The 117671-nt window shown below is 40.6% G+C and overlaps 6 protein-coding genes and 2 long non-coding RNA genes across 25 annotated transcripts; 5 read left to right on the forward strand and 3 right to left on the reverse strand.

The window, feature by feature from the left end:
- The first annotated feature begins 3290 nt into the window (after nucleotides 1-3290).
- On the forward strand, nucleotides 3291-10035 carry LOC307018226 (neuromedin-U receptor 1-like). Its single transcript, XM_079648368.1, has 4 exons — nucleotides 3291-3401; nucleotides 4133-4857; nucleotides 5464-5691; nucleotides 6531-10035. The coding sequence occupies exons 2-4, from the start codon at nucleotides 4170-4172 to the stop codon at nucleotides 6830-6832; spliced, it is 1218 nt and encodes a 405-aa protein (XP_079504494.1). The 5' UTR covers nucleotides 3291-3401; nucleotides 4133-4169; the 3' UTR covers nucleotides 6833-10035.
- A 10612-nt stretch (nucleotides 10036-20647) lies between these two features.
- On the forward strand, nucleotides 20648-23729 carry LOC307020040 (zinc finger MYM-type protein 1-like). The gene is made up of 4 exons (XM_079651130.1): nucleotides 20648-20672; nucleotides 20762-20869; nucleotides 21145-21192; nucleotides 21418-23729. The coding sequence occupies exon 4, from the start codon at nucleotides 21510-21512 to the stop codon at nucleotides 23691-23693; it is 2184 nt and encodes a 727-aa protein (XP_079507256.1). The 5' UTR covers nucleotides 20648-20672; nucleotides 20762-20869; nucleotides 21145-21192; nucleotides 21418-21509; the 3' UTR covers nucleotides 23694-23729.
- A 3617-nt stretch (nucleotides 23730-27346) lies between these two features.
- LOC307017541 lies at nucleotides 27347-31601 on the forward strand. Its single transcript, XR_013802217.1, has 5 exons — nucleotides 27347-27839; nucleotides 29930-29995; nucleotides 30363-30402; nucleotides 30505-30564; nucleotides 31541-31601. It is a non-coding gene; the product is annotated as an uncharacterized lncRNA (long non-coding RNA).
- A 13833-nt stretch (nucleotides 31602-45434) lies between these two features.
- On the reverse strand, nucleotides 45435-52000 carry LOC307017998 (deoxyribodipyrimidine photo-lyase-like). Of its 3 annotated transcripts, none has more exons than XM_079648005.1 (10): nucleotides 51548-52000; nucleotides 51011-51318; nucleotides 50771-50919; nucleotides 49922-50104; nucleotides 49517-49675; nucleotides 48778-48976; nucleotides 47116-47268; nucleotides 46160-46281; nucleotides 45915-46074; nucleotides 45435-45828 (listed from the first exon to the last, which is right to left on the reverse strand). In XM_079648005.1, exons 1-10 carry the CDS (start codon nucleotides 51568-51570, stop codon nucleotides 45680-45682), a joined length of 1605 nt encoding a protein of 534 aa, XP_079504131.1. In that variant the 5' UTR covers nucleotides 51571-52000; the 3' UTR covers nucleotides 45435-45679. The 3 variants fall into 3 exon arrangements, with proteins under 3 accessions (XP_079504131.1, XP_079504132.1, XP_079504133.1); XM_079648006.1 differs by having other exon boundaries at nucleotides 51011-51331; nucleotides 51548-51998; XM_079648007.1 differs by having other exon boundaries at nucleotides 51011-51348; nucleotides 51548-51998.
- Nucleotides 52001-61529: 9529 nt separating this feature from the next.
- LOC307020437 (uncharacterized protein) lies at nucleotides 61530-69408 on the forward strand. Of its 14 annotated transcripts, none has more exons than XM_079651782.1 (14): nucleotides 61530-61877; nucleotides 63434-63509; nucleotides 63857-64404; nucleotides 64608-64683; nucleotides 64952-65232; nucleotides 65313-65363; nucleotides 65453-65506; nucleotides 65613-65684; nucleotides 65798-65869; nucleotides 66702-66864; nucleotides 67026-67129; nucleotides 67288-67432; nucleotides 68333-68459; nucleotides 68766-69408. In XM_079651782.1, exons 6-14 carry the CDS (start codon nucleotides 65332-65334, stop codon nucleotides 69164-69166), a joined length of 1170 nt encoding a protein of 389 aa, XP_079507908.1. In that variant the 5' UTR covers nucleotides 61530-61877; nucleotides 63434-63509; nucleotides 63857-64404; nucleotides 64608-64683; nucleotides 64952-65232; nucleotides 65313-65331; the 3' UTR covers nucleotides 69167-69408. The 14 variants fall into 14 exon arrangements, with proteins under 14 accessions (XP_079507908.1, XP_079507911.1, XP_079507910.1 ...); XM_079651785.1 differs by having other exon boundaries at nucleotides 63857-64028; nucleotides 64203-64404; nucleotides 64608-65232; XM_079651784.1 differs by having other exon boundaries at nucleotides 63857-64023; nucleotides 64203-64404; nucleotides 64608-65232.
- Nucleotides 69409-69561: 153 nt separating this feature from the next.
- Nucleotides 69562-73266, reverse strand: LOC307020438 (uncharacterized protein). The gene is made up of 7 exons (XM_079651789.1): nucleotides 72918-73266; nucleotides 71671-72339; nucleotides 71506-71551; nucleotides 71021-71113; nucleotides 70804-70914; nucleotides 70051-70327; nucleotides 69562-69743 (listed from the first exon to the last, which is right to left on the reverse strand). Exons 5-7 carry the CDS (start codon nucleotides 70866-70868, stop codon nucleotides 69654-69656), a joined length of 432 nt encoding a protein of 143 aa, XP_079507915.1. The 5' UTR covers nucleotides 70869-70914; nucleotides 71021-71113; nucleotides 71506-71551; nucleotides 71671-72339; nucleotides 72918-73266; the 3' UTR covers nucleotides 69562-69653.
- Nucleotides 73267-83007: 9741 nt separating this feature from the next.
- On the forward strand, nucleotides 83008-98120 carry LOC307019710 (uncharacterized protein). 3 transcript variants are annotated; one of them, XM_079650770.1, is made up of 13 exons: nucleotides 83008-83490; nucleotides 84865-84985; nucleotides 85203-85283; nucleotides 85503-88308; nucleotides 92934-93166; nucleotides 93282-93460; nucleotides 93570-93661; nucleotides 93795-94139; nucleotides 94215-94332; nucleotides 94416-94505; nucleotides 94613-94730; nucleotides 95107-95643; nucleotides 97453-98120. In XM_079650770.1, the coding sequence occupies exons 6-11, from the start codon at nucleotides 93421-93423 to the stop codon at nucleotides 94678-94680; spliced, it is 753 nt and encodes a 250-aa protein (XP_079506896.1). In that variant the 5' UTR covers nucleotides 83008-83490; nucleotides 84865-84985; nucleotides 85203-85283; nucleotides 85503-88308; nucleotides 92934-93166; nucleotides 93282-93420; the 3' UTR covers nucleotides 94681-94730; nucleotides 95107-95643; nucleotides 97453-98120. The 3 variants fall into 3 exon arrangements, with proteins under 3 accessions (XP_079506896.1, XP_079506897.1, XP_079506895.1); XM_079650771.1 differs by lacking the exon at nucleotides 83008-83490 and adding an exon at nucleotides 83499-84651; XM_079650769.1 differs by lacking the exon at nucleotides 83008-83490 and having other exon boundaries at nucleotides 83499-84985.
- A 17133-nt stretch (nucleotides 98121-115253) lies between these two features.
- On the reverse strand, nucleotides 115254-116624 carry LOC307017542. Its single transcript, XR_013802218.1, has 3 exons — nucleotides 116480-116624; nucleotides 116083-116128; nucleotides 115254-115636 (listed from the first exon to the last, which is right to left on the reverse strand). It is a non-coding gene; the product is annotated as an uncharacterized lncRNA (long non-coding RNA).
- Nucleotides 116625-117671: the final 1047 nt, after the last annotated feature.

Raw genomic sequence — 117671 nt, forward strand, 5'->3', positions numbered from 1 at the left:
CTAGGTAACATAAGATAAGAATAAACAAGTTTAAATGATTTGTTGTGATCATATTCTAAAGATGTTTGGATTATTGAAAAGTATACAGCTCCCTTTCATCTGAGTGTTGAGAGCTGTATCAATAAATTCATGTTGTGCTCAAAGTAGGGCTGCTCGATTATGGCAAAAATCATAATCTCGTTTATTTGGGTCAATAATTGATATCACGATTATTAAAAACGATTAACCATTTACTTTGAAAACATAATAAAAAAATAATAATTTGAAAAGTATGTTTTTAACAGTTGATTACCCTGAACTTTAAGTATAATTCAACTGAAAAACCTATTTAAAAAAAATAAAATCGTTTTATTTCGATTATGTTGTTTTCATAACCGTTTCAAGCCAAAATCGTAATTGCGATTAAAATACGATTAATTGAGCAGCCCTAGCTCAAAGTGCACCATTTAACTGCATTTAACTTCAACATTTAAAAAAATCTTCCTGGGGGTGCATGCCCCAGACCCCCCTAGAGGATGTGAGGTCCACCACCAAATAAAGCAGGTTAAAATAATTAAATTGCATACATTTTATTTTAGTAAACACTGAAAACGGGTTTCACAGACCCAAACAGCACACAAAGGTTAAAGGTAGCATATGATAATGTTAAAATATATACACTGCAAAAAAACAAAAAGGAGGAATAAAAGTAGCTCACGACTTGTTTTATTTTTTGAAAGTAGCTCTCATCCTAAAAAAGGTTGGAGACCCCTGTTATAGAACGATACATTTGACAATTTTAAGCTTGGCCTACCATTTTATTGGAGCGATGAGGAACAGGTGGGGCTTGAAAAGGCCCACCTGTTCAAAGTGGGGAATGACAGAAAAAGTTTGAGAACCACTGAATTAACCCATCCGACTAGGAGCAGTGGACAGCTATTGTACAGCGCCTGGGGAGAAATGGGAGTGGGGGGTGGGGGGGTACGGGAGGGCAGGAGGTGAACTGGGACCTCTCCAAGAAGCAGTCCACACTCCACATTTAGGTCTGGTCGAGGAATTGAACCGGCGACCCTACGGCTCCCAGTCTAAGCCCCTACTGACTATGCCACTGCCAGTTTCTGCTCGTTGACAGCCTTCTCTTCGCAGATCTCACTGCTTGGATGCGGATGGACGCTCCAAAGGGGCGTGACCAGCAGAAGCTCCAACGGGGCGTGGCCAACAGCAGCTCCAAAGGGGCGTGGCCAGAATCTGCCCTTTAGTAACAGGGCTGAAAAAGAGGAGTATGAGGCATGTTACAATGGATGATCTGTTTGGGATTTTGAGCAAAACATTTCCGAGACAATATATTGTTCAAATATAGCATAATAGCTGAGCTTTAAGAACTCAAACACCATTTAATAAAATATGTAATAGCTTTTAGGAAAGACTGCAATAAATACACTTTTCAATGGACACATTCAAAGGATATAGCTGGCGGAAAAAATAAATAAACAATAGAATGGATATTTGAATATCCAACCAAATAAACATGGCAAATTAAATAAAGATATCATTTTATTAATTCAATAATCACAAAATATTGTAAATGATATTGTTGATGTATTTTTTTTTAGCACATAATGGTATTTAGCTAGTATTTATTTGTTTAATTTGGCTGCTCTTGTCCTCCATATAATAGACTAAACATGATGTTGATGGGGTCTCTTTTTTCTAGTTCCGTCTGGCAAGGCCAATTATTATCTGACTCATGGAGACACCAATGAGAACATGTTAATGTCCTGCCGGGGACATGTTGGAGCCCCTGGATTGGCAATAAAAGCTGAACACCACTGAGGCCTGCAGAGAATTAAGGTGGTGGGGGTACGAGACGCAGTCATTCAGCAAGTGTGTTCAGCAGACCATAACTGTGACTCCTTCGCTCTGTGACAGAAGTTCTGTTGATGATTTATTGGACAAACAATGCCCCGGTCGCATCTTTCCTGTCTTTAGGCCTACTTTGCAGTGCAAAGGATGATTCCTACTCGGCTCATCTATTAGGTGAACAAATTCAGCATGTCACATATTTATTCATCTCTCCAATGTACACTTGCATGAATAGAAGAGCTCTTTCCTATTAATAAAGCTTTTGGTTGATCTGATTTAAATATTAGCCTACTTCCTAATGTCCGAACATGATATCGCACCTGGTGACTCACATACTGTACATTTTGTTTAAGAAAGAAGTACCGAATTACATGACGCACTCAGCTGTTAACACATTGGGATATTGTTACCTTGGTTTTCTTTTCCTGACGAGTGTCACTGCCGATGTGATGGAAAAAGGTGTAAAGATTAAGCTGGATCCATTTATGTAAGTAAGTATTATAATAATTACAATTTAAAATGTCTGCAATTTCTAAACATGCAAGCGAGAGTTTGATTTCATGAAAAATAAAAATGTCATATTTAAAATCTTTATTTCATTTTTATTTATTGTTGGAGCCAAGTATTTTTGAAAGTGCCTGCCCTTTCCAAATGGCTTCCAATGGAGCGTTCCTAGATGGTTTGGTGAAACAAACCATCTGAGTCAGGTTAGTAATGCTCCATCACATGTTTAACATCTATTAAAGGGTGAATCTTAAACTGAAGCTTGACTTTAAAGCAACCCAACGGAAGTATAGTTATTTCGCTCATAGCTCGGGTGCTAGAAACGGGAGCACGTTGATACAACCTTTCTAGCCGGAGATATGGCCGCATTTTACAATAAACTTCCGTTGGGTCGCTTTAAAAACAGATATCGCAAATCGAATCGCAATCGCAATATTTGTCAGAAAAATTGCAATTTGATTTGTTCCCAAAATCGTGCAGCCCTAACACACACACACACACACACACACACACACACACACACACACACACACACACACACAGGTTATGGGTTATGGGTTCATAGAAATCCCGAATTCAATGGGAAAAGTAGAATAACAGAATGGAGAATGACAATAAATAGTCTATGCTTGTTAATCTGTGTGTGTGTGTGTGTGTGTGTGTGTGTGTGTGTGTGTGTGTGTGTGTGTGTGTGTGTGTGTGTGTGTGTGTGTGTGTGTGTGTGTGTGTGTGTGTGTGAAAAAGTGAAAGAAAAAAAATCAAAGAAGTTGAATTACATGAAAGAGAAAGATGAAGAAGGCGGTTAATGGTGGGGGCAAAAACAAGAGAGGGAGAGGGAGCGAGGGATAGGGAGAGGGGAGAGAGTAAGAGGTGGGTGAACATCAGCGCTCAAATACTGGAAGTCAAGCAGCTGTGACGCACTGAAGCACCAAAGCAGTCAAGAAGTGCTGGAAAAATTACGTCCAGGATGCAGAAGAAATATGATGTTAACTCATCTTCTCACATTTCTTCAAATTGTCTCCATCCTTAGCCCATAAGGAGCTCATAAACTGCAGGTACGTTTTGTGTTTGTTTGTGACATGAAATTATCTTTATAACTCTGTAGGCTGGTGAATGGAAGACTAATCCTTTCTATAATCTAAACAAAAGAGTCTCAAGAGGCTGTGTTCTGCTGAAAATAGACTCTGGATAAGACAACATTAGATTGGATTAGAAGACTTTATTCATCTCAAATTTGGGGACTGTTTAACATTCTGAGGGACAGCATTGTTATTAAGTTAGCAAGAACATTCTACAAATCCTTTCTTTCTTTATATGTTAAAAGGTGTTAAAAGGTTTTTTGGCTTGAAGTTGCTTGGACTTATGAGAACAGTTTCTCGAATAGAAGCTATACCAAGAGCTGCTTGGTACCAGAAGTATGTGAACTCATCTGTTTGCATATAGAGTTAGAGTTAGGGTTAGGGTTTTATGCCTTGGGGAGATATTTTGGTAGCTACAAAGATGTTGGCAACAGTTTGACATTACATTTTCTGAAACTAATACTGCTGCAAAGAATACATACAGTCATGAGAAACACCCCAACCCAAAACAACTGCTGAAAAATAGTTTGAGAGAAAGTCTGAAAGTCAGCAGTGGGAACCGATCCAAAATCGTACTGCCCTCAAACATTTTTCCACCTAGAGCCAAACAAGTCATTATCTTTTGGAATGTAATGAGTAAACTACACATCATGTGAACAATGTGTGGAGGTATTATTTAAAGTCACCCTTTCTCTTCTCTCCATTAGGTTTAGAAGCCAATTTACCTTCCGTTCAATCAACAAAATGCTGCAGCGTAACTGCTCCCACACTGCTCTTTTCATATCTGATGCCACAGTCCTCAGTGGCGTGGGCTGCCCCGACGCTTCTGTGGTGTGTGGGATGAATATCTCCTGGGTGTTGGCTAAGGCTACTGCTCAAGATCTGTATTACATGTGTTTAAGCGAGGAGGATTACCTATCCATGCATCTGGGCCCGGTCAGGTCCCCTGTGTTCCTTCCTGTCTGTGTCACCTACCTTACCATCTTTATGGTGGGCGTACTGGGCAATTCTCTCACCTGCACTGTGATTTTGCGCAACAGGGTGATGCAGACGCCCACCAACTACTACCTGATGAGCCTGGCAGTCTCTGACCTGCTGGTGCTGCTGCTGGGCATGCCATTAGAGCTCTACGAAATGTGGCAGAACTACCCCTTCCTGCTCGGGGGGGGCGGTTGCTACTTTAAAACCTTCTTATTTGAGACTGTCTGCTTCGCCTCCATCCTTAATGTTACAGCGCTGAGCGTGGAGCGCTACATGGCGGTGGTGCACCCCCTCAAGGTCAAACACATGACCACACAGGCTCACGTAAAAAGGGTCATCTTCATGCTGTGGGTGCTTTCCATGCTGTGTGCTGTGCCAAACACTAGTGTGCATGGCATGGTGGTGCTGCCTTCATGGTTTGGACGAGAGTTCCCCCGATCTGCTATCTGCCGTACGTAAACATTTATTCATCTAGATTAGTTTTGGTGCTATTTTTACAAATTTGTGTTAGCATTAGCATGGTATCATGTGGTGACTGCACTTAGAAGAGAGTACAGCTTATTTCTACCAAACATTATTGGACACATTTAAATGTTGAACTAATGATTTTGCAAATGAAATGTCAGATGGTCCCAAAAGTCTTTACCATTGATCCTTTGAGGAAGAAGATTATATGATATTTTAACAGAAAATAAATAAACAATCACAGGTGAATCAACCAGGGAAAGATCATTGAAGACATTAAGGTACATTGTATGGGCAACATTAATCTCTGTAACACATTTGATGATAAAATATTGAAAACATAGCGTGTATCCCCTGGCCACCATGAATATCTGTAACAAATTCCCTTTATCAGGTAGTGGTAAAGAAAATCTGAAACATCAGCCTGCTAATGACGCTTAGCGAAAAGTAAGTCAATTCCCAAAGGATTTGGAGTCATGCTGCTTTCTTATAAGGGCTAACTGGTTAAGTAATGTATGAAGCTATAATGACCATGGTACACCTGAATCCTTGAGCTGACTAACACATCTATGTGTTACATCTCCATCCACAGATGTGATTAAGCCCACCTGGGTGTACAACCTCATCATCCTGATTTCCACGTTGGTTTTCTTCCTGCTCCCCATGATGATAATCAGCATCTTCTACCTGATCATTGGTGTGCGGCTGCAGAGGGACAGGTTGATGACTGTGGTGGACACAAGCTTTGGACCGGAAAGTCTCTCCAGGTCCCACAAGCAGAAACTGAGCAGACGCAACCTGCAAGTCACCAAAATGCTGTGTGGGTTTCATTTTATGTTGCTTGATTCAATGTTGCTAAATAGAAACAAACTGAAATTCAATTCACCATATCTGCGTGTGCGTAAGTCTTTACACCCATTGTTCCCATATGAAGATATTCTTTAAAGGCTATATTTTTTGTAACATGTCCATCTGTCCAAGCTATGTCTTGCAGTCGGTTAAATGCTTGGATTGACAGTATGATTGAAATACTGTAATGTCCAGGACAACCTCTGATTCTGAAAAGTGAGGCCAATGACACGTTGCCTTAAACCTGTATTATTTTAATGGCCAACACAGGGCAACTCTACTGGTTGCAAAAATAATTCAGATTGTATAGAAGTCTATAATCAAGCTTTCTTCAAAAAGGGCTGATGTTCATTCAATTGTGGTTCAAGTGGGATGTGTTTTGTTGTCTGGTTACATTATGATTGACAGATCAATACCAACACTTTTTGTTTTGTTTTCAGCATGTTTTTCCCTAGCAAAACATTCCCAAACACTATTAGAGTTATCAAGAACTAAGAACGTACCGTGCTATCCAAGTTAACTAGCTAGCGCTAGTTTGAGCTTACATGGTATTCTCCAGCTCTATCTTCCTGTTCAAATATGGTTACTTCTGGCACCAAATAATTAAGATGGTGGTTATGAAAATGCCCATCTTAGTGCTTCTAAATGTTAGTCCATAAACTTCAAAATGTGAGTCCATAAACAACTGTGTGAGGTCAAAGTGGCTACTGTATAGGTTACAGTTTATGGTCCAGGAGTATTACAGTGTATACCATTTGTATTTCCCCATTTGACCATTAATCCCTTACACTATCCATCTGGCCTTCTCAGGTGTGCTGGTGATTGTGTTCGGACTTTGCTGGGCCCCCTTCCATGTGGACCGCCTGATGTGGAGTTACATTGATCCCTCGTCCGAGCAGCACCTCCAGGTCTTCGAGCTCGTCCACATCGTCTCCGGGGTCTTCTTCTACCTGAGCTCTGCCATCAACCCCGTCCTCTACAACCTCATGTCCACCAGGTTCAGAGAAATGTTCAGTCACGTTACTTGTTATCATAACAGCTTGCCCGCACGCTTCAGCCAACAGATGACCCAACGCAGCACCTTGAGTGAGAAAATGCCCAGCAGTACTTAGTTTTGGCAATGGAAATTCAAGAACTGTATACATGGATAGGTGATCAATTAAGATCTGGGAGTAGAGAAGTGCAGATACTAGGCCTACAGGGAATAAAGGGTCATTGAATGGTTTAGTTTGGACAAATGTATGGATTTTATGACCTATACGCCATCATTGCCAGATCTCATTTTAACCTACCAGCATCACCAACACACCACTAGTAGAGCTAAGAGACTTGAAGAATGTACAGCAAGAATAATTAAAGCTCATCTGAAGGTAGGGTTTGCTTTAACAATAATTACCCGGTATTGATCGGGAAATCTATTGACCTCTGAAATATTTAAAGCTCTCCTTCCCTGGTGAAATGGTAAAATCAATTCCCCTTACGCACAATTTGAATTTTATCAGAGGCTAAAATATTTTTTCACATATATCCTGCTATTAAGAAAAAATAATTGAACACATTGGTTACATTACATTACATTTAATTTAGATGGAGCCCAAGCGACATAAGAGCAATCAACCTTGAGGTTAGGAATTCAGAACAACAATTTAACAGAGTGTGTTGAATGAAACAAACCGGCTAAACCAATGTCTGTCTGTCCCGCTATGAGCAAGGAGGATCATTCCAGCCTCCCAATATCAACACCAATGCAAGCAAGTCTAAAAACAATGACTCAATGACTAAGAGTTACAGTCTGAAGTCATAGAGATTGCTGTTGCCATGGCTTGGCATACCCATCAATTGTTTTCAAGCTCAAGAAACTGATTATATTTGACCAATATTTCTCCACGACATTAACATCTTCCAGGACAATGGGCCTGCATTCATTATTTTCTAAGCGGAACCTTGCCTCGCTTGCGGCATTCCACTTTTATTCTTCTGTTATACACCACTTATCTGTACTTGAGTACCACATGATTAAAAGTCTAATGGGAAAGGTCCTGAAACTGAAGGTTATTACCCTCTAAGTGGTATAGTAGAGAATGTTACATGTCGCTGAACAGATGTTTTCCCATATAGATACAACCAAAGGCTACTTGACAAGCCTCATGAGGTGCACTTCAGAAAAAACAAGCTAAGCTCCGGGACAGTCCTCCAGTCTGCAGAAATATATACAGTAACTCAAAACCTATTAGAGAGAGGACCTATAGGACGAAATGAAGTGCAAAAAGTGATGAGATACAGTAGGATGAGATCGACCTCTCTTGGCGCCAATGTTCCAGTGAACAATGAAATTATCATATAAATGATACAACAGCATTGTTATTCATGGAAATACAACCCATCGACTGTCTCAACATTCCAAATTGCGTACAGTAGTTAGAACTGACGCCTGACACCAAGAAGGGTTTAATCCTTACCGTCTGGCGTTTGCATTTTCTCCCTGCGCTTGTGTATGGCTAACTGTTGTTGTACATGATAAATGTATTTATTGTGTATATTGTGAAGCAAAACAATTCCAGGCTGGCTTATTATGAAGCTTTTCGTATGAAAGAATAAATGTCTATGTATCCTGTACAGGGGCGGACTGGGACTACAAATCAGCCCGAGACTCTCGACCGGCCCACCTCGGTACCGCAAGTAATTACCGCTAGTAAATTGTTGACGGGGGGGTGCTATTGACTTATCCGACCAGCCCACCTCGGTGCCGCAAGTATATACCGCTAGTGTATTGTCGACGGACGGACGGACGGACGGACGGACGGACGGACGGTGCTAGTGTCTTATCCGACCGGCCCACATCGTCCTACCGGCCCATCGGGATTCGTCCCGAACGTCCCGATGGTCAGCCCACCAGTCCACCCCTGATCCTGTATAAAAAAGAACATTTCTCTAGGAAAGTGTAATGGGTGAAAAGTGATGTAAGGCCCCCCAAATGATCTTCACTTTGGGAACTTGGTCACTGTGTCGTTTTTTTTAAATTAATGACCACCTGGCTGTATATTATCCCGCTTATTACACAACTTTCTACTAATTATACCAACAACTTGACTGACAAAAATGATTTAAAAATATTTGGTTGATTTAAAAAATGATCGTATTGCTTTCGCTAAGAAAAGATATTCTGTCCCACTGCGTACCAAAACCTGGAGCGGCGTAACAGCAATGTAACCTAAAATGGCGGCAGCGCGGATCGAGGTTTTCTGTAACTGTCCAAGTCTGTTCACATTTATTTTCCATTGACCGCGTGACTACCCGATTTGCATGTCTGCCCGATTTGCACTGCGCAAGCGCGAGTTGGTCCGCCATATTGGACAGCTACGTACGGCAATCCAAACAGGAAATATGACAAAGCGGCGTTTCGTAAAGAAGAAAAAACAAACGACCGCATTAATCTGAACGAGAGAGATGATTATTGTTTGAACAACGTAATTTCTAGATTATTTGAGAATAAATCCTTTTAGTGGGTTAAGTACATTGTTAGACTAAGTGAGAAATGGATTTAACTTCTGTTTGACAGCTATCACACTGGAAAAATAAGAATGGAAATGAATGCAATCTTTTATGGCATTTGGATTTCTCTGACACGCTCTGTCTTTTAACCTCTTTCCTTCTCTTGCTCTGTTTTTATTTTCTCTACTGGGGACAGTTTAGCCATCATGAGTCCAAAGTTTTGTGCTCTCCACAATATTAAAAAAGTATTCCATGTTTTTTGTCCACAGCAAATTGTAATTGACCGGACTTCTTTCTGTGGATTGATATGACTGCACAAAGTCCCTTGATCCTCCTTAGCAAAGGTCTACCTTAGCAGACGTTTGAAAATTAACAAGCTCTGGAATGTCTAAATTGACCAATCAGAATCAAGTATTCAACCAAGCCGTGTTATAACATGAGGTAATGGTTTATATATGGTATTTATAACCAGTGGCGCAGCTGAGTACAAATGTGCCCTTGCAAGCATTTAAACATAAATGTATTTCAAGTAATAGTAATTCTAAATGTATAACGTTTTTGCTTTAGAAACTGTCAGGTTTAGCAGATCACCTGTATTGCTTTCCAATAAGAAAAACATGTAAGTGTAAGTGTATGTTGTTGTTTCTTGTGTTGAGTTATTGCAAATTGTAATAAAGGCATGTACATATTAATCTCTTTAGTTAATGCTCAGGCCTGGTGCATCTTTAATATTTAATGAAAACATGTTTCTGTACCCTTGAAATACTATATATGATTAAAGGACCTTGTTTTGAAAATTAGTTCTGAAGGTAATTTATGCTGTTCTTATTACTGGTTTAGTGTTGGGGACAAATGCGTTTATAATGAGTCTTGTTTTCAAGCTATAGAGCAGCTCCAGGGCTTCTGTGTAAACATCTTAGTGAAAAGTTATTTATGAGAAGCAACGTCTGCCAAAAGCCACAAGAACTTTTTCCCCTTGGCTGTCTCATCTCAAACTCTGGGTGACACAGTAAAAACTCATTATACAAATGGAAATGATGATGAAGAGGGTAGAGGGGAAAGTCACTGGGTTAATAGCAGGTCAGAGATGAGCTAACTGAAGGACACTGACAAATGGTATCATGATACATCAGCCCTGGGGTGGGGGGGGTCACAAAAACTCACCTCTTCAATCTGGCTTTTAATGTGTGATTGTTTTTGTATTATTTGACTTTAACTTTAACTATATATTTATTTGTTGTTCCTTTCTTTTCTTTTCTCTTCACTATATCTGTAAAGCGTCTTTGAGCACCTGTAAAAGCGCTAACAAATTAAATCTATTATTTATTATAATTACAATGTACCTGTAAAAAACAAATGTAATCAGTAATGTAATCTAGGTATCACAAAATAAAAGTAATGTAACCTGATAACTTTCCGTTTTTGGAACACATCAATATCAAATGCAATGTAAATATATAGAAAATAAATATCAATGAGATGTTTTTTTTCTTAAGTGTATTATGTAGGAACAATGGAACCTTAGAAAAGAAGAACCCAAGATATTTAGATTTTATTAAAGGGGCCCTATTCTGCTGATTTTCAGGTTATTAGTATGTAGTACCTCTACTGTGACATGTCTCCATGCTTTAATGTTCAAAAAGCTCTTTATTTTCCTCATACTGCCTGTGCTGCAGCACCTCTTTTCACCCTCTGTCTGAAACCAGAGCCCAGTCTGCTCTGATTGGTTAACTGGGTGGACCACTTAAATGTGCCGCTTATGAGCCTATCACGTAAAAAAACTAAATAACACACTACAGGAAAGTAACATCACATAAAGCATATAGGGCCCCTTTAACAGGAAAGCCTGCCTTTCATGAAGCATATTCAGGCAGTATCCTAAACAGTATACATACACCAACAATTAAACACATGAGCACATACTATAGTTTAAAAAGCAAAAATAAAATATGAGCTCACATAAAATGCTCGGTTTTAGTTTAATACACACAGTTAAGCACACACACACCATTTTATGAACATATGGGTTCACTTACTGAATTAAAAACAGAACAAATTAACCAAAGAAAGTGAAAACCATAAAGCAGTAATACTGCTAATAATCCTAGTTTTAGAAATGTAAAAGAAATCTGATTTAATATCTTTTTAATTGTATGTAACTATAAGGGAATACAGTAACCTTTCTTTGTTTCGAGATCCGTTACTCCCCAAGCCTGATCTTTACACTAATGAAACACAACGCGCCCAGAACTTCCATCGCAATAACAGAAAACACTGAAATATAATTGTTGAAGACGATGCATCACAGTATCGCTCGAGTAATTGTATGCAATCAAAAGCGTGGTTAATATTTAATGACGAAAAGGACATTTGTATGATTAGCTTTATAGAACTCTTGGAATGTGGGCACTGCTGAATTAATTAAAGCACAAATCAAACCAAATGAGACAGATGATGCGTTCCACTTTGACTTTTATTTAGAGAAACGTCAATATGACGTCAATATGATGTGCTGTGGAGATGCAATGCAAAGAGTTCTGACTCACATCACTGGCTTATATCTGTTAAAACTCATGGAAACTTCTAATTTATTATACATGCATCATCCTGACATTTTTTGACACACGGTGTAATGTAAGAAAAGAGATCCAAATTTAATTTAGAATCACAATGGTAAACCAATTACAGTTTTTCTCGATTGCTAACACACAAAAATTATACATAAATCTCTAAACACGTTTTCAGCTTTTCACACAATTTGCAAATCAACATGGCACTTTTTGCAAACCACTGCACACGTTTCTCCACGTAAGAGACAGGAATCTGTCATAAAGTCACGTGTTAGCTGGTTTAAAACACTGATATTCAAAATGCCTCACACATGGACCAATGATCAAGAATCCCGTTCCACCTGACCAAACACCTGATTGCATATTGGTTGGCTCATCAATCAGGATGTTAACACTATAAAAAGAACACAGGTATATACTTTCTTACAGCAACAATGGAAGCCAACATGGAAGCAAGAGGAAGAGGAAGAGCTGGGGTGAAAGTGAGAGGAGGAAGAATGAGAGGTAGAGGTAGAGCTGGAGGGAGAGGACGTGGACAAAGAAGAATACTCTCTAATTACAGTTTTTCTCGATTGCTAACACACTAAAATTATACATAAAGCACAATTATTTTAACTGACACTCAAAGAGAAAAACATCGGCTCAAATCTCCAAAACTCTAAAGACGTTTTCAGCTTTTCACACAATTTGCAAATCAACATGGCACTTTTTGCAAACCACTGCACACGTTTCTCCATGTAAGACACATGAATCTGACATAAAGTCACATGTTAGCTGGTTTAAAACACTGATATTCAAAATGCCTCACACATGGACCAATGATCAAGAAGCACGTTCCACCTGACCAAACACCTGATTGCATATTGGTTGGCTCATCAATCAGGATGTTAGCACTATAAAAATACCACAGGTGAGTACTTTCTTACAGCAACAATGGAAGCCAACATGGAAGCAAGAGGAAGAGGAAGAGCTGGGGTGAGAGTGAGAGGAAGAGGAGGAAGAGCTGGGCTGAGAGTGAGAGGAGGAGGAAGAGTACTCTCTAAAATGAAATGTTATCAACCATGGTTTGGCGATGAGAGAGGCTGGACAGAGGGTTCAGCCTAATCTAAGCCGATGAACTGTTGCCTCTGTAATCCGGACACTTAGACTTGAAAACAGGTTAGTTCCCAACTTTCAGCTCTGCATAATTCATGATATATCAGTGGTTATATCTGTTGTGTGAAACGTATTTACTTCATTACTGTAACTGAATTGTTAGCATGTTGCATACTATAACTGTACACAAATCCTGCACAATTTACTGTGGTAAACTTACCTTTATGCAACAAAGACACTGACCAACCACTATGTATTTGTTGTTTATCTGAGGGACTGAGAAACAAAGAGGTGCAGATGGAAGGTTAAGGATTTTCAATGAGGCACAGGAAGCAGCAGTTACAAACTGGGTTTTGGCAAACAATGCATCACACTATAACCATGTGCTGAGATGCATGATGCACAATGTTATCTTTGAATAAAATGTGATTTTTTTTCAACAAGTCATTTGTATTTCTTTACTGTATTTCTGTAAACTCAAGCAATCTTTCTCTGTAGAAACCTCTATGTACAGAGCATAGCCCATCAAAGATGGAAGTGCTTTAGATTATGCTCAGCAGTGTGTAGTTGGGTGGTCAAACCATCTAGTATTATGAATGAAGTGTGTTATATTTGGTGCTAAAGTTTGCATTTGGTAAGTGTTTATGTAGTTTTGAGTGCAGTTCTTCACTTAGCAGGAGAAATTAGGTGTTTTGCACTTTGGGTGTGTGGTTTTGTGAATTGTGTTTAGTGTTCTGAGAAACTGAGCGATTTAAAAAAGAATGTGTGTTAGCAATCGAGAAAAACTGTAAAGCAAATCTGGTCAAGCTGCACATGATAGGGGAAGGAAACATAAGCGATAACACTTTATTACAATTTTCATCCTTCATAAACATCAAATTGGACAGGTTATCCCTGTCCCTACAACAGGAGCTTAGGTAGAATCTATCTATCTATCTATCTAGATGGCGGAAGGTTTGTCTCAAAACTCTTTGTGTGTAAAAAGACGATCCATAATCAGAGATTTGAGATCCACAAGCGCATTTTTGGTTGACAAATACAAAATGGATTCACAAATGCCTGATCGAAAGTTGTCAATGTTAAAGAGATATTCACAGATCTTTTTTTTATTTGTGAAAATATTTAGCATATTTGCAGATCCGTTTTACATTTGCAAATTTATTTGTGAGTTTGCAAATCTTTTAAATGCATTTGTGGATGGTGTTTTACGTTTACAAATCACATATTCACCCACATTATTTTTATGTTCACACAAATAATTATATGAGACAAATCTGTGCCCATAATATTGGCATGCAAATTCGTTTTTATACGTCCTATTCATTGTCTCAATGCGCTCATATATCTTAAGTTATCACCAAAAATGTTAAGAATGTTTTTAAAGAAAGTTATCCTACCTTTCAGAAGAACATTCTGGGAACCAAAATAAAATGTCCCGCTGAAAACGTTTTAAGAACAGTAGGGCATAATGTTCTAACAATGTTATCAAAAACATCTTAAGAAGGTTATCAAAAACATCTTAAGAAGGTTATCACCAAACATTTCAAGAATGTCTGGTTTCAAGGCAGGTCACTCAACAGAAACTGCCCTCCTTGCTGTCACTGAGGAACTGCACACTGCTAAAGCAGCCTCCCTCTCCTCTGTCATCGTCCTTCTGGACCTGTCTGCTGCATTCGACACGGTGAATCATCAGATCCTCCTTTGCACTCTCCAAGAACTTGGAGTTTCAGGCTCTGCACTTTCCCTCCTCCCCTCATACCTCAAACACCGCACCTACAGGGTTACTAGGAGAGGGTCGGAGTCCGACCCTAGTCAATTAACTACAGGGGTCCCTCAGGGCTCTGTTCTCAGTCCCCTCCTCTTCTCCCTGTACACAAACTCGCTCGGATCTGTCATTAGCCCGCATGGTTTTTCATACCACTGCTACGCTGACGACACTCAATTAATTTGGTATTTTCCCCGTTCTGAAACCCAGGTTGTCGCACGCATCTCTGCTCGTCTAGCAGACATCTCTCAGTGGATGTCTGCTCACCACCTCAAGCTCAACCTTGACAAGACTGAACTGCTTTTCCTTCCGGGAAAAGAGTGTCCCACTCTTGACCTAACAATCAACATTGGCACCTCTATTGTTTCCCCGACTCAGACTGCAAGGAATCTGGGTGTGACCCTAGATAACAACCTGTCCTTCACTGCAAACATCGCTGCTACAACCCGCTGCTGCAGATACACTCTTTGCAACATCAGGAGGATACGTCCCCAGCTGACCCAGAAAGCGACGCAGCTTCTGGTCCAGGCTCTCGTCATCTCACGCCTCGACTACTGCAACTCCCTCCTGGCTGGTCTACCTGCATGTGCCATCCGACCTCTGCAGCTCATCCAGAATGCAGCAGCTCGTCTGGTCTTCAACCTTCCTAAATTCTTCCACACCACGCCGCTACTCCGCTCCCTTCACTGGCTTCCGGTAACTGCTAGAATCCACTTCAAGACAATGGTACTTGCGTACCATGCTGCGAATGGATCTGGCCCTTACATCCAGGACATGGTTAAACTGTACACTCCAACACGTGCACTCCGCTCTGCATCAGCCAAACAGCTCGCTGCACCCGCACTGCGAGGGGGACCCAAGTTCCCTTCAGCAAAAACACGTGGGTTTGCTATCCTGGCTCCAAGATGGTGGAATGAGCTCCCCATTGAAATCAGGACAGAAGAAAGCTTACACATCTTCCAGCGCAGACTGAAAACTTATCTCTTTCGACTCCACTTCAAGCAATACAATTATTAACAAAGCACTTATATACTAATAAAGGACTGGCTTATCAAAAGACAGTTGAGTAGCACTTGAAAGGTTTTAGCTCTATTAAACCTGATTTACTTACTGTATATGATTCTGTTTTCTTCAAGTTTGTATTTTGTTGGTCAAACGCACTTTTTGTAAGTTGCTTTGGATAAAAGCGTCAGCTAAATGCAATGTAATGTAATGTTTTTAAAGAACCTTATCCTACCTTTCAGAAGAACATTCTGGGAACCAAACTAAAACTTCCCGCTGAAAACATTCCTAGAACAATGAATGGTAACATTCTCAGAATTTTTTGAGAACCAAAAATGTCGAAATGGGAACTCACACATGCCACTGGAAACATGCAATATCAGTTTACAGCTTATCATGAATTACGTGCTTGTTAGTTTTTTTCAAAAGGAAAATAAGGGCTAAAGCGCTCTCGAAATAAATCTGACGTTGATCATGACCGTGTTAATATTTGCCATCACAGGAACGTTTTAAAAAATAATAATAACATCCTGAAAATATTTTCAGAATGTTTCTTGGAAAATGTTCTTCATTTGTTATCATGTAACATTGAGGGAACGTTTTATAAAGAACATCTTTAATGTGTTACCCCAACACATCCTTAGAATGTTGCAGGCAAAACGTTCCACCTTTGTTAACATATCACATTAAAGCAGTGGTTCTCAAACTTTTTCTGTCAGGCCCCCCCTTTGGAGAAAAAAAAAAGTCGGGCCCCCCCAACACAAATAGTCAGGCTCAGTGGCGGCGCCAGAGATTTATTTTGGGGTGCTGTGGGGTAGCTTGACGTTTCATAGAGGGTGCTCAAACATTTAGAGTTTCCCATTAATGTACCGGTCGCTGCAGTGGAATTTTCTACTGCAACACTCCCTACGCATATACACAACGTATACCGCAATTATTACAATGAAGGCTCGATAATCAGCTCACGGCATATAGGTGTAAGCAGGGGTAAAGTGCTATTTTTATAGGTGGTGTGTGGACCTCACATACAGTAGGGGGGTCCGGGGGCAAGCTCCCCCGGGAAGATTTTTAAATATTGAAGTTAAAAGCATCAATCTGGTGCACTTTGAGAGCAAAATGAAGAGATCTGGATACATCTCTCAACACAGAACTGTAAACAGATTTAGTTTTTCTTTATGGATATTTTACAAATCACTCCCCTTTTAAACTTTATTCATTTTTGAATGTCATATAGTATTTCATACCTGTTTTTAATGTATTCTCTTATTTTTTTATAACTATATTGATCATATAAACGTGTGCCTCGGAAATAATCGTTTACATTAATGGTGACCAAACCGTTTGAGACCCACTGAGATAACACTGAGAGTCCTTTAGTTCACTGAGCCTCTCAGTCTGACAAGAGAGGACTCTCCTCCACTTTGTTGTTGAAAAAACGCCCCCCACTTTGAGAACCACTGCATTAAAGGAACATTTCATAAAAAACCTTTCTGTCATCTCAGGCCTTAATAACATCCTCAAAACATCCTCTGAATGTTGCAGTTAAAACGTTATGTCTTAGTTAACCTTAAACCTTATAGGAACATTATTTGAAATAATAAACATCCTAAAAAGGTTCTTTAAACATCAGATTAAAACGTTTCTTTAAAACATTATTAGAACCTGTAGGTAATGTTAGCCAAAGTTGTGATAACGTTCCCCGCTAGCTGGGAGACCGCACACAGATCATAAATACAACTATTCTTCTGGTTAAAATACATATTTTTAAAAGTCAATCAAGGAGTAATCTCAATTTAAGGTGCTTGAAGAGTAGATTAAAAATACAATCTATTTTGTAAAACATTATTGCTACAAAAAAAATCAAAGGCTCATCACACCATGAAATGGGAAATAATTAGCTCTAACGAAGAGTGGGATCAAAGGAACAATAAATATGCTTGCCATGTTGGGTTTTTGGTGGTATTTGGTTGTCAACCTATTTTTGTTTGTGAAATGTTGAAGTGATCCTACTGACTGTATCTTTATTTCTTCTGTTTTTGTTTTGTCTGAGATGGGAATGTCATCTCCTATATGTTATTCTTATGTCCATGTTTGTGTCTTTAGCCTGTACAAAATCATAATAAAAAAAATAAATAAAAAATAAATAAATAAATTAAAAAAATACAATAATTTGGCGGCCCAATGGAATGCCTTCGCGGACCACTAGGGGGCCGCGGCCCACAGGTCGGGAACCACTGCTGTAGAAGTTGAGGAACACGATGGAACAGGGCCGGCCCAACCCATTAAGCGACATAAGCGGCCGCTTAGGGCCCCGCAGCCACTGAGGGGCCCCCTAGCAAAAAAAAAAATTTAAAAAATTTTTAATTTTTTTTTATCTCAGTACACCGTTGCTCTACTCTAAAGTCGAATCTAAAACGCGATCTGATCTAGCTGTGTATATTTTGTTATTTTTGATTGTTATATTCAATCCAGTGTTCGAAATGGGGGGGAGCCAAGGGGGAGCTTGGCTCCCCCGAAGAGGGAGGGAGCTCCCCTGAAGGCTGACTTTGAGATAAATAGGGGGAGCTGCATATTTGTGTCACACAGATTAGAAATGTTGAGTTTCTGTAAATAAAAGTTCTTGAAATAAATAATAGTCATTGTTCATTACAGTTTCTGAATATTTGTTTTATATTTGTGAATATTTCTGGGTGTTGCCATCTGTACGTGGCGGCGCTGCATTCTTTACGCTACTTACGTTGCTATGGTTACGGCGGCGATGCCGGCGGCGTATTTGAAATGTTCATAAAAAATATGGCGAAACGAAATCAGCCAAGCCTCGCAGCTTTTGGATTCACAAGCAAAGAAGCGAAGGATTCTAAAAATGACAACGTGAACGGAACAACTTTTAGCTAGCCGGCTGTAAGCGGCGTTAGGGTCGCGTTTGACAGCTCCACACCGAGGGAGAGGCTTGCCGATGCGGAGCCTGAAGAGGCTTCAACAACGGCCACAGCCGCCGGCGCCACCTGCACTAGCAAACCTGACGATGCCCATGACCTGCCTTTTAACTGGACACAGAAAAGATGGAGTGAGTGGAATGAAAGCTATCCATGGCTTTTCATTCCACTCACTCCATCTTTTCTGATGAATGTGGATATGAGATTTGCAAAGAGGCAAAAAGTATATTGATCTCTCTGCCGCTCGCAGAAAAATCCACCGGAGTGCACCTTTCACAAGAAAGGATTCAGGGAAAAGTCAGCAGTGATTAAAAGAATAACCTGCGGAAAAAGATTTATAATCACCATAAGGGCCAGGCAAACGAAAAAGCGATCGAGATTTCGGAGAGGAGAAAAAAAGATGTCCTACCAAACAAGCTATTGGCGATCAATGTTGACCTAATGCAGGAAACATATAGATCTTTCAGGTCTGCCTATATGATTAGCAATAAAATAAATAAATAAGGCTCCCCCGAAAGCAAATGGGTAATTCGAACACTGATTCAATCTCATTAGCTACAGGCATTTGAAGCTTGTAAAGGGAGGATGACAGCTCTCACTCGCCACTCTGCTGTTCCGCAGCGCCGCTTCCCCTCCCTCCGCTGAAATGATGAATGTAAGGTGTATAGTAATCATAGATAACACGGCAGGGTCCGTTACAGTTTGTTTTCATCTGATTTCAAATAAACAAAGTATTGGCTTTCAGAATATTAAACTTGTTTCGGCAAATTCAGATGATAAATACAACTTTGAAGCTTGTAACGGCATAATTAAAAGCGGAGAACGGAGTAACTTGACGTCACAGCAGGCATAACAACAGCCGGTGTTTCTCGAGTGTTTTCCCACAATACACACAAATGCAAAAATACACAAACACACACACACACACACACACACACACACACACACACACACACACACACACACACACACACACACACACACACACACACACACACACACACACACACACACTCGCGGGCTTCCCCCAGACCAGTAATCCAAACGAAAATATCTTCCCTCCGTACTATTTTGATAATTTGCTCCGCTAATAATCAATCAGATCGATCCAGAGAAGAGGAAACTTTGAAGGCCTTTTTCTCAAAATGATGACTCTGTAACAGTCATTATATAATGTGACATATTTTGCTTAATATTTGGAGTACAAAAACAATCGTCGTGGTGTAGGTGTTACTCTCATCTATCTCAGATAGAAGATATGATTGGAGACGACCAGCCAATCAGAATTGACCTTCTCGAGTTCTCCGATACGTTGGTTTTGTGGCACATTTGTAACGCTGTGACAACTTGAGCGAGCAGGCAGGCAAAGCTGAGCGCTCAACTGTGGTGCCTTCAGTTTGCATGATGTCTGGCAAAAAAAGGACATACGCCTCTGGTGATCAAAAACGAAAAAATAGAAAACTTAATGAAGAAAAAAGGCAAGACAATAAAGGTATGTAACTTCATATTATGGCTCTGTCTCCTGTCCTGTGTCCCACTAACAATAGTTGGATAACTTGGATTTGGGAGTATTCTAACTTACTTACTACTACTACTTACTTTCTACCTAACGTTACAGCTAGCTAACTAGCCAAGTTATCATTATTATCTCAGCCTTTCTGTAGAATAATGCGATGCTATTAACGTTACTGATTAATTTACTTTAGAAAAGTTTAGCTCAGGCAGCAAGTCACACTCGTAGCTAATGTTAGCTAGGTATATGTGCTTGTTTCATATTTTGACCAAGTAAACCAATTTCCCCTGGGATTAATAAAGTACTATCTATCTATCTATCTATCTATCTATCTATCTATCTATCGAACTATCCAAACATCATTGTGTGGGTTCTAAGTTCATGTAAATGCAAGTATTCATTGGCTGAATATTGAATTAGCTATATAAAGCTAGTATGTTCCATTTGATGTTCCATTTCAAGTCTGTTTCCATAAAGCTTAACTCTGTAACATACTCTCCTCAGGAGCACTTCTGAAGTACTTTGGAAGCCCACAGCAGGTGCCAGCACACACCACAACGTCCACTGAGGACACTGTTGGTGAGTTCAAATGGGCCCAAAGTGAGAGCTTTCTGAATTTGGAATATTAAGTCATTACATTACGAATCATATATTTCTTTATTCCATAGCAGGTCAATCAACCTCCACCGCTGCTGTTGGTGAATGTGAAACCACAAGGTCAGCTGTTGGCACCAGTGACTCCGATGTCATCCAAGAAACCGCCTCAGACAATGCTGGTAAATGATGTGTTAAGTGTATAGATTAAGCCCATAGAGCTAGCTACAATTGCCATTTGTCGAAGTTCTATTGAGCAAGCTCGCTGTTCATTGCTTATAATAAATATCTGTCATGCATGGGGCAGGAGTTTGATGATACCTGTTTTTAAGGACTGATTCTGGATCAGCACTTTGGAGCTATCTCAAAAGCAGCGCCATAGTGGTGAAAAGACAGCTGATCTAGAGACAGTCCTATAGTCATATATTAAACAATGATATACTTCTTTATTCCATAGCAGTTCCATCAACTTCCATCACTGAAGAAACCACCTCTGACAATGCTGGTAAGTTTAGGCCTACATCAAAGAGACCTTAACTTTGTTTGTCAAGAAAAGCAAAGCACTATATGTCCAATCAATCATGGTATTATTATTATTATTATTATTATTATGAATATTATTATTACTATTGTGTTCAATCATTCAACTGTGTTGTTCATTGCCAGGAACATCAACTTGTAAACATGTCAAGTAACAAAAACTTATTTTTTAAAATTAATTTCCCTATAGGTATTTCTGTACCCATTGAAGTTGAGAGCAGTACCATTACGCCTACTACACCTACCTCTGTAACTTCTACTCCTTTTCTCTCTGGTTCACCAATGGATCCAACTGGGTGGCCATCAGTACTTAACGATCACGTACGTACAGATCTGGTGATTAGGGGGCCAGTACAGGTGGACAGAGATTTTGTATTCCCGAAAACACCAAACAACAGAAGCTTTCATTATCATTACATGTTTAGAACACTTGTAAATGGTGAGAAAGTTAAGCGAAGCTGGTTAATATACTCCAAGAACAATGATTCAGTCTACTGCTTTTGCTGCAAGTTGTTTTCCAAGAAATCATTAAAGCTCATAACAGAGGGACAACAGGACTGGGTGAATATTGGCGCATTACTGAAGCTACACGACAACAGCCCAGATCATGTGAAAAGTGTGTTGACTTGGAAGGAACTAGAGCTCCGTCTTAGAAAAGGGAAGACAATAGACAAAACAGAGTTGTACCTCCTGGAGGCAGAGAAGAAGAGGTGGAGAGAGGTGCTCATTCGGTTGGTTTCCATCATCCAATCTCTAGCAGAGAGGAACCTGGGACTTAGAGGGACTGTTGACACCCTGCATAACCACAACAACGGGAATTTCCTCAAAGAAGTTGAGCTAATTGCCAAGTTTGACCCTGTTCTGAAAGAACACATCAGACGCATTGACAGTGGAGGAAATTACACTACATACTTGGGTAAAACAATCCAAAATGAACTCATGTCCTGTATCAGTGACACAATACTTGCAGCAATGGTGGCTGAAATCAAAGAGTCCAAGTATTTTGCCATCATTTTGGATTGCACCCCAGACGTCAGCCACCAGGAGCAGATGACTGTTGTGATTCGAACAGTGAGTGTGAAGAAAAGGACTGAGATCAGGGAGCACTTTCTGGGGTTCATCATAGCCCCTGCATCCACAGGGCTTGGTTTGTCTACACTCATTTTGAACAGCCTGGAGGAGCTGAAGATCCCCTTTGAGGACTGCAGAGGACAATCCTATGACAATGGTGCAAACATGAAGGGCAGAAATAAAGGGGTGCAAGCCAGGCTGTTGGAGAAGAATCCTCGAGCTCTGTATGTTCCTTGTGCAGCCCACACACTGAATTTGATGGTGGCGGATTCAGCCAAAGGATCAATAGATGCTACTTGCTTCTTTGGTAATGTTCAGAAGCTGTACACCTTGTTTTCAGGTTCTCCCCAGAGGTGGACCATCCTGAAAAAACATGTGGACATCACTCTCAAGTCCTGGAGTGAGACGCGGTGGGAGAGCAGAGTGAATAGCATCGAGCCGTTGCGCTACCAAACGGATAAGGTCAGGGAGGCTTTGCTAGAGGTGAGGGAAAACGCAAATGATCTCATGGTCAGAATTGAGGCCCAATCCCTGGCAGAAGAAATTGGATCATTTAGATTCCAAATCTGCACTGTTGTCTGGTATGATATTCTGTCAAAGATCAATACAGTTAGCAAGCTCCTTCAGTCTGTCAACATGCAGCTGGATGTTGCGGTCAGTCTCTTAGACAAAACCAAAGCATCGCTGGTAACCTACAGGGCCACTGGGTTCACAGATGCTCAGGCCACAGCAAAAGAGCTCTGTGGAAATATGAATGTTGAGGCAGTGCTGAAAGAAAAGAGGCTGCGGAGCAAAAAGAGGCATTTTGCCTACGAGGCAGCTGACGAGGCAGTGGCTGATGCCATGACGAGACTGGAAACAGGATTCTTTAATGTTGTGGTGGACTGTGGCATCCAGTCTTTGGAGGACAGATTCAAGTCCCTGGGGGAAGTAAGAGACAAGTTTGGAGTGCTTCACAACTTCCATAATCTGGATGATGAGTCACTTACAGACCAATGTGCCCTGCTGGGAAAAACATTGACCTGTGGCGAAGAGGCAGACGTTGACTGGAGAGAGCTAGCCATGGAGATGCAAAGCCTTCCAGAGCTTCCCAAAGAAGATATGACCACATTGGAGATGCTCACCTTCTTAAATGAAAACGAGCTGTGTGAGATCTATCCAAATCTTTGGATAGCGCTGAGAATAGCCTGTACCCTTCCAGTGACAGTGGCGTCCGCAGAGAGATGCTTCTCGAAGCTCAAACTGATAAAAACATACTTGAGGTCCTCCATGGCCCAGGATCGCCTGAGTGGAATGGCAATAATCAGCATAAACCACCAGATTGGCAGCCAGATCTCCTATGATCAGGTCATCAATGACTTTGCCTCCAGGAAAGCAAGAAGAGAACAATTCTGACTGTACGTACGAGAGGAACATTTGTATTTGCATTTGTTTTTTTAGATTTCATTTCATTGTTAAGCAGTTTGTTTTGCACATATTATTTAATCCTTTAAAGGTATTTTTGGATCTATTTATATATTCTATTTAGTGTTGAGTGTTTTTTATTAAAAATATCTATCTTTGAACAGTGATGGTCACTTTGTCAGTCTTTTTATTCTGTACTGTCAGTTCATCAGTGCTATCTGATATGACTACTTTATTCAAGTTTATGTTCATTTGTCAGAGTACTTTTGATCCCCTAAAATGGGGGATCAAATGTAATATTGGACAAATTAACATACACTTCAACAAAGTAGTCATATTTAATACTTGGTCACAGTATGCACTTTAACCTCATAGTCCTTGTTTCATTTCAAATCTAATGTGCTGGAGTACAGACTCAGAGCCACAACAACAAAACATATGTCACTGAGGACTGAGGAGTTTCTATATTTCTGTTCACTGAGTCTATATAGTCATTAGTTATAGCCTAGGTAGTTATTTGTAGTCAATTTAAAGACTGTGCTGCTCTTCTCAGGTCCCACTTTAGTGTTTACATGCTTATTTGTACAATATGTGTGCTCATACTAACATCATAAGACAAAAGTTGGTTCCGTGTTGTGTGTAGTGAGAACGCGCTAGAGTGAGGGGGGCCCCCAAACAAAATCTTGCTTAGGGCCCCCAAAAGTCTAGGGCCGGCCCTGCGATGGAATGTGATTTTTATATGTTGTCCATGCTCAAGTATTGCCAATGTACTTTTATTTTTTGTGTGCTTTTTGAAATGTTGAAACTTGAGAAGGTATGTTTTATTATGTAGTGGATTAAAGGAAACTATTATGAAGACATAACCCTTTTTCTATTCATGTTCTGCCATAAGCTTCCTACGGAGCCCTGGAGGGTTCATTGAGAGAAAAATAAATAAAACGTGGCCACGTTTTGCTTTCTCGTTCGCACGAGTTAATAAAGCGTGCGCACGAGTTAATAAAGCGTGCGCACGAGTTAATAAAGCTTGGCCTTGTTTTATTTAAATGGTGGGATTCCTGTCCGTGACTCACAGTATCTGCTGCCCACAGCTGTTTTATAGAAGGAAAACCTCCTTCACTTTATGAAATCTCTGTGGCACCAGTGGCCTGTGCTACGAAGCAGGATTCGCTATTTACACTATTCATTCATGAAGTATGAGGCTGCGCTGTCAGCACGCGTCTCCATGTTTGTGATTGGTCAAATGTTGCTAACCCCGTCCCTTTCACGTGAACGCGCTCTCAGCCGGTCAGAGAAACCCTGGTTGATTTACTGAGTCGATAACCAGCTTCGTAGGACCGCTTATCGACATTGCGTTTGTTAGGGTTAGTTAAGCCGGGTAAATCGAACATATCCAGGGTCTGTTGAACTGGCTCCGTAGTACAGGGCTCTGGAGGCAGTAACGTGTAACTCAGCAGAATCTGAGAAGAGCAGCACCAGCTGCAAAGAGCTGTGCCTTTTACTGTTTACTTCATTGTGTTTCCCTTCATTAGAACCGCTGAATAGAGATCGAGGCTGCTACGTTTAACCACACACACCTCTACACACATCGAACTACCAGAGTATTCCGACTCGTTTTATGAAGGAGATGTCCTGTCACCGGGGCGCATCGTGTGTGTGTGTGTGTGTGTGTGTGTGTGTGTGTGTGTGTGTGTGTGTGTGTGTGTGTGTGTGTGTGTGTGTGTGCACGCTCAGCTCCGCGGTGTGTGCGTGTTCGGTGTGTTTGTGTGTGTCCGACACCACCGGCATTTGTTTTCAAATGACCACGAACAGTAATTTACACAAATCTGGTTCTCCATAGTTATATGTGTATTCCCAAGTGAAAGAAATTCGTTTAATCTTAATCTCGATGTGATAGCCCTGCCGGAGTACACCGGAACGAACGATACTATCGTAAACAAATGCCGCCCCCCACCCCACCCCACCCCACACAAACACACACACACGTGCGAACGCACACACAAAACGAGGCCACGCTTTATTAACTCGTGCGCACGCTTGAGTGACTCGTGCACACGCTTGAGTAACTCGTGCGCAAGCTTGAGTAACTAAAGCGTGTGCACGAGAAGGTATCTCGTGCGAACGAGAAAGTAAAACGTGGCCACGTTTTATTTATTTTTCTTTCTATGAACCCTCCAGGGCTCCGTAGCTTCCATCTCTATAATAATAATAATAATACTTGTAATAACTATTATTATAATTAAAAAAATTATAATATAGTGTAAAATTATTCAGTATTTTTTCGTTGTATTTATCAATCAATACTTTTTTATTTTTTATTTACTAATGTATGGTATTTGTTTTTCCTTGTTGTTTTTTATAATGTGCGGGCAAATAAGTTTGTATCTCGGAGAACTAATGTATATGTATGCATGAAATGATACAATAATTAAAAAGTTAAAAAAGAAAAGACTGTCACACTGATATGCATGGTTTAGTATTCAGTACCAGCAGCATGTGCTGTACACCCAATACCCCCATCAGCAGTGAGTGAAAAATACAACACCTTGAAGTTTAAAGGTGGAATCTGGTTATAATTTCATAAGGTAAACATATCTATGTTTTAGTTATCCTTACATTGTGGAGGGATAACTTTAGTCCAGATTTACAGTAATAATCTCAACAACTTTTTCATGGATTGCCGTGAAGTTTTATAAGATATCCATTATTCCCAAATGTCACAAGTTAGACACATCTATTATTGTTTGTTTGGTTTGGCTCATCTAAACTCTCCTGTCATTTCAGATCTCGCCTTCCTCCAGGCCCTTGTAATCAGCTCACTTCCCTCACCTGGTCTTCCCAGCCCTTTCCCTCACCTGTTACTCATTCCCTCATCACTCCACAGTATTTATACCACCTCACTATCAATTGTCCTTTGCCAGATTGTCTTTTTGTTTCCGCCAAGCTCTCCAGTGAGTGTTATTCTCTACCCTAGATTTTTGTCCTGCCCGGTTTTTGACCCCTGCCTGCCTGTATACGGATCTCAAGTTCCTGCCTGCTCCTTGTCTGGTTTTGGTTGCCTGTCTGACGGATTTCCTGGTTTTGACCCTGCCTGTCCCTGACCTGAATAAACTGAACATTGCAAAAACATTGGTTGTATCTAGTGATGGCAAAATGAAGCTTTGAATGAAGCGTCGAACCACTTGGACAATTGTGTCGGAAATAGGTTCATTTCTCGAAGCTTCAGTTACAGCGACCACTCCTGGCGAAGTGCAAGGCTGCAGTGGGTTTAACGTATCTTTGCCTTGAAAAATATTCGATGCACACACACACACACACTAAGACTGAATATCATGTTCTATTTGCAATTAAAGATTGATAATAGTGTGTATTGGGTTATTGAGAAGAGACTAGAGAGTGCTTGACATTTTTTTGGGCGGAGAGGGACTTTTATCAGTTATTAAAGTATTAAAGTTGAAAAGCAATGATTACAAGTTTAACTATTCAGAGCTTTGAACCAGCTGCGCGGAGGATATCGCTGCATCCTGGCCGCCGGCTCTATCCACTGGGCTATCAATTCCTTAAACCATTGAAGTGTTTTTATAGTACTCATTGTCTTTTTGTTCACAACTTCTCCACATTTCGAAGTGTTTCACGAGCCAGAACGACCTATTTTTCTTCCTGGCGTGCTCTATAATGATCCAATTCAAATGCAATGCCAACAACAACTCAACAGCAACAATGCAAACTACGACAACAACCCACACATTGCGCATTGTTTAGAGCGGTTATAAAGTGTTGAAGCGCTCAAATTTGAAACTGTTTCAACCTGTCACCTGTCAGAATCGAGACGAGGCAGTGCATTGAATCACCTGATTGGACGGCGAACCCGTGAGTTGATTCATTCAGGAAATGAAGCAGTTGCTGGTTCGGACGTCACATGTCACGTGATTTGAAGCAGTTGCTGCTTCGGACGTCACATGTCACGTGATTTGAAGCAAGCTTCGAAGCACTGCTTCTATGGAATAGGAAGTCCAGGGTTGAAGCTCCGTTCGAAGCTTCAGTGTCAAACTGCCATCACTAGTTGTATCTGAGTCGTGCTATTGGGTTCTGATCTGTACCTATGATCGTGACACCAAACTGTGTCCCATACTGACTTTGGTAAGTTAGTCTGTTTCAAGTGTTTTGTCAGTTTATTTAAAATAACTATGTTAGCTAGCGGATCTGCAATAAAATCACATCACATCGTAAAAGTAAACCAATCCAAAATTAATTTTAGGTTCATTTCCAGTGATGGTGACATGCTTCACCTTTTTGTAATTGCAGCGCTTTTAATAAATTCTGTGCATGTTTCTTCAAGTTGGTAAATGTTTTCTAAATGCTTGTTATGTTGGTGAAGAAGTTTCTTCATTTGCATGTGTTTTGGCACATTTGTGTTATTATACTTGCATTATTGTGAAGGAAATGTTTTGGGCCGATTGCACCTGTCGGCCACCGTATAACTACCCAACATTTTTTATTCATACCATGTTAAAGATTTGTGCACACATAAGAGATAGGTTTTCAAGATTTGTAATACTCATATTTAGGGTTCCATCATCGCAACCTTGTGAGAGAAGCTGTGGACAAAAAGATAGAGAGATCCAACAAGCACACACACTATTGAACGTATTAACTCTCAAATTGCTTACAATAATCATCCATTAAAAATAATCAATTTTATAAATGGAAATTCTGAAGTACAAGTCATTCTTCCAGCACTAAATTAATATTAATTCGGGAAATACCATTGAAATCAAGATCTCTTTTGCAAGAGAGACCTGAGTACAAAAATAAAAGCTACTAAAGCTTACATTTTCTCAGAGGAATGAGGGTTTGATTTATCCCAGTAATAAAGTGCATTGCAGTGGAAAACGTTTTTCTGGAATAATGTTTATGCCCTCTTTAACCTTTTCATATAACTCACAATGGTGAGCGTTCCTTTTGGTTTATTACAGAACAAATCATTTTGTGTGTGTACAGTATGTGTGTTTGATCGCACAGTCCAAAAGACATGCCAGGAAGGTTAATTCGAAAATTCAACATAGGGTATACATGCAATTACCCATTCAATAGGGCATGCTACCACCTCGTAATGGAGGATGGAGAATGAACGGATTGGCAATTGTTATGGAAACAAAGCCTGAATGGGATACTAATGACCGCAGCATGACAACAGATTGTAGGGCAACCTTGGCCTTTGCTGTGAGGAATGAATTTTCCCATAAAGAACTTTGGCCAGTGAATGATAATGTGAATATTGCCATTTTCTCTCCCTCCTTTCTGCAAATCGCTTGTTAAAATAAGTGTTGAAATGTGTTAAGGCGGAGACACGGGATTTTTGACTGGGTACATGGTGCAACAAGCGAACATCAGTGTGAAAAAATTGTAATTTTGATATTGTAAATATTGGTGGATAAAAGAAGAAATTGATCAACAGCACATTGATTAAACCAAGGCACTGCATTACTGTTTTCATTTGTTTTACCAGTCTTGATGGGCGAGATTAGCACTTAATTATATAAGCATGCTTTTTTATTAAGGATAGGTAAAGCCCAGGACAGAAGAGTTCTGCTGTGATTGCATTCTGCTTCTTGTGCTGAAATGACTAATAAAATCTGCAAAGTCAAGTGTCACATAATGTAATATGCCAATGTTCAGTGTTTTTACCCACCTATAGTGGCAAGGCTCTAAGGCCACGCCAAGTCAAGAGACATATTTTAACAGCTTTCAGATATATTTGCTATGTATTTTGTACTAATGGTCATGCTCCCAAGAGGTTAAATCCTTTTTCTTGTTTTAAGCATAATATGCCCACAACTAGATGGATTGCTATTATATTTGGTATACCTTTTTCATTCTTTTAATTTTCTTTTACCAGCATTGTAAGCTGAAGTTTTTATTATTTTCAAAACATTTATTTATTAAGTAATACCTGCAAACTAATGACATCTTTCAACTAGCTTTGTAGGCCTACTTATTAGCATGCTAACATGCAAAACTATTTTTACTAAACATGGTAAACACATGTGACATCCCCAATGTAGGCCAAATCTTCAAGTTTGGCCTTTTTGCCAATGTCATTTTGTGGTACCAAAAGTGAAAGCACCAGCTACCCTCAGCGGTAGAATAATCCGTGCCTGGAAAAAGTATCATTCGCAAAAAGAGAGAAAACCTGAGAACCATTTACAAAAGATATTTGTCACACTTAGGTATAGATATTCCCAGGACTACAAAACGGTACCGGAGGACCCGTAAGGAGGCACAACTTGTGACAGGTAAGGAAGGGTTTTCCCTTCATATTGGACGAACGGGATGAACTGCCAATTTAAGACGTATTTCATTTGGTGGTTTTTGTCTCACATTACCGTATTCAACGAATTATAGCAGAGTATACTACAAAATGTTGAAAAAAACTTTTTTTAGATGTATAGATTCACTTCGTGTATACTGCTATTATTCCTATTTTGATAGCAGTAGGGCAATGTGTAAATTGTGTTATAAAACATATCAAATCGACTCTAAAAAAGCTGAAACATATATAAACCAAACCTAGGTTTTTGCTGAGATGTCAAATTAAAATGCCCACAATCAATGTGTGTATCAATGTTTGTGTAACAGCTGTGTAATTTTATCAACTTACAGACTCTGACTCCAGTGATAAGCCTCAAATGAAGATCGAAGGGTGGGTGAGAGTCTAATGTATTACAGAGAAAAAAGGTTGTGTTAGATTCATTAAAATCATATTATCAGGATAGTTATTGTGTAGCCTTTTGCTTTCTCTCAGGCTGATCACCATTCTGGCGGGACATCAGATGACAGAGGGGAGGATCCACATCATGAAATGGTATAGTTTTTTGCAGTGACTGTTCCACAGACTTAAGAAATTAGACTCACTGGTGGACTTAACTATGTCTATAGAGGTTTCTCAATGCTCAAATTTCCCCTCCTCGACCCCTCGACTCCTCGGTCCTCCGGTAGTGACCCGGAAATGAATTTCAGCGCGCCATTTTGAAGGACATCTCATTTCTCTAAATGCACTTCGAGGACCGAGCATCGAGCATCGAGGAGGCTCTCTGGAGGAGCTCTAACCGAGGAGACACTGATGCATCCTCCACTGCTCCTCCACGGATGCATTTCTGGGAACGGTGGAGGCGTGACGCACGGCCGGACTTATCTCAGCCAATATCCAGTCTCTGATTGTGTTACGTTATTATGAGAGTGCTCTCATACTTGTTGGATTCTGAAATTGTATATATTTATATAAATATATGTGTGTGTGTGTATATGTCCGCATCTGTAGCCTGTTATTGTCTCATTATACCGCACTGTCAATGAATTAAAAGTAAATATATAAGTCGTCATGAATACATCTGTCCATCAGAGTGCTGCTGTGCCTCCTGTCATCATTAATGGACGTCTCTTTAAAATGACCGCTCAGAGGAGAGGAGTTCTCATTTCTCTAACCGCCTGCTGCTTCCACTCCTCTCTCCTCGGTTCCCCTCCTCAGTCCTCCGCTCGCATCTCCTGTGGGCGGCACCAAGTCTCGAGGAGAGGAGTCGAGGATAGGAGTCGAGGAGGGGAAATTTGAGTATTGAGAAACCTCTTATGACTCTGCTACTTGGTCACTGATATTTTTTTTAATGCATTGCCACTGTTGTGGATTCTACTGTCACTGCCACAATGTCACATGGTCATCGTTCGTCCGTCATGTACTGTCAAGTTTATATCCTTCTTGAATGCTCTTTTTATGATGCCTGCCTCAGGAATAGCCCCTGTTTTTTTTATTGAATTAATTAGATTTCTACTTTTCTGTCTCTCAGAGTGACGATGAAGTAGAGATGGCTGCAGACGACGAAGGAACAGATCAACAACATGAAATGGTACAACATAAACATGCAGGGATTGTTTTACTTCTTATTAAAAAAAGAAATATATTCTGTTAAAATCCATGACGTTTGCTACATTACAGATAGCAGTAAGAGATAACACCTATGATGATAAGAATACAGATTCATCCGACGCAAAAAAAGTTGGGTTACAAATATTTTTAAAAAGATGTATCAGGAGAGTTATTTTATAACTTATAGTTAACATTAATATTATTCTCACTGTATGCACATACGACTTTCACCCGCACTGCTACATGCCCATTTAAATATATTTATATATTGTGTTGCTGCATGCTATAACACCTGCATTCCCTATGGGCATCAATAAAGATCCATCTTATAGCCTTTTGCTATCTATCAGGCTGGCCACCTGTCTGGAGGGTCATCAGAGGACGGAGGGGAAGATCCAAACCATGAAATGGTATAATTTTTGCAGTTCCACTTTGTTCCAGAAAGACAAACTGGTGTTTGGCTTAACTACGACTTCTGCTGCTCTTTTATTATTGTTAGAAAAGAAAATGCTTTACTCCAGGATTCAAGCAGAGAAATGCAAGATTTTTCCTTTTCCCTGACCAGTTGTAACATAGTTACAAATTGCATAAGAGAACATTTAGTCACGTTAGGATGTAGCTCTCACAGACTGTTAAATGTGAGGGAGATTGCTGCACTGTACACCTAAGGTACCAACATCATAATAGTGTAACTGAATATAAGCATTGTGTGTCTAAAAACATTTTAGTCACCACCAAAGACTACAGTATGCATTTCATAAGAAATAATTCAGTAATAGAAACATCAATCTGCTTTGGTATGGTAGCAAACTCTACAAACAACTGACATGACTTGTAGAAAAAGTAGATGGTTGAAAATAGTCGTTCTCGCCTTCCTTCACACTTAATCTATTGTCTTTTGGTGGAGCTCTGTGGAGAGAAAGAATAGAGCATGTTACCACAGTATATCAAGAGCAGGCCATTTACAGTATATGTGCAGCTGACCTCGGAGAAGCACCAGATTCAATTGATAGCTGAACGAAAATATGCTTTATAGTTTAGATAAAATAGTACACTTTTTCATAACTTGAAATATGAAGTTAGGCAATACGTTTCCTGATGCCCATCCCAAACTTTTCCTAATCGAAATAATGTGAGTGTCTGAAAATCTTAACACCTTTGCGACTGGATCAAATTGGATGGGAAGTAAAAAAAAAAGAAGCAACACACAAAACATGTGTCCGCACACAAGCTATCCAATTAATTGTGAGAGAGAAGTCTTATTTGGGCGTACCTGTAAATGCCGACTACCACAGCGTGGTCTCTCTCATAGGGCTCCAGTGTGAGCTGCTCCTGTGGCGAGGGTGAGACGAGAGCATCTGTCAGTCATCCTACTGGCCCCAGATCGCCGTGGAGCACCGTGATTTGCAGAGATGACACAGATGGTGGTGGGCCAGCCCTGGGCAATTCCTCAGTTCTGGGGGGCGATGTATTAGGAAGCAGGTGCAACAGGGGCGTTACCCTCTCTGGGCCAACCTCTCCAGGCTTGGCTCCTGAGAGGGACAGGCTGAGACAGGGGGGATTGTCTGATAAAGTTATCCAGACTATCCAGGCAGCAAGAGCAGGATCCACCACAGCCTGTTACAGGCCAAAGTGGGCGGGATTCCAGCGATGGTGTGAGGAGCGGAGTCTAGAGCCTCTATCTTGTACGTTGGGCTCTATTCTGTCCTACTTACAGTTACTGGTGGACAGGGGGCTTGCTCATTCCACAGTTAAAGTGTATGCTGCAGCCATTTCATCCTGTCATGAGGGGTTTGGCGGCAGGTCAGCCTTCAGTCAGCCGCTTATGTCGCGGATTTTGCAGGGGGTCAGGAGGTGCTCGAGGCTCTGGTCACAGAACCATTTGAGCCTCTGGAGTTCTCCTCCCTGAAAGCACTGTCATGGAAGACAGCGTTGTTGCTTGCCTTAACTTCAAAGAGTGTCCGAGCTGACCGCTCTGTCGGTGCACCCAAGTTGCTTGTTAATCCGGGGTGACCGTAGCGGGGTGACACTCAGGCCGAACCCCACCTTTGTTCCTATGAGCCTAAGGAGTTCGTTTAGGTCAAGGGCTATTCAGTTACGTGGCTGCAATCTTCCACCCAATATTGGGGCCAGGGAGGCTAAAATGCACCTCCTCTGCCCGGTGCGTGTGCTAGCATGTTATGTGGAGCGCATGGCTGCCTTTAGGCGCACTCAATAGCTGTTTGTGTGCTTTGGGGGTGGTGTGGCCGGTAAAGCTCTGTCCAAGAAACGCCTGGCAGGATGGCTCTGCGAGTGCATTTCACATGCCTACGGACAGGCAGGGAGAGCCTTCCCCGCGGGGGTCCGTTCACACTCTACATGGGGTATGGCTGTGTCGACAGCCTTATTCAACGGTGTGAGTGTGGAGGACATGGCGGCGTCCTGGTCCACGCTAGGCCCCTTCATAATGTGTTATCTCTTGGACATGTCTGGCTCCTTCTCATTGCCTGTGCTTGCTGGGGCAACACAGGACCGGTGCACTATGTCCCCTTGGACATAATGCACTTGTATTTTCCCATGCTCCTTAACACTAGAACCGCCAGAGGTCGCTGTATGCCTAAAACCGCCAACGGGTAAAATGTACCCGCTTTTGATTTTCAAGGTACAATGTTCTTTTATTTTTCATACAGAACAGTGAGTTTTGATCGCACAGGGGTGAAACTTATACCAATAGAATCTGCGGACTCTCAGCTTTTGATATTATATAGTTTGTGCAGATAGGATGAAGTATAAAATATCGCTACCAGTGCTGATTTAAACGCTTGGTGTTAGACTTGTGTTTTGTTTAGGTACAAATCTCTCTATCTCTCTCTCTATCTATCTATAACTATCTATCGATCTATCTATAATGTTCTGTTCTATGGACATATAATTGTCTACATAAACAGACGACGCGGACTCCATCTTTATTCAACTGGCACGTAACCTGCACACATGCATTACGTCCTCAACGTGAGCTCAGTCATTCAAGATCTTGTATTCTCCAAGTTGTTACACTATCTATAACTATCTCTCTCTATCTCTCAATCTATCTCTCTATCTATAAGGAACCGCAGTAGACAAAAGGCGTTGCTATAGCAACACGTCATGTTTACGCTGCATTTTCTATGAGGTAAATATTACCCGCTGGCGGATATAGGTATAAATGAAATACATTTTATATACATTTTTTAATATCAAACCAAAAGAACATGGTCAACACAACATGGCCTACACAATTACATGTGGCCCTCTTCTCTATTCATCCTTTAGCCAGTTGCTGAGGCAAACCAACTTGTCCACATTTTCTGAGAGTAAAGCTGACCGCTTCTTTTGCACAATGTGACCTGCAACTGAGAAGAGTCTTTCACATGGAACTGTGGATGCAGGAGTGGCTAGATATTTGCGAGCCAGTGGGGCCAGCTTGTCATGGGCTCCTGCATGAGATGACCACCACTGCAAGGGACAGTCCTTCATACTAGTGGTGGGCTCTGCTCTGTACCTGTGTATGGCTCTGTCAGGCTGTACCTCTTCCTCCGACTCTGAATCTGAGCCCATCTGTAGAAGAATGTTCATTTTCTTCTTGGGTGGCCCATCTTCAGTGTGTGGAGATCTTCTGGGTGGTGAACGCAGCATATCTCCAAGTGTGGTCCACACCGCTTCTCTGTCTGTCTTGGGCAGGCTCTTTGAGTCTTTAAAACGTGGATCCAGTGCCGTCGCAATCTTTAGCCATGCATTGTTGGTGTGTTCTTGGCGGGAGGCTAGGTCTTCCTCGAATTTTGCCTTAAATCACACCACATATGCAGGGTCCTCATCAGAGACTTCCATTACACGACGCAAGTGGCAGAGGGCAGGTAGTAACACAGAGCAGGAGACGTAGGCCTCCCCACCCAGAATCTCAGTTAAATACCTGCAGTGGAACACACACAGACAGACAGACAGACAGACAGAGAAACATACACACACAGACAGAGACACACACACACACACACACACACACACACACACACACACACAGACAGACAGACAGACAGACAGACAGACAGACAGACAGACAGACAGACAGACCCACACACACACACACACACACACACACACACACACACAGAGAGAAAAGGAAAGACACAAGTAAATTACTTGAACAAAAGTTGTTACATTTAATAGTAGATTAACGTTTAAAATTATTTTAATTTCAGCCTGCTTACCGGCAGGGCTCTAAAAGGGTCTCCAGTCTCTGGATTTTGTCCCATTCTTGTGGCGTCAGCATAACAAGTTTATGCTGCTGTTGATCCAGGGTTGCTTTTATTGCAGCTTGGTTGCGGATCAAGCACTTGACCATTTCCAACGTGGAATTCCACCGTGTTGGAACGTCCTGGATCAGTGGCTCCTGATTCTGTCCGAGTGCCCCTTGTACTACTTGCAGCTCCGCTGTGCTAGCTGGGCTGTGCTTGAAATGGCCCACAATTTTGCTACACTTGGCTAACGCACCGACAAATCCACTGTCAGAAAGACTCACAGTGATGCTTCTCTGTAAGATGTGAGCAATACAGGGCATGTGATCGTAAGGTAGAATACGAGCCACAATAATCATATTGCGCGCACTGTCAGTCCCTATGGTTGTAACTTTCCCTTCAATTTCCCACTTGCATGCTACAGTTTGGAACTGTTCTGCACACGCCTGTGTGACAAAGTGACGTTCTTCTTTTTTCCTTACAGTTAGTGCAAAGGATTTCAATTCCCATGTCTCAGTGATTTGATGTGCAGTTACTCCCAGGTAATTAGTGTTACTCACTGACGTCCAGTGGTCTCCTGTCAGGGCGACATAATCCGCTTGAGCTAAAGCCTCTTTTTTTTCTCCCTTTCAGTGTCATAGAGTTTGTGGATAGTCATTATTGTGCCTCTTGATGGTGGCTTGTAGGATGTGTTGAGGGACGCAACTTTCAAAACATCGGTGAAGCCCATGTCTCCAACGATGCTAATCGGTCTACAGTCCTTTGCAACCCATTTGGCAATTATGTTGGTTAATTTATCCGAGGTGGACTTGCTTACTGGCCTGCGTTCATTCAGGGTGGTCTGACGCAAGCCAGGTGTTGCACTGGAAGTGGAAGCCCCAACAAACGCATGCTTAGCATTGAGATGGTACTTTAAACTTGAAGGGCTGCGGTGGAACTGAAACTCCTTCTTGCAGTGTGTGCAAATAACTATTTGTTTATTTATTGTTCCATCTTTGTTCTTTCTGAATTCAAATTCCCCATCCAGAGGGCCATCCTCTATTTATTTATTTATAGAAGGACCATGCATACAAAAACATTAATCTCAGCAAAGAGAAGAGATGCAATATGCCAGATTATAGCTAATAGCTAATTTCCATCTGTGGTCAACTAGACACGACGTCTAGTGTGTTGGTGGGATGTATGGGGAGGGTCATTCTGCGCATGCGTTAAATGCGTTAAATATTGTAACGCAATTAATTCAAAAACGTAATTACCGCCGTTAACGCGATAATTTTGACAGCATTAATTTATATATATATTTATATAAATATATTTTCAATTTCAGATTCAAACAAGTACGACAGCACTCTCATAATAACGTAACACTATCAGAGACTGGATATATCCCCCCCCCCTCTGGTCGCTACAATGAGGAAATGAAATTATGGGCCAAAAGTTTTATTTTAAAACTGATGATCAACTCCTGAACAACAACAAAAAGCCTGCGTTTTATCCAGTTTGTACACAACGATGGAGAAACTTAACAAGCAGTAGTGGTCCACTGAAGAGACTAGCTACCTACTGGGAATCTGGTCTTCCGAAGAGGTAGAGGAAGCTGGAGCAGAATCGGCCATTGTTGTTGTTGTCGGTGTGAGGGGTTTCCGCGCGGTTTGGCTTCATGAAGCATGCACGCAAACGGTTACGTCATGACGCAAACGATGACGCAATGACGCAGCACCAGTCGGACTCTGGGCAGTGTGAAAAGAGCCGGAGCTAAACCGAAGAACCGGTTCTGAACCTGAAAAGCTCTAGCACGGAGCTTGAACCGGAGCTGCGTTGGTGTGAATGAGGTATAGGGGGGTCCGGGGGATCCAGATTTTTTTTTAAATGTTGAAGTTAAAAGCATCAATCTAGTGCACTTTGAGAGCAAAATTAAGGACTAAGGGTGCATTCACACCAGCCTTTTATAGTCCGGTTGAATCAAACCCTGGTGCGGTTCATTTGGGTCGCTGTGAACACAGTCCGAGACCTCTTAAGTGAACTAAACAACCGGACTCTAGTCTCTAAAATAGGTGGTCTCGGAACGCTTGCTTGCGAACTGTGGAGCGGTTCATTGCTGGTGTGAACGCAGTCCGCACCAAAACATAGGAAGCGTAGTATTGACGTGTCACAAGAACGCAGATGTCTTCAAAAATCTTTAGCGAAAGAGTCTTTCAAGACATCCGCGGTTGTTTAGTTAAAGAGTAAAGCAGAATGAAGTGTTGAACAGTGTCGTGTAAAGTAAAAATGCTCCGTCAACTACATAAAATTAAGTACACCTGCCGTCGGTGAAACGCCCCTCCTGACTGCAGAACGTCTCTCATTATATGTGTTATAATGTTTTTTAACGGACGTTGTCTGATTATATAATCATATGCTAGAGTCTGTTGATCTCCAGATTAACAGCAGCATGAGAATAACTTGCCGAAAGTGCCGGTACTCCATGGCGGAGGCTCCGGTAGAAATTGCCGGGATTTGCGTTTTTACCCCCTTAATGTTTTACCAATGGTTGAACACATAGCCGTGGGAACATGTTTCAAATGGGGGGTGCTGTGGGGATGACACCAGGGCCGGTTTTCACCAATTTGCTGCCCTATAGGCAAGATTTTAGCTGGCAATGAAAAACCTCTACAAAAGCTACAAACAGAGAAACATATTGACATGGTGGACAGCTTATATAAAAAGGCTTCAAATGTATACTATTTAGTATTGCATGAACATTAAACATGTTTTAATTGGGGGGTGGAATTCACATCCTCTAGGGGGGTCCGGGGTGCCCCCCCGGGAAGATTGTTTTTAACATTTTAAAGTAAAATGCTTCAATCTGGTGCACTTTGAGCGCCCAATTACTAGAGACTGATCTAGGGGATACAACTCTAAACACCCATATGAAAAAGATCGGTTTGCTTTTTAATAATCAAATAAGTATGTGAACATAACCGATAACCTACCATAGCCAATAACAAATAAATGTAGGCTAACTTGTTTTATTTTTGTGGTTCATTTATATCTTATTTTATCAGTTAACATTTATTTATTTATGCATATTTTTAAATCTCTCCAGTTTTAAACGATATTTTTGGTTTACTGTCCTATAGTATACATTGGAATGATTTCAAACCTGTTTTTATTTATCCTAATAATTATAAGGGAGTGCCTTGGAAATATTTGTTTACATAAATTGTGATCAAAACGTTTGAGACCCACTGAGATAACTTAGACTAAAGTGAACTATCTAAACCTCAGAGTCCTTCACCTCACTGAGCCTCTCAGTCTGACAGGAGAGCTCTCCTCCACATTATTGTAGAAAGAGCTTCTTATATCCGTTAGTGCAGCAGAAGCTAACAACATTCCCCGCCGGTACCGGTGCACCCCCTCTCTCTATCTATCTATCTCTCTCTCACGCTGGCTGTGAGCTGCGGGCGCCTGATAAGCCAACATCCCCCACTTTCATCACTTACAGCGCCCATCGTACGGGGCAAATAGAAAATGTAACCGGGGTGAAAAGGGTGTTATCTTTACTTAATTATGAATGTTGTTACGTCAAGGCTGAAAATTCATTTTAAAAAAAAATTATATTTGTATTTAATCTTGTGGAAGTGCAGATCCCCTGTCCTCCACCAGGGGGTGCTGCAGCACCCTCAGCACCCCTACTTCCCACGGCCCTGGTTGAACAGCATTTCCGTACACATGACTTGTGTTTAAAGTGTTTAGTCCGTTCGAGTTTTGCCTGTGTGAATGCAAACCGAACCTTCTGAAAAATGAAACAATGTAACAAACTGTCGTCTGGTGCGCACCAGAGAAGCGGACTATTAGGTGTGGATGCACCCTAAATCTATGGATACATCTCTCAACATCCATATGAAACAGAACTGTAAACATATTTACTTTTTCTTTATGCATATTTTACAAATCACTCCCCGAGCTACTATTCCTGAAGAGTTCGGCTTTAACATCAGAACTAAGTTATTTACACAAAGAAGCTAAACCGGAGGGTTCATTAACATTAGCATAACGAAATAAAATAATATAGTTTGGGGCTAACTAGATAAAGATACAAGAACTGATGGAGGGCAAAAAAAAACATGACTGACCTGCTTGGAGCATCAACGCTAACTGAAGCTGGACTCGGACGTGCGACAGCGAAATACACACCCCGGGTACAAAATAAAGGTATACATAAACAAACAAAGGCGGAACCAATTTACATATGAAAAGAATATATCATTTTGGTGAAGTTCACAATAGACTCTGCACCGTGCTCTGATGCCGTTGTTTTATGCTTTATGAACGGGGACAACCAGGGCCGGCCCTAGACTTTTGGGGGCCCTAAGCGAGCTTTGGCTTGGGGGCCCCCCTCACTCTAGCGCGTTCCTACTACACACAATACGGAACCAACTTTTGTCTTATGATGTTAGCATAAGCACACATATTGTATAAATAAGCATGTAAACACTGTGGACCTAACCTCCTCTAGGGGGGTCCTCACCTCCTCTAAGGGGGTCCTCACCTCCACTAGGGGGGTCCGGGGGCATGCTCCCCCGGGAAGATTTTTTTTTTAAATATTGAAGTTAAAAGCATCAATGTGGTGCACTTTGAGAGCAAAATTAAGAGATCTATGGATACATCTCTCAACACCCATATGAAACAGAACTGTAAGCAGATTTTTCTTTTTGGATATTTTACAAATCACTCCCCTTTTAAACTGTTTTCTTGTTTTGTCATATAGTATTTCATAACTGTTTTTCATTTATTCTCTCTGGCTGTCCATCTCATAATGTCCAGTTTTAGTCTAGTTTATTTTCTTATGTGAACATAGAAACTAGCTGTCAATAGAAATATAATTCAGAAGAATTATAATTTTTTGCAAAAATCTGTCACAAAAAGAGGTTACACATTTAAATTCAGGTGTTGTTATGGCAACGTCAGTGGCCAAACAGCCACATTTACTGCTGCAAATACGTTCAAACATGCTGTCGACACGTAAAACAGTGGCAACTATGCCACCATTTCAGCTGACTTTTTCTCAGAAATACTGTCACATAACATCCATATATTTCAGTGCTAGGTTGATGCTTAGCTAAGCTAACTATGAAACACTTTAACTGACAGGACTCAGGATCAACTTTGTACTGTAAGGTAGCTTCTAGCTTCATGTCGAACAGTAAGTAAACATTTCCCAGAGAGCTTTCTTTGAAATAACCAGGTAACGCTAAAAAACATTACATTTAGATTGTATGACTAAGTGTTTATTTAATATATCTGGATAGCTATAGCTACTTGCTAACGGTTTAGCTTATCCACGCGATTCAAAGTAACGTCAACGTAGCTGTAATTTATGCTTTGCTTACATGTCTGCATAACTTGGAAGTGTACTGACATTTATATACCTTGTTTACCTGTGGCTCCGGGGTTGTTGTGTGAGCCACCACTTGAGAATTTTCGTCTTTTTTAAGAAAGAAATGTTCTTATGTCCATCTTCAAAAACTCTGAGTCCGACTGACAGTTTATTTTAAACATTGTCACAGCTCACAGGATAGGTACCTGTCAGCCAATAAGACAGATGTTTATTTCCATTCAACTCTCAGGTTGGTGTGGTGTCTTGCCTCTGTTGCATTCAGTGAACACGGGAAATTACAATCCTGCCGTCCTCTCCACTTTCATGATGAGGTTCAGGTAAAGCACGGTTAATGTATTATATTATTGACTCAATAATATAATACATGACTTTGAGAGTAGGCAATCTAGGCATATTAACAAAATTAATTAAACATACTTATCACGCTGTACTGACATTTATTTTCTTTTCATTTTTTCTTTTTTGCTAGGGGGCCCCTTAGTGGCTGCGGGGCCCTAAGCGACCGCTTATGTCGCTTAATGGGTCGGGCCGGCTCTGGGGACAACAGAGAAACATATTCTTCATGATCAAAGTTGGAATTGAAATAAAAAAGGAAAGTGAAACATATCGTCACCCTCTCCCTCCGGTCCACATTAATACAAATGATCCCAATACGTATGATTGTATGAACTATGAAAAGATCTTATAATCAATACTAATGTATTTATTATAAACGTTAGTCCTTAACATCTATCACTGTGTATATCACCATTCAAACATCTTTTAAAAGTTGAACAATCCCCACACAGCTCAGTATAAAGACTGTGAAATGTTGACTTTATTTGATCATTTCAGTAAAAATTAACGTTCATATTTCTCTTTTTGATTATAATACTGATGAACGTTCAAAACAAAAGCACTTTGGTAAGTTACCACATACGTTTCAAAAAGCTTAATAAGCACCGTCACTTTCATGATATCATTTCTCGGTCATAATCGGTTGTTTCCGTGAACGGCCGACTGTTGTGTGACGGCAAATTCTGCGGCTGCAAGGCATTGTGGGGCAGCATTTTCTCCTCTCCTTTCGTCAAGGGAGGTCCAGTGGTTCCTAACTTAAAGGAGGTTATAAAGGAAGTTTGAAACCTCCTTTCCTATCATCTAGAGAATTTGAACGGCACTTATCATGGCTGCCACTGAGGGACTTCCGGGTAATTTCACTCCGTTAGGAAGGTTCCTAAGCTAAATGGACTATTCGATTTCAGCCCGAGGATTCGAGGCAGGGGTGGACTGGCCATCGGGACGAATCACGAATGGGCCGGTACTGAAGTGGGCCGGTAGCGGACGATGTGGGCCGGTCGGCTAAGTCACTAGCACCACCCCCCTTTGGCAATTTACTTGCGGTATTTATCTGTGCGACTGAGGTGATAATGTGAGCATGGGACAAACTGAACTAATACCTTAGAGGCTTCTCAATTCTTACATTTCCCCTCCTCGACTCCTATCCTCGAGACTTACGGTCCACGCAGCAGCTTTAAAAAAAATCTTCCAAAGCTTCTCTGCCCCTTTACTTTGAATGGGGGTGACGTCACTTTGCCTCGCTTTTCGCCGAACTGCATTGTGGGGAAGCAAAGCGAAGATTTCCAGGATTTTCAGGATTCAAAAGTTGAGCAATGTTCAACTTTTGAGGCTGAGCTGGAAGCGTCAGCCAATGAAATCCCGGTTATGCAAATCTGACAGTACAAGCGCTAGCCAATCAAACCACGTGCAAGCTGGGAGAGCCAGACCGCAGTTCATTTCCTCATATTCCAAACGAGAAATTACGGTAGCAAATCACCCGGTTCTTTACGACCAGAACTATTTACCGGGATACAAACCGGAGGAACCAGGCATGGAGGGAGGTGACAGAGACAGTGGGTGTAACTGGTAGGTTTTCGCCTGTTTGGGGAGTTTATATATACAGTATATATGTATATTGCTCGCATAAAATCCGGGATTTTTTGCTTTGTATGTCGGGGGCGGGAGATTCATTTGATTGGTTGTTGGTTGCGTTACTCGCAAAAAATCCCCAAGCTCTCAGACACGCCCAGCTCCAAGATTTTCAAGACTTTTGCTGTGTGGACGTACCGTTAGTCCCGCCCACAGGAGATACGAGCGGAGGACTGAGGAGGGGAAACGAGGAGAGAGGAGGGGAAGTTAGAGTATTGAGAAGCCTCTCTTGTGTTGGGAAACCAAATATTAGCAGCAAATCATACCAGCAACTAGACTTCTGTGTATTTTTACAAAACTATGATCTCTTGGTATTCCATGGAGCTTATTGTTTCAGAGCATGACAAATCATCAACGATTAGAAAAGCATTCTGAATTATCTGCGTATTGTAAATAAAAGCTTTAAAATAAAAACACATATTACAATCGAATCAATTCGTTTTAAGAAATCTTCCATTCTATGTGAAGGCAAATAGCCAATATGTTAGTAACTTCCCAAAAAAATTCTAAAGTGTAGCAGACCTTAAACCAGTGAATTACAATATACATAAAACAATGTTATAATATCACACTGTCATATTCTTCTTCCCTGGAACCATAAAACTGGTTTCGGCTAATTAGCACAAGAAAGAAGAACCTTGAGTATATCTCGGTACCTTGTAATGAACAAAACAAAAGATATATTTATATATATATATATATATATATATATATATATATATATATATACACAGTGGGGCAAAAAATTATTTAGTCAGCCACCAATTGTGCAAGTTATCCCACTTAAAAAGTTGGGGGAGAGGCCTGTAATTTTCATCCTAGGTATACCTCAACTATGAGAGACAAAATGAGAAAAAAAAAAAATCCAGAAAATCACATGCTGGTATTTTGGCCCATTCCTCCATGCAGATCTCCTCTAGAGCAGTGATGTTTTGGGGCCGTCGCTGGGCAATACAGACTTTCAACTCCCTCCAAAGATTTTCTATTGGGTTGAGATCTGGAGACTGGCTAGGCCACTCCAGGACCTTGAAATGCTTCTTACGAAGCCACTCTTTCGTTGCCCGGGCGGTGTGTTTGGGATCATTGTCATGCTGAAAGACCCAGCCACGTTTCATCTTCAATGCCCTTGCTGATGGAAGGAGGTTGTCACTCAAAATCTCACGATTCATGGCCCCATTCATTCTTTCCTTTACACGGATCAGTCGTCCTGGTCCCTTTGCAGAAAAAACAGCCCCAAAGCATGATGTTTCCACCCCCATGTTTCACAGTAGGTATGGTGTTCTTTGGATGCAACTCAGCATTCTTTCTCCTCCAAACACATCTAGTTGAGTTTCTACCAAAAAGTTATATTTTGGTTTCATCTGACCATATGACATTCTCCCAATCCTCTTCTGGATCATCTAAATGCTCTCTAGCAAACTTCAGACGGGCCTGGACATGTACTGGCTTAAGCAGGGGGACACGTCTGGCACTGCAGGATTTGAGTCCCTGGCGGCGTAGTGTGTTACTGATGGTAGCCTTTGTTACTTTGGTCGCAGCTCTCTGCAGGTCATTGACTAGGTCCCCCCGTGTGGTTCTGGGATTTTTGCTCACCGTTCTTGTGATCATTGTGACCCCACGGGGTGAGATCTTGCGTGGAACCCCAGATCGAGGGAGATTATCAGTGGTCTTGTATGTCTTCCATTTTCTAATAATTGCTCCCACAGTTGATTTCTTAACACCAAGCTGCTTACCTATTGCAGATTCAGTCTTCCCAGCCTGGTGCAGGTCTACAATTTTGTTTCTGGTGTCCTTTGACAGCTCTTTGGTCTTGGTCATAGTGGAGTTTGGAGTGTGACTGTTTGAGGTTGTGGACAGGTGTCTTTTATACTGATAACGAGTTTAAACAGGTGCCATTAATACAGTTAAAAAGTGGACGACAAAGGAGGCTCTTAAAGAAGAAGTTACAGGTCTGTGAGAGAGCCAGAAATCTTGTTTGTTTTTAGGTGACCAAATACTTATTTTACGGAGGAATTTACCAATTAATTCATTAAAAATCCTACAATTTGATTTCCTGGATTCTTTCTCTCCCATTCTGTCTCTCATAGTTGAGGTATACCTAGGAGGAAAATTACAGGCCTCTCTCATCTTTTTAAGTGGGAGAACTTGCACAATTGGTGGCTGACTAAATACTTTTTTGCCCCACTGTATATAAAGAAACATATACAAGCGAAAAGGCCTTTCCAATGAAATAATATTTTTATTAAAACATACAGACAAAAATAAAAGTAGCATACATAAAATGTAATGGCATATAACACTAGCTAGGTAGGAACATCAGATCAGAATTTAAAAGGATAAACAGTTTGACAAATATAGTCAAAATATATTCTACAAGAAATGCTGTACGGACATTCCCTGAGGCTAATGGTGCAGGATATGTATGTCAGGTATTTTATCCATATCCTCAAAAAAGGGTTAGGCTTCAAAGGTTTTTGGGACAGTACTTTTTCTCAAACCGAGCTACGTCAAACTTCCGCTGGCAGCCTTTGTAGTTCATGTAGCGGACCTTTCCGAAAACCTTTCTCTCTCCCCAGGCTCGGTCGTGGATGCCACCAATAGACCACATACAACCTACAGGAGGGACACGAGGGGCAGAGTGAATAAATATGTGAGATTTTCTAAATCAGTAACATTAACACTTTAATCCATGTCCTCACCGACAAAGCCATTGGGGTCCTGGCCATCCAGACTGTAGCGGTCGTTTAGGTAGAGCGCGATGGAGAGCGCCTCCTCTGGTGAAGAAGTCCACTCCAGAATCTTTTTGGCCCAGTACATCCTCAGGAAGCCATGCATCTTCCCCTCAGTGATCATCTGGTACTAATGGAGATCATTTGAAATAAACAGCAGTAAGAAAACATATCTTAACACAGACTGGTGATCAAACACTGGAATAAGAAGGTACCTGAGATGCATTCCAGAGTTTGTCATGTGTCTTTGCTTTCTCCAGCTGCTCCCGTGTGTAGAGATACTCCCTCTTGTCTTTGGCATGAGCCTTTAAACTCTTCTGAGCCCAGTCATGCGTACCTGAGGAACACCATTTATAAAATGTAAAGAGAACGAGCGTCATAATAATAATAACTTGAATTGATATAGTGTCTTTCATAACCTCAAGGTCGCTTTACCAAGAAACATATAAAGACAAGACATAAAACATAAACATGGTTTGAATAATTCCTTTACAAGCTTTCCATATTGCCAATTAAATTGCGGTGGGCTCCCTGTTCGGACAAGCAGACAGGAGTGCCAGAATAAAGCAGAGCAATATACTTCTGTCGACAGGGGGAGCAGCAAAAAGCATTTTAGACATGTAAAAGAAGCCCACCCAAAAACAAAGGTTGGTGGACATTTCTATATTCTATATTGTTTATTTTGAATGTATTATTGTGTGCCGATGCAAAGTTTGGATTCATAAAGTCACACAATAACAGAAACAAACAGGTCAGCATTAGACCTGCAACCCCGGTGTTCTGCCAGTTAAAATAAAAATAATTCTGAGTAGAGCCTGGTGGCTTTGACAAGAGCATGGATAGATATAACAACTTCAGTTCCACATCAGAAACAGACTGCATAGTTGTCTCTCAATGTAAAAGTGTGAAAATACTCTAAATATAGCAGAAGCAAACAGTTATTAGGTGGCTAAAATATATGTTGCTGTTGCCCCCGTCCGCAGCAGTCAATTGCTTGACTCCCATTGGGTAACTCCTGTTTGGTTTCCTAAATCAGAGTTGTGCAAACAAACATTTACTGACACAATGACTAAGGGTTAGAGCCTCACACAACTAGACTTCAAATCATCTGAAACTGAATGATGTCAGCAATAGGACGTACAGGATGAAACTTAATGAGATCTAAACTAACCCTCTACGCTGTCGTATTTTTCGTTGTAGAAGCAGAAGTTGTCCGTCAGCTCCCTGCGCACAACCAACTCCTCGATGAAGGTAGCGACAGATGGACCTGCACATTTCCCACTGCTCTGAACCTGCAGCGCCACACGCTGGGCTGAAAGGTGACCTGATGGTCGGGATAAAAAGATGGTGGACGAGGATAGGAAAGAGTGATGGACAGAATGAGGAGGCAAAGTTAAAAAGGGTCTGAATTGGTATGAGTGACATTTAAAGCTAACCTATTTTGTTATGTGTTATGGTTTTTCACTTTGAGCTCAATATATGTTGTTAATGATCTCTGCAAAAGTGGGAATAATCTTACATTAAAGTGGACCTATCATGTTATATTTGAATAATATAGTGTAGGACCTACCTATATAAGGCATATTTATACTTTTTATTTTTCAAAATACCAAACAGATCATGCATTTTAGCCATTCCTCATTTCGCTCAATTTAACCCTGTCTTTGCATGGGCTGATTATGTGAGAACAGCACCATCTACAGGCCTGGCATAATGTACTACAGCGTCTCCAGTGCTTTCGAACGGCAATGTCCGTGGCTGTCTCCTCCTGATTGTTGGAGTTGGCCCAATAGCCGTAGCGCCACTTCTGTGACGTCATAGAAGTGTTCAAATCTGGATCAGTCTGTATCAGATCCGTTGCAGCCCCTTTTCAAGAGATTTGGGTATGGAGGAAAATAGAGAGGGTTGTGTTTTCTGACACTTGGTGAGTTCCCTGGAACACCGGGGACACATATTCATGTATAAAAGACGTACAAAAGTGCATTTTGCATGATAGGTCACCTTTGAATCAATTCAAATGTTCTGTTTTTTGAGCAAGGTGTAAGACAATCTGCAATCTAAGTAATGCTTTACTGCATATGTTCTATACACAGACATTAGAGAGCGTTCTAAATTGAATAACAGATGTCTGAGTATTGAGCCTTGTGGGACACCTGTCACCATTTTGGAAGGACTATATTTTCTCCCAGAAAGAAAATTCTGCATTTTCAATGTACATCCACTAAAGTGCTTATTTTTTGCCACCGACAGTCTCAGATTGTTATTCAAAGTGTCTAACCCACAGGATGGGAGGGAGCCTATATAGGATTTGTTGGGGATTTTCTGGGTTCTTCTTTTCAACAACAATAAGTTGGACTTACTGTACACATCGAACTATGACACCACTACTCAAACTCTCACTCATGTTCGCAATGTTGTCCTCTCGCAAAAAGTAACATGACCCAAAAATAAAACAATCAAGCAAAATGTTCAATTTAAATCAATCAATGTTTATTTTCTCTGTAGGGTTACATACAGTGGTCAAAACACTTATATTATTAATTCAAGCCTGTATTACCGGAAGCCAGGTGCAGCGTTGTGGCTTAATAGTCAATATTGAGCCAATTAAAAATGCACTGTCCCCATTAGTCACTTAGACACAAAAACGTGGGGATTTAAGTTGCAGGTTAAAAAAATAACAAAGACCTGCTAACCAATTATTCTAGATATTTAGGAAGGCAGTGAAGCTTAGATGGATGAGAAAGGGTTTATAAAATATTTAATTAGAGCTATAGTTGATACAGATGTTCGATTCATGTACCCATATACAATTCATTTTCATGGTGCTACTTACCAAAGCGGATCCAGGGGGACAGCTGGCTAAGGCCTGCAATGTTTGGGTCGTTGCGTTGAGTAGCGAATAGTTTGAGGCGTTCATCAATGAAGGACTCCAACATGGCCACCCCTCCCTTGGTGCCCGGCATAGCCCACTCCGGCTCTCCTACATCTTGGTCTACCTGCAGGGAGGCTAGGGTTTTTTCCCAGTCTATGAGCTGTAAGATAAAACAACATTTTAAACAATCGACCCCATTGGGCGGGTTATCTCTAAGCTGTTGAACATTCATAACAGAGCTGGCAAAGTAACCAATCAGAGCAGACCTGGCTCTGGTTTTCAGACAGAGTGTGAAAAGAGGTGCTGCAGCATAGGCAGCATGAGAACTTGTTGAACATTAAAGCATGTTCATATGTCACAGTGGGGGTACAAAATACAAATACGAACCTGAAAATTAGCAGAATTGGGCCCTATTAACATATATTGCTTGTAAGGACATTTTAACTTTTGGATGGCACATTACTATTAATATCTATTCGTCAATAATTAATGTGCAGAGAGGAACTCTTCCGGGGAGTACATAAGTTTTTTTATTGCAGAATCAACATCTTACTGTTGCTTATAGTGATATCCGAAAACACTTTTGATAAGATAAATGATGATCATGTCGTTCCAACCAATTCAAACGCCATTGAATGTGACACAAAAACATGACTTATTTTGTACTCAATAGCAAAAAAACTCTTACTGCAGCACTTACTTTGGCGGTTCTTGTCGTTGTGTAGGGGTGTTTTTCTGCAAGAGGAAAGTCTGTGAGGAACTGCGGGAGAAGCTTTGTGAGTTTTCCTCTGATTGTCCTGGCGGCGTATTCAAGTTTAGGTGAGGCTACCCAGCAGGGGACAATATTGTGGGCATCTACCTAGAGAAATGAAAATCATATATTTTGTGACAGATAAAGAACAGTAGCAATAGTGACAGTACACATACACACAAATCAAAGCAATCTGCATACAATAAGACAGAGTGTGATTACACTGTCTTAAATCTATTTCTTTGTGACGAGTACAAGAAATAAAGCAAGGACATAATCAGTGAGAAATGTGGGGAGAAGTCAAATAACCAAAATTCAGAGAATCCTATTGACACAATGAGTGAGAGTGTGTACCTGTATGAGGGGAATATCTTTTGGAAGAGTCTTTTTAACATCCTCCAACCACTGCAGTGGCTCTCTGAGGGGGGAGAAGTCTGTTACCACTGCGCCCAGTTCTCGATCAGACACAAAGCCGGGGAGAACGTCTCCAGCTGAACCATGGAGCAGGTGGAACTGAATGTCTAAGGATCTGCACTTCTGTTTGGTGGGAGCAGAATAAAGATGAATTTGAGGGTAAAAGTGCAAATAAATGTCATAGTATCAATGTAACCTGTGAGTCTTCTAAGTGCCTCTCAATCATCACAAAATACACATTTAACTAGAGGTATACTTATTTTAATTCTCATACTAAGGCTGCTAATAATGATTAATTGTATTATTGATGTTTCTAATTTTGAAATGTGTTTTATTCTATATATCAAATTTAGTTTTTTTTCCTTAACTTTATCTTTTGGTCATTCAAATCACATGCAATTGTCAAAAAATACCTGTATAATCAGATACAGAAGCGTATATATGTAATCTACTTGTTTTTGTTGACATTTTTACTTTAATTTCCACCTTTACAATGAATAAATCAGAATTGTAATTGATTAATTTGCTGTCAATCCAATAATCATCCAATTGTTTCAGCTATACAACATTCAACGAAAAGCTAGAGCCTTTAAAGGGTTTACTTTAAAATAACTTAAAAAGAAAGAACTTGGTGTTTCTTTACCTGGTTGATGTACTAATGGAATTAAGTACATGTGTTTTTGATTTTGCAAAACGTGCTTTTATTTAAATGGTATGCATCAATACTCTATTGCTTACTCCTTGTATGTGAAACCTACTTTGCAATAAACTGATTCTTGTAGTGAATACCTTTTCAACTTCTTTCAGACCTTTCAGCATGAAGCTGTAATGTCTCAGGGTGGACAGCTCTGATTTTGGGACAAACAGGCAGAAACAGACGTGCAGAGGAAGCTTCTCCTTCAGAGCAAGTTGCTGGGCATGGATCAGAGCCCAATTATCTGAAACAAACAAAACATGTTGACCACTGAGAGGACACAAGCCAATACAAAATATCTTGTTACTTTACTGGAAGTTGCTTTAAGCGTTTACCTTGTACTCTGTGGTCTCGTAACATCCAGTACAGGACACCCTCTGAGCCCTGCTTTATCCTCTCAGTGTTAGATATGAAGCGGAGGCGTTCTTTGTTGAATTTCATCTGCTTGTTCTTTGTCCTCTGCTGCTTCAGACTGTCCTGCAGCCAGCCCTTCTCCTTCGTGGGATCCAGCTTCTGCTGCTTAGCACTGGGCTCTTTAACAGCAGCAGCAGATGTAGACTTTCGTTTTTTCTCAGACATGATGGTTTGACTGGTGGTGAATGCCTTGTTCTTGGAAGAAAGTACTGAGGTGGTATCCAGATAACTGTGGGTAACAACTCCAAAGAAAGATTAGCTGCCGTCAAATAAAACAGAGTCAACATGGTGAAAAGCTGAAGATACCACGTGAACGTTAGCAAAACATAACAAACCAAAACAAGTTCCTTGCCATGAACTAAGACACAATAACCACATATTAAATGATAGAAAACAAAGCACGACACCATTAGAGAAGCTTCTTAATCAAAACACAGGCTCGTTGGGGTTGAACTTACCTCCTGCAAATGCTGTGCAGCATACAATGAAAGAAACGTTCTGAATCTGATAGAGGTAGGCTACTTTAAGCTAGCTTACTGAAGCTAATGGCAGACGACGTCATTTTAGCAGTCAAACTGTAAGAAATTCGTTAGCCGCCTTTCCTTTAAACAACCACAAACATGAACACGCCGATGATGTTTAGGTTTCCTAACACAGTTGTTTTTGGATGCATCTACATTTCCCACAGTGTAATTCTGTACAGGGCATGCGCACTGCCGTTTAGGCTCGGAGGAGGACCGTATAGGCATCTCAATTCTTAAAATGTCCCCTCCTCGACTCCTATCATCGAGACTTAGTCCCGCCCAGATATGGCGCTGGTCCCGCCCACAGGAGATGCGAGCGGAGGACTCGAGGAGGGGAACCGAGGAGAGAGGAGGGGAAGCAGCAGGCGGTTAGAGAAATGAGAACTCCTCTCCTCTGAGCGGTCATTTTCAAGAGAAGTCCATTAATGATGACAGGAGGCACAGCAGCCAGTGTGATGGACAGATGTGTTCATGATTAATTATATACAGTGGCGGCCCCAGGGTATGGCTGGGGTAGGCTACAGCCATACCAAGAAATAGCTTAGCCCCACCATGAAAAATGATGTTACAGTAAGCAAAATAAAGTCCGCCAACTCGCGCGGAGTAAATTGCAGACAGCAGTTAGTAAGATTGATTTCAGTAGCCACTTGTCTAGAAATACCGAAGAAGAAACGGTTTGAAAACTTTTGTCACGTAGTGATCGTCTTCTCAATAGAGCTCCTGCGGTCACGTGACTTTTGGTTATCAGCCACCATTTTGGCAGTAAACATGACGACCGGCGCCAGCGTTTTCCTACCGTGCGAGTATACATCTCATTTTAATTCAAGTGAAATTCGGCTTTATAGTACAAAATTAGAAAGATTAAATATAAGCGACCCATATAATGCACCCGGTGTGCTTTTCAAGAGCATAACCTCCTGCTCTGAAGACGATGTACCCGACTTGCGCTACGCGGACATCCACAGCTATCTTGTAAGCTTTCCATCAGTGTACTCAGGAGACTCCCTCAGAGCTTACAAAAGCTTGGAGGCTTACAAATGGTGTCAGTCCGGCTTCGTAAACAACATTCAACTGTGGAGTCTTACATCCAAAAACTTCGGCATCATCACTGTAAGGGTAAGTATTAAATTATTCCAGTTTGATAGGCAGTGTCACGTTAGCATTGTTTGTTTATTAGCTTGTCTAGCTACGGCAGTGTCACGTTAGCATGTTTGTTTATTAGCTTGGATAGCTACTGCAGTGCGTCTGAAACTAGTTTGTATTTTTGCTTTTTGAAAACTTTTTGTAGCATTGTACTGTATTCCTTCACCCACCTGATATGAAGTGATCACTGCATAAGCGAAAGCAAACGGCCGGGGGTCCCATCTTTCAGTCTTGTTCAGACGGCTCCTGGCTCTTTTAATCGCTGCGATCCACTTTTCCCTCCTCTCCGCGTCTTTTGGAATGCGATAATAAGATACACCTTTCTTCTTCCCACGCCTATTTGTGCAACCTGGTGCACAGCAGTTATCCACCATCCTCGACAGTCTGCCAGTGCCTGCCAATGAATTTACTGACGCGATTACTGCCAAAATGGCTGCCCCCTTCGTTTCTCGTCACGTGACCAGCATATGTGACATCATCCGCAGGAGCTCTATAGAACATCTTTGATAATGTCTTCTGGCCAATCAGAATCACAATAATGGCGTGGTGTTGTTGCAGGAAGTCCCGACGGAGAATACTTTTGCGGCAGTACATCTCTATATACATCGATACAACATTACGTGTTAGAAATCAACACGTAATGAAATAAGACCCCACGGTTTGATGATTGATAGGTGTGTGGGCTGTCTTTCCTTTTGACACACAGAACAATGGGGGCTATCCACCCTTATCCACAATGTAGCCTCTTCCCTCTTCTCTTCTCAGGTTCAGCTTTCAGAACAAAGTAATAAAAAACAAAAATGGCATTCATTTTTTTTTAAATATGTCGTGTATAATAGATTCATTTATTTTTCTTCTTAAGAGAGTACCAGAATGTGTATTTTATGTTAGTATTTCAAAAAATCTCATTATACTCATTATATTATCATTATACCGCACTGTTAATTAATATATTTACTTTTAATTCATTGACAGTGCGGTATAATGAGACAAGAACAGGCTACAGATGCAGACACACACACAAATATATTTATACAAATATATACAATTTAAAGTATGAGAGCACTCTCATAATAACGTAACACAATCAGAGACTGGATATATCCCCCCTCTCTCTGGTCGCTGAAATGGGGAATTGAAATTACGGGCCAAAAGTTGTATTTACAAGTATTAAAAGTAAGCAGAGGACACCAAACCAACTGAGACCTGTCTGTCCGCCTATGGAAACTACAGTTTTCTATACAGAGGACTACAACATGGATGTTTAATAAGAACGAGGGACTACTGTAAACTCATCTAGAGACTCTGCACCGTGCTCTGATGCTGTTGCTTTATGCTTTATGAACAACAGAGAAACATATTCTTCATGACCAAAATTGGAATTGAAATAAAAAATGAAAGTGAAACTTATGCTCGTCACCCTCTCCCTCCGGTCCACATTAATACAAATTATCCCAATATATATGATTATATGCTAAATGGACTATTCGAACGCAACCTAGGAGTCTAGGGCCCTTTCTCATTTCTCCAACTCCCCTCCTCGACTCCCCTCCTCGACTCCTATCCTCGATACTTAGTCCCGCCCACAGGAGATGCGAGCCGAGGAGCCGAGGAGCCGATGAGCCGAGGAGCCGAGGAGCCGAGGAGGGGAACCGAGGAGAGAGGAGGGGAAGCAGCAGGCGGTTAGAGAAATGAGAACTCCTCTCCTCTGCGCGGTCATATTAAAGCGACGTCCGTTAATTATGACGTGGCAACAGCTGCGAGTGTTTTGTTAGAGCGCTGTATTTTGTAATCTCTGTTAGATCAGCTGAACATTGTTCCCCCACATATTTACTTTTAATTCCATTTGCAACAAGTATGACACAAATGTATTTTCGACACATACTAGCATCTCTTCTGTATTGGGCAGCACTAAAACATTATTATAAGAAGTACCCTACAAATAAAGGGAGACATATAGGCTACATGAGGCTTATGTACGTTTCATATATTCACACATGCACACATACAAACACACAAATAGGCCAGCGGTTTTCAAAGTGTGAGGCGCGCCTCCCCTGGGGGGCGCCGGAGTCCTTCAGGGGAGGCGCAGCGTGAGACACAAAAGAACGAGAAAAAGACGAGTAAAGTGACACTTGCCCACTTGTGGCTGTCTGTGGAGACCGAGTTCCCCCACCTCGCCAAAAAGGCTGTAAAAGTGTTCATTCCCTTCACCTCCACCTACCTGTGTGAGTGCAGGTTTTCCGCATTCACTTTGATCAAAAGCAAGTACCGGTAATGGCTGCAGCCAGAGTATGATCTGCGTTTATTCCTGTGTGCATCAAAGACGCAGACTCATTGTTCCCACTAAAGTAGGGGTGAGTGTAATAAGGAGGCAAAGTTGACATTCAGTGTGTGGCCGGGAGCATATAAGGATTTATCCACCATGTTGAAAATGTTAAAAAAAAATATGTCTTGAGAACCCGGCGTGCGGAAATATACGGGTCGTGCTGCAGCTAGATGTGCCTGTCCTCTGTAAGAAGGTGTCGGCGACTGACATGCAAGGAAAAACGGCTGTCCACAGGCTGTTCCAACTTTAACAACTCTATTAACTTCCAGGGTAGTGAATTGAACATGCAATTGTAATTGGTAGTGATGGCAGTTTGACACTGAAGCTTCGAACGGAGCTTCAACCCTGGACTTCCTATTCCATAGAAGCAGTGCTTCGAAGCTTGCTTTAAATCACGTGACATGTGACGTCCGAAGCAGCAACTGCTTCAAATCAGGTGACATGTGACGTCCGAACCAGCAACCGCTTCATTTCCTGAATGAATCAACTCACTGGTTCGCCGTCCAATCAGGTGATTCAATGCACTGCCTCGTCTCGATTCTGACAGGTGACAGGTTGAAACAGTTTCAAATGTGAGCGCTTCAACACTTTATAACCGCTCTAAACAATGCGCAATGTGTGGGTTGTTGTCGTAGTTTGCATTGTTGCTGTTGAGTTGTTGTTGGCATTGCATTTGAATTGGATCATTATAGAGCACGCCAGGAAGAAAAATAGGTCGTTCTGGCTCGTGAAACACTTGGAAATGTGGAGAAGTTTTGAACAAAAAGACAATGAGTACTATAAAAACACTTCGATTGGTTTAAGGAATTGATAGCCCAGTGGATAGAGCCGGCGGCCATGATGCGGCGATATCCTCCGCGCAGCTGGTTCAAAGCTCGGGATAGTTAAACTTTTAATCATTGCTTTTCAACTTTAATACTTTAATAACTGATAAAAGGCCCTCTCCGCCCAAAAAAAATTCAAGCACTCTCTAGTCTCTTCTCAATAACCCAATACACACTATTATCAATCTTTAATTGCAAATAGAACATGATATTCAGTCTTAGTGTGTGTGTGTGTATCGAATATTTTTCAAGGCAAAGATACGTTAAACCCACAGCAGCCTTGCACTTCGCCAGGAGAGGTCGCTGTAACTGAAGCTTCGAGAAATGAACCTATTTCCGACACAATTGTCCAAGTGGTTCGACGCTTCATTCAAAGCTTCATTTTGCCATCACTAGTGTGTGTGGTATATTTTCATGCACGGACACGCATGTTCCACAACACACAAACTGAACAACACTCAATTTTCCGATCGCTATCAGTGTCCTTGCGATCTTGTTATAATAACAAGTGCACGTTACTGATGCAATATGGTTGAGACCATTCGGGCTTATTCTAGAGGGGTGCAAGGAATAGTCCAAGTAGTGGGGGAGTTTTATACAATATGTTTAAAGCATAAAAATAAAAAGGTTTTAAAAAGTTATTGTTTAATGTTTTAAGGAGGTGACGCTACTCAGCCAATCAAATCGGTGCAGTCAGCACGATAGATTCAAACACACACACACAGAGAAGAGACAAGAGGAGAGAAACAGTCGGAGTAATTTCAAATGGCGGAAGGTAGACAGCGAAAACAGAGCATTTAATTACATTTTCTCTTACTGGACCTCTTTGAAATGCAATTGAATACCCCTGCATTATAGCAACAACAACAATAATAATAATAATAACAGCAATAATAATTGGGAGGGGGGGCGCGGCTGTTCTTATGTTCTCTAAGGGGAGGCTCACCAACCCACACTTTGAAAACCCCTGCTATAGGCTATGTTAACCTTTTCAAACTAGTAGGCTAAATGACATGATAAATCATCAACTCACACCTCTTTCACAAAATATCTGCAACGAATTTCTAATCCAAGTAATTAACTAATCATGAGGGACCTGACAGGGTATATAAGGTCCAGGCACACCTGTGATTTAAATTTCAACAACGAAAAACATATTCAGTGACCACATGAAACAAATTGAGTCATGAAACCCGCTGTAGCATGTGCCTTACGGCAGTGGCAAAAACTTCTGATCAACAACAGGAATCAGGAGGGACGCCGATCCCAGCGCTGGAAAGCGAGAATGCGCAAAGCCATCCTGCTTCTTATTTGAGTGTTCGATTACAATTGTTTTAAATAGTTGAAAAATAGCTGGCTTTTTTCATTGGAATACAACAATGGATTAATTTGTTATGACAGAATATGTATGTGCAGTTTAGTTTGATGGATAAAGGTATTGACCTGTACATTTTATTCTTCCTGCAGGTTCAACACCCACACTCATACAAAAGTTTGAACAGCAGTGTCCCGGTGCTGGAGCTGTACTTCGGAGATGGGTGCCTGCTGAAGGACTTCAGGATGAGCCGAGACTCCCTGGAGGCCTTGATGCGGTGTCTGGGGCCTGAGAGGAGACAGGCCTGGGGACACCACATGACTGTATTGACAACTGTGTACTGGCTAGCACACGGTTTGTCATACAGTGTGGTGTCCCGGGCCTTTCAGGTACCCCTCTCCACGGTCCACAGACTGGTCCACCAGAGAGTGGTGGACATCGCTGCTCTCAGGCAGTCTGTGATCAGGCTGCTTGCTGGTCCAGAGCTGGAGGAGGTCGGGCAGGGCTTCCAGCAGTTGGCCGATAGCCCGGCATTTAGTTCATGTGCGGGTGCCATTGATGGGTGCCACATTAGAATGAAGACCCCACCCGGACCCAGTGGCCAGGACTACATCAATCGGAAGCTCTTTCCTTCCATACAGCTGCAGGCTGTATGTGATGGGAAGGGTAAATTCCTACAAACATTCGTAGGATTTCCGGGCTCAGTGCACGACACCCGTGTCCTAAAAAACAGTACCTTATACAAAGAGGCTCTGTACCCTCCACCAGGGTACTTTATTGTGGGAGATGGTGGCTATCCATGCATTGTACACCCCATAACGGTCGTAACCCCGTATCGGGAGCCACTACAGGGGAGGGTACAGAGCCGCTTCAACGGCTGCCATGCCAAAGCGTGCAGCATCATTGAGCGCGCTTTTGGGATACTGAAGGAGCGATGGAGGTGCCTCCTGTCGAAGGCCTTGGAGGTGAACCACATCTTTGTCCCTGCTGTGGTAACTGCCTGCTGTGTACTGCACAATCTCAGCATTACTGCAGACATGACTGAACTGTTGGAGGAGGAGGAGGAGGAGGAGGAGGAGGAGGAGGAGGAGGAGGAGGAGCAGCAGCAGCAGCAGCAGGAGGGGGTAGAGAGGTCTCCACCTCGTCCTGTGAGGGGGGAGCGAGGTGGACAGGGCTGGAGAGACAGACTGGCAGACCAAATCTCGGCTCCTGACCACAACCCGGTCCAGCTGAACGACCACGATTATTGTTGAGAGGATTTTTATTTATGGCCAGTTTTTTTGTTACCCGTTTGTTTTCTTCACCGATGAAAAATGCATTTACTGGCCAGATGCATTACTCAGTTCTTTTGTTCGTCCATTTATATGCCTTATTTCCAATTTCACCTTGCTCAAGTTTATTTAGAGCAAAGGACTTTACAGACCCATATCTTTATTACAAATTGTATGTGAAATAGGCCATCACACAATCTCTTAAGAAACTGTTACGTTTAGTGTTGAAATTTAGTCATGTTCAGTGATAAAATATTGTTATGCTTTGACTGAACTTGAAAAGAAAGAAGAGACATGTGTTAGCAATTTTACTTATGTAGGGTTTGAGCTACATGCAGTAACTTGCCTCAATGTTAATGTATATATTATTTAAAATAAAATATCCCTGATATTGCATTTGGATACTTTACACACGGTTGGTTTATGCGCAGAATTATTTGAGGTGGAGATTTAAAAAGCGAAAATCAGTGGCCATGACTTTCTGTTTGACTATAGACAGTTATGCCTTGGGTTGCAAAAAGACTTTAAAAACGTTGGCTTTTCACTCAGGTCACAATCATAAAATGTATATTCAGCTTTGTATAAAATAAAGATCTCCTCGTATCTTCAGTAAACATGTGTGTTTCTGTATGTCTAATTGTAAAGAAGGCTTCATGCTTGATATAACCCTTGTATGGTGTTCGGGTTTGTGGGACCCGTTTATTATTTTTCTAAAGAAAATTGATAATTTATTTTCTCTAACTCACTCAATGGCCTTGGCTCTGCATATCTCCCTTGAAAAAGAGATCAATGATCTCAATGGGATTTCAACTGGATAAATAAAGGATTTGAATTGAATTTTCTGTGAAGAACAGATATCAGAACACATTTTCAGTGACCACCCACTGTACCCCGCCCCCCCCCTACACATTTATATTACATACAGGGTGTTCGGGTCCACCAGACCCACGGACACTGGCTGAATAACAGAAATATGAACACACCACACAAGAGTTAAGGTCAAACTTAAATATGTTTACTAAATGTTGTAACATATATAAATAAAGAATAAATGAACACATCCAAAGTACAGAAAAAAGAAGAAGAACAAAAAGACACTATTCCTTCCTAACTAGTTCCTCGAAGAGCTTGAGGAATTTGGCGGAGGCTTCCTCCGAGGCTGCCTGCTGGCGGTTGAAGCGGTCCTCCTCCTTGTCCGCCTCTGCCTTCAGGAACTGTAGCAAAGCGCTTTTTCTTTTTTTTCGGGGAGGGGGACCGGCAGAGGTGGATGGCTCAACACACTCCTGGCTGTCCGAGCCAGACTCTGTGGCCTCCTCATCCTCCACTGTGGCCTGGCTCTGGACAGCCTTAGGGGATGTTGAGCCACTGCCAGAAGCCACAGCAGCAGTGGCCGAATCCATCACGGTGGGAGGGTCGATGGATGGCCTCCCACCGATGGGCTCATGCATGGCCGTAAAATACGGATATGTTCCCAATCCAGGAAAATGTCACTCACTCCAAGGCTTTCTTGGCAGTGTGCCTTCGGCCAGTAAAAAGGTTATCGTTCTCGACCCTCACTTTGATGAGAGTCAGAGTGTCTTGCTCTGTCCCTGTGAAAAGACAAAGTAAAAGGTGTAGCTTAAAACTGTTGGAAGATTTACAGACTGTAATGAGCGATGGATTCTAGTGTACAACATAGCCCAAACCAAATGATGGTGCTGAATGCTAAACAAAGTTCTGGTTGATTTAACACTCTTACAAAATGTTTTACGTTTGCACTTTTAAACAACATGGCATGCTGTAGCAGGATTGGGTGTAGTTAAAATGTGGATAAAAACATAAAGAATATCAGGTGAAATGTCAATAAGGAATGCGGTTAGAGGACTATAACTGCATACAGACGGGCGGAGTTGGATCACGCATTTCAGTTCTTAAATAACTAATGCAACGTATCATTGTCAACACTTACATTTATGCATTGCTCTCGCCATGGTTTTGAAATGATTCCAGCGGTGTGTCACGCCTATTTTATACCCAACGTTCCCGGAAATGCATCCGCGAAGGACCGTGGAGGACCCATCAGTGTATCCTCGGTTATAGCTCCTCCAGAGAGCCTCCTCGACGCTCGATCCTCGGTCTTCGAAGTGCATTTACAGAAATTAGATGTCCTTCAACATGTCGCGCTGAAATTCATTTCCCGGTCACTACCGGAGGACAGAGGAGTCGAGGAGCGGGATTTTACGAAATGAGAAAGGGCCTAGGAGGGGAGTCGAGGAGCAGGAAATGATGACAGAACAGCTAAAAAATACATCTCACACCGTGTTGGTTATTTTGGGGAGGTCGAGATAAATCATATTGTTTGGTGGATGCAGTTTGAACCAGAGTAGCAGCATGGAGGTTGGATCGTCACCAAAATAAATAAATAAGTGGTCCGAAAAAGGTTAATGACAAAAAAATACAGATAGCCTAACCTTCCGCCGACACACACACACACACACACACACACACACACACACACACACACACACACACACACACACACACACACACACACACACACACACACACACACACACACACACACACACACACACACACACACACACACACACACACACACACACACACACACACACACACACACACACACACACACACACACACACACACACACACACACACACGGTCTCACTCCCAACCCGTCACATGTTGACGGACGGTCAGGGCCCCTCCCCGTCACCCTATGACGGACAGGGTACTGTTAAATATGTTCTTTATTCTCGCGTCCAGGAGAGAAGCTTTACAATGAGACTAAATGGAGTCTCTGAAAAGATTCAAATGGGATACTTTAATTAAAAAAGGCGCGGTAGTGTTACAGACAGAATATTGTTCCGGCAGAAAACAGCTGTGATCTGGCTCTCCTGAGCAAGAAGAGAAGGCCCATCCCCCGTTCGGTGCCGTTATATATCCTCTGCTGGCTCCTCCCCGCCAGCCGGCTCGTATGGCGGCAAATCTCTGTCATAAATCGCGAGGGCATATGAGATCCACGCGAGCACAAGTCAAGCAGCCGCGGACATATATTATTTTCGCGAGCACTAAAACGGCACTCGCGCGAGAGCAATATTGAAGCCTGCAGGGGAGAAACATGCCTTGAGCATGTGCAGCATCTACATGAGCTCTCCTTGGTCTCCTGCGCTCTCGCGAGCAATTCCTGCTCTTCTGCTCGTGAAAATCTGGCCTGCTCTCGCGCGCGGAGAAATGTTAGGAAGTGGGCGTACCGTGTCCCAGTAACGCCAAATCTAATTGGTTACACCCCTCCTCTTTTATGATTGGCCGTTTTGAAATGAAGAGGGATATCGGAGCGGGAAAGCCCCGCAGAAGAAGAATGGCTGACGACAAGGAGGTACGTACAAAAACCGGTACTTTTAGCTATGCATATAGAAAACGATGGTTTAACATAACTATCATTTTATCTGCTTGACGGGCATTTAAGATATTTACATTGCATTATTTACAAGCCACGGTATAAGAAGAAACTGACACAGCTGTCTGCCCGCAAAAATAAAAGTTAGCTAAAGTTAACTGTTAGCAGATCTGGATAAACAAGACGACATGTCTTTGCACTGTGATTGTGACAATTAATTTGACTATTTCTTGTTTGTGTCTGTTTTAGATAGATAGATAGATAGATAGATAGATAGATAGATAGATAGATAGATAGATAGATACTTTATTTGTCATTGTAACAAGTACAGCAAAATTACATCGACTCAAAGTCAAAGTGCCAGTGCGCAACAACAAGACAATAATTTAAAAACAGCAAGACAGTATAGACCAGGGGTTGGCAACCCCTGGCACGCGTGCCAGCATTGGCACGCGGCACCGTAACCAGTGGCACACTAGGAATAAGTGTGAAAAATATTTAAATTGTATTTTCGGATCCTGAACGAGACCGCCGCCAGAGCGCGTCTCCCCGTTACCTGCAGAAGGAAGCCATGCACGCAACGCAGCCCCGTTCTCTTTATCTCCAGGTGACTTTCTGCCGCTTTCCTCCGTGGTGCAGTGCTGATCGTTTCACCACGGAGGAAAGCACTTCACTAATTGCAGTACCCATAAGGAGCTGTACAAATGCCGCAGTTTTTGCTTGGCTGTGTATTTAGTTGAAAGCCCAGTGGCGATCTGCTCATCTCTCATCGAAATAATATGCTACAAAGGGCCATCTGTGTGTTGAACTTTCCTGTCGGCTCCCAGACCGTAGTCGAGGAGGGGAGAAGCAACAAGCTTCAGGTTCAATAACCCACTTTAGCTTAAATGACTGGAGAGAGGCGAGCTCTTCTTAGGAGGCCTTGCATTTATTTAGCTGTTCTTCTGTTTCACAAAATACATCACAGACCTCTGTTTTTCTGCTGCCTCGTTTCACTTCCAGAAACAAACACACGTTCCCTCACTGTCGCTCTACCATCCACAAACACACATGCACAAGCCACACCCCTCTTTCTCTCTCTCTTAAAGGGACAGCGATCTCATCTCACTCTGCATGACCCTAATATCATAACATGTGTGTTCTGGAGAATCACAGAACGGACGATCGTCCTTATTATTATGCCGTTTAAACCAATTATTTAAATGTGTTTGTTAAATGTATGTAAGTTGCGCTGACAGGTCCACACACTGCTTCCCCGCAGCGAGGCTCCCCCCGCCCTCCAGCTGATAGTTCACGAGCGTCAAGCTCCTCTACCCCCCCCCCCACGTTGGTAATTCTCGATCGTTGGCACGCTGATAATTTTTTTTTTTTTAAATGGCACTCCATATCAAAAAGGTTGCCGACCCCTGGTATAGACAGTATAGGAAGACATGATCCATTTACACTTGAAGCGTTATTTGTCTAAAGTGTTCATTTATGTGCATTGTCCCTATTGAAATAAATGATTAAATGAAAAATGCTATCTATTTTAACAGATAGAGTTACAAAATGCTACCAGGCGTGTCGTTGAGTTGCTGAGAAGTGCCTTGGCTGAACCAACTTCTCAAAGTCGTAAGTGAAACTAGGGGGAGATCACTTGTCTTCACAGATTCATCTAATGGTCAGTCGTTTCCAAAAAATTACCGCTGCAGTCTTGGCCGGCGGAAGCACGCCGAGGTGTTTCAGTGACAGTTTTACCAACCTATATTAAAACCAGAGTGAAAAACTGAATTTCCCCATGGGGGATAATTAAAGGTTCATCTTCTTGTTGTTCTTCTTCTATTTATTTTCAGGCCTTGTGACTATCTGGGTAATGTTTAATTAATGAAGCCTTTATATATTCTACCTACTTTACGTATTTAGTACTCAGTTTATTTAGATTCTAGGGAATCATAGACATCTTTAAATTGTGTTCACAGATGAAGTACAGGTTCAGGGAGAGCAGGTGGAGGTGGGCAACAGACAGCCTACTATACAGGGACAGCAGCAGGCTGGGACAAGGCAGCGTCAGGCAGTCCAGGGGCAGAAGCAACAAAGGACCCCTGGCTTTCCTTCTACAGCAGGAAATACAGTGGACCAAAATATGGTCAGGTTTGGATCCGTTAGGAAATAAAGATAGTTCTGAACTGAATTGCCATTGTAATAACTCGGCAATTGACTATAATTCAGGGTATTTTTTCATAGAAATTAACGCTCTTCAGATTGTTTAGAATGAATATATTGCTTCTTAAATGCCTCTCTTACACATTGTTTTCAACTCCTCAGGGCTTTCCCCGGCCTATTCAAATCGGGTAAAAGTTATACCCCATCTCCCAAAAGAAGGGCTGTTAGGTCAACCCCAATCCAGTTCTTTCTGCTCAATAAGAGCACAGAAAGAACACCAAAGTCATCGGATGAAATGGTCCTTCTCCAGGCTGGACTTGGCAGGAGGACTCTCAATATCCCCAAAAATGCTGACCACTCCCAGGTAAGATAGAACAAATAATGAGGGAAGGAGTCAAGATAATATAAGAAGCACTTTATTGATCCCAATTTGGGGACATTTTTTATGTATTACTGTAGTTTCCCAATCCACTAAAGTACTACTGGTCACAAATCAGCTTCAACAGTGGTGACATGTGTGGAGGGTTATAGTTCTAACTGCACACTTGTTTTGCTCTTCTCACATAGATATCATATATACTTATGGTATCATATTCCAAAATGGTACCATTGGAAGGGGCCTGGATGCTACATAAAGCTGCTGGCAAGATACAATCTCCCTTATTAAATTCAACTGTGGTCTAGTATTTCTGCAGTTAAATCCTATTTATACCCTCTTTCTTCTCCTACAATAGCTGCTCTTATAATAGCTCATTAATGCCCTTGATGGTTAGCATATTTACCTACCCTCTTGTTTTTAGCAATCCATGAGAAAGCCTAACACTGCAAGTGTGCATCTTGTTAAAATCAACTGCCTCCCCTAGAACATTCTGTGCATTAAATAACATCAACTTGTTTGTATTCCCACATAGGAGGATCAGGTCAGCGGAAATTAAGTGTTTTGGCACCTGAGGCAGAGGGTTACACGGGGGCCTACCTTGCCAAAGCTTAAGGTGGAAAAGGCTGTCTCTATATAATGCCCATCCAGGACACTTTGGACACCTCCCCCTTGCCCTACTCATCGAAGGAGTTCGAAAATATGCCAAAAGCCAGATGTGCCACGTGTCATCTAAGCATGCCTGTCCAGCTGTTGGCTTTACATGCACAAGAGTGTGAACCAAGCAGCTGTTCTGACCGCATGGATCTGGAACCGGTAATGTTATTCCACAAATAACTATGCAGGATCATTATCATCTTGAATCGACAGCTTTTTTAACTGGTTCCGATTTTCAGGATCTGGACCCAGATTTAGATGAGTCTCCAGCTACAAGCAATCCTGGGAATGTAAGCTCACTAATATTGTAGGTGTTTGTTTCTGAACAATTTTCATTGTATGTGTCATTAATTGGCAGTCTTTCTACATTTTATTATAGGCTTCTCCAAGTGTGCTCCCGTGTAGGACCTCCTGTTCTAAAATCGATATTAAGGTAAAATCAGGGCATTATTTATCAATTACATTATTGCAGATGATGAAGGTTTCTGCGTCTCAGTAATTCACTTGAATATTTGCTCTGCTTTTCTGTATTTTTAAAGGTGGCCTGTCCATTGTGCTCAGTTATTTCCTGAGTATTTGGTTGAAATACATGCCAGCACTTGTAGAGAAAGGTTTTTTTTTTCTCCTATTATGCACATTCTTTATATACTTTTTTCTTGCAGTGTTAGATATTGTAAACCATGATTAAGGCATGCCCCATTGAAATATTTTTTTCCCTCATCAGTACATTGCAGTCGACACAAATTATCAATTTGGAAGAACATGCCAGTGAAGAACTGACAGGGCGAGATAAAAGGTAATATGCTTAAAATGCACCTGTAATTGCTTATTTTAAACAAAAACGTCCTGCAGTTATTGTGTTCACTATTTGTGTTAATTGTACTGTTCATCAGTTGCCCTGCATTGTTATTGTTAATCCTTGAATATCATTTAAAAGACGCCACTTTACATCAGTCAGGGGTCGTCAGTTTACTCAATGATACAAAAGGGGTCTCTTAAGGGAAAACGTTTTGGATCCAGTTGTCTAATCAACTTCTAATTTTTTCCTTCAAGTCTTGCTGAAGCCATCGAAACACTTAGTGGACGAGTGGACACAACGACACTCTTTAATGTTAGTGTCACTAGGGAGGACATGTTTGAAAGGGGTTTAGGGCAGTGGAGACGTCAGAAGAGGTCTTCTCCCAAAAAAAAACTCCGAGTGTCTTTCATTGGAGAGTCTGGAATTGACCATGGGGCTCTCAGGAAAGAATTCTTAACAGGTATATGTTTACCTCCTTATAATAAATGAAAATATTCCTAAGTGTGTGGCGGTTCTCTGGTTGCATGCAATTTCTGTGCTTGCACAGGTTAAGGGCTTTGCATGACGCGTGCTGTTCTTTAACATATACAGTGGTCTAATTGAGATTATCAATGTATTGATCCACTTTTCCTTTCAATTATAGAAATGATGGCAGGTGTTGAAAGGAAGTTTTTTCAGGGAGGGAGTACAGGGAAAACCCCCAAGTACTCAATTACTGACTACCACAAAGAGCATTTCAAGGATGTAGAATTGTGTTCTGCAATGTCTTTTCGATGTTTATTTCATTTATTAATAATGTCTATGCATTGATTAAACTTTGTTAATGCAGGACAGCTGGAGAGATTATGGCAGTCAGTATAGTACAAGGTGGTCCTCCACCTAACTTTTTCAGAGAGTGGTGCTATGGATACATATCCACTGGGGAGATTGATAGAGATTCCATTGCCAAGGAAGATGTGACTGATCCAGAGCTCAGCCAGCTTATGGAAGAGGTAATATTTGTCTTCTCCTCAGATACTCCTTCATATAACATGACGTTTGTTTTAGTATGGTTGACACACACACCTCTTTGTAGTGTGAATATTTTCTAATTCTTAAAATAAGCTAAGGCTCCCATGACTTACTGTGTGATACTGTTTTTCTAATTGCAAAGGTTGAGATAGCTGAACCTGAAGCTATGTACGACCTTCTGGATCGGATAACAGCATGCGGGTACAGTGGTCCTGCAACGTGGGAGAGGAAGGAAGACATAATAAAGTATGTACATATGCTAAGTGATTTAACCCATAACAACCCATGTTTAAAACCAATCAATTATTCCTTTACACTCATACTTCATATTGAGTGTGCAGTCACTCTTTCCCTTTTTTATGTATGATTTTATATTATTGCTGTTATCTGTTACTGAATTATAGGGCAATTATCTTGCACTCATCGGTCCGCACTCTACCAATGCTGCAGCAGATATGCTCAGGCATGAAGCTGTATGGCTTGTGTGAGATGATAGTACAACAACCACAGCATTTCAGGGATCTGTTCGTCGCTGGCCTTCATGAAAAGGTCAGTATTATGTCTAGCTGATTTTACCACTGAATTTCAAACCTTAACCCTTTAACAGCCAGCGCCACCATTTGGTAGAGCACATTTTGTGTCTTGATATCCTGTTGAAAAAATGTTTTAAAAGTTTAACTCTACCTGATTCAGCCATCTCTACCATTTGGTTGACATGTTATGCACAAAACAACCTCTAGATGTCACTGTGGTTAGAACAGAAAGCCATTCAGCTTTCCACTGAGAAAGTTGGCATGCTAAAAATCACTGCTGAAGAAATCACTCTTTTTGGTCAACTTTTGTAAGGTAACCATATCATTTTTGACAGACCATATCATTAATGTCAGAGCACTGACTGAACATAATTAGATAACTTGATGCACAAAAAAGGTTTTAACAAACTAAACTAGCAATATAACTTTTTCAGAGTTTCAGAGATTTTTTCCAATACAATATGGTAAATAGATAGATTCATTGTAATATTACGAAATCTTATATTACATTATTACTACATCTATACTGCCTTATGAGTCTCAGAGTGAAAGAGTGATAATAATTTATATAGCAGCTTTCATGCATGGCATACAGCCCAAAGTTGCACACAGATGAGCAAGTTAGGCCAACACAGAATATAGACATTTGCTGTTAGGCCAGTGGTTTCCTGTTAGGCCAATTCAGCATCTACAGTAAGATGAGCTCGTTTTTTTTATTATTATGAAAAACATTTAACATTACTTTTTATATCAATATCAATATTGATACCTTTTTTTTTTATGTGCTATGTGTGTCCCATTTGATAAAAAAAAGCAAACAAATAATTTTTCCATAGTTTTTTTTCTTGGTCTGGCAATTAAAGGGTTAAGCTCATCCAACTTTGAGCATACATCATTGTTTTTTCCTCTCTCCAAGCCGGATGCTGAATCCCTGATGGGAGCCATATCTCCAGTCTTCAGCGAGCTGGGCTCCCTGCGACGCCAGAGGGAATCAAAGATTGTTAACTTTTTACAAGACTTCATCCAACACATTGAAGAAGAAGGTGATACTACTGCCCTGACATTTTATAAACGTATTTGTTCTTGAATTTCACCCCCGATTACGACAGGCAACTCAATGACAGCTTTGCATACCCTTTTTATTCATGTTTACATGTCTCAGTTTAAACACAACTTTGCATCATGATGGTTGCGATGAAACAATGATAACTAAAGCAGGACTGGCTAATGAGGTTTTCTTCTTCAAAATATCCACATAAAAAAACAATTTAAAAACAATAGCCATATTTATTGACATTGCTTAGGTGAATATATGCATTTCTTTGTATTCATTTTCAACTTGTTTTTAGAGGAAGAAAAGAGCTTCGTGGTTGAAGAGAGGGGGACCCCTGTGAAGATAACAGAGAGTGATGAAAGAGACTCAAGAGAGACAGAGTCTACAGGTGAAGCGGCAAAAGATGAAGAGGAGATGAAGGAAAAACCCAAGATCACTGTTGGTTGCTTCCTTCAATGGCTTACGGGGCAGGCACACGTCCCCATCACCTCAACAGAGAGAGAGATGTTTAAAATCTTAATTGAGTCCGACCATGATTGCAGCGTGCACTATGGTACACACACGCTATGCTTTCCCGTAGTGAATGCATGCTCCAACTCCATTACCTTTCCGACAAGGCACCTCGGCTCATATCCAGAGTTCCTGAGCATCATAACACAGGCTGTTATGAATAGCAGGGAGTTTAGCCGCTCATAAGAGTCATAGAATCGATGTTTTCTGGGTTAGGGTTAGACAGTCTTTATTGCACTTTATTTGACAAAGTTTTCATTTGTTTTCATTTGTTCAAGATGAGAATACAGTCAAACTTTCAAGTGACATACTGTTCTAGTCAAAATGTTTTGGAAACAAATGGTGAAGTTGGGGAACCATTATAGTTTTGAGCTGTATTTTGTGTCAATTGTTTCAATTTAATGGAATAAAAACCCAGTCACCAGTTGTGCCAAGTAACTTTACTCTATCCTGAAATCGGCATCATGACTTATTTTACTCTTGGTACTGAAGTAACACTTTGAACACAGGAATTTTACTTTTACCTCATCTGTGTCATTCAAGGGAGCTGTATTTCTTAAGAGCCACATCTTTCAGCTACATACTCACGGCAGAGTAAGTACAGTTCCTTGACCGGAGTGTTTGGGTCAATTTGCTGAAATACTGATTGAAGTTCAGTTGTGTCTTCTGGACTCTAAGGGCAGTCGAATTCGGGGACGACAATCCCTGCATCCTCTTCTTCTCCATCGTGGTCAGCAGCAATTTCCCAGTCAACATCTGGCTCCTAATAACCATAACAGAGGTTTTGAACACTTTGGTGAAATAAATGTCTTAAAACAATGTGGAACAATGACATCAAGTAATAGTTTGTTATTTTTGTAGTTAAAATAACACAAACTGAATAAAATGCCCAGAAAATGGTCATGCCAAGAGTAGGGAAAGAAAGTAATCTTTTGACAATGTATATTACACAAAGTAAATGGTAAGTAATTACTATCGTGGGATTGCCCACAGTACTGAGTATGTAAGTCGCTTTGGATAAAAGCGTCTAACAAGTGACATGTAATGTAATACTGAAACGAGATCAATACCTCTGGGCTCTCCGGCTGATCAATGTTTGTCTGCATCAGTCCAAGTTGCCATAACGGCTCTGGACATTGGTTCCGTTCAGTGCTGAGTGGATGATGGTTCCAGCCTTCTGTAAAAATCCCCAAGTCCATCTGAAGTCGGGGAAGAATGATGTAGTGCACACAGAAGAGGTCGTCTGTTGATGAGATGTTGAGCAGACCATCCTCTTCGAGGGAAAGCAGTATCGCAGAGTACTTGTTGATGACAATGACTCGTACATCACGCCAAAGACGCTCAATCCTATGGATGAAAATAAATGGTTTAGGGAAAACCAGTTCAAGTGATCTATTTTCATGCTGGCCTAGCATGCGCTAAGTGCAAGGTGCTTGGTCTACACATCAGATAAGTTCACCTCACTAATTGGCTCCAAAATGGTGGAATGAGCTCCCCATTGAAATCAGGACAGCAGATAGCTTACACATCTTCCGACGCAAACTGAAAACTCATCTCTTTAGACTCCACTTCGAGCGATAGAATTACTAACAAAGCACTTATATACTAATAAAGGGCTGGCTTTCTAAATGCCAGTTGAGTAGCACTTGAAATGTTTGGCTCTATGAAACCTGATGTACTTATATGATTCTGTTTTCTTAAAGGTTGTATCTTCCTGGTCGAATGCACTTATTGTAAGTCGCTTTGGATAAAAGCGTCAGCTAAATGCAATGTAATGTAATGTAATGTAATGTAATTGAGTTACTAAAGATGCTGCAATTTACCTCTGGTTATGAACACTTTTACCAGAGATGAAGCTTCCACGGTCGGTGCCGCGAACCGAAAACATGAATCTCGCGATCTGTACGTTTTCTACTCCTTGGTCTCCTCTGACCCTGAAATGTACACCGTTGACCAAAGGACTGTCAAAGAAAATACTCATCCAAAAGTTTCACAGTATTGATCTAGTTGTCCAAAGAGTGCTTTTTTCTGTGAATTCACCTTAAAGGCACTCCATGTCTTTGTGTTGCCTCTAAGAAGAAGCCATAGGCTGTTGACGCACGGTTGTTAGGTCGAAGCACCCAAGCAGATTAGCTGCAGAAAAGCAGAGAATATTTAAGAATAGGGCAATTACACACAATAACTAGGCAACATTCTGTTAAACTGTGTATTACAGGGGAAAAAAGGCAGAGATTAAAGAATTCCTGTTGCAATAGAAATAAGCAAACAATACTGACATACAGTATACTGACTCATAATACTTGTGCAGCAAAAATAGACAATGCACAAAATCTCCTTTATATCTACTTTGACTTTGCTGCTTCCTTTTTAGTCCATACACTTTCTCCATTTGGACCAAATTCCTTAAGCAAAGCCAGGACACAGCGTTGGGACCTCTTTTGTGGTTATAAGTAGCTAGTCGTAAACTCGTACAAAAAATACATGTTTGTTTAATGTGTGTCTACTGAAGTGAAATGCAGTCTTACCTTTCTCGAATACCCGTCCACTCCACCAAATAAGACAATTTTATAACTGGAAAACCAAAGAACAAACTGTTATAGCACTCTGGAATTGAAACACTGATTCTCCAAAACTGGGACATTACAAAGAGATTATTTCTTAATCACTTAGCGAAATATAAATACCACTACCGTATCAATTTTTGGGTGGTATCCACGTGCACAAGCGACAGAGGCCCTCGCAATGAATATGTTCTCCTCACAACACAGCCCAGACTAGCCAGTCTGGAGAGGATGCCTATGGAATCCACTCGATGCATTGAGGCAGCCATTCTTGTCCATTGTACACGTAGACCAATGGATAACAACCGTCCTTTGACCATTCGGTATCCAGCAGTGGGCATGTCATTCTTGATGGATATGACCACGTTATCCAACTCCTCATCACTGATGGATCTATACATTTCTGAAACAGATAAGCCAAACTCTCATCCTTCTAAAGACTGTGCTGGAAGAAACACCTAGTAGCTTAGCAATGCAAGGCACCAATAGGTTTGTCCCCAACATCTCAACCAACTGCTGCCTCTCAATTTCAAACTTAGGACGTCCTCTTAGACCAATAACTGATCCCACTGCTGTATTTGGGGCTTCTGAATCTAAATATTGCCTAAGTAGTCCAAACAGCTCTTGAAGAGCTTGGATTATTCCTTGCGGTATGTCAACATGTCTCGAAAGTGCTTGCAGGAGGTACAGCTCCTGGCGACATGCAAACTCCAGGAAATCCAGGTCAAGTGATGCTCGAATGAGTGCAAGCTCAAACTTAGACAGGAGTCTCTCCAGGATCTGCCGTTTCAGAATATGCTGTGAAGAAAAATAAAGTATTAAATAGTATTTAATTATATTTTTAAGAAATGTGGTAAATCTTTATTGAAACAATTATGTCAAATACAGAATAAGGCATATAAACATCATAAACATTCCAAAAAATAAGCTGAGGGCATTTGAACAGAAAAAAAAGAGGTCATTCAGAAATGAAAGTGCCAAGAAACTTGCAAAATTCTTGGGCTTTTTTACATTTGCATCATTTTATATTTTTTTTGTATAGTATTATTTATTTGAGAAAGGCAATAAAAACTGTGGACATTTTGAAAAAGCGACATTTGTGAATAAAATATTTTGCTAAAGTAATCAAAATTATTAATTCCAAATTCTGTTTTTGAAAGCTACATTTTATATTATCATATGTCAAGACCGAAAAGTTAATTGGTTCTTATCTTTATAATAGAATTGTTTGAATACTTTTGAAAAACATGTATAAAAATGTATTATCTAAAAAAATCAATCCATTTATAAGTAAGGACGGCTCTTGTGGAATAACCACAGAATACAGAAGCATGCCTTTTATTAAAAACAATCATTAGTAAAGTAAAGTAACATACGTGAGACGTTTCCACAGCCATATTTCATCACGTTGGAGGTTGGAGGGACTTCCTGGTTTAGGTTTAAATCCAGACAACGGCCAATCATAAAAGAGGAGGGGTGTAACCAATTAGATTTGGCGTTACTGGGACACGGTACGCCCACTTCCTAACATTTCTCCGCGCGCGAGAGCAGGCCAGAGTTTCACGAGCAGAAGAGCAGGAATTGCTCACGAGAGCGCAGGAGACCAAGGAGAGCTCATGTAGATGCTGCACATGCTCAAGGCATGTTTCTCCCCTGCAGGCTTCAATATTGCTCTCGCGCGAGTGCCGTTTTAGTGCTCGCGAAAATAATATATGTCCACTCCTGCTTGACTTGTGCTCGCGTGGATCTCATATGCCCTCGCGATTTATGACAGAGATTTGCCGCCATAGGCTCGCCTCGCCTCTAATGTCCGTTGTTGCATTTAAACAGAGGATTGGTACTTTTCACCTTCAACATATGCTTAACACGCCTTTTCTCCTCATATTCTCTTTCATCACTTTTCATGTAACACATTCTAAACGCTGTAATCAATACTCTAAAACATACAGAAAATACTTCACGGCTGGTTTGGTTTCCGGATGTTGTCACATGCTACTCTCGTCTGTAAACAATAATGTATTCAAATAAACTGTACTTTCATTTAATATTCAGCATGGTAGTATCTCGACATCAGGGGCGCCGGAAGCAGGGGGGCCAAGGGGCCATTGGCCCCCCCACTTTTATGGATCAATTCAAAAATATACGTGTATTTGTGTAAAAAAATATTTTTCCGGGGTTCGAGTTTTTTATTTGATTTTAAATAAGCAAATTCTTGGCTTTCAGAATATGAAACTTTTATTTCCAAAAACAAACGATAAATACAGTTTTGAAGCTTGTAAAGGGAAGAAGACAGGCACCTCGCTCTCACTCGGCTCCCCCTCAGCGCAGCAGCAGCAGCAGCTCCCCTCCCCCTCCCTCTTACTGAAATTATTAATGTAAACCGTATAGTAATCTAGATAACACGGCAGGGTCCGTGACAGTTTCATCTGATTTCAAATAAACAAAGTCTTGGCTTTCAGAATATTAAACTTGTTTCGGCAAATCCAGATGATAAATACAACTTTGAAATAATTACAAGAGGAGAACGGAGTAATTTAACGTCACAGGGCATAACAACAGCCGGTGTTTCTCGTCTGTGTGTTTAACACAGACACACTTGCGAGTTTACCCCAGACAAGTAATCCAAACGAAAATATTTTCCCTCCATAGCTACTCTGGTCATTTGCCCCGCTAATAATCAATCAGATCGATGGATTCCAGAGAAGAGGAAACTTTGAACGTCTTTTTCTCAAAATTATGACTCGGTGGCAATCATTATATAATGTGACATTTTGCTTAATATTTGGAGTACAACAACAATCCTGATATCATTAGAAAGCTAGGAATCTCCTCTTTCCAACAGTGTATACAACTCAAAATGTGTCTTTGGGTCAATGCGAGCAATTCAAATATTGCACTAGGTAAAATAAAGCAGGCAAACATAACAGGAAGAATATGTACATTTTAATCCAATCAAAGAGGACTTTGTCACACCATTCAAATGTATCAAGTAGCCTACATTACAACCAATAAAAAAGCTGAGATTTGTTTATTTGTTACGTTGTTCTGTGTGTGGCAGCCGTTAACCTAGAAAGATAAACTTAGCTCGCAAACATGTCAGAAGAACCAGCGCATAAGAAAATGAAATACAGTCAAACTAAACTTAAATTCAACCACTTCAATGTCACATCCCTGACATCCACCACAACTCCGGAGCCTGGACCTTCAACTATAGAACCAGCGCAGCCAGATAAACCCAAAAGCAGCAGCTCTGCGGCCGCAGAGACTGTCAAAACCGCAGGCCTCGTTGAACCGAAACAGGCTGGTTCCGACTGCGTGGAGGCTTGTTGTCGCGACATCGAGACGGGTAAAGCTGCACAGCTAATTGTTGATAAAAAGGAGACCGCTAGATCGTTTGGACAAAGAGAAAGGTACTTTAATGCAGAATGGTACAAAAACCGAGAGTGGCTAATTCTTTGTAAAACCACTAAACGGGCCTTCTGTGAAATTTGCAGATTTGCTGCTGTCAAACGGCTGGTAACTTTCTCAAAATGTGGAGATGACAGTTTTGTAAATACCGGATGTAATAACTGGAAAAAGTGCCCAAGCCTCCTGGACAGCCACGAAAAGTCCAATGTTCACAGAGTGTGTTAAAAAAAAGTGTGCTTTCTTCAGTCAAACACCAGTCAACATCCAGCTTGTCCAACAGGAGCGTATTGAGCAGGAAAAAAGAAGAGATGGGATGATGGAGCAGCTGCGCTGTCTGCAGTTTCTAACCCGACAGGGCCTAGCAATCAGGGGGCATGAGGATAAGGAGAGCAATTTCAAAAGGCTAGTAGAACTCGTAGCTGATAAAAACCCCACTCTGAGAAGCTTCATGCTCACCGGGAAATATGCATCACACGAGACAATCAATGAACTCATAAACCAAATGTATCGGGAATCTCTCACCACTTTATTAACAGAAATTAAAAACAATGCAGAACATTATGCAGTTATTGTGGATGAAACTCGCGATTGCTCCGGGCATGAACAATTGTCTCTGACTGTACGATGGGTATCAGCTGATTATGTTGTCCATGAAGACTTCATAGGAATGTATGACTGTCCTAAGACTGACGCATTATCACTAACGCTTACTATTAAGGACATGTTACTGAGATGCGGCCTGGACATTGGTGACATGAGAGGGCAAACCTACGATGGCACATCTGTTCTACAGGGACAAATGTCAGGTGTGGCCAAACGTTTTAAAGACATCAATCCCAAAGCAATCTCAATGCATTGCACTAATCACAGCTTAAACCTCATACTCCAGGAAGCTGCTTCAAAGTGCAACATGGTACGTGGTGCCTTCAGTTTAGTTCACGACATACATGAGGTCATCAACAACTCACCAAAACGACTTGCCATCTTTAATACCATTAGGGATGCTGCAGCTGCTGCCTCTCCTACTGTCAGTGGCCTCACACCGCTCTGCCCCACTCGCTGGACAGCCAGAGGCAGTGCAATAAAATCCCTGCTTGCGAATTATGAAGCCGTCTACGACACGTTGGATGAAATAATCCGAATGGGGGGGAACACAGAAGCAAGCAAGAAGGCACCAGGGCTGCAGGCATTGATGACTCAATTTAGTGTGTTCTTCGGATTGAAAATGTGTCTTACACTGTTTTCTTCTGCGGAAGAGGTGGCTCGGGTGCTCCAGTCCAAAGACCTCTCAGCAGAGACAGTTAAGTCAGCAGTGCAGATTCTCCAGACACACTACACAAACCTGAGGTCCACAGAGGCATTCCACAGCATCTTTGAAGAGGCCCAAAGAACGAACATGAGCGACCTGGTCCAGGCCCCGGCTCTTCCTCCAAGGCGGCGCGCTCCACGCCGTTATGATGATGGGGATGCGTCTCATCAGTGGGAAAATCCAGAGGACTACTTCAGGAGCCAGTTTTTTGAGGGAGTTGACCTGCTCACTTCTGAGCTGACTCGCAGGTTTAACCAACCCACTCTGCAGCTGCTGATGAGTATGGAGCAGGTACTCCTCACAGCAGTAAACAGTCCCCCTGGTTTCGGCAGCATCAACATCCCCCAAAATCTGGTCGACATGTACACAGGTCATATTGACATGGAACGGCTGTCCACCCAGTTGTCACTGTTTCCAGCAGTTTTGCAGGCACACAACAGTAGTTCCGCCGCTGAAAGACCCATCATGCAGGTGACAAAGGTGTCCACAATCACCGACATGCTGGCGGCACAGGGACGAGGCACGCAATCCCTCTTCAGTGAAGTGGATAAACTTCTACGGCTGTATTTGACTGTGCCAATGTCAAATGCAACAGCTGAGCGGAGCTTCTCCAGCCTCCGTCGGTTGAAGACGTTCCTCCGTTTAACAATGTCCGAGCGCCGCTTAAATCACCTTCTCTTCCTCCACATCCACAAAGATTTGACCGACGGCCTGGACCTCAAAAAAGTGCTCCGGAGCTTCTGCTTTGCCAGTGAGCGAAGGGAGGTTTACTTTGGCAAAATCTAGGAAGATTGTGTAGATTTAGCCACGTGGAAATGTTCTTTAGCTTTAGCCTAATGTCGGACATTTGTTTGAAGGGTGCTCCGCCTCCACCCTCACCTGTGATTGGACATTTGAGTCATGTGATTTTGATTACATGACATCACAGCTTGTGTTAGGTGTTATTAACCAATAGTTTCATTGGAAGACCTATTTTATTATACAGTTAATATTACGCCCCAGCCAGGCCAGTTCGAGTGGCTCTTCGTCCTTTTCGTAACTGTATTACAACTATTGTTCATCGGTTGAATAAATAATTTATGTCAATTTCTTGAATTTCTTTAAATAAGTTTCATGAATTGCATTACCTCCTGTAGCCAGAGAGGCGGAGTGATTACCACTCCGCCCTGGCGGAGGCACTGGCGGACTGATTACCACTGTAGATTTAGCATTTCTTTCACATACACACACACACACTTTTTGGCCCCCCCACTTCTGAAATGAATCCGGCGCCGCTGCTCGACATCTATAGTTGTAGTGTTAAATCCGTAGGTTTCGGTTTGCACCACTCCATGTCATTTCGCTACTCAATTCACCTCTTTAGGAAATCGTATATTAGCCACATGCTAAATGCTAAGCGTAGATGAAGGATTTTCAGAATAAAAGCTTAACTGCTTGTGCACAAGAATTTCTGGTTTTTCAGTATAAAAGAGCGTTTAAACTGACGGTATGTTTAAGCTACATTATACCATCAAAACATTGATTTTAATTTCTAACAGTCCCTCCTTACACACCTAAAAGGTGTGTATAATACTGAAATCAATGAGTTCTTCATCTGAACTTCGCATAGTACATATCTCATATTACAAACATACAATCTAAATGGAATGGTTCAATAGGCTTAACATTACAAAAATACAAAATAAATTATTTGCCTGGTTCAAACCTAAAAGTTGTCCCTTGTGTATAACTTCTAGTGTTTGCATTCAATATCATTCTTCAAAATAGCAGCAATGGCTTGGTATCAGAACATTTCTTCCTCCCTCCTTTCACAGAAACCGTTCTCATACCACGCTCAGTGTTAAGGCACTTGTTTTTACAAAGTGAAAAGAAACAAACCATTTTAGAATAGCAATGATTTATACAACATGAAATCTACCATATTAGAATAGTATAAAATAATAAAGTCAAATAAAATGGACTATCTTAGAATAGTGTGAAATTAATTGGAATAATAAAAATATTAAAAATATACTATCTTGGAATAGTATGAAGTAAATTGAAATGGATTCACTCCATTTTAATTTTGCTCACTTCTTCACATGATTTCATCATTTAAAGAATCACATCGGCTGGACATTCTTTGATCAATCTCATCTCCGAACATCCATATCATTTAAACTAACTCATCATTGTCATCCACATCTGTATACGGGGTGGGTCGTCTTGTTCTGCTAGCATTTGTAACTGTCTCCTCCTGAGAAATGTACCCTCCCTCCTTTCATACCATTAAAGGTATGAAAGTAATATGTTCTCTAGAAGGGGCCGTTGTACGTTCTACTCTGGGGTACGGCATTCTAGACAGTCATTTCTGGAAGAAGATTTTGGTCAGTTACAACAGTTGTAGAGTTTCATCACTTAAAAGTTCCTACTCAGTACCTTTGGGTGGTCTGTTCTAATGCAGTGATAAAGTCCCTGAAATGGTGTGAAAACTTGTGGAATATCAATAACTCATTATACTAATTTATTTTCAATTCTGGTCTACTTAAATAGCTATGCTAACCCCTTTTACAGTGTGTGGAACCTTGGGTGCCCGAGCATGTGATAATTACTCCCTCCTTTAACAAGGATTTTAAAAACAGAAGTCATTTCATTAATGGTTTGTAGTTTAATTCAGGAATTTACATTAATGGCAGATATGTTTCTCCTTTAAATAACATCTCTAAATGTCAGGTCATCTGGTGAATGGATGACCTTTAGGAGCTGGTGGCGCTTGTCTTTTAAAACTCATACTCTGGTGCCGTGCGCTCCCTCTGAAGCTGTAAGTAAGATTTAAAACATCTGCAGGGTGGGTTGAGCGACCCCTTCTCCCTAAACGATGTTTGTTGTAACAAATATGCACCATCACAATGAGTGCTCCAAGGCCCTGCATGTATTGCTCCCAACTACATTAGTTTTAAAAAAATTAAACTTTGCTATCGCTCTTTGCCCAGTGTCATTTTAAAACTCTACATCTTGGACGAAAAACAACTGTTATTTCCACCTTAATCTTCCCTCCTGAGGTAATAACCATGCTACAATGGAGAAATCAATACTCTAGATTGGAATACTATCTTTGGCTTGGTACTAGCTCTACCTTTAACATTTTCCATACAAATAAAGATTTGTCTGCTTTTATAGAGTGGTTACTAAAACCATCCCTTTAAACTGTAGGTCTATACTGTAACAAATTAAATCTTCCCCAAATTCACACATGAATAAAAAACTCTTAAAGAATAATTTGTTCATATGATGAAAAGATTGAATAATATGTTCTACCCTCAGTGTGTTTTTAGGGTTATTTAATAGTTTCCTCTTTTTTCTTTATAAATTCACCAATTGATTAATTCATGGCTAATAAATCTTTTTCTTTACGTATTTCTCGTTGTTGAATAAGTGTGTTTATGTGTAAACTCACAAACTCCCGTTTTCCTTCTCTCCCCCTCTGGTTGTCAAGCCACGACCCCCTCACATTCTGCCGGACCATGCCAACTCCTCCGTTCTTTCCTCTCCTCCGTCCACCTTCTCCTCAGTCCATCTGCTCTTGGATCCTTCCGCTGTAACTCTTTTCAGTGTCCCATCTGCTTTGCATTTCATCTCCTCCTTTACAGTCTCTACTGGTTGCTTGGAGGGCGTATTCCGCTCTCATGTCCCACACTCTGCTCTTGTGCCCAAATCTTGTGGCTCAGCTTGGAACTTCATGTCCTGTGGGGGACCGATGAGAGTGTGCCTTTTTATGTCACCTGGTTTTGGTTCTTGGTGCCTCAGGTGGAGATAGTTCTGGATGCAGCGTTGGAGTTGTTGGTTCAGCTCTGGTTCTCTGTCTGTTCGATGGAGGAGGAGGAGTCTTCCGTGGTGAGGTCTTTTGTCTGCTTGGACGATGGGGTCGTAGCGTTCTGACAGGTGGAGAGAGATAGAGAGAGAGATCTCGGGACGCATTATCTATAGTTAATTCTAACACACTGAGGTAAAATAAATCCAACCTTTTCCACTCTATTTTCCTAATCTTACTATCCATCTTAGTTGTTAAATGTCATCTAAACACAATTCATGTCTACTAATAATTTTACCATATCCCTAAACATTGCCTTCACCCACTGTAACATGTTTATTCCAATTAACTCTTTCAGGAAACCATTTTCTTCTATAAATTTAAATACCTACATGTTTCAAGCACCACATATTTCACACACTATAAAAGAACGTCTCCATATTTTCTCCATCACTTTAAATCTCACTGTTATTTAGAACCGTAGTAACTTTTGTGACTGGACATATCTGCAATGTCGCCACTATCTGCTCGGGAATTTTGTTCATAGAGTTTGTACGTACAAAGCTGTACTTGTGGGTTAGTAGCCTGTGTCTAACAATCATTTTCAATAATTGTGCTCAGGTCACCGATCGGTTGTTCATAGCTTAACAGGGGGTGTTTCTGGTACGGACTAAAACATGGATCCAGTGTATTTAGAGATTCCCCTAATCTGTAAATCCCCATCGCTTACATATCCCAATCACTTAAACCCATCTCATCATTTGATACAAGAACTGCATATAAGGGGGTGAATCATCTTGATTATAACCGCCTCTTATTTGGGACCGAGTATTTCTAACTCCTCCTCTTGTTGCTCAGCTGATCTTTTGGCTCTGGGGATAAGTGAAAGTCTCTGAAACCCAGCTGGAGTCTTGTTAGTGATGTGGGCATTCTATGAGTGAACTAATGGATCCATGTCTTACATGATATTGTACTCCCCTTCCAACCAGAAAGGTGCCAAGTGTAATGAGCACAATCAACAATGCTATTCTGACTCTTATCCCTAGGGGAACCCACAATTGGTTTGGCTTTGTTCTTGTCATCATCTCTATTTTATCCCTGGTTGTGTCCGTTACAGAATTTAAATAATGAGTACAAAAATAACATAACAAATTGGACTCTTTTTACAGATGTAAAACAAAAAATAGGTTTTCACATTAATGTACAATCTATAAAAATCTATAGACAATTTGTCTTTTGAGCTGTTTCTATCTTTATCTTATTTTTATTTATTGTTTTTTTTCCAGCTCTGCCAAATCAGTCCTAACTCCCAATAATGTTCTGGAAGTTGCCAGTGAAGGATGACAATGTGTGAGGTGGTGTCAATTTGCTCCTTTTTCTTTACCTTTAAACCGGAGCGCGTTTGAAGTTCGTTACAACTTTTCACGCTTCCGTCCACCAGGGATCAGCCCACTGTCTTTTGTGAACTTTCACCCTCACCCAATCACCTGGCCGAACAGGAGTCTTTTCTGATGTCTCGTCTGGTATCTCTGTAGTTTTCCTAGCCTGCTGTGTAGACAAAACTTGCATAATATTACTCAGAGTTCTGACATATTCATCCACTTCTATTTGTCTAATATCTAAAACTGGACCACTCCCTCCTTGGAGAAGGCCCGAGCTTCGGCATACCTCTTGTTGACTACATGTTATTATTTATTAACTACAACGTCACTGAAATCAACATATCTGTATAATCATGACACTCCCTCCTTTGAGCATAAAATGCTAAATTAATATTGCAATGATTACCCTATTCTGAACAGGACATGTAAAACCCATAACGTTGCATTAAATAAATATAACTTCTCCGTGTACCCACAAGGGGTACAAAAATATCGTATGATTTATGGTTTTCTGATGGTATAAATGCATATTCACTAAACAAATCAGCAATTAGCACTTCTAATAGTTTACTTCTTTCCATAATGGCTTTTGTAATGGTATTATGCATCATCGTTGCTGCGAAAAACAATACCCCTGGTGTCGCTAATGCGTCTCAATAATTCTAGGATTAGAGGATTGGTTGACACTGCTTTACTAACATATGATAAAATAATATTTCTCCAAACTGGAGGGAAAATATGAACTATTCTCACAGAGAGTGACCTGCATGAAGGGCTGGTGCCCCTCACTCAAATGAGATATTGCCTTACGCACAACACTATAAATCAGTAAAGTTACTCAAGAATAAATAAATAAAGACTGATTCTTGAAACTGTTGTAAAAACCCTACAACTTCTTCATCCAAGCTCTCAATCAGTGTTATGTTATTTAATCTGCAGCTCACGCCTTAAAACAGATACTTCAGACCGATTATAAAAAACAGTACCCCTTGACCGTCAGGCTTCAATGGGTAGGGTGTCCCATGCACCTTCATTGCGGACAGCGGAACCCTTGACCGTCAGGCTTCTACGGGCAGGGCGGCCTTCATAGACCACGTGATCAACAACAATGGCCGACCTTCTTGTTATTCTCGGTGGAAAATGCCTATTTTAAGGTTTATTTGGCCATTAAAATGCGTTTTGATGTCATTTTATGCAATTAATATGAGTTGTTATTTCTGATTATTTGTGCATTAGATGTAAATGATGTTTAGTTTGCTAGTTATTACGAAGATTACTTCATGAATGTGTTGCTAAGGTGGTTGCTATGGACGCTGCAACAGCTCCCCGTTCTCAGCTGAAGCGTATGGTGCGAGACGTCATTGCTCTTTATATATAGTTTATACAAAATGAAAAAATTGTCATTTTTATACTCTGTGATAGTTCTCGGCGACAGTTAGCAAAAATAATAGGTTTATAGGCATTTCTTTCTCTTATGTGAAGTTGAGATGATGCATGCTGGGTACTGAATTATGCGCGACGATGTTTTCGGCACACACTTGTGACGTCATCTATGCGCGACGATCCTTCCAGCAGGATTATGGCTAGAAAGGATTTTATGTAAATGTGACGTTACGTTCTCGTTGTAACTCTCGTTGGAGCGGCTCGGAAACACATCTACAGCAGTAACATGATGCAACATACACATTAATGCAGCAGGATAATAGTAAAACACTGAAAGGGAACATTTTATTTCACTAGGAGCTATCTTGGGACTTTTACTGCGACAACGTTGACTTGCCTGTGAATACAAATAAACCATAGTGTTGGTGATCTACAGTGATGTCATTCTTCTTTGAACAGCAAGACCGCTAACACCCTATTTCAACAATCACACTCCCTGTCATTGACATAATTAATAGATAGTTTAGCTTCTCACGATCATTTGCTGTGGCCCACTGATGTTAACGATCGTAACTGAAAGGCTGCCTGCCAAACGTAAACATTCAGCCACGTGACTTGCAAACTCTCGTGAGAGTTTTACACAAGACGGATCCTTTCTATCCATAACCTTCCAGCAGGTAAGAAACACCGTGAACATGTGCCTGAACTCGAGAAAATCTTTCAATATTTAGCACAAACAGCCTTATGTTGGACCAATAAGACATTGTTGGAACATTTACAAGTGCAGGGTAGTCGTCTTTTTGCCTGTAAATAATTTTAAGACATTCAAAAAAGTATAACTTGCTGCATCAAACGTGCAGAATGCTAGCTAGCTGCTACTAGCTATTCGCTAGCACAGAAGGTGCTTCTAAGTTTAACTTTATTTAAGAGGTGGCAAACGACTGACACCTATTATTGCATGAAATAATATTTGTTTAGGAATGTAGTTATTATGTGTCAGTTATGTGTTTTCAATGGGGTTAGAGTTGATTAAATGAATGACACAACAATAAAAACAATTAAATAATCATAAAAGTTCAGAAATATTCCTTCATGTTCATGACACTAATGCCAAGCCCCTTACATATTAGGTGACCTTTATTTTTCAGATATGATCTTACAGGTTACAGTCATAGGGAATTGTATGGTTTCCATTAATAATGTATTTCCAGTAACCTATGTTACCATAGCTCCAAACTGTCTTTTTGTAATCATGCTATGTTGCTGTTGTTAATTATTTGATAAGATAAACGCCAATGTAAGGTGTTCAATTCCTAATTGTTGTTTCTTCTCACAACAGATTCTTCTGAGTTCTAAGTGAAAGCCAAACACCGTTATAAACTATAGCATCAATCCAAAGGCACTTTTAAGAGCCACGTCCCCGTTGTTTCCGTGTCCTTGCTGTTGTGAAATTGTCCTATCACTGTTGCTGTCTGTGTATCTCTGTCTGTGTACCTGTGTATGTGTGTTATCTGTCATCTTTCTGTTGTTAGTCCATTTCTGTGTTTTTGTTTTTCTAACCATGAGTGATTCAGAGCAGTGTTTCCCATACATTGATTTATTTGTGGCGGTCCGCCACAATTAAATATCGTCCACCACAAATGGATCTCATAAAAAAAAGAAAAGATTATAATATATATTTTTTTTTTTGGTAGTCTAATCTAATGGATAGTGAGGTGGGCTGATGATCGGAAGGTTGCGACTTCAAATCCTGCCTGGAACACCACTACTAGTGTGCCCTTGAGTAAGGCACTTAGCCCTCGGTTACTCCAGGGAGAATGTCCCTGTAATTGGTCATTGTAAGTCGCTTTGGAATAAGGCGTCTGCTAAATGCCTGAATTGTAAATGATATTTTTGGGAGAATAAACCCCACATATCCTCAACTCTGGTGTGTTTCACTCATTAACAAAGCAACACAGAGCAACAAGATCGCTGTCTACAGTAGCCATGAACTCACAAGAATTGCAGGAGATGAGATGGAAAGCCTTGATTAATTGATTTGTGAGCTTCAGGATGAGGAAGTAGCAGCACCAGTCCAGACAACTGAACCAACCATAAGGTGGACAAAGAGAGACATCGATGGAAACATAATATATTCCAGGCCAAGATCAAGCAGGAACCAGTCAAATCAGGGTCAGTATTGTTTATTATTGAAGATGTTTAGGAAATCTAGATTATTTAGTCACCGGTGAGTTTATCAGATAAAGGAATACATGTATACCTTGATGTTTAGGGGATACAGCATCAAACTAAAACCAACGATAACAAAGATATGACTGCTTGTGCATTGTGCAGTTACGGGTAACAGGGACAATTTAATTTGAATCTTGTTGATTTGTTTTTGGTACAGTTGGTCCTAGTCGGAGAAATGATCCTCCCTTGGATGCGCCTGACATTAGCCATGAGTTGGCCTTTGCTCCAGAGACTGTTGGTATATATTTTGTGTCTACGTAAGCCCTAAACAGAATATTTATATATTTGTATGTTATACTGAATTGGAAATGTAAATATAATGTTTGTAATCATAATATATTCATTTTGTAATAATAATAATGAGCAAAGCTGTTACACCTCTCAAAGCCACAGCCACTCAGAACACTTTGATATTTTATAAAATAATACTGATTTATTATTCTATCTTTTTTAACAGTGTTTTCTACGAGATCTCCAGCACTCATTGAGCGATACCTCAGAGGATGACCAGGACGCATCAGCCCGAACTGCTCCTCTCAAGGCTTCCTTGGATTGGGGAACTAGAAAAAGTCTGTTTTCAGAACGGTGGAAGACAGAGAGGCCCCGTCTGGTGAACAACACAGTGGAACAAGAAGATGTGGCAAACCGCATCTGCCAACAGTGTGGGAGCAACCCAGCTGCTGTTCAGTGCCGTGACTGTCGACCAAGCCCCTTCTTCTGCGCTGAATGTGATGTAGGCATGCACACCAGACATGTCCTACACAACAGAGATGCCATGATAGCGGGATTCTTCCAGCCACTGCCTCCATCAACTGTTGTTGTGGATAAAGCCCTTTCCAGTTGTGATAAGTCCTAGTTAGTGAATGTACAATATATATCATATTTTTGGACTCAGCTCTTTTATTTGACAATTTATTCAATGCATTTTTGTTTCTTATTTCTTTATTATGCATGTATCTAGTACAGGGGTTCCCAAACTTTTTCAGCATGAGACCCAAAACAGAAATGTTGTGGTCCTATGGGACCCAAGCTAAAAAAATGTCATGATTTTCCATAATATGTACATTTATAAACAAAGAATGCAACACACCATGAATTTAAAATGTAAATGAAAATATTTATTTAATTATAAAAGTGCATCGCAGCAATTAGGTTTCTCACCATAACAACCTTCCCTTTGAGCTTGCCCAGAAAAAATAAGGATCAAAGCAGAAAGACGAAACATGGGAAGTGCAGTCAAGTATATACAGTACAAATTTCAATTATACAATTATCAAAAGTGCAATATTAAGTTTGTCGCTAGCTCAAACACTATGTACACACCATTTTAAACTATTTTAAATGAACAAAGAACAAACATGTTGTAAACAGAAAGGGACAAAACACTAACTGAAGTGCAGTCAAGTGTATACAGTTAATCACAGGTGAAACCAAATTTAAATTATCAGAAGTGCAACATTAAGTTTGTCACTAGATCAAAAACTATGTACACACATTTTTTAAACACTTTTAAATGAACAGAGCTGTTTTAAAACACTCTGAGAGACAAAGAAACTCCAACACTTGGCAACTGATTAGCATTTTTTTTGTGGAGGCTGACTTGATAAAATGCCCTCAGTGCCCCTCTGTTCCCTTTGAATGCCTGAAAATAACAGAAGATATTATCATTAACATTGCTGGGTTATTGGGTGATTTTTAATACCAGCCGGCGTACGCTGTATACCCAATGTGGACCTGGCAACCGCATTTATAGCGCATTACATGACATGTTACTAGTTATACGCTTTTATCTAAAGCGACTACATACTCAATACTGTGGGGAATTCCCACAGAGGGATTTTGACAGGGTTGTTGCACAAAAGATCCAAGCGCGCACAGAAGAAATCTGAGAGCAGACATTTCACGAGCGCACAGAAACAGCCTGAGTGCAAGGAGAAGGTTTTAAACTGGAACACAGGAAACCTGTAAGCAGAAATATATCTGAGTGCAAGCGTACAGTTTGAGCAGAAGCAGAGCAAATCTAAGCGCAAGCAGGCACTATTTGAGTGTGAGGACAGGGTTTGAGGGAGATAAATACATATTCTGAACGTGAAATCAATAAGGTATGCTCTCAAATTTAAAAACCACGCTCTTGAATAAAGATAGGGAATAACCCCCATATGTATTCCTATGTGCATCACACTGCAGCAGTCACGTCCGTGCGGCTGATACTTTCTCTCGCTTTGCTTCTCATACTGCTGGCGGGCCGCTCCGGGGCTCAGTCTGCATTTCATCCAACTTTGCATTAACGAAACAATTTCACAACAGACCCTGACAAACTCACAAAAACACAAAACAAATGATTAAAATGAGTGACTTACTTTTCCGCCGTCAGAACACTGCTTCTTGAAAGACTCTTCTTTGCAGATGAAAAATCCTTCGATTTGTCCCTGCAGAGGATGTTTTGTTTGGAGATGCCGGTCCAATTTATTCATTTTCAAGCTTTCGTTACTGAGCACCTCTCCACATAAAACACACTGAGGCCGCTCCTCTCCATTTCTAACAGCTTTTGTGAAGCCAATGTTTAAAAACTCCTCTTTGTATCTTCTTTTTGCCATCATGTACGATCGGGATTAATCAACAGACAATAAACAGACAGCGCTAAAACTTTCGCGGGGGACGCGTCAGAGCTGATACAAATACAATCTTTTATTTTTAGTTTATTTGTATTTAGAAAATTAAATCATTCAATATACAATGCTATATTGCATAATTTCATTTTCAAAATAAAAAATAAAATACAAAAATTATAAAAAAATTGTATTTGCAACGCAGCCATCAGCTCTGACGCTGTGTGTGTGTAGCAATGCATTTAACTGGCGACCCAATCGAAACGGGTCCGCGACCCATTTGGAAAAGGCTGATCTAGTACATTGAGCTCAATGTCAGTAAGCTTCCTGAGCATCTCTTCAGTACTTAAAGCGTCTTTGAGTTTTGAAAAGCGCTATAAAAATACAATTTATTATTATTAGTACTTTTGCAGGATTGTACTTCATGGCTATTGAGCCTTTATTGAATTTACTCACATTTAGGCTCATGCTCTTTAAGTGCTTTGATACATCTGTGTCACATTTTCTAAGTCGATACAAATGATCTCATTTCACTTGAACAATCTTTTTTAGTTTGACTTGTGCCTGTGGAAATGCCTGCAGAAATCTGTAGTTGTTCGCCAGTTTCATTGAGGGTCAACCCAGGAAAGACTGTTGCTGTGGTGACAATTAATGGTAAAAATGCAAAGAATTTTCCTTTTTTTAAACGATGTCTCGTTTCTGTTAAGTATTATTATTTGATGACGCCCTTAGTCTGTGTACTACGGTAGCAGTCGCACTGTTATTCTGTTCTTGTATGAAGGTACGTCCTAATGTGACGTCACTACGTTGACTGTTGTCAGTCTGTGAATAAACTTACCGGAGACATGCTGAAGAGAATACCGAGTCTGATTTACTTATTGTTCATACGCGATTCATGTGCACCCAAGCTTAACAGGTTATGGGCCCAGGCAGAGTTGGACACAAACCGACTTGGAGATAAGTGAGTTAGATTATCGGAAGAAGTGTTACGCGACGTATTACGCGTTAGCCAATTAAGCTAACAAGCTAGCTTAGCAAGTGAAGTATATTAGCAAGCTAGTAGCCCTCGCGGTAAAGTTGGCGCGCAAAAATGGCAAGCAGAGCAACAGGTCTCCTGGCACCGCTCTTATTCAAAGGATGTGAAGATAAGTATGACCTTTGGGAAACAAGATTCCTAGGCTGCTTACATACTCTGAGGCTAAAAGAGACTATCTTACATGAGCCCACCGGTGCTGATCAAGAACAGCTAGATGCAGATAGAAGGAAGAATGCTGATTGCTATGCTGAGCTAATAAGGCTGATAGATGATAAGAGCCTGTCGCTAATAAGACATGAGGCCGCAGATGACGGCAGGAAGGCTCTGAAAATACTGAAAGAACATTATTCAGGGAAAAGCAAGCCGAGGATAATAAACTTATACACGTCGTTAACGAGGCTGCACATGGCAGACAACGAGAGTGTTACCGACTACATGATAAGGGCAGAGAACGTGATTACAGCCCTGAGAGATGCAGACGAGACCATGAGTGATGGACTGACCATAGCCATGATACTAAATGGGTTACCAGACTCCTTCAAGCCATTCGCCGTCCATGTAACACAGAACGAAGATAACGTTACGTTCACAGACTTTAGAAGAAGATTAAGGGTCTATGAAGAGTCGGAGAAAATGAACACAGCAGAATCCACAGATAATGTGATGAAAACATGTGCAAGGCAAGGCCGAGGCACCAAGACGCACGCTAGCAACAGAAGAGATGAAGATGCCAATGTGACGTGCTACAAGTGTGGAATAAAAGGACACATATCAAGAAAATGTTTTCGAAAAGTGTGGTGCGGTTACTGCAAAAGGAATACACACGATGAATCACTCTGTAAGAAAAAGGGGGGAGAAGATGGTGCCAGAAAAGTCGCAGAGGAACAGAATGGCGACCAAGACCATCTCTTCAAGGCCAAGCACACAAAGAGCAGGAAACCACCAGACAACGTGAAGATGAAAGGCATCATGGTGGACGCAGGAGCGACATCCCACATCGTGAACGACATCGGAAAGTTTAAAAGCTTCGACGATTCATTCCAGCCCGAGTCTCATTCAGTGGAGTTAGCTGACGGGACCAAGTGCAATGGAACAGCACAGAGAAGAGGAACGGCGGTGATATGTCTATTAGACGACGCCGGACGACAACACAGAGCACAGCTACGGGATGCACTGTACATGCCCTCATACCCACATGACATCTTTTCGGTGGCAAGAGCAACAAACGGAGGGGCGACAATCACCTTCAAGAAAGGGGACAGTCACATGGTTACCAAAGACGGCAGCAGGTTTGACATCCATGAAAGTGTAAATTTGTATTACTTACCAACTGTTGAGGGGAATGTTGACCAATGTAAAGGGTGTCACGACATGCAAACTTGGCATGAAATTTTGGGTCATTGCAATTACGAAGATGTACAAAATTTACAAGGTGTAGTGAAAGGCATGGAGATAAGAGGAAGTGCAGTCAAACCAGCTCAGTTGTGTGAAGTGTGTACACAGGGCAAGTTCACCCAAACGAGAAATAAGGAGCCAGACAAAAAGGCTAAGATGCCCTTAGAACTAGTCCACACAGACTTAGCCGGTCCCATGACAACACCAAGCATAGAAGGGCACAGATATACACAGTCTTTTACAGACGACTACTCTGGTACTATTTTTGTGTATTTTCTAAGGTCCAAGAGTTATACAGTGCAGGCCACAGAAAGGTTCTTAGCAGACATAGCACCTTACGGAGAAGTTAAGTGTATCCGTTCAGATAACGGCACTGAGTTTACAAGCCGAGACTTCCAGGCACTGTTAACCAAAAATAGGATTAGACACGAGACGTCTGCACCCTATTCACCCCACCAAAATGGTACAGCAGAGAGAGGTTGGCGAACTCTCTATGATATGGGCAGATGCTTACTGATAGAAAGCAAGTTACCAAATAAACTATGGAACTACGCCATACAGACAGCAGCTTATGTAAGGAACAGGTGTTACAGTAGGCGCACAAAGAAAACGCCATACGAGCTGTTCACAGGCAAAGAACCAAATATATCCAAACTTCAGAAATTTGGGTCAGTGTGTTTTGCTTACAAACAAGAGAAGGGAAAGCTCGACCCTAGGTGTGAGCAAGGTGTTTTCATAGGCTATGATAAAAATAGCCCAGCTTACCTGGTGTATTATCCAGACACAGAGAGGGTCCAAAAGCACAGATTGGTAAAATTCACAACAAAGGGGGATAAAGAAAAGGAAACACAAACACCAGAGTCATACAATGAATATGGTGATAGTGATGTACATCCCAGGGTCAAGGACAGCGATGAAAATGTTGTTGATGAATGTGATGTGGGAAATGTGCCAGGTCAAGATACTCAAAGTGGTGCTTCTGGGACTTTACCTGAACAGACTGAACGTACACAGCCGGGTAAAGTCACCGAGACTCCAAACAGAAAAAACCCACCCAGAACCAGGAGGAGACCAGCTCACCTACAGGAGTTTGAGACTGACGATACGGAGGACAAACTGCAAACATGCATGGATTTTTGTTACAGAGCAGTATGCGACATTCCTCAAACCTTCCAGGACGCCATAGCGTCACCCAAATCAAGGCAGTGGAAAAATGCCATGAACGAGGAGATGAGATCACTGGAGGAGAACGAGACCTTCAACCTCACCCAATTGCCACCAGGCAAACGGGCAGTGGGGGGTAGATGGGTCTACGCACTCAAGAGTGACATTGATGGGTCAGACAAGTACAAGGCGCGATTTGTAGCTAAAGGCTACAGTCAGAAACCAGGAATCGACTATGATGAGACATTCTCACCCACAGCTGATATGACAAGTGTAAGAGTACTCATGCAAAAGGCAGCACAGGAGAACTTAATCTTACACCAAATGGATGTTAAAACAGCCTATTTACATGCACCCATTGATTGTGAAATATATATGACACAACCAGAAGGTTATGAGAAACAGTCAAAAACAGGTGAAGAGTTAGTATGCAAGTTGCACAAATCTCTCTATGGTTTAAAGCAGTCAGGCAGAAACTGGAATGCTATGTTACATACATGTTTGACTGAAAATGGTTTTGTACAAAACCCCGCTGATCACTGTGTGTATACAAGAGAAAAGCACAGCGAAAAGGTAATCCTAATAATATGGGTTGACGATCTCATTATAGCAGCCAGCAACGAGGGTGTATTGGAAAGTGTAAAGGGGATGCTCACTGAAAGGTTCAAAATGAAAAACCTGGGAAAGTTGAAATATTTCTTAGTTATAGATTTTGAGCAAACAGAAGGTCAAGTCAAAATGTCTCAAAAGAGATATGTGAGCAAAATACTGGAGAGATTTGAAATGCAGGATTGCAAGTCCAGAGACACACCATGTGAGCCAAAACTAGAATACACAGCAGACGCTGAAAACATTAAAGAGCCAAGAAAGTACAGGGAGGCAGTAGGAAGTTTAATCTACTTGTCCACATGCACTCGACCAGATATATGTTTTGTGGTCAGTAAACTATCTCAGCACTTTGCTGAACCAACTGAAGAGCACTGGAACACAGTAAAACATGTGTTCAGATACCTTAAAGGTACAGCAGAACAGGGGTTATGCTTTAAGAGAAATGACACAGATAGACTAGGTCTGAGAGTGTACAGTGATGCTGACTGGGCATCAGACGTAACAGACAGACGTAGTACATCAGGATATTGTGCCAGTCTCAGTGAAGGAAGCTCCTTGATCTCATGGAAGGCAAGGAAACAACCTACGGTTGCACTATCTACCTGCGAGGCAGAGTACATGGCCTTAGCATCAGCCATACAGGAATACATCTACTTAGAACAATTACTCAGAGGTATAGACAAATACAAATATGCACAAACAAAGGTGTACGAAGACAACCAAGGTACTATAGCACTAGCCAGAAACCCAGTAAGCTAAGAGCGAGTGGGGGTGTTAAGTATTATTATTTGATGACGCCCTTAGTCTGTGTACTACGGTAGCAGTCGCACTGTTATTCTGTTCTTGTATGAAGGTACGTCCTAATGTGACGTCACTACGTTGACTGTTGTCAGTCTGTGAATAAACTTACCGGAGACATGCTGAAGAGAATACCGAGTCTGATTTACTTATTGTTCATACGCGATTCATGTGCACCCAAGCTTAACAGTTTCAATAGATGTGTATGTGACATATTTACATTTACATATTACTTTTGTCTACATTTTAAACAAGAGGGGATGTGTTTTTTTTCTAGGAAGACATGATCTTAGCATGCCTGAGTTAAGTTGTGACGCATGTCATGCTACTTGGGCTGCTGGAGTGGACAATCTCATCCGGAGTGGATACTGGCCTGCTACACTGCAATTTGCCACAATATATAACACGGATGTCTTTCATTCATTCGAAGAAATGAAGATGGCAGCGCCAGGACTGTCCTACCAAGCACTTTTAAGAATGCTTGATCAGAGAACTTTGCGCGTTGGCCGTGTGAGTATTCAAATGATTTATCCCACAGTATTGTTCATCCGTTTGTTTTGTGGATTTAAAAGCTGTGTGCTACTGGTAATGATTATTCGCTGCTGACTTATTTGTTTTGAAATAGGCTGGAAAGATCTCAGCAGACAGCTTTCATAAAAGTTTTTTTGAGTGGGAAGCTGTGCGGTTTGAGGTGGACAACATCGTTAAGGAGGAGCGCTTCATCTGTCCTGCCTGCAGCCCGGATATGCTTGCAGTTTCAGTGGATGGAAACCGCAAGCATTACCGGTTCAAGAATCCAGCTGGGTACAAAACATTTGTATATTTGTATTGTTTTTATTAACAAGTACACTTCACTCTTTAAGTGCCCCAATTCATCTTACACTCTAAGATACTCTAACCTTTTTGTATTTAGATCTGAGGAACAGGCCATCTTTGAAGGGGTCCATATCCAAGGATGAAGATGTAGCAAGATTTGTGGTCTACATTCACAGCACGACCAAACATGTAAAATTAAAGAGTACAATTATTATATTAACAAAAATATGAATAACTAACTATATACACTATAAACCTCAACTGAAGAGTTGGTTTAGGTTAGTCTTTCGATCAATTTCATAAACCATTATCCATATGTTAGGTTCCTGGAAGAGGCGTTTGTGGAGGGGAGTGGTCAGCAGCCAGAGAGACCTCCAAAAGATCCACCAGCAAGTTAGACGAGGATGGCCTGGAGCTTGCGGTGTGTCGCCATGGAGTGCTGCTCTCTGCACTGAATATGTACAGGGGAGAAATCTTTGCCTATCCCTTGTACTTGAAAGAAAAGCTGGCCAGCAGGAATATAACTTTTTTTTGTATGGATGTTACATGTAAATATTGGCCCTACCTTCAAAAAGTTACAAAGAGCTGCCCAGAGCTCCAGCACCTTCTCCAGATGAGGCCCTTCCTCTCGGTATTTCATGCCAAAGCCCATGATTTCAAATGCGAGGTGAGGAAGCATCACGTGAAAGAATCTATTTTTTTCAGCTTTTTTTGTTGATGTTTTACTTTATTTATTTACCAGGTGAAATGGAGTGGGGCGTATCAGGATGGGGCTGGCTTAACACTTGGGGAGGAAGTTGAACAGTGCAATGCCTTCCTCTCAAGGATTGCAGTAACAACAAAACACATGTCCAAAGCAGGTGAGATGACCAAATACTCAACTAGTTTGATCATAGGTAAATTAGTTGGGGGTGTAGTAACATCATATTTTCTGTCTTTTCAGGACGCACAGACATGCTGACTACTGGCCATGCGCTGGAACCAGCAGAAAATCAACAATTTGGACACCTCACTGTCCCATCGATATCAGAAGGTGATGACATAAAAAATATCTTTTAAGATACTTTTCTGTGTTAGCATTACTCAAAGCTGTGGCCTGAACCTTTGTTTCTTGTTATCTGTGGTTGTTTGACATTGTAGGCCACCAAAGCTCTGCAAAGCCAGATGCAGGCTCTGGAGACCATGAAAGCCCAATTGGCAGTGACTGAGAGCCAACTGGAAGACTGGGTTAATAATGATGTAAAGGAGTGGGCAGAAGGTGAGGAAATTATTACTGGTTCCGCGGAAATGTCTAAGTGATCACGTCTTTCCAGCTCAAAATGATCAATACAAGTGGATGATAATTATAACTGTTTTTTCTATTTATCTTAATGCAGATTGCCATCTAACTGATATTTATAAAGAAATCAAACGTACAGCTTCGCTATTAACATAATTAAATTTATCGTTGGAAATGCTGTTCAAATGTAACTACAAATTAAATAAGAATAGTACAATATTAATTTATCCCAATTAGGCTATATCTTACTGTAGTTCAAATTGTAATTAAGCTATGTGCCTAGACTGGTTATGTTGAAGCTATTTAATAAGTGTTTTAATATGATGTTGTATTAAACCACATACTTCTTTCTAAGCAACAACAAAAACCACTACCAATGATGCTGATGACCTGGCTAGCAGAATCGAGATCCTGGTTGCAAGTATAAAGAGACGCTCTCAGCGTCCTTATAAAGATACAGACGGCAACAAAGCTTGTGCCAGGATCCGGTGCAAGATCAGGAAGGAGAAGGAGATCCTGACCTCGGTTGTAGAGAGTTACAACAAAATGGTTCCAAGTACAGAAACTCTTTGCTTGGAGAACATTCTGTCGGAGGAGGAGAACGCTTGGCCATGGCAGCTACCACACAGTGTTATGTACACAAGTCTGTATATAAGTCTGTATAAGTCTGACATAGTTTTTACATAATTGTGTCTGTTCCATAAATGCAATCCAGACTCTGTCGATTTAAAGACCAAGAAAAGGGCATTTGACATTGTCAATGCAATAAGGAGGCTTCAAGAGGAGAAGAAGATTGTTCTCATTGAGATGGACCACCATTGGAGAGCTCTTCAAACCTGTGGTGATGGCCTGAAAGAGCTGTCCTGCCTGCTTTCCAGTGAGACAATGCAAAGTATGTATTTAGATTATAAATGTCATAAACAGAAAAACATTATTCAGGGTTCGTACGGGTGCTTGAAATCCTTGAAAATGCTTGAAATTTGACGTGGTGTTTTCAAGGTTGGGAAAGTGCTTGACACACGTAAAAAAAAAAGTGCTTGTCACACGTAACACAAACACTTGCAGGTCGCGCGCTATGCGATTGAGGGATAATAATAATTGCAGGGGACAATCATTTCAGAGGAGCGTACATATGTTATGTGCGTTACAGTCGCCATTCTGTAGTGTTCAGAGGATGAAGCACTCACTTGTAATTCAACCCAGTCTCACAGCATTTCGTGTTATAGTCACGAAATATAATCTATTGATTCGACACAGAGTGATTTTGAAAGCAATGTATTTCTACTGGTAGTATGTTTCGTGCCTAAACCAAATGTGACTTGCTCTATCGAAATCTGTCACATTGACCCGAAGACACATTTTCGTTTGTATTACTGGTCTGGTGGAAGCTCGCGAGTGTGTGTGTTTGTGTATTTTTGCGTTTGTGTACCGGGGAAACACTCACAAGAAACACCGGCTGTTGTTATGCTTGCTGTGATGTTACATTAGTCCGTTCTCTGCTTGTAATTATGCCGTCACAAGCTTCAAAGTTGTATTTATCATCTGAATTTGCTGAAACAAGTTTAGTATTCTGAAAGCCAATACTTTGTTTATTTGAAAACGGATGAAAACAAACTGTCTTTTATATAAAATTGAAGTATTATACAAGTAAAACTACATTTTGCTTTAATCCATGTAATTGTAGAATGAACACAGTCTTCCTTTGAATATGTATTTGTCAGGTGTCTTCAGTAGTCAAAATTACCTACAAATCATTGTACACATTTGTATTATTTTCCACTTGTTACCATTGTGAGTCTATTTTTATGCAGCTCTGCGTGATTTTGTGGCTACAATTCACTACCAGAGGTGGAATAAGTACTCAGATCTTGTACTTAGTAAAAGTAGAAGTACCAGAGTGTAGAAATACTCTGTCACAGTAAAAGTCCTGCATTCAAAATGTTCCTCAAGTAAAAGTAGAAAAGTATTCTCATCAAAATATAGTGAAAGTAGCGACAGTAAAAGTAGTCATTGTGCAGATTGGTCCATTTCAGATTTTATAATGATTGATCATGAAAGTGTTCTCAAAGCTGGTAAAGGTGCAGCTGGTTTGAATGACTTTGTATACTGCAGGGTAGCTTGTGGATTTACTCCAGGTGGAACTAAAGTCTGATTTAACACTTGATTATATTTCACATCATTCATCCACATCTGTAAAGTAACTAAAGGTGTTAAATACATGTAGTGGAGTAAAAGTACACCATTTACCTCTGACTTATGTTTACTGCCAACCTAAAAGTACCTCAAAAATAGTAATCAATAATGTATTGAAAAGTTATTTGGCTGATTGTTTTATATTGGCTCAGCCAGGTTATATGGGATGCCCAGTCTACGTACAGATCACTAATTTTGAAATATTAAACTTAGTTTTCTTTTCTTTAATTTTTCATCCTCGTGTAGAAGGCTATCACGAAACACACATTTGCTTGTTTATAGCATAAAGAACATCTGATTTAATGTTAGGTAGGGAAATAATCATTTGAGTATGTGTATATAAATATGTAATTTACAACAGCTGTAAGATGCTTGAAAAGCTGGAAAATGCACCTTGAAAATGCTTGAAAAGTGCTTGAATTTGACTTTGGAAAAGGTGTAAGAACCCTGATTATTACAATTATGTTATTCCAACACTGGCTTTATCTTATTGTGTTTTACTTTTAAGATTTGCCCTGGGTCCTAAGTGAAGAGGGGTTGAGAGGTCTGCAGAGCACCATCCTCAGAAAGCGGCAGAACATCACAGAGGAAATTGCAAGCGAGAGCCTGTTACCTTCAAGTTTTGTCTGGAGCAGAAAACATGAATTTCTTGCACAGGGCTTCAGCTGATGACTATGACAGTGACTCTGATTCTGACATGGATTAGAAATTGACCCCTTCATATGGGCGATTATGAATATGCTTCTTCAACCCTCCCGGCCCTATCCCTGTGGGGCCCCCTTCCTGCACTCAGGATCTAAACAGCAAAATTACTGCTATGGAACCAAACAGCTTTCTGAGATCAACTATTTCCCAGGATCCAAAATGCTCATCCAACTGTAACCATCATAATCAGTCATCATAAAGGCTCAGAAGAACACTCCTGACACATCTTCAAACATTGTGAATAGCCTCTTAAAACACCACTTCATTTGATTATAGATTACATTTTTAAGGTTAAATGCACATATTTGTTTTTTAAATACACAAATCATAATGCCTGTCAATATAAATCCTGCATACTGTATATAATGTATATAGACATTTATTTGCTTCATACATACTGTACATAATCATGTACTCCATATCCATTCAATCTGTAAATCCTTGTTACAAGTTGTTATGTTAAGAATTAATGTAAACACTCAAACTTGTATTGTGTTGTTTGTAACATTTAGAATGTATAGATATAATTAGGATTTATTCAGTTATATAAATACAAAAAATTATATATAGGCCTAAGTTATATCTATTTCTGTATATTATACTGAGAGCAATGAAAAAGCAATATTTCTATCTGTACACATAATTTGTAAATAAAGTTGATTGTTGCAACCGAGTCTCGCATCACATGTTTGATAGGTTTGTCGGGCTTTAGTACAAAAACAAATAAGTTATTTATTGTTTGATTTCGCTAGTTTTGGATGGCAGAAAGTCATTCAATCATGATAGTCAACCACCTGCTATAAAATATATAATCTTGGTAACACTTTATATTAAGGTACACAAATTAACCATCAAATAGTTGTTAACTAACATGCATATTAGCAGTATATTGGCTCCTTATTAGTCATTATAACAACGTATTAATGCCTTATTCTACATGACAGTATTCTACAAGTAATAAGCCATTAGTTGAGAGTTTTTCCTCAATAACCCTCTAATTAGTGCTGATTTATTGCAAGAAAGGAAGTTGTTGTACATGACTTTTGGTCTTAATATGCTAGAATTCTTGCTAGCGTTAGCATACAGGCTAGTGCATGCTTATTGCACAGCTAGCATTAGCTATATTTACCTTGTTTACACTTAGCGGTCGTATTAATCTGTGTATGTAACACTTGCATGTATGAGATCATTAAGTGCCTTGTAACTTCTTTTTGTATAGTTTCACTCCGTTTCAATGTCAGTGGACTGCAAATAAATCAATAAAGGAGCATGGCTGCTCATTCCCTGGCTCTCAAAAGAGATTGGCTGGCTGTTTAATCTATGTTCACACTGAGACAGTACAACACATAGAGAGATAAACTCTCAACTAATGGCTTATTACTTGTAGAATACGGTCATGTAGAATAAGGCATTAATAAGTGTTTTATAATGACTAATAAAGAGCCAATATACTGCTAATATGCATGTTAATTAACAAGTGAATTTGGTGAATTTGTGTACCAGAAAAGTGTTACCAGAATATTTGGTTGTTGGGTTATGTAAATAGATTTACGTCCCCCCTGCTATTTCTTTGGCGTCCCCTAGTCGATTGTTTACATTGATCCACATTCCTTCTCCTTTATATATGGATATATTATATTTTTGGACATCAGGACTGTCTATGATGCAAATGTATTTTGAATGTATACACATTTGGTATTGCTCGCCTGTCCATCCTGGGAGAGGGGTCTCTCCTCTGCAGCTCTCCCTGAGGTTTCTTCATTCATCGTTTATTTGGGAGTTTTTCCTTGAATTATGTGAGGGTCTAAGGACAGAGGGTGTCATATTCTTTACAAACTGTAAAGCCCCCTGACACAAATGTATATTTAGTGATTATGGGCTATATATGTGATTGATTGATAGATTTAACTATTCTCTTATTCACATTATGTAAGAAGTGAAATTCCATTAACTAGTCCATTATTTAAATATCCTTTTGAACTTGAATCTTATTGTAATATTAACTTGTTCATGTCCTTTGTATTATTATGTTTTGGGATCAAACACCCAAATTCTTGTTACTATCTTCATTGAAAAAGGCATTCGATTTTTGTTGGTATTGGGCCTTCAAAGCGCTCTGCGAAACTACACCTAGGATGGCATGTGCCCATGAAATGAGAAAATTAAAACTTTGTGTTAGAGCAAAGCCAAATACATCATTGGAAAGGCCTTGATCTGCAGAGTGGCGTAGGTCAATATGAAGGTTTTCCATGCCTCCTGCTTTGAAAAATTGACCTTTAAACCTTGACCTCAGTACATTAATTCAGCAACAAAAGGGACTACAGACATGGGGCCAACTGTTATAGAGAGCTCTTGACCTCAGCTATCCTAGGTGTATAACCAAAAGGTTTGGCATTGTTACATAGGAGAATATAGTAAAAAAATCATTGTCACAATTAAATATATATATATTTACAATCTAATTAGATATATATGTTAACCAACCCTCTATACTACTATGTGTACTCTAAATGTAGTATTTACAACTACTAATTTAAGACAAAAAACACTTGTATTTTTTAAACTACATTTCCCTCGAGCAGTGCCATGCTGTTTTATTACAAATCAGCACCATAGTGGTAGTTTTCGAGTTTTATAAGAAATAAGTTTGAGAAATTATATATCTACCAAAAATATCAAATATCTATAACTGCCGACTTAGTAATTACACAACACCAATAGTATCCCACAGAGACCCTCACCCACAGGAGGGTTGAGAGGGAGGATAATAGGGTTGATAGTGATGGCAGAGCCTCTGTTGAGGAGAATGTTCTAGACTGAGAGGACGAGACAGGAGGGACAAGCTGAGTTCATTCTTATACACATAAATATACATATATTTATATATATATATATGTGTGTGTTACTGATGGATGTTAGTACTGACTCACTGTTTCACTACTATCCAATGTTTACATAAACTCTGTAGGCCTGCAGTAACAGTAGCCTACTAATACTACGTACTAATACTCTGTTACAGTTAAAGTACATGTGTACTCTTGTACAGTAACAGTACTGCAATATCCATGTGATGCAGTACAGGAGAGTATTCAGTATCAGAGAGACTAAACTAAAGTACCTGAACATTGTACTCCAGTTCAGTATTGAGTATCCACCTCTGTATACAGCAGGGCTATTCAACTACACATTCAGTTGGGCCAGATTTTATAACTAAAAAATTCAGCTGGGCCAGACATTCAGCGGCCTGTAAAAAGCGGGTAGTGACACATTCTAAACACAACACATATTACTGCGATGAAAAACATGCAATTTTTATTCATTGTTCATCTAACAAAGGTAGGTCAAAAAGTGCATAAAAACACAACAAATTAGCATTAATTTAACAGAATCTGAAAAAAAGTGCACAGTTTTAGCATTACATTTGTTTGCTTTAGAAGTCAAATATTCAGGTTATTTTTTTTGAACCAGGCACATCACAAAGTGCATTTACTGAATACAAAAAAAACAGCTAAAGAGCTCCAATGCAACACAAAGCAATACAATTTTTTCACTTTTCAAGTAATAACAAAAAAAACATACGTTTTGGTCACATTTGACCCAGACACATTACAAAGTGCATTTAAATGAATACAGAAAGAACTGTCAAACCCTTCAGTGCACAAACCCATAGCAAGGGATACGGGTAACTACCGTAATTTTTGGACTATAAGCCGCGCCTTTTTTCCCATTTTCCGACGCTGCGGCTTATATAACGGTGCGGCTAATCTATGGATTTTTACAGCTAACGGCCACTAAGGGACCTCCTAAATCTATGGATTTTACAGGTTACAGTCCACCACCTTTAACTCTATGGGCTCTATGGCCGGTCCGCGCCCCCCATCTTTAAGCGGCGGGCTCCAGCAGGAAAAGCTGGAGGCCGGAAAAGAGTGAGACAGGTAGTGCGCAAAAGTAAAAGTGGAACCGAGAGTGGTACGAGAGAAAGAACGAGAGCCAGACAGACAGACATAACGAGAGCGAGACAGTTTGTCCCCATACCACTGGTTGAAAACCACTGCTGTAGATCACTGCCGCTACGTACGCTGGGAGCGCACCGTTTAAGTTTGAAAGTTGAAAAGTTTGTGTGTCTGAAACGCTATGTGATACAGTACAGTTTACACAGCACAGTACATGTTCTGTAGCTACTATTGCACTAAATGGTAACACTTGAATACGTTATGCAAATATGCAACTTGTTTGTTGAAATGTTAATAAATGGGAGCTTCCTCAAACAGCCATCTCTTTCCCGACAATCCCCTCTGTGCACGAACCCTTACATATGGTAATTAAACATTAAAACACCTGCGGCTTATAGTCCAGTGCGGCTTATATATGTACACATCATTCAATTTAGCTGCTGCGGCTTATATTCAGGTGCGCCTTATAGTCAGAAAATTACGGTATATGAATGAATACTACACGACACGTCTACTATAGTAAACTAGGTGCTTACTATCACCTCATTTGTGATTTGTCATCGCTGCCTTTCTCAATGGGAGAAGGGACATTTTTAGTTTTGAACAAGAGCAGTGATTTTTGGCTCATAGGATGTCAATGCAATCCTAAGACCTTGGTGAAGAGTGCTGTCAGTCAGGGAGCAGCGAGTGCTACTTTTGATTGAGTTCATGTGTGAAAAGCTTGATTCACATGTGTATGTTGATCCAAACATACTGAGCACACAGATCGCTACTTTCAGAACGTTAGGGAACTGCTGTTTTTTGACATCACTTCGCTGGCCCGTTAGTGCGCTGCATGTCAATAAGTTCCAGTGTATATTTCCCCTTGTCGATGCAGGGGACCACTTCCTTTTCTCTGGTTGATACGTCCCCCTCTATTGCAACAGTGAAGGGGTCTCTGGCAAAGCCCATCATCACCTCTGTGGGCAGAGCAAGTTCATCCAATCGACCGGCAAAGTTCTCTTTCAACCTCGCAATGAAATCTGTCATCACATCCGTGATTTGTGCCGGAGATGTGATGTGTCTGGGGAGTGTCGGAAAATGCAGCATCCGACCCATGCTCAAGTCGGTCGCGAAAAGGTCCAGCTTGACTTGGATCATCTGCTCCACAAGATCAATGACCGCTTTGTCTCTGTTTACGATTCAGAGTTGAGAGAGACATGTTTTAGAGTTGCTATAATAGGACCACCGTTACTAGCACCACTAGATGCACTTTCAAAAAACGTGCTGCGTTGTGGTTTGGTGGTTTTTATGCAACGCGGAGTGTTGCGTTCATGGTCTGTACTAGTGTAGGAATTTGGCTACGGGAGGCTGGGCCACTCGGGAGTTGGTTCTGGGCCGCATCTGGCCCGCGGGCCGCCAGTTGAATAGGCCTGGTATACAGTATATAGCCCATTCACGTGTATGAGCTGCTGTATGCACTCCAGCTGAGGGTCTGTAGGTCCTGTGTACTAATGTTCTACAGTACATATACACACATGTACATGTATATGTACATGTATATATGTATATGTGTACATAAGAGCTCTGCAGAAACTCCACTAACAGTCTGTAGCCATGCTAACCTGCTAACATGCTAACACAGAGTAAACGGTGTAGGCCTATATTATGTGTGTTTTTTGGTTGGCAATACTTTAGGTTTGCCAAAATGTAGTGTAGGCAAATAATATTAGTTTACTACTAAATATAACATATATCTATTACAGACAAATTAATTATTGTACTGTTGAAATAAAGCATGTGATATGAAAAAGTTAGGCTGTTTGTTTATTTCATAGATATTTAAGCTAGTAGGCCTATTATGAAAATGGTTTTTTTTGTAGTACTTCGGGTTTGCAAAAGAGTTGTAGGATCGTAAAATGACTTTATATGATATCTACCACAGCCGAACTAGTCATTAGACTACTTACTTATGATCTTTCGTAATGAAAATTAAAGATATTGTGCGTGGGCACATACACATAATCAGTTCTAAAAAAAAAATTGCGGTTCTGCAGCTATGGGTTTGCAGAGCGGTTGGATGTTTTCCGCTATCCCTAACCAACAAAAAAAACATTTCCTAGTAACCTAAGGGACAGTTATTAAAACATGTTCCCACTGTTTTGCTATCAATCACACCTCAGTGTTTTTCTGTTGAGAAATGGGGTGACACGAAGCAAAAAAAGATTAAAACAACATGGAAGCTACATTGGCGTTAGCAGCGTCCATAGAGAACCGCAGTGACGCGTCGTAAAACCCGGAAGTAAGTTAGCATTTTTAGCACTTCCGGTTCCTTCCTCAAAAAGCAATGCATTTTTTCCATAGGGTTTTGGAAAATAGCTCGAAATAAGGTCTGTGGTTGACACAAATTTAAGAGATAAATCACGTTTTGTTCTACGACGTTAAATACATCAGCAGTGAACCCACTGGGGATCTTTGAAGAGTTTACGTGTCGGAAAAACGATGGTTGTTACCGATTGGCTGAATAGGACTACAGAAATTGTCACGTAAACACTCCCGCTAAGTTTGTTTTCCCCTGTGTTCTGCTTGAAAGCAAGTACCTGCCTATCTTTAGTATCTGTATATCTATATCTGACTATTAGAATCTGTATTTTTGAAATTGGCATTTTTAACACCGTAGTTTTACAAATGATAGAATAATTAATTACCAGTGTTTTCCAATTTTACTCGGCAGTTCGTTTCGTTAGCTAACGTTAGCTAAAACTAGCGCTACTAGTTAGCTACGCAATGGTTTGTTGCTTTGCTCCGGGTTGCAGCCACAGGTCTTTGCATGAAACGTGCTTGTTCTATCGTTTCCGGGCCAATGTTTTCCAAAGGAGAGTCTGGATTCGTGCCATGAGGTAAGCTGACGTTACATTTTTGTCCATGTCACGGTGAAATGTTAATGATGGGTAGTGACTGTATCGCCGTTTTAGAGATGGCGCTGCTGAAAAGAACGCAACATAAGTAAAGATAATGAATACATCCTATTAAAACCTGTGTGTCTTATATGATAAGTCTAATTAGTACAAGCAGCACAACATTTCACCATGTAACTAAAGATTGTAGTCAGGGAAATCAGTTTGACATATTGAACTAATAACAAATCACCTCTGGCTGGCAGAGAACTCTCTGCTCCATAGCTTCTCTTGGACGTAAAATCACATGTACATTTTACATTTATATTCAATTTAATATTCCATCCCTCACATACTTTTGTATATATAACTTATATTTTGTTTTTCTTGTTATGCTGCTGCAACACAAACATTTCCCAAATTGGGATCAATACAGTAATATCTTATCTTAATTAATTAAGATATATAACTATTATAATTAGTGTAGCAGCTGACAACTATTTTCAATATGGATTAATCTACCATTTATTTCTTTAGTTCAATTTTCATCTATAAAAATGTCAAAATAGTGAAAATATTCCCGAGACTTATCAAAGTGCAAGGTTATATCTTTAGATGTTTTGTTTTAGCCTATGTACTGTATGTCTTAATGCTCTTACAGTATATGTGACGGTGTGACTTCCATGAAACTAATATTTTATATCTTCCCAACAGACGAGCTGACAGGAAACCTAACACTCTAACAACCACAACATTGCAAAGGCGAGTAAATGTAAATTAAAAACAATTCAGAATTTTTTTATTTCTTCTTCCTTGCAGTGAGGTGAAGCTGACCTTGCACTTGGTGCCAGTAAGGATGTTCCTCACGCAGGCTGAATGTTTCTCCTTCCTTTCTGACACAGAAGCCCTTGATTTGCAATGCTTCACTAATTGTCATTTCCCTGGCTCCGTAGGGACACTTTACCTCCAGCACAGCGGAAGACCCTACCAGACCATGTTGGGGCAGAATCTCTGCTCCGCGCCGGTCCTATATGAGCGGGTTCTCAAAAGAAGGAAAAATTCATAGCAGCCAGGATAAGGGTTAAACAATAATCTGCTTTAATGGCAAAAACATACAAATACTTCACCTAATCACGAAGCACTCTGCAGAGTACTCCGGGCTCAGGTTCTACCACCGTGTGAGACACGTCTCAGGAACGGCAAGTCAAAAACAAGAGCGCCGATTTTCCAAATGATCACAACATTTATACACGGAGTTCACTTCTGAGCGAGCTAGACAGTGAGTTGGTAGTGTTTCATTGGTCGGTTTCACTTCTGGGCGGGACCCCAAGTAGTAAGTCCGCAGTTGTTGATTCCATGTTGCTTCTGTGTGTGTGTGTGTGTGTGTGTGTGTGTGTGTGTGTGTGTGTGTGTGTGTGTGTGTGTGTGTGTGTGTGTGTGTGTGTGTGTGTGTGTGTGTGTGTGTGTGTGTGTGTGTGTGTGTGTGTGTGTGTGTGTGTGTGTGTGTGTGTGTTTGTCCCTCTGCCCTTAGGCAGATCCCCCAATCAATGATTTGGAGTCATGACACAGGACTCTTTGACAGGACACATACTCATTCCCCCTAAACATCTTCAACACACACAAACATCGTATCATGTAACTTATCACACAACAGTCACCTGTTTTTCTTTATGAAAGCCATATTTGTAAATATCCAAACGCCATCGTCCCATGACAGTCCCCGAATCAGTCAACCAACATAAGTTAAATGTTCTTGTGGCTTAATGGCTTCCCTGAACTTCCCTTCACCCCAAAGTCAGTTTACTAGGAATGAATACATTTTATTGATAAGCTCAAAAGGACGTTTATCTTGTTTACTGCTGGGTGACCCAAGTCTCAAGGCCTGCAGGATGTGTAGGAGATAAATCATTAATTCTACAAGACTTTAACTGCCTTATATCTGAAAATGTATCTGGGAATTCCCCTGTTGATTGCAAGGACTATTGATAATTAACAGAGAGACCCTAGGGGCCTCTTCTTGGTATCTGCTAGGCAGAAGTCACTCAATGCAGAAATCACAAGTTTAACACACATTCTATATAAGGTGACATTAAAATGAATATACCAGATTGAACTTTCCTGCCATAACACGTTACTTTAATACTTCAAATAATTCAAATCATACTTCAATTCCCCCTTTTGGTCTCGCCCCACGAGACCAACTCACATAAGACATTTGAAACACAACTACTGTCATTCTTTGCTACTGTGTCTGTCCCCCTTCATTAAACCTTTGGGAACTGAACACAACTTTCAATGTCAGTGAAGGAACTATCAGATTGCGAACCTGAGTGCCAGAAAGCAGCATCCTTGCGTGTTGTTGAATCATCAAGCTGAAAAAATGAATACAGAAATCCAACATACTGTCATCAAATGTCTTTCTATTATGAATTTAAATTAAATGTACATCCCCATAATGATCTAAACAGTCCATGGCTTTTACTTCTTTAGCAGGCTAGTGACAAGATGTTGTCTAAATTAAATTCTATCTCATTACATTACTATGTTTTAACTTAACTGTAATATGTTCTTTCTACATTTCAAACCTCAGTTACTTTAATACCTGTTGAAATATTACAAAATTGTTTTCATTATCACAGTTCACCTTCTCATTCTCATTCTGGAATTACCTCTCTCAGTAGCCCCTTGGCCACTGATTCTGCATCTGTGTTACCTGTTATAACTCAATCAATATTAGAAACATGTCAAAAAATTTTAGGAAACCTCTCGTTTCCCTTGGAGCTCCAGAATAATGTGTTAGTCCAAAAACATGCTTGGTTAGTCATTGTTTTAGAATCATGCAGTTGCACTGATCACATGCAGACATTTCATTCACACTCACACTGTCAGGTTTTAAAGTCAAGTTCGGTCAGCCCCAGAGTCAGTCATTGATAGTGCTTTTCTCAAGTCACACTGTCAGTCAGGGTCAAAGGTCATTTGGTCTCAGTCTTTTTGGCCATGTCGTGCTCTGCAGAGACTTTAATATTCTACTAGCTGGAGTTGTACTAGTGACATCATTGTGTTGATGTCAACCAATGCAACAAAGTTTTTCTCGTGTTCGCAGCACCATTTTCTTCATATGTTTAACAAACAAATTATCAATACACTTTATTAATATACCACCCCTAGGAAACACAATACCTGACAAATGTTCATGCAAGGCATTCTTAAGTGAACCTACAGAAAACGGCCTTTTGAATTAATTTTCCAAATTAATCAACAATAATAATAATCCATTTTATCAATTTGTTTACCCTTAGAAACTACAAACTAAGCTTTGGCCAAATCAATCATTATTACTGTTTTAGATCTAACTGGAGGTTGAACAAACAAAACCTTTTTTTGTTTACATCATGCAAACCACTAACATATTTTCCAATTTCAGCATCAGCCTTGTTACTCTAAAATTACATCTTAAATAGGAATATTAGAAATGAAACAAATATTTAATCTTCAGAAATGTTCTTAACAAATGGGGAGTAATGCCATCTTTCTATCTAGTGAATAGCCAACATATTTTAAAAATGTCAGATATACAAAATAAGCCTAAATACTGTATTACTATCAAAGTCTAAAGCTAGACCTAAGCTGAACAGTTTTTTAATGGACAATTCAATCTAGAAACAAAACAAAACTGGACTTGTGTTCTTGTGATGTGTTCTTCAAAATACATTAGTAAATACCTTGTGAAGTATTCACAATATAACTAACCCTCTCTAGGATATGAAATCCATTCATCTTTAACCAGATACTATTTCCCTATTTATTTTTAGTTCATGATAATAATGGTATAACGTCCACACGTTTACCCATAGCTAGTCACTATGTCAAGATTATCATGTGTGACATAATAATCAGATGTCTTGTTTGCCAAAAAAGGATATTAAATTGTAATCTTTTCAGTATTCCAGACCATCATTAAACAATCAGCCTCCCTTCCTAAACACTAAGCATATCGTTCTACACCACCTTCTGATAAACTCTTGCACAGTTATGCTGTAAAATCATTGCATGTTTTCTTCAGAGTCTGAACAGACTGAGACCAGCCTGTCTCAAGATCTTGTCATATTGAGAACAGTCAATGATTCATTGTCTTCTTCAGCTGTAGTCAGTGGCAGGGCCCCCAAAAAGCTAGAACCGGCACTGATCAGTGGGCTCCAAGGGAACTCTCTCTGGCATTGGGATGTCCTGAGGGGGAAGGGACCTCTGGATCAATGTGATACAATCAGCAGGCACACGTTGTCCTCTGTACAGCAGAAATCCCCCAAAACTGCAGTACCTATTCACACCACTGTTGCCTTGACAACGAGGCACAAGCAAACTGTCAATATCTCCTCAGAGATGCGTTCTTTGCACAGTTCTTCTGTTTCTGTAATGAGCAACTTTTCACCAACATACTGATTCAGAGTACAACCCAAAGGTGCCGCACAACTATCCAATGCTGCTGTAATCGCAGCAAATCAGCTACTGAGAAAAACTCAATGTAAATCTCTCCACCAGCGGGTTACAAAATAAAACAGCTGAGTGTCTATATGGTCAGGAATGCTGAAACATGTGAATGTTAAACCCATTAATGGTAACAGTCTTCCTATTCTTCATTACTTCAGTTCTAAGTTAATAGGCAAAACAAAGACACCTTTCTTAACCACTATAGATTCATCTTTTATCTACTTGCTTATTCTATTCTTTTTCAAATTGTTTATCTAAGTTGTGTGTTACAAGCATGGTTAGATTTGTAACAGAATACAAAACTAACTGTATTCAGCGCTATATATTTAAAACAAGTAATCTGACTACAGTTAATGAATATATTTTTGGAACACTTAAAGGAATTATTACAAAATGTAATCTTCATTATTACTAAAGCTGAAACCTAAATAAATCATCACGGAACATTTTTCTGTCCTTATTACTTAATTGTTTCAATAAAAACTAAAAAGCATTGTGAAAACTCCCATTTTTGAGAACATCTCAACACTTTTATTCCATCTAAGCACGAATGTTTATGACAAACTCGTCCTATTAATCCCAAACGGTCTTTAATGGTATCAATTGTGAACTTTTCTTAATATTAATTGTAAATGCAATGTATGTTCTCTTTAGAACAAAGACAGGATAGTTGGAGCTGAAACTGGTTAATAGCAATTTTCTGTTAACCTAGATAAGCCTGTTGTTCTTATATCTAGTAAATATATTCTTATTTTATGTTACTCATAAAACAAAATGACATTTTCCAGAATAGTAGTAACTCTAACCTGTACTCTCTCTATACTTCTTCAAACCATCTGACTTTTCTCTCTCTCTTCTTCTCTGCGCCCTGCAGCTGCCGGCCCAAGCTTCTCTCATCAAAACCTCTTTTGTTCTCCAACTGTGTGAGATGGCTTTTAGCCTCGTGCAGCACCTCTGTCATGGTTAAACATTAACAGATTCCCTCTGACAAACTTACAAAAACCTTCTTTTTACGTTTTACTCCTTCTTCATAAACTTAAAAACACCATTGTGGTGGATCGTTTACGTTTTCAGTTTCCTATCTACTTTAAACAACCATCAACTGAGAGTAACTGTATATGATAAATACAACTCCTAAATAACATTACAATATATATTTCCTCCAGTGAGTTCAATATTTCATGTCTAACAAATTCTCCTCTTTCCATGTCGTATTCTATATGGAAAAATCCACCTATCATATTTAATTTGAATAAAACCTTACCCTCAATGTACTTCATATACTCAGTAAATCTCTTTTTACTTTCCCCTAAGGTTACTGTATGTAATATCATTTTCCTTGAAGTATAATTAAGTACAATCCTTGGTTAATGACAAATACCATGAAATTCACAACGCAATGCAACGGTATCAATCAGTTCTCAAAGACTATGTTTAAATAGCAGCAAATCATTGTTTCTTATTTATTTCAATATATCTACCACTTCAAATCACACCTTGATCTGTTAATTTTCAATGTATTTCCTTCCAACTTCAGGCATTAGAGAAAAAAGCAAGCAGACACACTCCGGGCTGCTGCTGCTGCTCTCGAGGGGAAAAAAGGGGGGGGGGGTCTCACAGACAAATACTGACACCCAACTCTCTCCCCCGCTGCAGCTCTCAGCCTTTTTAGGAGAAGGGGGGCTTCCTTCAACAATTAACACTTCTGCTATCCTTTTATTTAATTTTTCTGCTTGAACCCACTGTTCTCGTAAGCTCTTAACTCACGCTCCTCTTGTTCAAATTCTCCCTTCATTATGACTTCGTATCTATTCATCTGACTTACTGTCTTTGTTACCAGTAAATATTCACAGAAAAAATTCCCCGTACAGTCTATTCAGCTTTTATTGTCCGATGTTTATTCCAACAAGTTTAGCGAGCCTCTCAGCGCGTTTCAAGACCGTCTTTCAACGATGTGACGCTGACATGGAGTCGTAACCCAGGCTTACAGAACTCTTTATCGTGACGTTTAGCTTTATAGATTCAATCCCCACAGAACAAAGGATTAATGAGGTCCGGTCACTTCAAAATTGCTTTTTGAAGGTTGCGTTACTCTCCTTTGGATTTACTTATAACGCAACTTCGATTCCTATGAACCTAAGAATAGTTATTTTGATTTGTTCCTGGATGGCGTCTGAAAACAGCCACTGAACATCCCCCAACGAGTCTTCAGCCGCCTCCTTTCTGAAAAAAGTACGGGGCCTTTCACCTTCGTCTTACATACCTCGTTGATTCACTTTTATGTTATATAACTTTCCTACCTATCTAAAATATGTATTTATATATTCCACCGCAACAACTATGACACCGGAATATGTCTCTGACAACTCTAAAATTTAGTTTAGCCAATTACAGACCTTCGATAGAAACAGGCTCGTTTGCTCACCTTTCAATTGTAGGATCCTCGTTTTAGTTGTCAGAGATTATTCTAGGCCTCTTCTCCGGACCATTCGTCCGCTGGCTGCTGATTTTCCTCTCAAAAACCGACACAGAAGCCCTTGATTTGCAATGCTTCACTAATTGTCATTTCCCTGGCTCCGTAGGGACACTTTACCTCCAGCACAGCGGAAGACCCTACCAGACCATGTTGGGGCAGAATCTCTGCTCCGCGCCGGTCCTATATGAGCGGGTTCTCAAAAGAAGGAAAAATTCATAGCAGCCAGGATAAGGGTGAAACAATAATCTGCGTTAATGGCAAAAACATACAAATACTTCACCTAATCACGAAGCACTCTGCAGAGTACTCCGGGCTCAGGTTCTACCACCGTGTGAGACACGTCTCAGGAACGGCAAGTCAAAAACAAGAGCGTCGATCTTCAAAATGATCACAACATTTATACACAGAGTTCACTTCTGAGCGAGCTAGACAGTGAGTTGGTAGTGTTTCATTGGTCGGTTTCACTTCTGGGCGGGACCCCAAGTAGTAAGTCCGCAGTTGTTGATTCCATGTTGCTTCTGTGTGTGTGTGTGTGTGTGTGTGTGTGTGTGTGTGTGTGTGTGTGTGTGTGTGTGTGTGTGTGTGTGTGTGTGTGTGTGTGTGTGTGTGTGTGTGTGTGTGTGTGTGTGTGTGTGTGTGTGTGTGTGTGTGTGTGTGTGTGTGTGTGTGTGTGTTGTCCCTCTGCCCTTAGGCAGATCCCCCAATCAATGATTTGGAGTTATGACAGAGGACTCTTTGACAGGACACATACTCATTCCCCCTAAACATCTTCAACACACACAAACATCGTATCATGTATCTTATCACACAACAGTCACCTGTTTTTCTCTACGAAAGCCATATTTTTAAATATCCAAATGCCATCGTCCCATGACAGTCCCCGAATCAGTCAACCAACATAAGTTAATTGTTCTTGTGGCTTAATGGCTTCCCTGAACTTCCCTTCACCCCAAAGTCAGCTTACTAGGAATGAATACATTTTATTGATAAGCTCAAAAGGACGTTTATCTTGTTTACTGCTGGGTGACCCAAGTCTCAAGGCCTGCAGGATGTGTAGGAGATAAATCATTAATTCTACAAGACTTTAACTGCCTTATATCTGAAAATGTATCTGGGAATTCCCCTGTTGATTGCAAGGACTATTGATAATTAACAGAGAGACCCTAGGGGCCTCTTCTTGGTATCTGCTAGGCAGAAGTCACTCAATGCAGAAATCACAAGTTTAACACACATTCTATATAAGGTGACATTAAAATGAATATACCAGATTGAACTTTCCTGCCATAACACGTTACTTTAATACTTCAAATAATTCAAATCATACTTCAACCATCTGGAGATGCCCCCAACAATCCTGATAGGGAGAGCCACAAATCTGACTCATGGACCTGCATCTGGGTTGCAGTGGTGAATGCCCTGACGCCCTCACATTCATTCATAGTCCCCCACTGTACAGACAAAACACCATCAAGGGCATGTTGTTGCCCTAGCACCCTGGCAATAAAGGAAGCAGTCACATGGTTTGACCTCAGGACAGCGCCAAAGTTGCTGGCAGTCAACCTTCCTTTCCTGAACAAATGCCAGTTTGGGTTGGTTCGCTGACCAGTGGTAGCCACCTGAATTGCCCTCTGTTGCTCTTCAGACAATGCCATGCTTGCCACAATTTCCTCAGGTCCCTGATGCCCAACAGATTTGATAATTTCAGGAACAGTAAGTGTTTCCAAGCTGCAGTGTTCCTCTTCTGGCTCGGGGGAGAAAAGCCAAGAAACTCCTGAAAACCTGCCCCCGTGTCTGTCCCTCAGCCAGTCAGGATCTTCGGAGGTAGGCTCTCTTGTCAGCGGGTTAAATTAGTTATTGGTTTCAACAGTCACATTAAAACAGTTACTAAATCAGCTTACTATCACCTAAAGAACATATCTAGGATTAAAAGACTAATGTCACAGCAGGATTTGGAAAAACGTGTCCATGCTTTTATCTTCAGTAGACTGGACTACTGCAATGGTGTCTTCACAGGTCTCACAAAAAAATCTATTAGAAAGCTGCAGCTGATTCAGAACACCGCTGTTTGAGTCCTTACCAACACTAAGAAAGTGGATCACATCGTTCCAGTTCTGAAGTCTTTACACTGGCTTCCTGTGTGTCAAAGAATAGATTTCAAAAATACTGCTGCTGTTTATAAAGCACTGAATGGTTTAGGACCAAAATGCATTTCTGACCTCCTGCTAAATTATGAACCATCAAGATCTCTCAGGTCTTCAGGGACTGGTCAGCTTTCTGTCCCCAGAGTCAGAACTAAACATGGTAAAGCAGCGTACAGTTATTATGCTCCAAATATCTGGAACAAACTCCCAGAAACCTGCAGGTCCGCTAAAACTCTTACTACTTTTAAATCCAGGCTGAAGACTTTTCTTTTTGTCGCTGCTTTTAATTGAACTATTCATATCTTAGACCGCACTGTAACTTTTATCCATGTATTTTTTCTTTTAATGTTTATTTTATTAGCTTTTCTTTTTAATGACTGATTTTAAATGACATTTTTTTTAATGTCTTTCATTTTTTGTAAAGCTCTTTGAATTGCCTTGTGTTGAAAAGTGCTATATAAATAAACTTGCCTTGCCTAATAAAGATTTCATGTGACACATACAATTGATTTGTTGATGGGAATTAATGTGAATAAATTAACTCTAGGTTAAGGGTACTCTTGCTATCACTACTCACCGACACTATAAACCTTGTCCCTCATGCTAGCCTTGACAACAACGGTAAGCACACCTTCATCTAGGCTGCACTGTAACGTGTCCTGACTTGTAGTGGTTCTCTCCTCTATCTACACTCTTCTTGTCATCTTTGTAAAACGATATCAGACTGGTAATTGACACAGCCATGACTTCTAGTTAAATTCAGTGTGGCTAAAATGAAAAGCTTTGTTAAAATATGCAAGCACACGAAAGTCACATTCAGCTTTATTGTCAAAAATTCTACATGTGTTATACATCCAGAAATATCGTTTCCCACAGTGTGACATGTATACATAAAACAAAACGGGCCTAGATAAACGTGGTAGGCCTATACATTAAAAAAAAACAAAAAGGGCCTAGATAACCGGGGTATACAGTTTAAAATGTTAATATATTTAAAGTGTTCAAAGTGCAGTTTCAGTGCAAGTCAGTTGAAACGATCTTAAGTTGGCGTGACGTTGAAGTCGTGCGACCCTGCTTCTGCACTGGCTTGTAGTTCGTTTATAGCATAACGTTAGCATTTCGCTTTTGGCGACTAGATTTATGATTCAAAAATGATAAAAGTAGGGTTGACATATGGAGATTATCCGGCTGAACAAAACGTGATCCCTCTCTTAAATGTGTGTCAACCACAGACCTTATTTCGAGCTATTTTCCAAAATCCTATGGAGAATTTGCATTGGTTTTTCATGAAGGAACCGGAAGAAGTTTACTTCCGGGTTTTACGACGCGTCACTGCGGTTCTTTATAGCAACGATAGTCAAAATCGAGTAGGCCTATGCAATTTCAATTTACACGTTTTTGGATGGAACTGTTATCAAAAGTGTAATTTTTTAAACTTCAGCATTATTTAAATAAATGCATATGAAATACATAAAGATGGCTAGAGAAAAAATGTCATATTATGTAACAAGTGAACATAACATATTTTGAATGATCTGAATGATTAAGTGTTTGTATGTGTTCATTTTATGAAAGAAATCACAGCATGGGAATGTTTTGTGTCAGAAAACTTCAATAACATCAAATAATGTAGCTTGTAAAGTAGGTATGTATAGCCATAATAACTGCCAGTTATTTATTTTATTGAAATATTCAGATATAAATACATAGGCCTATATGCACACATACTTTTACATAGAAATACAATCACAATAAAAAATAAAGACGACAAGAAACAGCTGGGGAGGGAGAACACAACTCCAGGTGAACAGAATCAACAGGAAACCGACAGACGAGTTTTCAATTTCTCCTTGCACGTTGAAGGGGAGTGATCCTATTTTTGACGTAGAACTTCACCGCTATCCAGCTTCTTCCCATCAGTGCTTCTGGAGAAGCTTAATGCATGCAATGCAGTCCAACTTTCCTGGTACTTTCCCAGATGTGATGAAGGTCATTAATGTATCTTCAACAGCTTTGACCTCCGCACGAGTCCAACTCCTCTTCTTTGTGGTTTCTAGTGAAAGAAAGAAAAGACAATCAGGCATACAGACAAGTGACATAAAACATTATTGAGGGACCAATGAGCTTATTATTCTCTTCTTCTCTTGAGAACAAAACCCTGTCCCCATGAGATTAACTATATAATTGTGAAATAAATCAAACATTGTAAAATGATCTGCAGACTTGTCTATTTGTGTCAAAGATGTTTGTCCCTATTTCATGCAATCCAGCTAAATGTCCTGGGTAGGCTTCACAAAAGCCTCTTAGGTTAGCCAGGCATCAATATCAACCATGACCCTTTCATAAGCCACTAAAACGCAGCTAAAAATATATATTAAGAATAATATGCTGTGCACTGGTCTGGTTACCTGAATGAAACCTGGCTTATAACCAATCATTGATTTAAGTTCAATGTGCCTGGTATCAAATGTATTATTAGTGTGTGAAGTGAAAATGTACGCTCTGTTTTCAACTTCTTCTTTTTTGGCTGTTCATTCAGAGAAGACTGGGATATGGCATGAGGAGGAAGAATACCGGATTGTGAGGAAGAAGAGGAGAGAGAGGGTGAACATGGCACCAGATTGAGAACGAAATAAGTCTCTTGCTGCTCTGCACTGAGGGCCTGATGTTGCTCTGGAGCTGGTCTCTCTTGCTGCTCTGCACTGAGGGCCTGATGTTGCTCTGGAGCTGGTCTCTCTTGCTGCTCTGCACTGAGGGTCTCTCTGTAAGGAAGTTTGAAGGAAGGGGCACATTTTTTCGGCTGCGTGCTTTCAAATTCTAGCGCACTCGAGCTGGTTTCTCCATTCTTACCTACCCCACCTTTAACACAATCTTTTGAAAAAGAAAATCCTCTTACCCTTTGCCAAGAGGTATTCATAAGCCCTCCGCATTTGGTCCAAAAACCTTATGTTGTTAGGAGTGGGGGGCAGATGGGTTATTACATCAGCAGCCCACCTACTTGCCTTATTGGCCTTTTTGGCTTGCCATAAAATAGAATTGGCTTGTAGCCTAGAGCCTCAAGTTTCCACACCTGAAATGAACAAAAGCAATTGACACACATTAGTTTGACCCGCTACCTTAAACCCATTAATACTGTTTATTTTGGATTGTTATACAAGCAACATGAAGGTATCTTGCATTGTGTAAGATTAATTGTTATTTGCATGCAAGGGGTAAGGTACACCTGCTGTTTCTTCCATTGCCTTCATTACAACAAAATCATTATTTTACAAAGAACAATACGCATTGTTGCTCTTTTTTTGGACCAAAAACACTGTGTGGGGCTCTCACAAAATATTTACAACATTTAAGCATCACAATCAGACGGGTTCAAAGAGGTAAATACGATCACTGTAAGATGTAACATCTGACAATAAGACTATATTTTCAAAGGTCAGGGGCCTCATTTATAAAGGGATATACGCTAAAAAAATGGCGTACGGCAGTTTCTACCAGTGACATGCGGTGAGGTTCATGGTTGGTGAGGCACTGAGTCAGATTTACAAATATTATATTTTGACCTTAATCAAAATATTCGGTTATTTTCAAAAGCTTTTTTAGTCTGATGCTTCGATTCATTTTAAACAGACCGTTCAACAAAAGGATACCCAAAATCTAAATATTGGATTGTTCTTTCTTAGTAAGATCCCATTTTCATTACAATTGTGGTCTTACCTTGACTTGAAGATTAAGTCCATGATCTCCTTCTGGAATCCAATCTCTATAGAGAACCGCAGTGACGTGTCGTAAAACCCGGAAGTAAGTTAGCATTTTTAGCACTTCTGGTTCCTTCCTCAAAAAGCAATGCATTTTTTCCATAGGGTTTTGGAAAATAGCTCGAAATAAGGTCTGTGGTTGACACAAATTTAAGAGATAAATCACGTTTTGTTCTACGACATTAAACACATCAGCAGTGACCCCACTGGGGATTTTTGAAGAGTTTACGTGTCTGAAAAACGATGGTTGTTACCGAGTGGCTGAATAGGACTACAGAAATTGTCGAGGCCGTTTTACGTCATTAGGCCGAACACGTAAACACTCCCGCTAAG

This window comes from Notothenia rossii (genome assembly GCF_949606895.1).
Source record: "Notothenia rossii genome assembly, chromosome: 9".
NCBI lineage: Eukaryota > Metazoa > Chordata > Actinopteri > Perciformes > Nototheniidae > Notothenia > Notothenia rossii.

What these genes read in the sequence shown, in the direction of transcription:
- LOC307018226 (XM_079648368.1), top strand. Translation starts at nt 4,170, where the DNA reads ATGCTGCAGCGTAACTGCTCCCACACTGCTCTTTTCATATCTGATGCC. An exon ending in CCCCCGATCTGCTATCTGCC is followed by an intron (nt 4,858 to 5,463) that starts GTACGTAAACAT and finishes CTCCATCCACAG; the next exon opens with ATGTGATTAAGCCCACCTGG. An exon ending in GCAAGTCACCAAAATGCTGT is followed by an intron (nt 5,692 to 6,530) that starts GTGGGTTTCATT and finishes TGGCCTTCTCAG; the next exon opens with GTGTGCTGGTGATTGTGTTC.
- LOC307020040 (XM_079651130.1), top strand. Translation starts at nt 21,510, where the DNA reads ATGGATCCAACTGGGTGGCCATCAGTACTTAACGATCACGTACGTACA.
- LOC307017998 (XM_079648005.1), bottom strand. Translation starts at nt 51,570, where the DNA reads ATGCTGCACAGCATTTGCAGGAG. An exon ending in ACGAGACCACAGAGTACAAG is followed by an intron (nt 50,920 to 51,010) that starts GTAAACGCTTAA and finishes TGTTTGTTTCAG; the next exon opens with ATAATTGGGCTCTGATCCAT. An exon ending in AACTCTGGAATGCATCTCAG is followed by an intron (nt 46,075 to 46,159) that starts GTACCTTCTTAT and finishes GATCTCCATTAG; the next exon opens with TACCAGATGATCACTGAGGG.
- LOC307020437 (XM_079651775.1), top strand. Translation starts at nt 65,332, where the DNA reads ATGAGTCTCCAGCTACAAGCAATCCTGGGAAT. An exon ending in CTACAAGCAATCCTGGGAAT is followed by an intron (nt 65,364 to 65,452) that starts GTAAGCTCACTA and finishes ATTTTATTATAG; the next exon opens with GCTTCTCCAAGTGTGCTCCC. An exon ending in TCAGCCAGCTTATGGAAGAG is followed by an intron (nt 66,865 to 67,025) that starts GTAATATTTGTC and finishes CTAATTGCAAAG; the next exon opens with GTTGAGATAGCTGAACCTGA.
- LOC307020438 (XM_079651789.1), bottom strand. Translation starts at nt 70,868, where the DNA reads ATGTTTTCGGTTCGCGGCACCGACCGTGGAAGCTTCATCTCTGGTAAA. An exon ending in AAAAGTGTTCATAACCAGAG is followed by an intron (nt 70,328 to 70,803) that starts GTAAATTGCAGC and finishes TTTCATCCATAG; the next exon opens with GATTGAGCGTCTTTGGCGTG. An exon ending in ATCAGCCGGAGAGCCCAGAG is followed by an intron (nt 69,744 to 70,050) that starts GTATTGATCTCG and finishes TATGGTTATTAG; the next exon opens with GAGCCAGATGTTGACTGGGA.
- LOC307019710 (XM_079650770.1), top strand. Translation starts at nt 93,421, where the DNA reads ATGGAAACCGCAAGCATTACCGGTTCAAGAATCCAGCTGG. An exon ending in TTCACAGCACGACCAAACAT is followed by an intron (nt 93,662 to 93,794) that starts GTAAAATTAAAG and finishes TCCATATGTTAG; the next exon opens with GTTCCTGGAAGAGGCGTTTG. An exon ending in TGTCCCATCGATATCAGAAG is followed by an intron (nt 94,506 to 94,612) that starts GTGATGACATAA and finishes TTGACATTGTAG; the next exon opens with GCCACCAAAGCTCTGCAAAG.